This window comes from Oncorhynchus masou, chromosome 1 (assembly GCF_036934945.1).
Source record: "Oncorhynchus masou masou isolate Uvic2021 chromosome 1, UVic_Omas_1.1, whole genome shotgun sequence".
NCBI lineage: Eukaryota > Metazoa > Chordata > Actinopteri > Salmoniformes > Salmonidae > Oncorhynchus > Oncorhynchus masou.
The window spans coordinates 38,015,256-38,145,604 of record NC_088212.1 but is presented as its reverse complement, the minus strand read 5'-3'; the positions used below and the strand labels follow the sequence as shown (position 1 = coordinate 38,145,604).

At 41.1% G+C, this 130,349-nt stretch overlaps 2 protein-coding genes across 2 annotated transcripts; one reads left to right on the top strand and one right to left on the bottom strand.

Annotated features, from left to right (window-relative positions):
* The first annotated feature begins 14,606 nt into the window (after positions 1–14,606).
* LOC135543529 (hexokinase-2-like) lies at positions 14,607–77,307 on the top strand. The gene is made up of 18 exons (XM_064970870.1): positions 14,607–14,911; positions 26,334–26,496; positions 44,987–45,135; positions 46,475–46,594; positions 46,728–46,823; positions 48,175–48,274; positions 54,250–54,433; positions 61,550–61,711; positions 61,966–62,199; positions 64,270–64,574; positions 65,148–65,296; positions 65,390–65,509; positions 67,030–67,125; positions 67,363–67,462; positions 67,603–67,786; positions 72,177–72,332; positions 72,645–72,881; positions 74,670–77,307. The coding sequence occupies exons 1-18, from the start codon at positions 14,849–14,851 to the stop codon at positions 74,812–74,814; spliced, it is 2,763 nt and encodes a 920-aa protein (XP_064826942.1). The 5' UTR covers positions 14,607–14,848; the 3' UTR covers positions 74,815–77,307.
* Positions 77,308–107,780: 30,473 nt separating this feature from the next.
* Positions 107,781–114,019, bottom strand: LOC135519829 (neuropeptide FF receptor 1-like). The gene is made up of 3 exons (XM_064945414.1): positions 113,638–114,019; positions 109,044–109,143; positions 107,781–108,795 (listed from the first exon to the last, which is right to left on the bottom strand). Exons 1-3 carry the CDS (start codon positions 114,017–114,019, stop codon positions 107,781–107,783), a joined length of 1,497 nt encoding a protein of 498 aa, XP_064801486.1.
* Between the last annotated feature and the right edge of the window lie 16,330 nt (positions 114,020–130,349).

Genomic DNA, 130,349 nt, shown 5'->3' with positions numbered 1-130,349 from the left:
GGGCGTGCAAAATTATTCAGCTCCTTTACTTTCAGTGCAGCAAACTCTCTCCAGAAGTTCAGTGAGGATCTCTGAATGATCCAATGTTGACCTAAATGACTAATGATGATAAATACAATCCACCTGTGTGTAATCAAGTCTCCGTATAAATGCACCTGCACTGTGATAGTCTCAGAGGTCCGTTAAAAGCACAGAGAGCATCATGAAGAACAAGGAACACACCAGGCAGGTCCGAGATACTGTTGTGAAGAAGTTTAAAGCCGGATTTGGATACAAAAAGATTTCCCAAGCTTTAAACATCCCAAGGAGCACTGTGCAAGCGATAATATTGAAATGGAAGGAGCATCAGACCACTGCAAATCTACCAAGACCTGGCCGTCCCTCTAAACTTTCAGCTCATACAAGGAGAAGACTGATCAGAGATGCAGCCAAGAGGCCCATGATCACTCTGGATGAACTGCAGAGATCTACAGCTGAGGTGGGAGAGTCTGTCCATAGGACAACAATCAATCGTATATTGCACAAATCTGGCCTTTATGGAAGAGTGGCGAAAAGAAAGCCATTTCTTAAAGATATCCATAAAAAGTGTTGTTTAAAGTTTGCCACAAGCCACCTGGGAGACACACCAAACATGTGGAAGAAGGTGCTCTGGTCAGATGAAACCAAAATTGAACTTTTTGGCAACAATGCAAAATGTTATGTTTGGCGTAAAAGCAACACAGCTCATCACCCTGACCACACCATCCCCACTGTCAAACATGGTGGTGGCAGCATCATGGTTTGGGCCTGCTTTTCTTCAGCAGGGACAGGGAAGATGGTTAAAATTGATGGGAAGATGGATGGAGCCAAATACTGGACCATTCTGGAAGAAAACCTGATGGAGTCTGCAAAAGACCTGAGACTGGGACGGAGATTTGTCTTCCAACAAGACAATGATCCAATACATAAAGCAAAATCTACAATGGAATGGTTCAAAAATAAAAATATCCAGGTGTTAGAATGGCCAAGTCAAAGTCCAGACCTGAATCCAATCGAGAATCTGTAGAAAGAACTGAAAACTGCTGTTCACAAATGCTCTCCATCCAACCTCACTGAGCTCGAGCTGTTTTGCAAGGAGGAATGTGAAAAAATGTCATTCTCTCGATGATTCTCTTCAATACTGATAGAGACATACCCCAAGCGACTTACAGCTGTAATCGCAGCAAAAGGTGGCGCTACAACGTATTAACTTAAAGGGGCTGAATAATTTTGCACGCCCAATTTTTCAGTTTCTTGATTTGTTAAAAAAGTTTGAAATATCCAATAAATGTCGTTCCACTTCATGATCGTGTCCCACTTGTTGTTGATTCTTCACAAAAAAATACAGTTTTATATCTTTATGTTTGAAGCCTGAAATGTGGCAAAAGGTCGCAAAGTTCAAGGGGGCCGAATACTTTCGCAAGGCACTGTACCTACCTCATCCCCATACTGTTTTTATTTATTTACTTTTCTGCTCTTTTGCACACCAGTATCTCTACCTGCACATGACCATCTGATCATTTATCACTCCAGTGTTAATCTGCTAAATTGTAATTATTCGCCTACCTCCTCATGTCTTTTGCACACAATGTATATAGACTCTTTTTTCCTTTTTTTCTACTGTATAATTGACTTGTTTATTGTTTACTCCATGTTTACTCTTTGTGTTGTTGTCTGTTCACACTGCTATGCTTTATCTTGGCCAGGTCGCAGTTGTAAATGAGAACCTGTTCTCAACTAGCCTACCTGGTTAAATAAAGGTGAAAAAAAAATGAAAAAAAGACGAGCCGTCATTCGCAGGAGAAAGAGACGGAGATATTGGGACCACACTATTTACCAAGAGAGTTTTAATCTATATTCTTTGTAGCTGTCTATTTACCACCACAAACCGATGCTGACACTAAGACCGCACTCAATGATCTGTATGCGGCCTTTAGCAAACAGGAAAACGCTCATCCAGAGGAGGCGCTCCTAGTGGCCAAGGACTTTAATGCAGGGAAACTTAAATCCGTTTTACCTAATTTCTACCAGCATGTTACATGTGCAACCAGAGGAGAAAAAAGACTCTAGACTACCTTTACTACACACACAGAGAGGCGTACAAAGCTCTTCCTCGCCCCCATTTGGCAAATTTGACTATAATTCTATCCTCCTGATTCCTGCTTATAAGCAAAAACTAAAGCAGGAAGCACCAGTGACTCGGTCAATAAGAACCCATCTCTCTGTTTCAGAGGGGTTGGGTTAAATGTGCAAGACACATGTCAGTTGAAGGCATTCAGTTGTACAACTGACTAGGTATCCCCCTTTTCCTAAAAAAGTGGTCAGATGAAGCAGATGCTAAGCTACAGGACTGTTTTGTTTGCACAGACCGGAATAGGTTCCAGGATTCTTCCGATGGCATTGAGGAGTACACCACATCAGTCACTGGCTTCATCAATAATTGCATCGATGACATCGTCCCCACAGTATACCATACGTACATACCCCAACCAGAAGCCATGGATTACAGGCTACATCCACACTGAGCTAAAGGGTAGAGCTGTCGTTTTCAAGGAACTTATAAGAAATCCCACCTGCCCTCCAACAAACCATGAAACAGGCAAAGCGTCAATACAGAACAAAAATTGAATCATACTACACCGGCTCTGAAGCTCGTTGGATTTGGCAGGGATTGCATACTATTACAGACTACAAAGGGAAGCACGAGCTGCCCAGTGACACGAGCCTACCAGACGAGCTAAATTACTTCTATGCTGACTTCGAGGCAAGTAACACTGAAACATGCATGAGAGCATCAGATGTTTCGGATGACTGTGTGATCACACTCTCCATAGCCGATGTGAGTAAGACCTTTAAACAGGTCAACATTCACAATGCCGCTGGGCCAGACGGATTACCAGGACGCATACTCCGAGCATGCGCTGACCAACTTGCAAGTGTCTTCACTGACATTTTCAACCTCTCTCTCTACTGCCAAGCTTCTGAACAGCTAATCAAAGGGCTACCCAGACCCCTATTTTACGCTGCTGCTACACTCTGTTAATTATCTATGCATAGACACTTTAACTTTACCTACATGTACATATTACCTCAATTACTTCAACTAACCACACATTTATCTGTATTGATACCCCCTTTATATAGCCTGCTATTGTTATTTTACTGCTGCTGTTTAATTATTTGTTACTTTTATTTTACATTTTTATCTATTTTTTACTTAACACTTTTTTTCTTAAAACATCTTAAAGCATTGTTGGTTAAGGGCTTGTAAGTAAGCATTTCACTGTAAGGTCTAATAAACTTGAAGTATTCAGCCCATGTGACAAGTAAAATTCTCAAATGGAAGAAGTTTGGAACAACCAAGACTCTTCCTAGAGCTGGCCACCCGGCCAAAATGAGGAATCGAGGGAGAAGGGCTTTAGTCGGGGAGGTGACCAAGAACACAATGGTTATTCTGACAGAGCTCCAGAGCTCCTCTGTAGAGTTGTGGAGATGGGAGAACCTTCCAGAAGGACAACGACCCTAAGCATACAGCCAAGACAATGCAGGAGTGGCTTCGGGACAAGTCTCTGAATGTCCTTGAGTGGCCCAGCCAGAGCCCGGACTTGAACCCAATCAAACAACTCTGGAGAGACCTGAAAATAGTTGTGCAGCGACGCTCCCCATTCGACCTGACAGAGCTTAAGAGGATCTGCAGAGAAGAATGGGAGAAACTCCGCAAATACATGTGTGCCAAGCTTGTAGCGTCATTCCCAAGTAGAGTCGAGGCTGTAATTGCTGCCAAAGGTGCTTCAACAAAGTACTGAGTAAAGGTTCTGAATACTTATGTGAATGTGATATTTAAAAAAATATATATATAAATTAGCAAAAATGCCTAAAAACCTGTTTTTGCTTTGTCATTATGGGGCATTGTGTTTAGATTGATGAGGGAAAACATTTGAATCAATTTTAAAATAAGGCTGTAACATAACAACATTTGGGAAAAGTCAAGGGGTCTGAATACTTTCTAAATCACTGTATATGAGCTTGTTTCAGATCTCCATCCCTGACCTAATTCATCAAGTTAGGTCTGACTACTAGGCTACTATTCATTCAACATGCTTTGTTGTCGTTGGTGAATTGACTATTATCACATAATTAGCAGCCTACTGTTGACATACAGGTATACACCCTCGAACTGGTTGCTTATTGCTGTTCCTCAAAGATGGCAACTCAGCGCAAATGGCCATTAAATCTAAAGGAAACAGTCAGTGGTGGTATTTAAAATATTTAAAAAGTTTGGAATTCCGCAAACAAAGAAAGGCATGCAAATACAGAGGACAAGGTGGGTGTTTAATAATTGTACTTTTAAGTATTGATCGGTGTCGCTCATTCAGCCGACAGAAACTTTCAACCGGTTCTCCCCATTAAGCAGCGGGTCGGAGTCAGAGGCCGAGCCTTCTCTGGTCTCTACTCCTCCCGTTACGGGGTCTGAGACGCCGAAGCTTCCCACCATTAGCGCTGACAAATTGAAAACCCTAGTCATTGGCGACTTCAATACCCGCAGCATTAGACTTAAAACTAATCATCCAGCGATCATACACTGTTTACCAGGGGCAGGGCTATCAACATTAAGGCTAATCTGAAGATGGTGCTGGCTAAAGCTAAAACTGGCGAGTGTAGAGAATAGAGATATTGTTATCCACGTCGGCACCAACGATGTTAGGATGAAACAATCAGAGGTCACCAAGCGCAACATAGCTTCAGCGTGTAAATCAGCTAGAAAGATGTGTCGGCATCGAGTAATTGTCTCTGGCCCCCTCCCAGTTAGGGGGAGTGATGAGCTCTACAGCAGTCTCACAACTCAATCGCTGGTTGAAAACTGTTTTCTGCCCCTCCCAAAAGATAGAATTTGTAGATAATTGGCCCTCTTTCTGGGACTCACCCACAAACAGGACCTAGTCTGGCCTGCTGAGGAGTGACGGATTCCATCCTAGCTGGAGGTGTGCTCTCATCTTATCTACCAACATAGACAGGGCTCTAACTCCTCTAGCTCCACAAAGAAATAGGGTGCAGGCCAGGCAGCAGGCTGTTAGCCAGCCTGCCAGCTTAGTGGAGTCTGCCACTAGAACAGTCAGTGTAGTCAGCTCAGCTATCCCCATTGAGACCGTATCTGTGCCTCGACCTAGGTTGGGCAAAACTAAACATGCAGTGTTCGCTTTAGCAATCTCACTAGGATTAAGACCTCCTCCATTTCTGCCATTATTGAAAGAGATCGTGATACCTCACATCTCAAAATAGGGCTACTTAATGTTAGATCCCTTACTTCAAAGGCAGTTATAGTCAATGAACTAATCACTGATCATAATATTGATGTGATTGACCTGACTGAAACATGGCTTAAGCCTGATTAATTTACTGTGTTAAATGAGGCCTCACCTCCTGGTTACACTAGTGACCATATCCCCCGTGCATCCCGCAAAGGCAGAGGTGTTGCTAACATTTACGATGGCAAATTTCAATTTACAAAACATAAATTATATTTTCGTCTTTTGAGCTTCAAGTCATGAAATCTATGCAGCCTACTCAATCACTTTTTATAGCTCCTGTTTACAGGCTTCCTGGGCCATATAGCGTTCCTCATTGAGTTCCCTGAATTCCTATCGGACCTTAGTCATAGCAGATAATATTCAAATTTTTGGTGACTTTAATATTCACATGAAAAAGTCCACAGACCCACTCCAAAAGGCTTTCGGAGCCATCATCGACTCAGTGGGTTTTGTCCAACATGTCTCTGGACCTACTCACTGTCACAGTCATACTCTGGACCTAGTTTTGTCCCATGGAATAAATGTTGTGGATCTTAATGTTTTTCCTCAAAATCCAGGACTATTGGACCACCATTTTATTATGTTTGCAATTGCTACAAATAATCTGCTCAGACCCCAACCAAGGAGCATCAAAAGTCATGCTATAAATTCACAGACAACACAAAGATTCCTTGATGCCCTTCCAGACTCCCTCTGCCTACCCAAGGACGTCAGATAACAAAAATCAGTTAACCACCTAACTGAGGAACTCAATTTAAACTTGCGCAATACCCTAGATGTAGTTGCACCCCTAAAACTAGCTCCCTGGTATACAGAAAATACCCGAGCTCTGAAGCAAGCTTCCAGAAAATTGGAACGGAAATGGCGCCACACCAAACTGGAAGTCTAGCTTGGAAAGACAGTACTGTGCAGTATCCAAGAGCCCTCACTGCTGCTCGATCATCCATTTTTCCAACTTAATTGAGGAAAATAAGAACAATCCGAAATGTATTTTTGATACTGTCTCAAAGCTAACTAAAAAGCAACATTCCCCAAGTGAGGATGACTTTCACTTCAGCAGTTGTCACGACTTCTACCGGCGTCTCCGGTTTACTAGCCGCTACCGATCCCTTTTTCATTTTCTGGTTCTTTTGTCTGTGTTCCTTTTCACACCTGGTTTTAATTGCTTTGATTTCTGTGGGTATATAGGGCACCTGTTACCTGTCGTAATTCGTGCAGGATTAAGTTTGTGAGTATTCTATGCGGTTTATTGTTTTCGCATTGACGTATGTGTATGTAGTGTCAGAACTGTGGTTGTTCCTCCGTGTACTGACACCCGAGTTTGGTTTCCTTTAAGCGCGTTGTTTGGACATTCATCTGGGCCAATTTTGTATTGGTGGACTATGTGTACAGATCTCTACATTAAACACGCTTCTCAAAGAAAATCCCTGCTCTCCTGCGCCTGACTCCTACACCTCTCACCGAGACGCACTTTATCACAGCAGTAATACATTTATGAACTATTTTGAGGAAAATATAATAATTATTAGAAAGCAAATTACGGACTCCTCTTTAAATTGATTTCAAGGTTTTACTGCTAACCTACAAAGCATTACATGGGCTTGCTTCTACCTTTCTCTCTGATTTGGTCTTGCCGTACATACCTACAAGTACACTACGGTCACAAGATGCAGGCCTCCTAATTGTCCCTATAATTTCTAAGCAAACAGCTGGAGGCAGGGCTTTCTCCTATAGAGCTCCATTTTTATGGAATGGTCTGCCTACCCATGTGAAAGACGCAGACTCGGTCTCAACCTTTAAGTCTTTACTGAAGACTCATCTCTTCAGTGGGTCATATCATTGAGTGTAGGAGTGTGAAGGTGAACGGAAAGGCTCTGGAGCAACGAACCGCCCTTGCTGTCTCTGCCTGGCCGGTTCCCCTCTTTCCACTGGGATTCTCTGCCTCAAACCCTATTACAGAGGCTGAGTCACTGGCTTACTGGTGCTCTTTCATGCTGTCCCTAGGAGGGGTGCATCACTTGAGTGGGTTGAGTCACTGATGTGATCTTCCTGTCTGGGTTGGCGCCCCGCCTTGGGTTGTGCCGTGGCGGAGATCTTTGTGGGCTATACTCGGCCTTGTCTCAGGATGGTAAGTTGGTAGTTGAAGATATCTCTCTAGTGGTGTGGGGGCTGTGCTTTGGCAAAGTGGGTGGGGTTATATCCTTCCTGTTTGGTCCTGCCTGGGGGTATCATCGGATGGGGCCACAGTGTCTCCTGTCTCAGCCTCCAATATTTATGCTGCAGTAGTTTATGTGTCAGGGGGCTAGGGTCAGTTTGTTATATCTGGAGTACTTCTGTCTTATGCGGTGTCCTGTGTGAATTTAAGTATGCTCTCTCTAATTCTCTCTTTCTCTCTCTCGGAGGACCTGAGCCCTAGGACCATGCCTCAGGACTACCTGGCATGAGGACTCCTTGCTGTCCCCAGTCCACCTGGCCATGCTGCTGCTCCAGTTTCAACTGTTCTGCCTGCGGCTATGGAATCCTGACCTGTTCATCAGACGTGCTACCTGTCCCAGACATGCTGTTTTTTGCTCTCTAGAGACAGCAGGAGTGGTAGAGATACTCTTAATGATTGGCTATAAAAAGCCACCTGACATTTACTCCTGAGGTGCTGACTTGCTGCAACCTCGACAACTACTGTGATTATTATTATTTGACCATGCTGGTCATTTATGAACATTTGAACATCTTGGCCATGTTCTGTTATAATCTCCACCCGGCACAGCCAGAAGAGGACTGGCCACCCCTCATAGCCTGGTTCCTCTCTTGGTTTCTTCCTAGGTTTTGGCCTTTCTAGGGAGTTTTTCCTAGCCACCGTGCTTCTACACCTGCATTGCTTGCTGTTTGGGGTTTTAGGCTGGGTTTCTGTACAGCACTTTGGGATATCAGCTGATGTACGAAGGGCTATATAAATACATTTGATTTGATTTGATGTAGGGCGAATCGATATAGTCGGAGCTAGATTCCACAAAGCCTGGTCTCGGCTCTACGCCGTTGGTTAAGTTCCATCACCATGGAATGGAGTTTAGTCCGCTAGCCCACAGGTAGAGTTTGTGTGTTGATATTGCGCCTGCAGCTACACTCACTCTCATTTGTTCCTTGGCGTTTACTGTTCGTCTTCACAATAACCTTTCTTCACAATAACCTTCCAGTTCTCTGTGTGAACATTAAGTCCTTTGTTTCCTCGTCTGAATTTAGCTACGTTAGAGATAATTGGGAGCAAGGACCCACCTTTTTCATGTCACCCATCAACTCACGTTCGGGGACCCTTATTACTCCAGCACTCTCTTCCAAGCTTTTCATAGTGATGTGTTTTACGTGTGGTCATATCTGATATGTTACAATGTTACAGTAGATAACACATCCGATTTACAATAGAATGAGGCACTTAAAATAAACAGTGGTGTAAAGTACTTCAGTAAAAATACTTTAAAGTACTACTTAAGTCGTTTTTTTCAGGTATCTGTACTTTACTTTACTATTTATATTGTTGACAACTTTTAATTTTACTCCACTACATTCTAAAGAAAATAATTTTACTTTTTACTCCATACATTTTCCCTGACATCCAAAAGTACATTTTCAATGCTTAGCAGGACAGGAAAATGGTTTAATTCACTCACTTATCAAGAGAACATCTCTGGTCATCCCTAGTGCCTCTGATCTGGAGGACTGACTAAACACAAATGCTTTGTTTGTAAATGATGTCTGTGTTGTAGTGTGCCCCTGGCTATCCGTAAAATATCTGTCTGATGTGCTAATTATAAGCAATTTGAACTTATTTATACTTTTACTTTTGATATTTAAGTATATTTAAAACCAAATACTTTGACTTTTACTCAGAGTATTTTTCTGGGTGACTCACTTTTACTTGAGTCATATTCTATTAAGGTATCTTTACTTTTACTCAAGTATGATAATTGGATACCTTTTCCATTACTGAAAATAAATTACAATGTGTATCGTTAATCAATTGAATCCCACATACACATTTTTTACTTAGCAGACACTCTTATCCAAAGCGATTTAGTGCATTCATCTTAAAGTTCACCTATGTACCTAACCAAATCGTCGCTAGATAGATTTACTTGAGGTTTATGGTCTCAGGTAATGGTTGCAAAATGCCGTCGGGGGTACGCCAAATAAAAATGTGATTCACATAAAAATTAAAATAAAGTCCAATTATATTTTCCAACGGGGCTATACATTTGGGTGAGGTTTTTTTCTTGCCTGAGTAGCCTCGTTTCACTGCCAAAAATCTAATTAAACCATCTAGTGGTCAGCGAAATAACAACACAATGTCAAATACAGGTTTCCTAATCAAATAATTAACATCCAATCACATTAACCATTACTCTCTCGCGGGAATTCAACTAACAGTCAGTATGTAGCCAAATGTAGCTGCTGCTCATTCCGTTTGCTCGGAAATTGATAAATGGTTTAAAAAATGCAAGGCCCGCATCCATAGAAACACATACCAGCTCTACTGGTAGAACTGCCACTACCAGCAGTACTACACCTGCACCTGTCGACGAAACAAGTTGTTCTGCTTCCACGAGTACATCCAATGCTAGCATCAGTAATTCTACATTTGTTGTTAGCCCAGCTAGCATGGACACTGACAGTTGTAAATCTGATGCAGCCGAAGAGCTACTGCCCCCTTACCCGGGAAAGCACCGAACAACAGACAGGGATGTTGGTCCATCGAAGAGGTGCAAATATGATGAGAACTACATTGATTTGGTGTTCGCTTATATTGGGAGAGTGCCTTTCCTCAGCCACAGTGTGTTATATGTGAAAAAGTACTATCTCACAACTCGATGAAACCTTCACTCTTGCGGAGACATTTAGAAACAAAGCATGACAATTTGAAAAATAAGGGAATTAAGAATTAAGACGACTTTTGTGTAGTAAGTCTTGTAAAAGTGAAAGTGAATTAAGAATTAAGACGACTTTTGTGTAGTAAGTCTTGTAAAAGCAACAGATACAATGAATAAGAAGGGGCAAGAAGCGTCTTATATGGTGAGCTACCAAGTGGCTAGGACAGGCAAGCCCCATACTATTGTGGAGGACTTAATTCTTCCTGCTACCGCAGATATGGCTGGGACAATGCTGGGGGAAAAGGCAAAAAAAACTATACAGGTAATGCCTTCATCAAACAACACTGTTTCACAATGCATCAGTGACATGGCAGGAGATGTTTTGAAACAATTACTGCTTCGCATACAAGCCAGTGAATTGTAGGCGTTACAGCTGGATGAGTCATACCTGGCACAGCTCCAGGTATATTGCTGTTAAGTTTATGGGGGTGAATTAAGGAAGACATCCTCTTCTGCAAACCACTGGAAACCAGGACAACATGAGAGGATATTTTTAACGTACTGGACAGCTTTGTGATACCAAATGGACTTTGGTGGTCAAGATGTGTTGGTATCTGGTAAAAAAGCCATGACAGGGAGACATGGTGGAGTGGTAACGCGCGTGTAAGCAGTTTCTCCTGATGCCACTTGGGTACACTGCAGCATCCACCAAGAGGCTCTTGCTGCCAAGGGAATGCCTGACAGCTTGAAAGACGTTTTGGATACTACAGTGAAAATGATTAACTTTGTTAAAGCAAGGCCCCTGAACTCTCCTGTATTTTCTGCACTATGCAAAGATTTGGGCAGCGACCATGTAACGCTTTTACAACACACAGTGCACAGTTTATTAAGGTGCAAAGTATTGACACTTTTTTGTTAATTGAGAGACGAGCTTAAAGTTTTCTTTACTGACCCTAATTTTCACTTGTCTGACCACTCGCATGATGACGAGTTTCTCACACGACTGGCCTATCTGGGTAATGTTTTTTCTCGCCTGAATGATCTGAATCTAGGATTCCAGGGACTCTCCACAACTATATTCAATGTGCGGGACAAAATTGAGGCTATGATTAAGAAGTTGAAGCTCTTCTCTGTCTGCATTAACAAGGACAACACACAGGTCTTTCCATCATTTTATGATTTTTTGTGTGCGCAAATGAACTCAAGCTTACGGACAATGTCAAATGTGATATAGCGAAGCACCTGAGTGAGTTGGGTGCACAATTACGCAGGTACTTTCCCAAACAGATGACACAAACAACTGGATTCGTTATCCCTTTCATGCCCTGCCTCCAGTCCACTTACTGATATCTGAACAAGACAGCCTCATTGAAATTGCAACAAGTGGTTCTGTGAAAATTGAATTTAATCAGAAGCCACTGCCAGATTTCTGGATTAGGCTGCGCTCAGCGTATCCTGCCTTGGTAAATTGCGATGTTAAGACACTGATACCCTTTGCAACCACGTACCTATGTGAGAGTGGATTCTCAGCCCTCACTAGAATGAAAACTAAATACAGGCACAGACTGTGTGGAAAATGATTTAAGACTGAGACTCTCTCCAATACAACCCAACATTGCAGAGTTATGTGCGTCCTTTCAAAGCACACATTCTCATTAACTTGTGGTGAGATATTCACAATTGTCAATTAACAAATAAGGTTTTATATGTAAGATGGTGAAATAAAGAGCAGAATTATTGATTATTATTATTACATTATTGTTTGTGCCCTGGTCCTATAAGAGCTCTTTGTCACTTCCCAAGAGTCGGGTTGTGGCAAAAACTCACACTCATTCTTATGTTTAATAAATGTATCGAATATTTGAAGGGGTATGGGACTATAAACAGTTTGGGAACCACTGAGCAAGAGCAATTGAGCTTGGCTGAAAACTGTACTAATAATGTTAGCCACTAGAGGTCATGAGTGCTGTAATATATTTTTTGGGAAATAGAAGCTACAGTTATCACATCAGAAAAAGAGTGCTTACTTAAAATATGTCCTGGACTAGAGTATACCGTATGTCATGTTTTTTCTCTGGCTGCATTTATATATCCTTTATCTACATCTTAACTCAGGTCCACAAAAAAAAATCATGTTTGTGATAAAACAGCATGAAATATGTGTTTTTGCAATTAAGCACATAAATTACATTTCATTTGTTTCTTGGACATTTAGGCTCTATCATCATTCGTAATCTCTCTCGTAGACTAAAATACAAATGGGAGATAAGTGAGTGGATCGCTGAACGTTAAATTAATGACATAACCCATTTTTGGGGGCTTTGCCAGGAGGAGCCGGTCTGAACCTGATATGAGTTTATCACCGTAAAAGTCACATCGTGACTGAGGAATAGGAGACCGTTTATGTATAACACTATAAATATATGGTATAAAAATGTTATTCAACATTATCTCTACATGATAGCTTAGTGTCCTAAACATTTCACACTCTGGCCAACTACACTTGGCTTTAAACTTTGAGTTATAAATAGCTAATCCTTTAATACCTGCATCATGGATTACCTAGTTTATCTTGCCGCTCCTTTTATTCTGTCCTGTCCAAGCAGAAGACAGGGAACACAACCAGAATACCGAGGAGAGGGTTAGGCTATATCCAAAAGCTGAACCTGGGCCGGTATTAATATAGCTTCTCAGAGTAAGAGTGCTGATCTTAAATCAGTTTTGCCTTTTAGATCATAATGAATAAAATTGCTTTGACTCCTACTCTGAGACCCTAAATACAGGCCCTAAAACTCCCAGTCACCCCTTAGTCTGATCAGAGCTAGATCAGATATTTCCCTCTGCCACATGAACATGCGTTTGGAATATGATATCGTATAGCATTAGTCGAATGCATGACCTAAGGCATCATGACAATGTCTATTTGCATTCATGTTTACGTGTACATCTGTGTGCTCAAAACATGCCAAACCGGTTGCTGGTATTTCTGAGTTGCATCAGCAATGCTTTATTAGTAGAAGGGAAAGAGCAATAGAGTCAATTGATATACAAACCTTGAAATATCTAGAAACATCATAATATTTTCTGACCTTTTCTACACTCATATAAAAGGCACATTTTATTGAAAGTGTTTGTTTGAATTGTGTCCAATATGAAAAGTGTGAGGGCTGTAATCAGTACCGACGGCCTTTTGCAATGGCTTTGTTTATGTGAATTTAATCGTGATATAATGTGGCACTGTGTGTGTTTGGAAGGAACGCAGTGTTGACAAGGGCTGCTTCTGACATGGCACTCTATTCCCTCGTGCACACCCATAGGGTTTCGACAAGTAGTCATAGGAGGGAAAGTTTCAGATGGATGGAGAGGAATACAATAGATGGATGGAGAGATAACAATGAGGATGAGAATTGGCAGAATGACCAGTACACGGCCTGACCACTGCGTAGGTACTGACAAAGAGATAGGCATACTTCAGCCAGTAGGTTTGAGTTGCTCTGGTGTGACAATAGTGGCTGTTGGTGTGGCATTTCTTCTGGACAATAGCTGCTATGCAGCAGCAGTTTGGAGTTAGATCCCAATGTTCTGACCTTGTGATCTGTTTTATTGTATCCAACTCAGAGATTCTATGAGTAGCACTGTCTGAGTCACACCATTATCTGAAGGTTATATCTGTAGTCCATGCTGAAATATCAAGATCACAAAAAACTTTCTGAATTGAAATATAACTGACCCCAACCCTCATCCTCTGAGACAGTAGCCTACTATTGTTCCAATAGAGAAGAATCCTCAGATCACTGTAATGCCTAGTCATTCAGCATCATGGAACGTGAGGATGTGAACCAGGGTCCTGAGATCTTGTCAGTATGAGTTCAGTTGTTACTTGTTGCAGAAAATGCCTGACCTTGACTTGGTGCATATAATATATCAAACACACACACCTGAATGGGCTACATAATTGAATGTGGCACCTGAATGGGCTACAGCATGTGCTAAATTGGATATATTGCTACATTGTTGAAATAATTCTCTCCTCCCTGTCAATTTCCTGCCTTAAATTGTATTCTTCCCCCATACGGTTTTTCTTCCTATGATGAGATTTTTTCCTTCTTCTGGCAGTTCATGAATGTAAGAAATGTGAATTGTCAGTCATTACAGGAACATCATGTCAATAGATGGAACTACTCCCTGAAATCAGTTTAATCTTTATTACAAACCAAACTCACTCATGTTTTATATAAATACGATTATAGATGTATCTCTATGATAAGATATACTCATATAATATATATATTTAAAAAAAAAGTTAAAAGTTGATCTGAGAGATCAAATATGTAAGGACATATTGTGTTTAATTATAGTATTCATCATTATGATAATTTGTTTATCGTTAGACAAGAAGAGAAGCCCCACCTTCCTCGTGGCCAATCGCCAGCAATGACGCGAAGAATATTAAGAATTACTTGTTCGAAGTAGGTGGAAGTTATCGATGTGACTTCTGCAGCCTTCACCTCTATAAAGTTGTCATTACGAAGGCCAGATAAGATTTTGTTCGACGTTATGATTAGTTGCCGACAACTTTAACGAACAAGCCATATAGGAAATAATTACATTGACATAGCTAGCTAACTAACTAAGAGGTAGAGAAGGACATTTACAACGACGATGATAGCCTCTCATCTTCTGGCTTACTACTTCACGGAGCTCCACCATGACAAAGTTCAACAAGTAAGTGCATAGAAAACATAGCTACATATCTTTGCTCTTTTTATGTTATAAAGGGACATATTTTACAAGTGATATTGGCCGTTGACCGGTTAGCTAGCACTCGAAAGAAGAGGCTAGGTTACTTGAAGTACGCCACACGTGTCGTGTGATGACTCGGATCATATTGGCATTGCGTCAGTGGAGCGTCTAGCTTGTTTCCATTGTGTCGAATTTCCTCTAAGGAGTGGTAGTTAATTAGTTTTCTTTTCCGTCAAATGCCCCACAATGTCTATCTAAACGAACTAAATTAAAGTTGAAGACACTGACAAGATATGCCCAAGTATTATTAACTTTTACTGACTTGTTTAAAATGCAATAATTGCGCATCTTCTTGTTTCCGCATTTCAATGCAATGCCAGAGCGAGAGCCATCGGCCCTGTCCATGGATGGGCAGGGATTCCAAGAAATAACAGCACTGACCTAGCAATGTTTTGAGAAATAGACGGTTGGCATATCGGTTTAGCTTGGCTGAACCTGAAACGTAAGACTGTCTACATCACTGACCTAAACAGGACTATCAACATAATTAGACAGGATGCATGCACACTTGTCTTTACATCAGTAGTAGGATAAATGGTTGTGAAAATAAGCCTATCATGAAGTGCTTCTACGTAGGTCCAGCCTGGTCTCATAGACTAGACGTAACATGGTAAACGTAAATCCAGAAAAGATTAGTATATGTTACATTTGGTATGGTTAAATAAGACAGATTGTTACTTATTAAGTTGGTTGGTTGGTCGGAGTGCGAGTAAGAAACTCATCACGGACAACTTTTGCATTTGAGCTAATTAACAACTTTTCAACTACTTACTACTTTTTAGATCCTTTGCAACTACTTAGCATGTTAGCTAACCATAACCCTTTTAGTGAACCCTTCTCCTAGCCCTAACCTTAATCCCTTTAGCTAGTCCTAACCCTTTAACCTAACTCCTAAACTTAACCCTAACCCCAAGCTTGGTTAACGTTAGACAGTTAGCTAGAATTCCAAACATTTATGGTTTCCAAATTCATAACATATTGTAAGTTTTGTTTATATATATATTGTAATTAATAACATATCATACAAAATGGGTGATGGACATCCACAAATTAATACATACCATATGAAACGTAGCATATTCTAATTGCTGGATCGAATCCTCGAACTGACAAGGTAAAAATTTGTCGTTTTGTCCCTGAGCAAGGCAGTTAACCCACTGCGTCAACGACGTGGATGTCGATTAAGGCAGGCCTCCCCCCGCACTTCTCTGATTCAAAGGCGTTGGGTTAAATGCGGGAGACTCATTTCAGATGAAGGCATTCAGTTGTACAACTGACTAGGTATCCCCTTTTGCCTAAAAGTACTGTCTTGGGTTTACGTACAGAATATTACAAAATGCTTTGAGACCAGGTTGGTAACTTATCTTTTGTTCACCCTTCTCCATCTCACTCACCTTAGGTTTAGGTTCACTACCCCCCCCCCCCCCCCCCCCACACACACACACACAAACACACCCACTTAGCTGTACTGCATATGTGGCAAGGGCAGCATCTATGAGAGCTTTGTGTTGCTTGTAGCAGGACAGGGCTATTTTGTGTGAAATCTAGTATTATGGGTCGCATACACGTGTTTAGCAGATGTTTTTTAGGGTGTAGCAAAATGCTTATGTTCCTAGCTCCAACAGTGCAGTAATATCTAACAATACATTTTTAAAGTAAAGAATGGAATTAAAAAATATAGGAATATTAGGATGAGCAATGTTGTAGTCTGGAGTATAAATAGAGTTGAAGTTGGAAGTTTACATACACCATAGCCAAATACATTTAAACTTGAGGTCGACCAATTATGTTTTTTTATGTTTTTTCAACGCCGATTCCGAGTATTGGAGGACCAGAAAAACGCCAATACCGATTAATCGTCCATTTTTTTTAGTGTGTCTTTTCTGTGTGTTTTTTTTAGTTGTCTTTTCTGTGTGTTTTTTTTAGTTTTTAAATTTGATTTGTACTAAATTAAAATAAGGGTTCATTCAGTATTGTTGTAGATGTCATTATTACATCAATAAAATCAGTTTAGCCTCAAATAAAATGAAACATGTTCAATTTGATTTAAATAATGCAAAAACAAAGTGTTGGAGAAGAAAGTAAAAGTGCAATATGTGCTATGTAAACAACTAACGTTTAAGTTCCTTGCTCAGAACATGAGAACATATGAAAGCTGGTGGTGCCTTTTAACAGGAGTCTTCAATATTCCCAGGTAAGACATTTTAGGTTGTAGTTATTATAGGAATTATAGGACAATTTCTCTATACGATTTGTATTCCATATACCTTTGACTATTGTATGTTCTTATAGGCACCTTAGTATTGCCAGTAACAGTATAGCTTCCATCCCTCTCCTCGCCGCTACCTGGGCTCGAACCAGGAACACAGCTACAACAGCCACCCTCAAAGCAGCGTTACCCATGCAGAGCAAGGGGAACAACTACTCCAAGTCTCAGAGCGAGACGTTTGAAATGCTATTAGCGTGCAACCTGCTAACTAGCTAGCCGTTTCAAATCGGTTACACCAGCCTAATCTCGGGAGTTGATAGGCTTCAAGTCATAAACAGCTCAATGCTTGAAGCATAGCTAAGAGCTGCTGGCAAAACACACGAAAGTGCTGTTTGAATGAATGCTTACGAGCCTGCTGGTGCCTACCATCTGTCAGACTGCTCTATCAAATCATTTACTTAATTATAACATAATAACACACAGAAATACGAGCCTTAGATCATTAATATGGTCGAATCCTGAAACTATCACCTCGAAAACAAAACGTTTATTCTTTCAGTGAAATACGGAACCGTTCCGTATTTTATCTAACAGATGGCATCCCAAAGTCTAAATATTCTTGTTACTTTGCACAACCTTCAATGTTGTGTCATAATTACGTAAAATTTTGGCAAATTAGTTCGCGGTGAGCCAGCCGGCCCAAACTGTTGCATATACCCTGACTGTGCGTGCAATGAACGCAAGAGAAGTGACACAATTTCACCTGGTTAATATTGCCTGCTAACCTGGATTTCTTTTAGCTAAATATGCAGGTTTAAAAATATATACTTCTGTGTATTGATTTTAAGAAAGGCATTGATGTTTATGGTTAGGTACACGTTGGAGCAACGACAGTCCTTTTTCGCGAATGCGCACCGCATCGATTAAATGCAACGCAGGACACGCTAGATAAACTAGTAATATCATCAACCATGTGTAGTTATAACTAGTGATTATGATTGATTGTTTTTTATAAGATACATTTAATGCTAGCGAGCAACATACCTTGGCTTCTTACTGCATTCGCGTAACAGGCAGCCTCCTCGTGAGGCTGGTGGTTAAAGCATTGGACTAGTTAACCGTAAGGTTGCAAGATTGAATCCCTGCGCTGACAAGATAAAAATCTGTCGTTCTGCCCCTGAACAAGGCAGTTAACCCACCGTTCCTAGGCCGTCATTGATAATAAGAATGTGTTCTTAACTGACTTGCCTCGTTAAATAAAGTTGTAAATAAAGAAATCGGCATCCAGTAATACCGATTTCCGATTGTTATGAAAACTTGAAATTGGCCCTAATTAATCGGCCATTCCGATTAATCGGTCGACCTCTACTGTCAACTAAGTGGATGTAAACTTCTGACCCACTGGAATTGTGAAACAATATGTCTGTAAACAATTGTTGGAAAAATGACTTGTGTCATGTACAAAGTAGATGTCCTAACCGACTTGCCAAAAAAGTTTGTTAATTAACAAGACATTTGTGGAGTGGTTGAAACACTTAGGTTGGAGTCATTAAAAATAGTTTGAACTTTTGTCTTCAACTATGTGTATGTATGTGATGTATAGACATACACCGAATGTGGATATGTGGATAGAATATATAGTATGCCTGAAGAATAAGTGGATAGAATCGTATATGTACAGCAATAGATTAATAGATGGCCTTGACTAGAATACAGTATACTATTAGATTGCCTTTAGATTTTCATGTCTGTCTGTAATTGAGTATTGACTTGGCTGGGATGCTCTTGAAAAAGAGATTTCAAATCTCAATTAGCCCTTCCTGGTTAAATGGTTAAGAAGAAATGTGTAAAACAGTATGTAAGCGTTATTAGTGACCAGTGTTCCATGTCAATGTACTAGAGTTCGACCGATTAATCGGAATGGCCGGTTTAATTAGGGCCGATTCCAAGTTTTCATAACAATCAGAAATCGGTATTTTTGGCCACCGATTTGCCATTTTTTAAATTGATTTTTTATACCTTTATTTAACTAGGCAAGTCAGTTTAGAACACATTCTTATTTTCAATGACGACCGAGGAACGGTGGGTTAACTGCCTTGTTCAGGGGTAGAATGACAGATTTTCACCTTGTCGGCTCGGGGGATCCAATCTTGCAACCTTACAGTTAACTAGTCCAGCGCAATAACGACCTGCCTCTCTCTCTCGTTGCACTCCACAAGGAGACTTTTTTTTAAACCAGGAAGGGCTCATTGAGATTAAAATCTCGTTTTCAAGAGCGCCCTGGCCAAGATAGGCAGCACCAAGTCATTACAAAAAAATTACAAACAGACAACATGAAAACTACAAGTAATCTAGTAAAAACCATTGAATTCACAAGAGTATAAAACAGCAATTTCTTTGTAAGTTGTTGAATATGCAATTTTAAAAGAGGCCGTCATCAATTAAAATTCCAAGATATTTGAGGATACAACCTCAATCTCCTTGCCCTGACAGGTAGTAATAGGTGAAAGGTTCAGAGGTATATTTCTTGCATTAGAAAACACCATTAGTTTAGTTTTGTCAGTATTGAGGATAAGCCTTAATTGACACAAGGCATGTTGAACAGTATAAAAAGCAGTTTGCATGTTCTGGAAAGCTTTTGTAAGAGACGAGGCACAACAGTAAATAACTATCAGCATAAAAATGAAGTTGTGCATTTTGGACATTTTTGTCTAAATCATTTATATAAATAGTGAATGAGAGGACCAAGTACAGCGCTTTGGGGCACACCATTCAAGACAGATAATGTAACAGACATAAGCCCATCAAATTGAGTGCACTGAGGTCTATCAGACAGATAGTTAGCAAACCATGCAACTGCATGCTCCGAAAGACCTACACTTGACAATCTCTGCCTTAGCATAGCATGATCAACTGTATCAAAAGCCTTAAAGAGATCAATAAAAAGTGAGATGCAGTGCTGTTTTTTTGTCAATTGCTTCAGTGATATCATTTAAAACCTTCATGGCTGCTGCAGTAATTGTGATATGCTTCTTCCTGAAGCCCAATTGGTACATTGATAAAATAGTTAGTAATTAAAAACTCTTTTAGATTTTCACTTTACAAGGGTTTCAAGTATTTTCACCAGGGGTGACAGCTTTGAGATTGGCCTATACTTATTTAAATGAGTTGGATCTCCCCCTTTTAAAAGTGGTAGGACAAATGCTGATTTCCAGATCTTTGGAATTTCATTACATTCCAGGGTTAGATTGAACAGAGACGGCCTGTTACGCCAATGCAGTAAGCCAAGGAAAGTTGCTCGCTAGCATTAAACTTATCTTTATAAAAAATAATGAATCATAATCACTAGTTAACTACACATGGTTGATGATATTACTAGATATTATCTAGCGTGTCCTGTGTTGCATATAATCTGAACAGAGTATCTGACTGAGCGGTGGTAGGCAGAAGCAGGCGCGTAAACATTAATTCAAACAGCACTTTTGTGCGTTTTGCCAGCAGCTCTTTGTTGTGCGTCAAGCATTGCGCTGTTTATGACTTCAAGCCTATCAACTCCCGAGATGAGGCTGGTGTAACCGAAGTGAAATGGCTAGCTAGTTAGCGCGCGCTAATAGCATTTCAAACGTCACTCGCTCTGAGGCTTCTAGTAGTTGTTCCCCTTGCTCTGCATGGGTAACGCTGTTTCGATGATGGCTGTTGTCGTTGTGTTGCTGGTTCGAGCCCAGGGAGGAGCGAGGAGAGGGACGGAAGCTATACTGTTACACTGGCAATACTAAAGTGCCTTTTAAGAACATCCAATAGTCAAAGGTATATGAAATACAAATGGTATAGAGAGGAATAGTCCAATAATTCCTATAGTATCTACAACCTAAAACTACTTACCTGGGAATATTGAAGACTCATGTTAAAAGGAACCACCAGCTTTCATATGTTCTGAGCAAGGAACTGAAACGTTAGCTTTCTTACATAGCACATATTGCACTTTTACTTTCTTCTCCAACACTTTGCTTTTGCATTATTTAAACCAAATTGAACATGTTTCATTATTTACTTGAGGCTAAATTTATGTTTTATATTAAGTTAAATTAAATGTTCATTCAGTATTCTTGTAATTGTCATTATTGCAATATATATATATTTTTAAATCGTCCGATTTAATCGGGTTTGGCTTTTTTGGTCCTCCAATAATCGGTACCGGTATCGGCGTTGAAAAATAATAATCGGTCGACCTCTACAATGTACAATAGCCAGCTAGTGATAGTGACTAAGTTCAGGGATGGGTACAAGGTGGAGGCCGGCTAGTGATGGTTCTTTTAGTCTGATGGCCTTGAGATCCCAGCATTAATGCACCTGTACTGACCTCACTGTTGAGTCTTCTTCACCACACTGTCTGTGTGGGTGGACCATTTCAGATTGTCAGTGATGTGTACGCAGAGGAACTTGAAGCTTTTCACCTTCTCCACCGTGGGCCCATCGATGTGGATGGGGTGTGCTCTCTCTGCTGTCTCCTGAAGTCCACGATCAGCTCCTTTGTTTTGTTAACGTTGAGGGAGAGGTTATTTCCCTGCCACCACTCTGCCAGGGCTCTCGTCTCCTCCCTGTCGGCTCTCTCGTTGTTGGTATTGCACCAGTCCAGACAAACTCACCAGCTGTGAAAGTCTGTAAGGTCTGTACTACTAGCATCAGACTTAAAACATTTTACATTAGGTCAATAAATGTCACATATTTATCCTTTTTGATCTGCCTGCTCTGTCAATGGCTGCTACATTTGGGCATTTCACCCTTCTGATCCTTTCCATAGCAGCAGGAAGTTGGGGTTCTGAAGGTGCTGCAGCGCCCACTGATAAATTGAAATAATTTTGCCCAAATTATACAATTACTCCTGTCTGAACTCAAACCAAATAGCAAACAACTTGTGTTGCTGTCATAAGAATATAATCCACTAGATGGATTTTGGAACGTCTCACCTTGGAAATTTGACTGGTAAACTCATGGGTTTGCTCAAAATGGCTGCCAGTCCTGAATTTAATTTTTCTTTGCGGTGTCAGTGAATAGCAACATTTTAGCCCCTACAGGATTTGCTGATCACATTTTGTTTTTTGCTGTTATAGCAGAAAGAGGGGGGACTCTATTAATGCCCATGATTTTGGAATGAGATGTTCGATGAGCAGGTGTCCACGTACTTTTGGTCTTGTATGTGTTATCTCTACTCCTAATATTCTATAAGTGGTCTTTTATTGTCGTTTTTATTATGTTTGACAGTGTCAGAGTAGTTTTCTGTAATTTGTGTAGTATTAAAAATATACTGAGAATGTGTCATGTAGTCCTTACTAAAGTAAAATCTAAGGCCTTCCATTAACTCAAAACATCTTCTCGTGGCTATGGGAGTGTCATAATGTCTCAACCATTCTTCCCTCACTATTCTCCCCCTTCTTCCTCTACCCCTCCCTTTCCGGTGAGGTTCTGCTTTCTAAGTCCATCTCCAGTTTCAGATTGAATGTTGTACGGTTAGTCTGTTCCAGGTTGCTGCTGGAACGTTGTGTCCTGTTTGTATCAGATATTTATTAATCAGTCTTTTTGCTAGCCAGGACCTTCAGGCCAAGGTGACTTAAGGGGATGTGTCCCAAATGCCACCCTATTCCCTATGTCGTGCACTACTTTTGACTAGAGCCTTCTGGTCAAACGTTGTGTGTTACTTACATACATACATACACACACACACATACATACATACATACATACATACATACATACATACATACATACATACATACATACATACATACATACATACATACATACAGTGCCATTTGGAACTCGGCCACTGTACCAGGGTCTTACCTTAGTGGCGCCGGGGCCACATGATTGTGCAAGACAACAGTATACCACTTAGCCTATACATGCTGATATCATTGATATGTTGCAGTTTGGAGGCTTTTACTGTAGATCAGTTAGGTCTAGCCATTGAGACAAATTCAATAAAGCCATAATGTTTGGTTTGTGGTTTGCTAGACCTTTTCACTCGTCTCGTGTTCCCCCTTCCTCCAGTCACGTGCTCCTTGCTGCCGGACACGTTTTGCAAGTCAGTGAGGTTCCTGGTATTTAGAGTAGTGTGGTTGGGCCATGTGTGAAATCAGCTGCTTGTACAGTACTTTTGGCTGCTGCCGAGCAGAGCCATTCAGTTCCTGGAGTTGGAGCCAACCAGTAATGCAGGGGGTGGGGTTAGTTAGCCCTGGGGAAATGTGACTTCCAGTACAATAACATTTTATCGGAGGTTTGAGTTGAGGCCGACAGAGGTAGTCAGATTTGGCTTTGACAGTGAAATGGGTCAAGAACTATTGTAGACGACATGCCTAACAAATAAGATAGATAATAATGATTTTCCATTGTGTTGTCTCTCTGTTGACTGCATGTCTGTAATGTCACCCAGACTGTGGAAACAATCACTCTGTTCAGATTTGGAACCATTACTATTATCATGACAAAGCAGGCATTACCACATGACTGTTGGCATTTCAGCCAGGGGAGATTGTAGTATGATAAGATGTAATGCCACTGTCCCTACTGGCTCCGGACCATAGCTACACCCCCCCCCCTCCCCCACACCCCCACCCACCAGGGTTTCCGTTAAGAAAATGTGGCGCCGAACAACATGACCGGGAAGATTTTAATTTACCGGCCATTTGATAAATTTACCAGACCCATATGCATTGGGTGTGTAACCCATTAGGGCATCCACCCACTCTGCTCAGAATGACAGGAATCACATTTTAGATTATGGTAATTCATCTGAACAGAGCATGCAACTCCTGTAATGAAGCAGCCAAAAATAAATCATTTTCGAAACATTTGCCAAAATGTAATTTGCAGGAAATATATGTGACAGATTCAATTAATTCTCTGTTAGATTCACCCTTTAAGTTCCTAAAGATGCAACCACAAGGATGGGTCGCTAATATGACTAGGATTGTGCTTTTGGCTTCTGGTCAAGGAAAGGAAGTTGCTATGAAAACCAATAGATCAGGAGAGAAATGGCATAGCAGCAGGTTCAATAGGCTAGGGAAGTACATTTGAAATACATTAGCCAAAATTATATAATTACTCCTGTTAATACAGAATGAAATCATTCAAGATAATTCACCAAAAAGCATGGCTTAGTCAAAGAAGAATTGAGGATCATTATCTTCTTAAAAAAAGGATTGTGGATTGTTTCAAATCACAAGCTTGAAGGCCTATGCCTATTCGGGCAGCTGGAGTGGCAATGGGCCTAGCGGTTTTGAGCTGCGGCTGTCAGTGAAAAGCATAATGCATCTTGGGTATAATTTGAAAATGTTGACATGAAGGGGAGAGGTGTGTGGCGACGCTATTGGCAGGCTGAGTAGTGATGTCTGCGATTGAATTTTCATTTTCTAGTACCGTTTTTGTTTGTCAGCTTGATGTATTTTTACTTCGTTGACAATAGAGGTGATAGGCCTGCTTCAATTGTTTATAGGCTATGAGTTTCATGCGCTCATTTCTTAAGCCACCAATAAATCAGTGTATCAATGTGTCCATATGGCAGAAGCTGGTGTTTGCAACAGTTGAATTTAACTTTTTAGATTGTTATAATTTTAATTCAGATTTGTCTAAAATTGTATTATTGAAATGAAACTGTTCCACGAATGGGGGGCACGCTTCAATTACCAGTTGAGAAATAAAATTATATATTTTTAATCATGCACTAAGATTTTTAAACACAAAATTGCATTTAGAATTGTTGGGCAGTGAATGGGCTTAGCAACCAGCTAAGGAGTTGCAGGAGATATGACGCTCAAGATTGGCGCTCTGCGCGTGTGATAGTTTTGTTGGATAAAGATACGTGAAGACTAACAAATACACACGTGGTAATTTCATTCTGAATTATGCAAATTAACCTATTCTCTGCTGCCATTGACTGGAACAAATTGCAAAAATCACTGAAGTTGGAGACTTGTATCCCTCTCACTAGCTTCAAGCACGGCTGTCAGAGCAGCTTAACGATCACTGCAGCTGTACACAACCCATCTGTAAATAGCCCATCCAACAAACTACCTAATCTCATCCCCATATTTGTTTTTTTCTGCTCTTTTGCACAGTAGTATTTCTACTTGCACATCCTCATCTGCACATCTATCACTCCAGTGTTAATTGCTAAGTTTAAATTACTTCCCAACTATGACCTATTTATTGCCTCACCTCCTTACTTCATTTGCAAACACTGTATACAGATTTTATATTGTGTTATTGACTGTATGTTTGTTTATCCCATGTGTAACTCTGGTGTTGTTTTTGTCGCACTGCTTTGCTTTATCTTTGCCAGGTCACAGTTTTAAATGAGAACTTGAACTATTTCTGGACTTATGAGAATGTAAATGAGAACTGTTTCTGGACAAAATAACCAGGAGGGGAAAGAAACATTGCAAAATAATGCTTTTTATTCATTGCAGGAAATACATTTGACCGTCATGCTTTTATTATTTTATTTCACCTTTATTTAACCAGGTAGGATATTTAACAATGGATGGCCTACCTTGTGAAATAAAAGCATGACGGTCAAATGTATTTCCTGCAATGAATGAAAAGCATTATTTTGCAATAGGACTTTTTTTGTGTCCTGGTTATTTTGTCCAGAAACAGTTTAATCAGCTAACGGAAATCCTGACACACACTCACAGTAATTGAACACAACATTAACATTAGGCCAACTCCAGTGGTAAAGCAACAAAATGGAGACACAAGCTTATAACCACGTAAGAAAATATCTAGGCCTAAACAAACAGATGGTTCCTTTGCAAAGCTACTGATGTCGCTTCATGGCAACCCTCATGAGCATTGGATACTCATGTCAGAATAGAAGTCAGACGTAGTTCGTAATCAATAGGGAATATTGGTACATATTTATCCTAGCTTGCTGTCCAGGGAGTGCACTGGTACATCAAGCTGCCTCATGCTACAGAATCAGGAGATCTGCTCCTACCCTATGACCCTTTCTGCATCAAACAAGGCTTACTCATCCATCTTCCTCTCTCGCTCGCTCCCTTTCCTAAGGTCAGTTGGATAAATACTTGTAGCACCTCCAGTTGCTAGCTTACTCTAGTTTACTCTCTTTTTCTCAAGGTGGATAAATACCTGTACCACCTGCGGTTATCAGACGAGAACCTGATGGACGTGTCGGTGAGATTCCGACGGGAGATGGACAAGGGTCTGGGCCGTGACTCCAGCCCCACGGCCGCTGTCAAGATGCTGCCCACGTTTGTGCGTTCCACCCCTGATGGGACAGGTGAGAGCATCGGGGGAGGGGGCTTGACTGACAGCTGTTGAGTCATTTTTATTTATTTAGATTGATTGGTAAATAAAGATGCCAAACCCACCACTGGTGTGCGTTGCCTAAGAGCTCTATTTTCATGTAATCTGACCAAAGCACTGGCTGGAGTTTGAAAAACTGCATTGGGACTTGGATTGGAACTGACACTATGGTCAGATGACGTGAAATAGAGCTCTTCGGTCACGCACACCAATGGTGGGTTTGGTGTTGAAAAACAGAAACGTATGCAAAAAAGTACCTCGTACCCACGGTAAAATATGGTGGTGGATCTTTGACGTTATGGGTCAAGGGCATCATGAACTTTACTAAATAACCGGAACCTGTTTGCCTCTGCCAGGAGGCTGACACATGGCTGCAAGTTGATCTTCCAGCAAGACAACCCCAAGCACAAATAAATGGTTAATTGACCACAAAATAAACCTTTTGCAATGGGCTTCTCAGTATTCAGATTTGAAAACCTGTGGTTTGAATTGAAGAGGGGAGTCCATAAGTGCAGATTAAGGATATCAAGGATTTGGAAAGATTCTGTATGGCGATCCCTCCCAACGTGTTCTCCAATCTCATAAAATATTTTAGAAAAAGGCTCTGTCGTTATCCTCGCAAGGGAAGGTGCTAGAGTTTTGAAAACGGGCTTAACATTAATTTTGACCCCTCTTGAGATTTGTTGTATTACTTGTTAAACAATCTCTTTCTCTGAGCAATTGCATTAGTATAATATACTTTCCCTATTTTTTGGGGGGGGGGCACGTACAATGTAGCTCAGTATTAGTATAATTTATTATACTCCTATTTTCTTTTTTTGCTCATATTTATCAAGGGTGCCAATAATTATGGACCCCACTCAATTGGTATTGAGTGTATTTGAACTTCTGACCCACTGGGAACGTGACGAAAGAAATAAAAGCTGAAATAACTCATTCTCTCTCAGTATCACCACTTTTTTTTAAGAATGTGAAATGTCAGAATAATAGTGATTTATTTCATCTTTTATTTCTTCCATTTAATTCCCAGTGGGTCAGAAGTTTACATACCCTCAATTAGTATTTTGTAGCATTGCCTTTCAATTGTTTAACTTGGGTCAAACGTTTCAGGTAGCCTTCCACAAGCTTCCCACAATAAATTGGGTGAATTTTGGCCCATTCCTCCTGACAGAGCTGATGTAACAAAGTCAGGTTTGTAGGCCTCCTTGCTCGCACATGCTTTTTCAGTTCTGCCCACAAATATTCTATAGGATTGAGGCCATTCCAATACCTGGACTTTGTTGTCCTTAAGCCATTTTGCCACAACTTTGGAAGTATGCTTGGTCATTGTCCATTTGGAAGACCCATGTGTGACCAAGCTTTAACTTCCTGACTGATGTCTTGAGATGTTGCTTCAATATATCCACAAAATGTTTCTTCCTCATGATGCAATCTATTTTGTGAAGTGCACCAGTCCCTCCTGCAGCAAAGCACCCCCACAACATGATGCTGTCACCCCCATGCTTCAGGTTGGGATGGTGTTCTTGAATTTCTGTTAACGAGAAATTTGTGGAGTGGTTGAAAAATGAGTTTTAATGAATCCAACCTAAGTGTATGTAAACTTCTGACCTCAACTGTATGTATATTTTTTTTATTTCACCTTTATTTAAGCAGGAATGCTTGTTGAGAACAAGTTCTCATTTGCAACTGCGACCTGGCCAAGATAAAGCAAAGCAGTTCGATGCATACAACACAGATATACATTGTCTTCGGAAAGTATTCAGACCCCCTTGACTTTTTCCACATTTTGTTATGTTACAGCCATATTCCAAAATATATAAAAAATGTTCATCTGTCTCCACACCATACACCATAATGATGAAGAAAAATTGTTTTTTTAGATTTTTTTTTTGCATCGTGTCTTCTTGGGTATGACTCTACAAGCTTGGCACACCTGCGTTTTGGGGAGATTCTCCAAAAGTATAGTATTGGCCTCTCAAGCTCTCAGGTTGGATGGGGAGTGTTGCTGCACAGTTGTTTTCAAGTCTCTCCAGAGATGTTCGTTCGGGTTCAAGCCCGGGCTCAGACGTTGTCTTGGCTGTGTGCTTAGGGTCGGTGTCATGTTAGAAGGTTAACTTTCTCCCCAGTCTGAAGTCCTAGGTGCTCTAGAGCAGGGTTTCATCAAGGATCTCTCTGTTCATCTTTCCATCTCCTGACTATTATCCCAGTCCCTGACAGTCCCTGCCTCTGAAAAACATCCCCACGGCATCATGCCGACACCACCATGCTTCACCGTAGGGATGATGCCATGTTTCCTCTGCTTGCCATTTAGGCCCAAGCGTTCAGTCTTGGGTTTCTTCAGACCAGAAAATCGTGTTTCTCATGGTCTGTGAGTCTTTGGGTTCCTCTCTGAATATTCCAAGCAGGCTGTCGTACTGAGGACTGGCTTCCGTCTGGCCAGTCTACCATAAGGCGTGATTGATGGAGTGCTGCAGATTTTTTGGACCTTCTGGAAGGTTCTCCCATCTCCACAGAGGAGCTCTGTCGGTGACCATTGGGTTCTTGGTCACCTCCCTGACCGAGGCCAAGTTTGGCATGGCGGCCAGCTCTACATTTAAGAATGATGGAGGCCACTGTGTTCTTGACGACCTTCAATGCTGCAGAAATGTTTTGGTGCTCTTCCCCAAATCTGTGCCTCAACACAATCCTCTCTCAGAGCTGTACGGACAATTCCTTTGACTTCATGGCTTGGTTTTTGGTCTGACATGCACTGTAAACTACGGGACCTTTATATAGACAGGTGGTGCCTTTCCAAATCATGTCCAATCAATTGAATTTACCACAGGTGGACTCCCAAGTTGTAGAAATATCTCAAGACATCTCAACATGAGTGGTAACAGGATGCACCTGAGCTCAATTTCGAGTTTCATGGCATAGTCTGAATACTTATGTAATTATGTTATTTCTGTTTTCTTTTTATACATTTGCTTAAATATCTCATCTGTTTTCACTTTGTCATTATGGGGTATTATGTATAGATTGCTGAGGATCTTAAAAAAAAAAGTCAATGCAGGCAATCCATTTTAGATAAAAGCTATAAAGAGGGAAAAGTCAATGGATCTGAATACTTTCCATAGGCTCTTTATATCTAGCTAGCTCTGGCCCAATCCGAAGTGTTTTTATTTAGCCTGTATTTAACTAGGAAGTTCCATTGGTGTCAAAAGACCTGACCTTCAAGCCTTGGACTTGTAATTAATTCAAGGGAATGGCACAACTCATATTTACAATTACCATACCATGGGCAAACATAGGGGAGTTCTCATAGACTGGTTAGCTGACAATGTCATGAAAAAAATGCACACATTTCAATAGGGCAGAAGGCAGTGTGTTATTGGGATTCTGGATGGCCAGATGGCGGCAATTTGTTTTTGTTGCTAGCCATGTGGGAAATTGTAGGTGGCTCGTTTCAGCTAGATTTATCTTTTTCTTGATACCATGTCTTGTTTTGACTGGATGTCACGTTTATGCTAATATGGTTAAAATTCACTAGCTAGCAAACCAATAACTGTAACGATTTGAGAAACAAGTGCTCATTGTGCAAACGTATTTGTTTTCAATAAATATTAGATACGAAATATAGTTTACATGTGTCAACAATCTAAGCCAACCCTGTCTGTTGTGCACACACCGGTTTTGTTGTTAAACAACCAACCCGTCTACAGACCAGCAGCAAAAAAAATCTTACACTCATAAGCAACATGTAAATGTATTTCACACACATTTTGGATTATAATTGGATTGAAAGTCTCATGAATGTCCTGCTTAATATGTTTATCGTTGCAAATCAACTGCATTATACCAAAACAAATAAACACTTCATCCAGTAAAATGGCACGTTGGCTAGCTTTGCTACCAGCCTATATCAATGAGCGTTAGCATTTCAGCAAACAACTGCTGCATCAAAAATAGGAATTTTGCAACTAGCACTGCCAAATATAATTTTTGCGACGGTTCAAGCAATAATCAAAACAACGTAAGCCTATGAGAACCCCGGGAAGTGTTTTTGTTTGGAAGTAATGACTTTGTAAATCTAGGATAGGTTGAATGGGTGCGGATTGTGAACGTATTTTTTTTCTTTTCACAGTGGCCGTTGTACTTGTTTAGGACACGATTAGTGGCTTGAAGTGTACTTAAACATTTCAACTAGGGACAGTTCTGTAATTTGCTGAGATGAATAGGATGTCGGAGTTTTCTGATCCCTTTTAGATGTTTTATTAGGATGCCGATTAGCTGACGCCATCATGGCATCTAGTCTTCTTGGAGTCCGACTCATAACTAAAAAGACATTACAGACAAATTCTTTACAAAAATATAATTTACATTCAATGATCAATTTTAGCTAATGAGAGTATGCTGGTGAAGAATGGCACATATAACATCTGAGCTTTGTTACAATATCCATCCACAGAAGGAAACTGTGAATTGGGCATGCACTCGACCGGTAGGGCTATGGTGCATGAACATTGTAATGCGAATCCTTGAGTCCCCACTGCATTTTCCCAGAGTTAGACCGGTGTTAGTGATTTGTGACTGGGGCAGGTGGCATATCCAAAAACACTCTGAGACTTGGGAAGGTGATTTATCATTTGTGACTGAAGAGGTGACCAGGCAAAACCTATTTGCCTAGCCTGTTGACTCGGGTCATTATTGGCACGTTAAAACCCCAACCTAGCAGATAAGTGTCTATCCAACTGAACCACTTATCTCTCTCTCTTGCGCTCAACTCTCTCTCTCTCTCTCTCTCTCTCTCTCTCTCTCTCTGCCCCACTGTCTTTGTTCTCAAGTCATGGTTTTATTTTCTATCTAAAGAAATGTTCCTTAAGTTGAGACTGACCTTTTGATCAAGTATTCCTCAGTTTGAAAATGACATTCAAATTAAAAGGGCATTGAAATGTTAGGCTAGTCACTTAACGAATGTGACAGGATTTAAAACATATAGATTTTATACTTGTTTATTGAGTTGAATAAAACCTCTGCGTGTGATAATTAACATTTAGTTTGTCTGGTTGTTACGCATTAAAGAGGAATGTCAGTCCATTGAAAGATTCACCACTATCTCATGAAAATGTTAGATGACACACAGGATTAAACACATTTGTTTTGCATTGTAATTTCAGAATGTATAATATAGCTGCAGTACATTTCAGTAATTTAGCAGACGCTCTTATCCTAAGCGATGTACAGTTTGTGCATTCATCTTAACTACTTTGAGGGAAAATGTATCTTATCAGCAAAGTCAGAGCTAGTAAGGAGGGGGAAAACATCAAGTGCGAGTGTTGGTTCACGAAAGGCATTTTATTTATTTTCTAGAAATGTTTTGGAGAGGCAAGGGGAATGATGATGGAATGAGTGTTTCACAGTAATACTTAACCGCCAGTGTTGTGATTGGCTATGATATTTGCCCATTGATTTCTCCTGCCGGCTTCTGTTGTCAAAATGGGAAATCTGTTCTGTTTTGACTTTGACTGTGTTGTCTAGTGGAAACCTGGGGTAAGCGGTCAATGTAGAAATCGCTTTGTCACTTCACTGTTTGCTCAATGTCAGTTTGTTGAAGAATACAAGCACTGAATAGTGTAGGGAGTCATTGTACCGTCTAAACTGTTTTTAAAGCTGGTGGACCAAAACTGAAAGTAAAAGGCTCAAAATGCAAGTCTCCACTATGTTATGGGGAAGTGGGATGAGGAGGAGATTTTGTTATGATTGCAGCCTTGTGCTGTTGCAATTCTTAGCTTAGCTCCCACAGGGGAGAAATTCAGAGAAATCTGTAGCACATTTAAAGGCCATGGGTATGTTATTGGCAATAGGTGAAAAGGCAATAGGTGAAAAACACTTTTCAAAGAGGAATTTGGTGGCAAGGGGTCTACTGCGTCATGGTCAGTCCTCTCAGTGGCTGTACTGAAATAAATTTTAGTCTCATCCGTGATCCCGCCCCAGTTAGTCTAGAGGAGCCAGACCTTGGTTAACGCCACAAGATCTGGGTAGGATGTTAACTCCTCCCGGACTTTCAGAAATGTGGGGAGGGGGATCTCACAGACAATTCTCCCAACAAATCGAGTTTGGGTAGGTGGGGCTTAAAATGCGGGCGGGAATTGTGCTCATGGAAAAGATTCCCCTCGTAAACAGGTGGACCAAATGCGGACCCAGATGGCTAGCTAGGCTTGGCAGGGAAGAAAAGACCGTCAGTCTGCTCTGGATGAGGTGAGGAACATCTCCTTGTTATAATTATGGCACATAAATCACCATACCATTTCAAAATGTTAACTAACCTATACTAAAAGGGTCATATTAGATGACTGTAAAACATTGCAGGTTGCATTCTGGTAGCTCGCAACTTATGCTAGCTATCTACCTAGCATTGTTAAGCCCATATTCCTCCAGCAAGCTATTAATAGCTTTATCTTGCTTACTAGCCCTTGGTAATGTATGTTTTTGTTATAAATTGGCCAGTTAGCTAGCTCTACTACAGGCTAAACATTTCCCTTCATTGTAGTTATTCATGTTTCTGCTTGAATGCCCTGTTTCCATAAACCAATCACCCATGCATTCAACTGTAGCATGCTAGCAGATACCCAGTTAGATTTGGCTCAGATACCCAGTTAGCATTGGCTCAAGAAAATACTTCTAACTTCCATCTTCCCAGACACAAAAATTGTATCCAAAATCCCGAAGTATGCCTTTAATTGGACACAAATTGAAAGGAACTAACCAAACCAGCAGACGCATGACACTCCTTGAGTTGAGTGACACCCCTGATCAAATTCAACATTTAGTAATGTAAAGAGAACCGAGCGCATGTACAAAAATCCATACATTTTTTTGGTGAAATTGAGTGAAGGTGTTTCTGTTTTCATCCTTTGTCGCCTGGTGCAGTGGAACAATTTATTCAACCTCAGTAGCATAACTAGTAGCATAGCGTCCCACCTGGCCAACATCCGGTAAAATTGCAGAGCTCCAAATTCAAAATACAGGAATACACATAATAAGCATTCATAAAATATGCAAGTGTTATACATCGGTTTGAAGATTCACTTCTTGTTAATCCAGCTGCTGTGTCAAATTTCAAGAAGGCTTTACGGCGAAAGCATACCATGCGATTTTCTGAGGACAGCAGCCAGTGTACAAAGGTATAAAAACATTTATCAGCCAAGTAGAGGAGTCACTAAAGTCAAAAATATTGAAAAAATGTATCACTTACCTTTGATCTTCATATGGTTGCACTCACAAGACTCCCAGTTACACAGTAAATGTTTGTTTTGTTCAATAAAGTCCCTCTATGTCCCAACTTTTGTTGGCACGTTTTGTTCAGTAATCCAATGGCTCCAAGGCTGTCACAACAGGCAGAAGAATACATACTAAAAGTACCGATAAAGTTTGTTGAAACATGTCAAACGATGTTTATAATTAATCCTCAGGTTGCTTGTCTTTTATAATCAATATTTCAACCGGACAATGCCGTTTTCAATAGAAAGCAAAAATAACAAACGGAGTACGCCAAAGTTCCTCTGACCAAAATGGCTGTTTACTCGTCATTTTTCAAAATAAAAGCCTGAAACCATTTATTTTTTATTTATTTTATTCCACCTTTATTTAACCAGGACTGCGACCTGGCCAATATAAAGCATAGCAAATTGACACATACAACAACACAGTTACACATGGAATAAACAAAACATACAGCCAATAATACAGTAGAACAAAAGAAAACAAAAAGTCTATATACAGTGAGTGCAAATGAGGTAAGTTAAGGAAATAAATAGGCCATGGTGGCGAAGTAATTACAATATAGCAATTAAACACGGGAATGGTAGACCGGCAGAAGATGAATGTGCAGGTAGAGATACTGGGGTGCAAAGGAGCAAAATAAATAAATAAATACCAGTATGGGGGTGAGGTAAGTAGATAGCCTATCTGGAAACAGCCCATCTAAGTACAGGTGCAGTGATCTGTAAAATGCTCTGACAGCTGGTGCTTAAAGCTAGTGAGGGAGATGTGAGTCTCCAGCTTCAGAGATTTTTGCAATTCGTTCCAGTCATGGGCAGCAGAGAACTGGAAGGAAATACGACCAAAGGAGGAATTGGCTTTGGGGGTGACCAGTGAGATATACCTGCTGGAGGGAGTGCTACCAGTGGGTGCTGCTATGGTGACCAGTGAGCTGAGATAGGGCGGGGCTTTACCTAGCAGAGACCTGTAGATAACCTGTAGCCAGTGGGTTTGGTGACGAGTATGAAGCGAGGGCCAACCAACAAGAGCGTACAGGTCGCAATGGTGGGTAGTGTATGGGGCTTTGGTGACAAAACGGATGGCACTGTGATAGACTGCATCCAGTTTGTTGAGTAGAGTGTTGGAGGCTATTTTATAGATGATATCACTGAAGTCGAGGATCGGTAGGATGGTCAGTTTTACGAGGGTATGTTTGGCAGCATGAGTGAAGGATGCTTTGTTGCGATATAGGAAGCCAATTCTAGATTTAATTTTGGATTGGAGATGCTTAATGTAAGTCTGGAAGGAGAGTTTAGTCTAACCAGACACCCAGGTATTTGTAGTTGTCCACTTATTCTAAGTCAGAGCCGTCCAGAGTAGTGATGCTGGACGGGCGAGCAGGTGCGGCAGCGATCGATTGAAAAGCATGCATTTTGTTTTACTTGCGTTTAAGAGCAGTTTGAGGCCACGGAAGGAGAGTTGTATGGCATTGAAGCTCGTCTGGAGGTTAGTTAACACAGTGTCCAAGGAGGGGCCAGAAGTATACAGAATGGTGTCGTCTGCGTAGAGCTGGATCAGAGAATCACCAGCAGCAAGTGCAACATCATTGATGTATACAGAAAAGAGTTGGCCCGAGAATTGAACCCTGTGGCACACCCATAGACTGTCAGAGGTCCAGACAACAGGCCCTCCAATTTGACACACTGAACTCTATCAGAGAAGTAGTTGGTAAACCAGGCGAGGCAATCATTTGAGAAACCGAGGCTGTCGAGTCTGCCAACAAGAATGTTGTGTTTGACAGAGTCGAAAGCCTTGGCCAGGTCGATGAATACGGCTGCACAGTAATGTCTCTTATCGATGGCCGTTATGATGTCGTTTAGAACCTTGAGCGTGGCTGAGGTGCACCCATGACCAGCTCTGAAACCAGATTGCATAGCGGAGAAGGTATGGTGGGATTCGAAATGGTCTGTAATCTGTTTGTTAACTTGGCTTTCGAAGACCTTAGAAAGACAGGGTAGGATAGATATAGGTCTGTAGCAGTTTGGGTCTAGAGTGTCACCCCCTTTGAAGAGGGGGATGACCGCGGCAGCCTTCCAATCTTTGGGAATCTCAGACAATACGACAGCTGAGGGTGCCCGTGTTTACTGATTTGGGGTTGTACCTGGTAGGTTCCTTGATAATTTGTGTGAGATTGAGGGCATCAAGCTTAGTTTGTAGGATGGCCGGGGTGTTAAGCATGTCCCAGTTTTGGTCACCTAGTAGCACGAGCTCAGAAGATAGATGGGGGGCAATCAGTTCACATATAGTATCGAGGGCACAGCTGGGGGCAGAGGGAGGTCTATAGCAAGCGACAATAGTGAGAGACTTGTTTCTGGAAAGGTGAATTTTTAGAAGTAGAAGCTCAATTTTTTGGGGTACAGACTTAGCCTGCAGAGTTCTGTATTACTTTCTATCGTTGCAGTAAATTGCAACACCGCCCCCTTTGGCAGTTCTATCTTGGCGGAAAACGTTATAGTTAGCAATGGAGATTTCAGGGTTTTTGGTGGTTTTCCTAAACCAGGATTCAGACACGGCAAAGACATCTGGGTTGGTAGTGTGCTAAAGCAGTGAGTAAAACAAACTTGGGGAGTAGGCTTCTAATGTTAACATGCATGAAACCAAGGCTTTTTTACATTTACGGAAGTCAACAAATGAGAGCACCTGGGGGGTGGGAGTGGAGCTAGGCACTGCAGGACCTGGATTAACCTCCGTATCACCAGAGCAGATGTAGGATAAGGGTACGGCTAAAGACTATAAGAACTGGCCGTCGTTCAGAACAGAGCGTAAAAGGAGCAGGTTTCTGGGCACGATAGCGTAGATTCAAGGCATAGTGTACAGACAAAGGTAAGGTAGGATATGAGTACATTAGAGGCAAACCTAGGCATTGAGTAATGAAGAGCGAGATATAGTCTCTAGAGATGTTTAAACCAGGTGGATGTCATCGCATATGTAGGAGGTGGAACAACATGGTTGGTTAAGGCATATTGAGCAGGGCTAGAGGCTCTACAGTGAAATTAGACAATAATTACTAACCAGGACAGTAATGGACAAGGCATATTGATATTAGAGAGAGGCATGCGGAGCCAAGTGAACATATGGGTCCAGACCGGGCAGGGTCTGTTTTTGCCTCTTCGTGCAGGGACGTCGATAGACCAGTTGTGGAATTAGTAGGGTTCCAAGTAGCTCTAGGTAGCTAGCAGGCCGATATTGTAGCCCAGGAGTATGCTTCGGTGGTAGCACTGGAGCCCTGGCCAGGTTAGCTTCAAGCTAAATTGGTGCTTGCTCTGGGATGGAAACGCTAGCCAGGAGTAGTCATCCGGGATTACGGTTAGCTAGTTGTGAAGATCAAGATGAAAATGTTCAGTTTGACCTCTAGTGACACCCCATTCCGTGAACGAGACCTTTGTCATCATCTGAAACTAATTAGCATAACGCAACATAAATCTTCCTATTCATGAAAATCACAAGTGAAATATATTGGAACACAGTTTAGCCTTTTGTTAATCACCGTCATCTCAGATTTTCAAAATATGCTTTACAGCCAAAGCTAGACAAGCATTTGTGTAAGTTTATCGATAGCCTAGCATAGCATTATGCCTTGCTAGCAGCAGGCAACCTTGTCACGAAAATCAGAAAAGCAATCAAATTAAATCGTTTACCTTTGAACTTCGATGTTTTCACTCACGAGACTCCCAGGTAGATAGTTAGATAATATTATTTTTGTAGGCGAAATAGCTCCGTTTGTTCTCCGTTTGAAATCGACCGGAAATTCCGGTCACGACAACGCCGAAAAAATATTCCAAATTAGCTCCATAATATCGACAGAAACATGGCAAACGTTGTTTAGAATCAATCCTCAAGGTGTTTTTCAAATATCTATTCGATAATATATCCACCGGAACAATTGGTTTCTCAGTAGAAGCGATTGGAATAATCGCTACCTCTGTACTTTACGCAAGATTTTCTCCGGGAGCATCGTGACCACTTGCGCAATGTAGCCCCCTACGGGTATTCTTCAACATAAATACGTAAAACTACGTCACAATCACAGCTCAATGGGGACTCATTGGCACGCAGCGCTTTCAAAATATGGGACACTTCCGGATTGGATTTTTCTCAGGCTTTCGCCTGCAACACCAGTTCTGTTATACTCACAGACAATTTACAGTTTTGGAAACGTTAGTGTTTTCTATCCAAAGCTGTCAATTATATGCATATTCTAGCATCTTGTCCTGACAAAATATCCTGTTTAAAACGGAAACGTTTTTTCCCCAAAAATGAAAATACTGCCCCTAGAGTTGCAACAGGTTAAGGTAGGAATCCGGGGATAAAAATAACAGGTCCGTTATGCTCTGGTTAGAGTCACGTTGTTCGAACTGGCGAAAGCTTTCCGAGCTGAAGGTTAGCGGATGACCGCTGGCAATGGTTTGCTGACTAATATCTGGTAGTTAGCTGGCTAGCTTCAGTTGAGGGATTCCAGATACGAAGTAAATATAAATACTTTAGGGGGAAAAAAAGCAGATCCACACCACATTGGGTGAGGCGAGTTGCAGGAGAGTATTTAGATGATGAGGTTTAGCAAAATATTTTAAAGGATATGCGACGAAAAATATGTAAAACGATATAAACAAGGGACACGCCAGGACAAGGACGTCTTGACTGCTACGCCATCTTGGTATGTCTAAAGTCTGTTGACATCTGGTGGAAGACATAGGAACTGCAATCTGATTTATAACCCATTGGATTCTCTATAGGCATTGAGTTGAAAAACAGCCACATGAAAACAATTCCACTTCCTGGATGGATTTTTCTCCGGTTTTTGCCTGCCATATCAGTTATGTTATATTCAGACATTATTTGAACAGTTTTGGAAACTTTTTAGTGTTTTCTATCCAAATCTACTAATTATATGCATATCCTAGCTTCTGGGCCTGAGTAACAGGCAGTTTACTTTGGGCACGCTTTTCATCCGGAGGTGAAAATACTGCCCCCTACCCTAGAGGTTAAAAACTTCCTTTGCACAATAATACACCCCCACAACCGCCATCTTCATATTCAGCATCACACTCTGGTTTGGTGCCTAATCCTCACAAACCAGGCCAGAAAGTAGTGCAGCCTCAACCCAGTAAGCGCGCACATTTTCTGACTTATGAAATTGAGTTTGTTTGCACATTGGCAAGATGTTACCTGGATGTAAGAATAACATTTTGATCCTTAGTCAACGTATGCCATTGGAGATCTGTAGCATCTCACCCTTGTTGACTTTGTAGAACCATTCAGTTGAGTGCATTTGTGGCACAACTTGGGTGTGAGTGGGGGCCGGCTGACTTGGGTCTGTTGTCATCCACATTACCATGGATGTAGATGAGTTGTCACAGCGGTGTAGTACTACTGTTATTGATTACTGCGTTGTTGGGAAAGAGTTGGCAAGAAAGGCATTTCACTGTACTTGTGCACGTGACAATAACGTCTTGAAAGCTGCCTTCATCTTCTCTGCATCCTACAGCAGTAGAGATGGAGAGAGGAAGAGATTACAATTTGCATGCTGTGCTGGGTGCCATGGTGATGATGGGCATCGCCATTGCTCCTCCAGGGGCTTCTGCTGCCACTGTATAGTAAGCGGTCTGTTTTCATTCTCAATCTGTCCCCTGGTGCAGTGGAAGAATTATTGTTCAGCCTCAGTAGCATGATTCTGGATAACTGGTTGTTCTGTAAAACATAAAAGGACATGTAGATGGGACAGTTTTCAGACTGGATCTGTCATTTTGAAATAAATCGTTCTGATTAAACACTGCTTTTGCATACTATAACACCCCCACAACCTCCATCCTTATACTCCAGTGTTTTCCTCATACTCCAGTGTCTTCCGTTAGCGCTGGCTGCCGGCTAATCAGCAGGTTACTTTTTCCACTTCATATTAACTAGGCTCCAGTGCATTCGGAAAGTGTTCAGAACTCTTGAGTTTTTCCACATTTTGTTACGTTACAGCTTTATTTTAAAATTGATGAGAAAAAGCAACTATTTAGTCAATCGACACACTATGCAATAATGACAAACAAAAACAGATTTGGAGACAAAAAAAAGATTACATTTTATTGGTCACATACACATGGTTAGCAGATGTTATTGTGAGTGTAGCGAAATGCCTTTGCTTCAAAGTAAAGGCCTCGGTGTAACGCTCATTCCTTCGGCGATTAATTCCGAATCCGACCATCATCCCTGGTGAGACAAAACCGCGACTCCTCAGTGAAGAGCACTTTTTGCCAGTCCTGTCTGGTCCAGCGACGGAGGGTTTGTGCCCATAGGCAACATTGTTGCCGGTGATGTCTGGTGAGGACCTGCCTTACAACAGGCCTACAAGCCCTCAGTCCAGCCTCTCAGCCTGTTGCGGACAGTCAGAGCACTGATGGAGGGATCGTGCGTTCCTGATGTAACTTGGGCAGTTGTTGTTGCCATCCTGTACAGGTGTTACACGTGGTCGGCTACTGCGAGGACGATCAGCTGTCCGTCATGTCTCCCTGTAGCGCTGTCTTAGGCGTCTCACAGTACGGACATTGCAATTTATTTCCCTGGCCACATCTTCAGTCCTCATGCCTCCTTGCAGCATGCCTAAGCACATTCATGCAGATGAGCAGGGACCCTTGGCATCTTTCTTTTGGTGTTTTTCAGAGTCCGTAGAAAGGCCTCTTTAGTGTCCTACATTTTCAAACTGTGACCTTAATTGCCTACCGTAAGTAGTAGAGTTCGACCGATTTTAATCGGAATGGCCAATTTATATTGCAATCCACGAGGAGACTGCGTGGCAGGCTTGACCACCTGTTACGCGAGTGCAGACAGCAAGGAGCCATGGTAAGTTGCTAGCTAGCATTAAACGTATCTTATAAAAAACAATCAATCTTAACTCGTGATTATATTTTCTATACATGGTTGACGATATTTCCAGTTTAACTAGCTTGTCCTGCGTTGCATATAATCAATGCGGTGCCTGAAATTGTCACTTTTCTTGCATTCAGTGTATGCAGAGTCAGGGTACATGCAGCAGTTTGGGTCGCCTGGCTTGTTGCGAACTGTGTTAAAATCAGTGTTCATTCAGTATTGTTGTAATTGTCATTAGATGTCAAGATCTATCTAAATCGGCTGATTAATCAGTACCAGATTTTTTTTGGTCCTCCAATAATGGGTATCGGCATTGAAAAATCATAATCCGTCAACCTCTAGTCTGTAAGCTGTTAGTGTCTTAATGACCGTTACACAGGTGCATGTTCATGAATGGTTCATTGAACACGCATGGGAAACAGTGTTTAAACCCTTTACAATGAAGATCTGTGAAGCTATTTGGATTTTTACAAATGATCTTTGAAAGACAGGGTCCTGAAAAGGGACGTTTTTTTGCTGAGTTTATCTATCTCACTCACTACTGGTCAAGATTTTTTAGAACACATACTCATTCAAAGGTTTTTTTGTGTGTTTTTTTTACTATTTTCTACATTGTAGAATAATAGTGAAGACATCATAGCAATGAAATAGCACATGGAATCATGTAGTTACCAAAGTGTTAAACAAATCAAAATATATTTGAGATTCTTAATGCTGGTGAGTAACTGCTGCTCTGATATCCAAAATGTATTTCTGGCTGTATGTAATAACACAAACGTTCTGTGCTAATAATGTAAGAAATTACACACAAAAGCAAAATACTGTATAGTTGCTTAGGAGCTAGAAGCAGAGCTGCCATTTCTGTCTGCGCCATTTTACTTCATTATTCAATAATTTTGGTGTGAATTTCGGATGTAATCAAGGCATTCTAATGTACCAGAGTCCAGCTACTCTATGCAATTGTGGAAAACACTGATATTTAGACTCTGGTCCACAGCCAGTCTGGGGAGCAGAGGTTATAGCATGACATAACGAGGTAACTAGAACAGCATGTACTGGCCCATACTGTTCCTAAACTCTCATCCAGTCTGAGGAGCATACACCACTTACAACAGCCAGTTATTACCCAGAGGTTATAACATGACACAGCCAGTTATTACTGAAACCCTCACCTCCAGGGTGTTGGTGTCGAGCTGACACGCTTACTGCACCGCATCATGAGACGTTCCTGCAGTGTTGGGCATTATGCCTTCACCCCCTAGAAAACACCAGCAGAGCGAGCCTGGGAGACAGTCAGGGAGGGGGTCTGGAGTTAGATATGACCACACCAAATGGGTGTAGGAGTAGCTGTACAAGGAGTAGCTAATGGTGTATTGTGTTTGCAACGTCACTGGTCTGCTTTGCCATTTGATTCATTGTTCCTTTTTGGGAAGATTGTTGTAGAAGAGAAAGTGATCTCAATGACTTATCCATTTTAAATAAAGGCAAAAAAATTATCACCTTCCGTGAAACGTGAAGTAACTGTCACCCTGTCTGTAATTTTCCTCTTTGAAACACTTGACTAACATAAATTAATTCTACTTATTCTGGGACCTTCTATGTCCGTGCCTAAACATTTTATCTGCCTAAATCCTATAGTTACATATAGAATTCCTATTACTTGAATAGGATCTCTCTGGGCCTAGTCGTAAAGATTTGTCATTTCACTTTTTAATAACCTCTTAGAACCACCCATCCCGGATCTGGTATATTTGTCATCAGCAACGCTGAATAGCATAGCGCAACAGTCAGATAATATTACTAGAAAATATTCATATTCATGAAATCACAAGTGAAATATAGCGAAACACAGCTTAGCCTTTTGTTAATCACCCTGTCGTCTCAGATTTTGAAATGATGCTTTACAGCGAAAGCAATACAAGCGTTTGTAAGTTTATCGATAGCCCAGAAAAACAATAAGTACACCTAGCATCAGGTAACTTGGTCACAAAAATCAGAAAAGCAATCAAATGAATCATTTACCTTTTGATCTTCGGATGTTTTCACTCACGAGACTCCCCGTTAGACAACAAATGTTCCTTTTGTTCCATAAAGATATTTTTTATATCCAAATACCTCCGTTAGTTTGGTGCGTTATGCCCAGAAATCCACCGGAAAGAGCGGTCACGACAACGCAGACAAAAATTCCAAATTATATCCATAATGTACACAGAAACATGTCAAACTTTTTTTATAATCAATCCTCAAGGTGTTTTTCAAATATCTATTCGATAATATATCAACCAGGACAGTTTGCTTTTCACTAGGACCGGGAGTAACAATGGCCGCCTCTCTCTTTTGCGCACAAATCACTGAGAGCCCCCACCTGTCCACTTACGCAATGTGGTTGTTCACGCTCATTCTTCAAAATAAAAGCCTAAAACTATGTCTAAAGGCCGATGACACCTTAGGGAAGCCATAGAAAAAGGAATCTGGTTGATATCCCTTTCAATGGGCAATAGGGATGCATAGGAACACAGGAGTTTCAAAATATCAGTTCTGTTATACTCACAGACAATATTTTTACAGTTTTGGAAACTTTAGTGTTTTCTATCCTAATCTGACAATTATATGCATATTCTAGCCTCTGGTCCTGAGAAATAGGCCGTTTTACTTTGGGAACGTTATTTTTCCAAACATAAAAATAGTGCCCCCTAGCTTCAAGAGGTTGTTAATGCCTCTGACATGCGATAATGATACACAATGGTGTAGTAGCCTACAGTTTTCTTTACATTTTGTTTTAATTATTGTGACGGGCTCATGTTTTACTGGTACGGTGTACTCCACTATTTATTTTGCCGTACCGGACCGCTTTACTTTCACCCCTGGAGAGAGGGATTAGTTTACCTGACTGTGTTGTGATGCAGCTGGTCCCAGATGAGGCCAGCTTAGGCTTCAGCTCCACCAGACACGGAGCCATAGTGCCAGACACATCCAACTGTGCCCCAAATACATGCTTGCTACCTTGGGGGAGAGGGAGGAGCCAGAGACTAGGGTTACTTAAACCTTCAATGGGGCATTCAAAGATATTTGGCTATTTTGGTACCATAGAATTAGAATGAATAGAACAGACATTACATTTCAAAGCCGATGTCTGGTGAGGGCTCTTGGGACTCGTATTGTTGAGAGGGAGGGAGATAGAGAGAAACGCCAGCAGCCATTGCATCCTCGTTTGTTTTTGTTTGTTTGTACCACTGCAGGAGTCTGAGTCGGGTACTTTTATAACACCTACTGTACCTAGAACTGAGGGGGTCACTTTTCTTTTACAGGTGTTGTGTTTTCTGCTAAACCACCTGTGCAACTACTTGTTGAACACAGATTGTTTTCATAAACCTTTCTGTAGACATTCCTTATTATTTCACTGTATTCCCTTCCCTGCTGATTGTAAACCTATCTGAGGATGGCATGCTTTTAGACAGGGGACATGCAGGGGAACTTTGATCGGGCTCCAGACAGTGTCATCTTAAGCAGCCTGCCTCTCTGGCTTGTCAGGCTGGTGAGCAACCAGGGGCTGGAGCGGAGGCAAGAGAGCAGGGTTCGCCTCATCTTCACCCCACCTACTTTGTTCTAAGTATTGAAAATTATACAAAACTGTAAATGCTAGATAACCTTGGCACTGGTTGGTTTCAAATACTACTAGTGTTAAAACTACTCTTCACATTTACATTACATTTAAGTCATTTGGCAGACGCTCTTATCCAGAGCGACTTACAAATTGGTGAATTCACCTTATGACATCACAAAATAGTCATTAAATGCAGTCATTAAGAACAACCTTCTATATACATATTGCTAGCTACTAGTTCCTCTGTTGTTGTTAAGGGGATGTTTATGGTAGGGCAATAAGCAGAAAAAGCAGCGTTGTCAGAAAGCCGGTATTTCTAAAATTGTGTAAGTCTGGCTCGAGAGACTTGGCTTCAATCACATTCTTGCTGCTTGCGGTCATATCTGTCTGCAGCTATGTAGCTTTGATAGGCTGTGTTAGAAACACACACACTTTTTTATAAAAGAGCCCTATTTCATTAAAAATACCATTAGGGCTAGTTGTGGTACAGGCTATTTGGAGAACTTGTAGTATATTTAACTAGACAAACACCACATTCCCACTTAAATCTTTGATAGCATATATTTGTATTCTTTACCATCTCTATTGCAATTAACACTGTAGTGTGTGTGGTGTGAGTTTGCATTTTTTTGTATTGCTTTTACAGCAAGTTGTGAAAAAGACATGTTTTAGGGGCCAACCTTCAGTGTTTTTTTTTATCCACCAGAAAAGGGAGACTTCCTGGCTCTAGATCTGGGTGGGACAAACTTCCGGGTCCTGCTGGTGAAAGTGTCTGACAATGGGAAGCAGAAGGTGGAGATGGAGAACCAGATCTATGCTATTCCTGAGGAGCTGATGAGGGGCAGCGGATCAGAGGTGAGTGGGGGGGGGGGGTGGAGTGGACCATGTCCCTGAACAAAAATAATAATAGATTGGCCAACATTGGAAACGGATTTTTTCCATTCCATGTTTTAAATAAAATCAACTACATTACCAGTCAACAGCTTCGACACCTCTCCTCATTCATTTTTATACAAAAGATAGCCCTATTTGGTAAGAGACTAAGTCTATATTATGGCAAGAACAGTTAAAAGAAGTGAAAAGAAATGCAAGTCTATCATTACTTTAAGACATGACCCAATTGAGATGGTTTGGGATGAGTAAAACCCGCATAGTGAAGGAAAAGCAACAATAAGGACATGACCCAATTGAGATGGTTTGGGATGAGTAAAACCCGCATAGTGAAGGAAAAGCAACAATAAGCGCTCAGTATATGTGCAAACTCCTTCAAGACTGTTGGAAAATTATTCCAGGTGAAGCTGGTTGAGAATGAAAGGGTCCTCATTCAACATTGACTGGAGTGTTTCAAACAAAAGACAATAAATTGACAAAACTGATAAATGGAATGAAATAAACTTGTTTACCAGACATCTTCTCTACCAGAAAATACATGATCAAAGACAATTGATAGTTGGTGTTCAGCATTCATTAAAGTAGGCCTTAATTTACTTTTGAAGAACTACTAAAATAGTGATTTTTGTCAGAGCATAGACAGCAGCTCTATAGAGATGAGTTGACTTGGAATTAAATGTCATCAAATTAAACAAATGTAATAAACACAACAGAATATGTTATTCAAATAATGTGAATAATAGTTGTGATAAGCAGTAATGGACAGTCACTACCCCATCATGGGACTTTTTAATACTTGTTTAATTCTGTGTTACCCACATAATGCATAGTGCATTTCATGTTTTACACACAAAAAAAGCATCAATATCATGAATTTTTTTTAAATAATCGAACCAAAACTGAACCGACTTCAAAAAGCACTAATCGCTCACCACTACTAGGGATGTATGCATGCAGGGTTGTGTTCAGTAGGCATAGAATTGAGAGAACTGAAAATAAAACAAATGTTTTGATATTCGACAAGCACAACCTCCTCTGTTTCAAACCGTTTTCTCCTGTTTCGTGCCTGATTTGATGCTCTTAAGGTTGTCAGATTTATCTCAGGGGTGTTCAATAAGGGTTGTGGTTGGTAAGGGCTATAAAGTAATATTTGCAACATTTTACCGTAACATTATCATTTTACTATTATACAAAATAAATGGGGTTGGAAAAATAACTAATCAATGAGCTGAAGGGTTTTCTAGCACATTGACCAGTTTGCTGCTTTATGTTAAAACAGAACACCCCTCTGTTTCTCCCTAAGCTCTTCGACCACATTGCTGAGTGTCTAGCTAACTTCCTGGAAAAGCTGGGAATAAAGAATCAGAAGCTTCCTCTGGGCTTTACCTTCTCCTTCCCCTGCCAGCAAACCAAACTGGATGAGGTGAGGAAGAAGGGGTGACCATTTTTGAAGACCGCATTGGAAAGTTAAAGGGAAAAAAGTCACTGATTTTACAGAATGCTCCAGAAGTTTTCATTGCCTGTGTGTGTGGCCGTTTGTGTGCGTCTACATGCAGAGTATTCTGGTGTCATGGACCAAGGGCTTCAAGTCACACGGGGTGGAAGGGAGAGACGTGGTCAGCCTTCTGAGGAAAGCCATCAAAAAGAGAGGGGTGAGTCAGTAGAAAGTTCATAGGCCAAGGTTATGCACTGAGTAGCCATTGCAGTAGCAGATCAAATCATTTCTGGACTTCTAGCAGCTTTCTAGATAGTGTGCTACACAGATCATTTGACCCACTAAGGTTAAGCGGAAAGTGTTGCATGAAGTCGTCAGACCAGCACTATTATGGCTAACTGAAACAGTGTTTATTCAAGTTTAGAAAGATGCCATTGTACTCAACCCACTTGGGGGTTTAGAAGTTATTCATTGGTGCCTAAAACCGGTCCCAATAAAAGATGCACCCACACAAATTATTTTTATAACACAATAGGCAAATAACCCAAGGTTCTTCTGTGTGATTTAAAAACAATTATATATTTATATTTAATAACAACAGGCAGGGGAACCACATTACACACAGAATGTGAGTTTGTCTGTTCCCATGCTTGCTGTTTTCACAAAGAAAATCCATAAATGTTTTTACCCATTAAGTTTAACTCTTCATATTGAGCTTTACAGTAGTTCTTCTGAGGGTGTATTCAAAACAAGTAGTTATAGCCCACTTTTTTGCTTTATTGATGTCATCTGTTTTGTGTGCCTCACAATAAACCACAGTGGGAGCATACAATACAAGAGTTACACAACACTCATTCCTTTACAATGTTTTCTTTGGATGTGCATATCTTTTCTTTTTTTCCTTGTGTACAAAAGTCTGAATGTGTGACAAGCTGTTGTTCAGAGCCAGTCTGCTTAGTCATACATGACGGGGCATTAAATGGGCTGGTCTCAAGTATCCTTGGTAAACGCTCAATACTGTAAGAAAGTTTTCATTTAGATTTCAGTGTCAATTCAGGGCAGATTCTAGTTTCCCCTGCTCTGCAAGGGCTATGGAACATTAATGCTGCTTTGTGGCGGTGTTGTTGGGATTAGAGTTGCTGGACAGGGTCCAGACCTATTCTGTTGCACTTGTAACTTTTCTTCATTAATGTATGAATTGAAACTCTTGAGATGCTTCTTTGTTAATTAAATCAAGTGTTAAATGAGATGAAAAGGAGACTAGGAAGCCCCCCCAAAATATAAAACAGATTATATTGGCTGCTTATAACATCGGAGTAGGACTGATGATTTTTTTTTAGGATCAGTTTAGCCTTTTAGGTCATAATGAATAAGATTACATGGACAGAAGGGACCTGATCCTAGAGCAGCACTACTACTCTGAGACTCTTTCTGAATACGGGCCCTGATCACACCCTGCATCTTGACTTGTTTCTCATAGGAGTTGCATCATGCGTAATGGTTTCAGTCACGGCTTGCTGGCCAAGGGAGTCACTTGTTAATTACGGCGTGTTTCTATCTTTCCTAAGGACTTTGACATTGACATTGTGGCTGTAATCAACGACACTGTGGGCACAATGATGACCTGTGGATACGACGACCATCACTGTGAAATAGGCCTCATTGTCGGTGAGTCCCTCTCCATCTTAACCTATATGGGGATTAGTTGGAGTTTCTGTGATTTGTGTAATCCAACACAATGCTCTCGATCTAAGTGTTTTGAGCGAGGTACTGAGCACTCCATCATGAATGCAATCCATACACAATCAATAGGACTGACTTCCAATGTTCTGGCTCCCTATTTCCTCACCATAGAATTACATACAGAACACATAATTATTATAGGATCTCTTGGTGCTCACTTTCACAATGTTTTGATGTTTATGAAAATGTATTTGCTGAGAGGCCTCCATTGTGTGAATACAGTCCATACATGCACTCTCCTCCATATGTATTTGGATAATGAAGCACTTTGGAGGGGGGGGCTCTATATTTCAGAATTTTGGATTTCAGATCAAATATTTCATGAGGCAACAGTACATAATGTGGATGGATTATCTTGGCAAAGGAGAAATGCTCACTAACAGGGATGTAAACCCTTTTATTTGAGGGTATTTTCATACATATGTTTTACTGTTTAGAAATGAAAGTCCTCTGTAGCTCAGTTTGTAGCCCATGACTCTTGCAATGCCAGAATAGTGGTTTTGATTCCTGGGACCCCCCCTCCCCCCAAATACGTAAAGAATGTATGCACGCATGACTGTAAGTCGCTTCTGCGAAATGGCTATTATATTATTTATATCAGTCGCCTCCATGTAAAGTATTTGGACAAATTCACTTTTACAGTATTAATGCACAAAATGACTACATAATAGAGGTCGACCGATTATTATTTTTCAACGCCGATACCGATTTAAATACAAAAAAAATACATTTTTTTAATTGAACATTTATTTAAATTTATTTGTAATAATGACAATTACAACAATACTGAATGAACACTTATTTTAACTTAATATAATACATCAAAATCAATTTGGCCTCAAATAAATAATGAAACATGTTCAATTTGGTTTAAATAATGCAAAAACAAAGTGTTGGAGAAGAAAGTAAAAGTGCATTATGTGCCATGTAAGAAAGCTAACGTTTAAGTTCCTTGCTCAGAACATGAGAACATATGAAAGCTGGTGGTTCCTTTTAACTTGAGTCTTCAATATTCCCAGGTAAGAAGTTTTAGGTCGTAGTTATTATAGTAATTATAGGACTCCTCGCCCCTACCTGGGCTCGAACCAGGAACACATCAACAACAGCCACCCTCGAAGCAGCGTTACCCATGCAGAGCAAGGGGAACAACTACTCCAAGTCTCAGAGCGAATGACATTTGAAACGCGATTAGCTCGCACCCCGCGAACTAGCTAGCTATTTCACATCGGTTACACCAGCCTAATCTCGGGAGTTGATAGGCTTGAAGTCATAAACAGCGCAATGCTTGAAGCATTGCGAAGAGCTGCTGGCAAAACGCAAGAAAGTGCTGTTTGAATGAATTCTTACGAGCATGCTGGCGCCTACCACCGCTCAGTCAGACTGCTCTATCAAAAATCAACACACAGAAATACGAGCCTTCGGTCATTAATATGGTCGAATCCGGAAACTATCACCTCGAAAACAAAACTTTATTCTTTCAGTGAAATACGGAACCACGGATGGCATCCATAAGTCTAAATATTTCTGTAACATTGCACAACCTCAATGTTATTTCATAATTACTTAAAATGTTGGCAAATTAGTTAGCAATGAGCCAGGCTGCCCAAACTGTTGCATATACCCTGACTCTGTGTGCAATGAACGCAAGAGAAGTGGCACAATTTTACCTGGTTAATATTGCCTGCTAACCTGGATTTCTTTTAGCTAAATATGCAGGTTTAAAAATATATACTTCTGTGTGTATTGATTTTAAGAAAGGCATTGATGTTTATGATTAGGTACACTTTGGCACTGCGATAGTCCTTTTTCGCGAATGCGCACCGCATCGATTATATGCAACGCAGGACACGCTAGATAAACTAGTAATATCATCAACCATGTGTAGTTATAACTAGTGATTATGATTGATTGTTTTTTATAAGATAAGTTTAATGCTAGCTAGCAACTTACCTTGGCTTCTTACTGCATTCGTGTAACAGGCAGGCTCCTTTTGAGGCTGGTGGTTTGAGCATTGGACAAGTTAACCGTAAGGTTGCAAGATTGAATCCCTCAGCTGACATGGTAAAATTCTGTCGTTCTGCCCCTGAACAAGGCAGAGGTTAAAACCTCTTAGAGATCGGGCTACTTTTTTCAACATTCTGTTAAAAATCGCGCAACATTTCAACATCCTGCTACTCATGCCAGGAATATAGTATATGCATATGATTAGTATGTGTGCATAGAAAACACTCTGAAGTTTCTAGAACTGGTTCAATGGTGTCTGTGACTATAACAGAACGAGTTCCGTGGTCAAAATCGCCAGAAAACCTGGTCACTAAATCGACAAAGAAAAAATCAATCCGCCAGCCCATGTATTGTCTATTGGAAGGAAAAATAATTAAGAGTGAGATTACAGTTCCTACAGCTTCCACACGATGTCGCCAGTGTTGTGATTTCGATTCAACTAAATCCTTGGTCATCTGAGTAATAGCCACATCCGGTTGTCAAGTCCACAGCTGTAAACAATGGAACCGGAAATAGTTACCCAAACTCGTGCTTATTGAATACAGATCGCTCCGTGATCAATTTGATCGTTTATTAACGTTTAGTAATACCTAAAGTTGGATTACAGAAGTAGTTTGAAGTGTTTTGTCAAAGTTTAAAGGCAACTTTCTTTTAATTTTAAAAAATAACGTCGCGTTTAAAAAATGTGTTTTTACTGGATCTGACGTGTTCATAAATTGACATTTTGGGTACACAAGGACCGATTTAATCGAGAAAAAAAAGACCAAATTGTGATGTTTATGGGACATATAGGAGTGCCAACAAAGAATCTCGTCAAAGGTAATGAATGTTTTATATTTTATTTCTGCGTTTTGTGTAGCGCCGGCTACGCTAATTCCTTTGTTTACGTCCCTTCTGGTATTTCGGCGTGTTGCCTGCTATCAGATAATAGCTACTCATGCTTTCGCCGAAAAGCATTTTATTAATCTGACTCGTTGGCTTGATTCACAACGAGTGTAGCTTAAATTGACTACCCTGCATGTGAATTTTTAATGAACGTTTGAGTTTTAACGAGTGCTATTAGCATTTGGCGTAGCGCATTTGCATTTATTGTTGGCAGGGGGTGCGGTTGCGTCCCGGGTGGGCCAGAGAGGTTAACCCATCGTTCCTAGGCCATCATTGAAAATAAGAATGTGTTCTTAACTTCTTATGGTATAGGGGACGCTTAAGTCCCACTTGGAAAAAACCCCCAGGGAAAATGCAGCGCGACAAATTAAAATAATGATATAAAATCAAACATTCATTAAATCACACATGTAAGATACTCAATTAAAGCTACACTCGTTGTGAATCCAGCCAACATGTCAGATTTTTAAAAGGCTTTTCGGCAAAAGCATAAGAAGCTATTATCTGATGATAGCACAACAGCAAACAAAGAGGGTAGCATATTTCAACACTGCGGGGGCTACACAAAACGCAGAAATAAAATATAAAACATGCCTTACCTTTGACGAGCTTCTTTTGTTGGCACTCCAATATGTCCCATAAACATCACAATTAGTCCTTTTGTTCAATTAATTCCGTCCATATATATCCAAAATGTCAATTTATTTGGAGCGTTTGATCCAGAAAAAAACAGCTTCCAAAATGCGCAACGTCACTACAAAATATTTCAAAAGTTGCCTATAAACTTTGCCAAAATATTTCAAACTATTTTTGTAATACAATTTTAGGTAGTTTTAAACATTATTAATCTATCAAACTGAAGACGGGTCTGTGTTCAATACAGGAAGACAACAAACCAAACTACCTTTCAAGTCTTGCGCAACTCTGTGTTACGCAGTTCCTAGTTGGCTCTGCTTCTTCATTGCACAAATGAATAACCTCAACCAAATTCCAAAGACTGGTGACATCCAGTGGAAGCGGTAGGAACTGAAAACAAGTTCCTAAGAAATATCGTTTGCCAATGAGAACTCTGTGAGCAGACAGAGACCTCAAAAAAAAGAATTCTGAACAGTCAGTCCTCGGGTTTTTGCCTTCTACATAAGTTCTGTTATACTCAGACATGATTCAAACAGTTTTAGAAACTTCAGAGTGTTTTCTATCCAAATCTCTGAATACTATGCATATCTTATATTCTTGGCATGAGTAGCAGGAAGTTGAAATTGGGCACGCTATTTATCCAAAAGTGAATATTCTGCCCCTTATACCAAAAGTGAAAATGCTGCCCCCTATACCTTAAGAAGTTAACTGACTTGCCTAGTTAAATAAAGGTGTTTAAAAATAAATAAATAAAATCTTCAAAATTGGCGTCCAAAAATACCGATTTCCGATTGTTATGAAAACCTGAAATCGGCCCTAATTAATCGGTCGACCTCTACTACATAAAGCTTGTGACATTTCAAACTCGTTGGAAGCATTTGCAGTTTGTTTTTGTTGTGTTTTGGGGTTTTCCCAATAGTAACTGAATGGCGACTGGAGTAATTGTCTGACTTTCTAAATGAGTAGATATGATGTTTCTGAACACATCTAAATTAATCCTGATAATGCCATGATTAGGAAAATCATGAATAATGATGAGTAAGGAGGGCGAGAGGCTACAATAAAACATGCTAACCTCTTACCATTACACATAACAGGGGAGGTTAGCATTTGGGGGGGGTTATGATCATGATCGCATCCATATGAATGTAGAAGTGTTCAGAAACATCTTCTATTCTTACAATAAAAGTGACTCCAAAATGACACAATTCATTATTGACTTTCCTATTGGACAAAACATCTGAAACAACCAAAACAAACAGCAAAAGCATCCAATGAGTTTGTAGTCTCATAAGCTTGATGTTGTCATTGCATGCTAGGAATATGGGACCAAATATTAAACTTTTGACTACATTAATACACTAGTGACTTATTCACATGGGGGATTAGATAAAGTGCTTTCATGTCGAAACAGTAAAGCAGTAAACTTGTCACTGTATCTCTGTTCATTATAATTGTCATTGATAAAATGCAATTTTGTTCATTGTCCATAGCTTAACCCTGCCCATACCATGACCCCACCACCAACACAACGATGCCATCCGCAAACCGCTCGCCCACCACATACACGTGGTCTGTGGTTGAGGCCGGTTGTATATATCGCCAAAATCTCTAAAATGTTTTACACAGCTTCTGGTAGAGAAATTAACATTATCTCTGGTAACTGCTCTGATGGAAATTCCTGCAGTCAGCATGCCAATTGCACGCCCCCTCAAAACATCTGTGGAATTGTTTTCCGTGGCAAAAATACACATTTTAGAGTGGCCTTTCATTGTCCCAAGCACAAGGTATGGCTTTAATGATTATGCTGTTTAGATCATGCTGTTTAATCAGCTTCTTGATATGCCTCACCTGTCAGGTGGATGGATTATCTTGGCAAAGGAGAAATGCTCACTGACAAGGATGTAACCAAATTTGTCCACAGAATTTGAGAGATATGTTTTTTTGTGTATAGAACATTTCTGGGATCTTTTATTTAATCTCATGAAACCAACACTTAACATGTTGCATTTATATTGTTGTATATGTATGAACATACCCTCATATAAAAGCTGACATTCTGTACTTTCGCCTCATATATGAAACAAAATGTCCACTGTTCAAATACATATGGAGGGGAGTATAATCAGTATGTAAATAATGCACCTACTGTGGGTTTATTGCGACATATTCAATTGTGCTTTTGGTGTAAGAAAGGCTTAGCATTGAAACCTCTGTACAAGTCTAAACCTGAATTAGATTTTGAAGCGTGATTGTTGATGAGTCAATATCCACATATCTGCTCCAGAGGTTGATTTTCTTTATCATCAGATTAGTCAGTCCTTATGTCCCTGTTGCCAACAGTATGACCTTTTTGTCTGTCGCTGCCCCCCTAGGTACCGGCACTAACGCCTGCTACATGGAGGAGATGCGTCACCTAGAACTGGTGGAGGGGGACGAGGGGAGGATGTGTGTCAACATGGAGTGGGGGGCATTCGGTGACGACGGCGCTCTGGATGACCTCCGTACAGACTTCGACCGGGAGATCGACGCCGGCTCTCTCAACCCCGGCAAACAGCTGTGAGTGAGAGGGCAGACGCATGGCCCGCTCTCTACTTCTACTATACTGTCTATTACGCTAGTCTTCTTTGTCTATTGCCCAAGGCCACCTGGAAAAGATATCAACCTCCAGCTGCCAAGTACATCTGTCTTGTTGTGGAAACTGTAATTTTCACCTTGTTAACCTGTCTAGGAACTGTGTTCCGCCCCATTTCGCTAGCGGAACCCCTCACCAACAGCCAATGAAATTGCAGGGCGCCAAATTCAGTCATCAGAAATCTCATAATTCAAATTTCTCAAACATACAAGTATTAGACACCATTTTAAAGATAACATTCTCGTTAATCCAACCACAGTGTCCGATTTCAAAAAAGCTTTTCGGCAAAAGCAGAACATATCATGTTAGGTCAGCAACTAGTCACAGAAAGCATACAGCGATTTTCCAACCAAAGAGAGGAGTCGCAAAAAGCAGAAATAGAGATAAAATTCATCACTAACCTTTGATATTCTTCATCAGATGACACTCCTGGGACAACATGTTACGCAATACATGTATGTTGTGTTCGCTCAAGTTCATATTTATATCCAAAAACCTCTTTACATTTGGCTTTGCCTCCAAAACATCCCATGAATTTGCACAGAGCCACATCAATTTACAGAAACTCATAATAAACATTGATAAACGATACAAGTGTTATTCACAGAATTAAATATATACTTCCCCTTCATGCAACCACTGTGTCAGATTTCAAAAAAACTTAACGGAAAAAGCAAACCATGCAATAATCTGAGTATGGCGCTCAGAGACCAACACAACCCAAAAAGATATCCTCCATGTTTAAGTCAACAGAAGTCAGAAATAGTGTTATAAATATTCACATACCTTTGATCTTCATCAGAATGCACTCCCAGGAATCCCAGTTCCACAATAAATGTTTGATTTGTTCCATAAAGTCCATTTTATGTCCAAATAACTCCTTTTAATTTGCACGGTCAGCACACAATCTAAACTCACGACGAGCTGGCAGGTCCAAGCAAAAGTTCAGACAAAAAGTCATATTACAGTTCGTATAAACATGTCAAATGATGTATAGAATCAATCTTTAGGATGTTTTTATCATAAATCTTCAATAATGTTCCAACCGGAGAATTCCTTTGTCTGTAGAAAAGCAATGGAACGCGAGGTAACATTCACATGAACACGAGGTAACTTTCACATGAACGCGCATCACGAGCTCGTGGCTCTCTGCCAGACCTCTGACTTATTCCCCCCTCCTTTACAGTAGAAGCATCAAACAAGGTTCTAAAGACTAATAGGGAATGAGCTGAAAAACGACCAACCTCAGATTGCCCACTTCCTGGTTGGATTTTTCTCTCATGGTTTTTGCTTGCCATATGAGTTCTGTTATACTCAGACATCATTCCAACAGTTTTAGAAACTTCTGAGTGTTTTCTATCCAAATCTACTAATACTATGCATATATTAGCAACTGGGACTGAGTAGCAGGCAGTTTACTCTGGGAACGCTTTTCATCCAAACGTGAAAATGCTGCCCCCTAGCCCAAACAGGTTAATTAACTCTTTGGACCCTGGCATCAAAAAGTTGACCGGAGGACACTATTCAGAAATTATTTCAAAACCCACTCTCCCACTCTTTGCCCTGCATCCACTCCGGATGCACACCACACACCCTTTCCTGTGCCCACTCATAATTTTGTCCTGCTTTCAAATTATGCGTTACAAATCGGTCCACACCCCCTGGTGCCACACTCTTGGCTCTTGGCTTCCTGCCACTGTATCCATCACAAAGCCAATGTTCAATTTGCATTTTGAATGCCTTCAGGGACAGGTGCCTGCGGTTTCTGGAAAGGGGTCTTTGCAGGGTCCCCACAACATGTAAGCATTAATAATAGCAATTTTGAGCATCCCTCAACACAAACTTCCACAATTTTCCTGCCTGTCCATCCAACATTCTAGTAGCTCCTGAGCTGGTTGATGTTTTATTTTTTTTATTTCACCCATTTATTTAACCAGGTAGGCCATTGGAGAATAAGTTCTTCTTTACAACTGCGACCTGGCCAAGATAAAGCAAAGCAGTGCGACACAAACATCAGATACACATGTATAAATGTACAGTCAATAACACAATAGAAAAATATATATACAGTGTGTGCAAATGTAGTAAGATTAGGGAGGTAAGGCAATAAATAGGCCATAGTGGTGAAATAATTACAATTTAGCAATTACACACTGGAGTGATAGATGTGCAGAAGATGAATGTGCAAGTAGAGATACTGGGGTGCAAAGGAGCAACAACAAAAAATAACAATATGGTGATGAGGTATTTGGATGGGCTGTTTACAGGTGCAATGATCGGTAAGCTGCTCTGACAGCTGATGCTTAAAGTTAGAGAGGAAGATATGACTCCAGCTTCAGTGATAAAAAAAGTAATTGGCAGCAGAGAACTGGAAGGGAAGGTGGCCAATGGAGGAGTTGGCTTTGGGAATGACCAGTGAAATATACTTGCTGGAATGTGTGCTACGGGTGGGTGCTGCTATGGTGACCAGTGAGCTAAGGTGGGGCTTTACCTAGCAAAGACTTATAGATGACCTGGAGCCAGTGGGTTTGGCAATTAATATGAAGCAAGAGCCAGCCAACAAGAGCATACAGGTCGCAGTGGTGGGTAGTATATGGGGCTTTGGTGACAAAACGGATGGCACTGTGATAGACTACATGCAATTTGCTGAGTAGTGTGTTGGAGGCTATTTTGTAAATGACATCGCCAAAGTCCAGGATTGGTAGGATAGTCAGTTTTATGAGGGTATGTTTGGCAGCATGAGTGAAGGAGGCTTTGTTGTGAAATAAGAAGCCGATTCTAGATTTTATTTTGGATTGGAGATGTTTAATGTGAGTCTGGAAGGAGAGTTTACAGTCTAACCAGACACCTAGGTAGTTGTCCACATATTCAAAGTCAGAACCGTCCAGAGTAGTGATGCTAGATGGGCGGGCAGCGATCATTTGAAGAGCATGCATTTAGTTTTGCATGCATTGAAGAGCCGTTGGAGGCCACGGAAGGAGTGTTGTATGGCATTGAAGCTCGTCTGGAGGTTTGTTAACACAAACCTGTGGAGGTCGACCGATGAATCGTCATGGCCGATTTTAATTAGGGCCGATTTCAAGTTCACACCAATCAGCATTTTTTGACACCGATTATGGCCGATTACATTGCATTCCACGAGGAAACTGCGTTGCAGGCTGAACACCTGCAGCAAGGAGCCACGGTAAGTTGCTAGCTAGCATTAAACGTATAGGGGGAAAAAATCAATCATCACGTAATCATTAGTTAACAACACATGGTTGATGGATATTTCTAGTTTAATTAGCTTGTCCTGCGCTGCATATAATCAGTGCTGTGCTAGTTAATTTATCATCGAATCACAACCTACTTCGCCAAACGGGGGATGATTTAACAAAAGCGCAATCGTTGCACGAATGTACCCAACCATCAACATCAATGCCGTTCTTAAAATCAATACACAGAAGTATATTTTTTTTTAACCTGCATTCTTTAGTTAAAATAAATATTGACTGCTAACATGAATTAACTAGGGAAATTGTCACTTCTCTTGCATTCATTGCACACAGAGTATGTGCAACAGTTTGGGCCGCCTGGCTCTTTGCGAACTAATTTGCCAGAATTTTACAAAATTATGACATAACATTGAAGGTTGTGCAATGTAACAGCAATATTTAAACTTGGTTGCCACCCGTTCGATAAAATACGGAACGGTTCCGTATTTCACTGAAAGAATAAACGTTTTGTTTTCGAGATGATAGTTTTCGGATTCGACCACATTAATGATCTAAGGCTCGTATTTCTGCGTTTATTATATTATAAATTAAGTCTGATTTGATATTTCATAGAGCAGTCTGACTGAGCGGTGGTAGGCAGCAGCAGGCTCGTAAGCATTCAAACTTTACTGCGTTTGCCAGCAGCTTTTATTTTATTTCCTTATTTCACCTTTTCACCCTTTAACCAGGTAGGCAAGTTGAGAACAAGTTCTCATTTACAATTACGACCTGGGCAAGATAACGCAAAGCAGTTGGACACATAAAACGACAGAGTTACACATGGAGTAAAACAAACATACAGTAGAAACAAGTCTATACACGATGTGAGCAAATGAGGTGAGATAAGGGAGCTAAAGGCAAAAAAAGGCCATGGTGACAAAGTAAATACAATATAGCAAGTAAAACACTGGAATGGTAGATTTGCAGTGGAAGAATGTGCAAAGTAGAAATACAAATAATGGGGTGCAAAGGAGCGAAATTAAATACAGTAGGGAAAGAGGTAGTTGTTTGGGCTAGCTCTTAGCAATGCTTGATTTACAGAGTTGTTCACGCCTATCAACTCCTGAGATTAGGCTGGCAATGCTATAGTGCCTATTAGAATATCCAATAGTCAAAGGTATATGAAATACAAATGGTTTAGAGCTAAATAGTCGACGTGTCATAATTCCTATAATAACTACAACCTAAAACTTCTTAACTGGGAATATTGAACAACTGGGAATATTGAACCACCAGCTTTCATGTGTTCTGAGCAAGGAATTTAGAACGTTGCTTTTTTTACATGGCACATATTGCACTTTTACTTTTCTTCTCCAACACTGCGTTTTTGCACTATTTAAACCACATTGAGCATGTTTCATTATTTATTTGAGACTAAATAGATTTTATGTATGTATTATATTAAGTTAAAGGAAAAGGGTGTATTGTTCATTCAGTATTGTTGTAATTGTCATTATTACAAATATATATATATATATAATTGTCCGATTTCATCGGTATCTGCTTTTTTTGGTCCCCAAAATAATCGGTATTGGCGTTGAAAAATCATAATTGGTCTCCCTCTAGCCAGAAGTATACAGAATGGTATCTTCTACGTAGAGGTGGATCAGAGAATCACCAGCAGCAAGAGCGACGTCATTGATGTATACAGAGAAAATAGTCAGCCCAAGAAATGAACCATGTGGCACACCCATAGACTGCCAGAGGTCCGGACAACAAGCCCTCCGATTTGACACACAGCACTCTATCTGAGAAGTAGTTGGTGAACCAGGCGAGGTAGTCGTTTAAGAAACCAAGGCTGTTGAGTCTGCCGATAAGAATGCAGTGATTGACAGTCGAAAGCCTTGGCCAGATTGATAAAGACAGCCACAAAAGTATGTCGACATCAAGAAGATATTGTCATCAGCATAGACATAGTGTTGTAACTAGAGAGCTCCTCATGGCTCCATGACAACTCTGCAGGCTAAGCCAAGTTCAATTGCTTGATCCCCCCGACCTATGTACACACTGAAAGCTAGGCAGTAGCCAATCCAGGAGTCAGCGACACAATATTTTACCCCCCACTTACTGTTTTTTGGGGGGCCTATGCTGCTTCCACAGTAGTCTACTGTCAAGTTGTATCATAGCTTCATCCACTGAGAGGGCTTGCCATGGGTGAAGTAGTTTGGGGAAATTCTCTTTCAGTATTTTGATAATAGTCCTGACTTTGACTCCCTATCCATCTTCACACTCCTCTTCCCCTCGCCCTCCATTCTCTTCCCCTCTCCCTCCATTCCCCTCTTCACACTCCTCTTCCCCTCTCCATCCATTCCCCTCTTCACACTCCTCTTCCCCTCTTCACACTCCTCTTCCCCTCTTTATCCTCGCTCTATCCCTCCAATCATCTCCAACTCCTCCTCCCTGCCTGGTGCTGAGCCATGTCTCTCCCAATCACTTCCCTCACTCCTGTCATGAACCTAGAATAACGGGGGGAGGGAGGAAGGAGAGGGGCAGCAACAAATAGGATACTATTTATATCTCTATCTGTCCCTCTCACACTTGTCTTGCTCTCCTTCCTCTCTTTTTTTCCTCAACTATACACACTTTCTTCCTGATAATCAACTGTTAGGGTTTTCCATAATATTGTATGTGGTACAGTTACACGCCTCCCATTCCCATCTCACAGTAAACAGTATCATCATGATGTCATACAGCGCTTTCAGTCAATCAAAATTATTTCATGAAAACCTTAGTGTCCAGATTTTCCCAGTTCATGGTGTGCATACAGTACCAGTCAAAAGTTTGGACACCTACTCATTCAAGGGTTTGTCTTTATTTTGACTATTTTATACATTGTAGAATAATAGCGAAGACATCAACAATATGAAATAACACATTATGGAATCATGTAGTAACTAAAAAAAAGTGTTAAACAAATCAAAATATATTTGAGATTCTTCAAAGTAACCACCCTTTGCCTTGATGACAGCTTTGCAATTCTCTCAACCAGCTTCAACTGGAATGCTTTTCCAACCGTCTTGAAGGAGTTCCCACATATGCTGAGCACTTGTTGGCTGCTTTTCCTTCACTCTGCAGTCCAACTCATCCCAAACCCTCTCAATTGGGTTGAGATCGGGTGATTGTGGAGGCCAGGTCATCTGATGCAACACTCACAGCCTGGAGTTGTGTTGGGTCATTGTCCTGTTGAAAAACAAATGATGGTCCCACTAAGCATACACACTTAATATGGTCATGGATGATCAGCGGGGTTAGATTACAACCATAAAGGCTATTTAGGGTACTCACACGTCAAGACCCATGGTCAGATTACTTTTCATAGATTACTTCTACCCTAACACGACAGCTAAGGTGTCAAATTTTAGGATAACAGTAAATAGCTGTACCTAGCAAACATGACAAACCATAACCTACGCCTAACAGATAAACAACATTACTCTGATCTCCATTTTGGCAGCTAGTTAGCTGGTTGTCTGCATGGCTAGCAAGTGAAAGTGACAGCTGAAAGTGACAGCTGAAGTTGACACACCAAGTCAGGCCAAATTTACTACCAAACAACTTTTCTGGCCAGACAGACTAGCAAGCTATAGCAAGCAGCTTGGGCTGTTTTCCGTATGAATTACATCGGTAGAAACAAGATTGAACAACCAACAAGTTAGCTGACTATATACAGCTAAACACAAACTATTTCCATGAGACAGAGAGCAATCATTCGAGCTCCACCTCTGATGTGCTCGCCTGTACCAACCATGTAATCATGACAGGATTTGCGTGTGTGTGCGTGTGTAGGTTTGAGAAGATGATCAGTGGGATGTACATGGGGGAGCTGGTGCGTCTGATCCTGGTGAAGATGGCCAAGGAGGACCTGGCGTTCAAGGGTCACACCACTCCTGACCTCCTCACCACTGGACACTTCCAGACCAGCTTCGTATCCGCCATCGAAAACGACAAGTCAGTAGTATGAGTGTACAATATGTGTGAGACTATGGGCCTATTTCATCAAGGTATAAAATAAGATGGCATGGCTCTTTCATTGACTCTGTCTTGTATCTTTATATAACTTGGTTGATGATCATGAATATGATGCTGCTGATGATGAATATGATGATAATGAGTGTGATGATGATAATGATGAGCAAGTACCAAACCTAATGTTATACTTTTTAAGCCAGTATGTAACTGAGGTGGTGCTCTCTTTCTGACAGAGACCAGGAGGGTCTGGTGAGTGCGGAGAAGGTGCTGAGGGGGCTGGGCCTGGACCCCTCTGGGGAGGACTGCGTGGCCACTCAGAGGGTGTGTCAGGTGGTGTCGACACGGGCCGCCCACCTGTGTGCTGCCACGCTAGTCTCTGTTTTGAGACAGATCAGAGACAACAAGGCTGCGGAGAGGCTGAGGACAACCATAGGAGTGGACGGCTCTGTCTACAAGAACCACCCACAGTGAGTGGAGCAGTCTTTGTGTGTTTTGGCCCAAGTGTGTGTGTGAGCTTTGCGATGCTGTACTCTGGGGTTATCTCTAACAGAGTGGGGATCAATGACATTGTCATTGTGGCTCCCACCAATTCAGGATAGAACAGATTAAGTGTTGTACTTGAAATGGTACTTAACATATTTTACTAGATACTCAGGTAATCTACATCTTCTCTGTCACACACCACTCGGGGTTACTACTCACTAAAGTATAGAAGAAGTGCTCTTACTTCTAAGGCATTAGAATGAACTAAACTAGACTGCACAGTGTAATTACAGTGGAACTGACCCTCATCTCAAATGCCAGTCATGAATTTGGTTGGCTTACAGGTCATCCTGCTCTACAGAAGTTGGATTTGAATTTGATCACCCTGTTGTTTCAGGAAATTTCCTGCAGCATACTTTTAGTGTATTTGTTTAAAAAGACTTTGTAATTTCCACTTGACTTGATTTGCCCTTACAAAAATGTATCCATCCCCCCAAAAAATGTTTATTAATTATAATTCACACACTAATTCAGATTTCCTGTTTCTGCAGGGTTATTTTCCTGCTGTGAGAAACTGGTCAAATTTAAGATTCTACGCCATGTAAAATAAGACCTTCAAATCAAGTGCTACCATTTCCCTCATATCCTCTATCCCTTGTGGACACTGTAGATCTCAAGCAGTGCAAGGCTCAAATACACTACTACTCCAGTCCTTTCACCACATCAAAAATTAAATGCAATTGCACAATATCCCATTTCATTCAAATGTATTCAGGCTCAATTTGACACTCAACCCACAACTCTTGAGTTTCACACCAGAGCCATGACTCGCTGTGAAGTATAGGAATCCTATAATAAACTATTATTGTGACTTTACTTTCATTAATCTGACTGTTATTTATCTAATCAACTAAAGATGTTTAATTGTTACCGATTTTTTAATTAATCATGCAACAATTCACTCATTAGGAATTGGGGCATCATGAGCGGTATATTTTTATTTGTTTATTTAACTCTAACCATCTCCCGAATTAAACTCTAAAGGTTATATATATTATATCCATAAACATTGAACTCATTAATCATAATATCATCATTCTGAACACTCGTAACCTCCTGCATCTGCAAAACCCCGTTCTTATGATTCAGTACTACACAAATTGGTTTAATTATTTGTTTACTAGCTAACTAAATGATAACACAGGATAAATATACACACTTAATACATTAGAAACAGGTCCCTAGCAGACTGACACAATATTGTGGCTTGTTACGAGAGAGAACGAGAATACTTTGGTACATTTAGGAACTACTCTCACGGTAATCATATACTTTGCACACGAACCGCTGCCCGTTTGAAGACCCCGTGAATGTATTTCTCTACCATAAGCCACCTCCAGCATAATTTTAGGAAAATGTGGCACTATGTCTAACCGGCGTCACAATCACAGACCATGTGTATGGCGTCGTGTGGGCGAGCAGTTCGCTGATGTCAACGTTGTGAACAGAGTGCCCCATGGTGGTGAGGAGTTATGGTATGTGCAGGCATAAGATACAGACAGCGAACACAATTGCATTTTATCGTTGGCAATTTGAATGCTCAGAAATACAGTGATGAAATCCTGAGGCCCTTTCTATTGTGTGGCCCTTCTTTTTTGATAAAGTTATCTGTGGCCAACAGCTGCATATCTGTATTACCAGTCATGTGGAATCCATATATTAGGACCTAATGAATTGATTTCAATTGACTGACTGATTTCCTAATATGAACTGTAACTCCAGTAAAGTCTTTAAAATTGTTGCATGTTGCGTTTTTATATTTTTGTTCTGTATAAATTACACCGGATAAGGGGAATTACAATGGAAATTAACCTTAAATCTCAAGTGCCAATTAAATTTACAAGACCAAGTAAGGAATGGTTTATACACATGAATTCACTAATAAGAAACATGAACAGATTGTAATTAATTTACCAACAGTTTACTAATCGCTAATTAAACCTTTTTAACATTTTAATAAGCTTGAAAGTAAAGTTGTGCCTCTCCTCGCCCAGGTTTGCGCGGCGGCTCCACAAGATGGTACGGCGTCTGGTGCCGGACTGCGACGTGCGTTTCCTGCGCTCAGAGGACGGCAGCGGGAAGGGGGCGGCCATGGTGACGGCGGTGGCCTACCGGCTGGCTACCCAACATGCTGAGCGGCAGCGTGTTCTGGACGACCTGCGTCTGAGCCGGGAGCAGCTGCTGGAGGTGAAGAGGAGGATGGGAGAGGAGATTAAAAGGGGCCTGGCCAAGGAGAGTCATGACCAGGCCACCGTCAAGATGCTGCCCACCTACGTCCGCTCCACACCCGACGGAACAGGTATAAGAAGGGGTGGTATCTGCGGCAGAATCTCAATTGCAGTTCCTTGTGTCCTCTCGGCTCATTCTCAAAAAACATTGGATTAGAGGGAGATGGGAGGAATGTGTGTGACTGGGAGGAGATGGAGCCATAAGATGTTAATTGAAGGGTACCCACCATGGACCTTGAAAATACTTAAGATTTAGAATTTCAGAAAGCCCTTGATTGAACGACCTGGAAAATAGACAGATGTCCTTGGAAGGACTATAGCAGGAGAATGAGGAGTAGGAAACCTTAAACTGTTACATGTAGTTTAGAATTTACCAAATCAATACAGCAAATTCACTCAGGAACAGTCCACCTGTGCCTAGCATGTGTGTTTGGGTGGGTGGTCAGCCAGCAATCAGCGGGTTCCCTGTTGGAAATGCAGAGATGACAAAAAAGTTTGTCAGGATGTGAACACCTACTTCCGTTATTAAACAAGGCACATAACCCTCTAGCTGCTAAATGTAAAAAATAAATAAAAATATAAGTGTTAAGTTATCGCTCTTGCTTAGCTACCTTCTCTATTGTCTGACTCATTGAACTTATCAGAGCACGGTGACTTTTTGGCCCTTGACCTGGGTGGGACCAACTTCCGAGTTCTGCTGGTTCGCGTGCGGGGCGGGAAGAGACGCAGCGTGGAGATGCACAACAAGATCTACGCCATCCCCCAGGAGGCTATGCAGGGCACTGGAGAGGAGGTAAACCGGAAATGTCCGCCTCAATGTCTGTTATGTCACAGTCCCAGTCCACTGCATTGGTCATTTGACACCTCTTGGTCTGTTCTCTGTCAGCTGTTTGACCACATAGTGCACTGCATCGCTGACTTCCTGGAGTACATGGGTATGAAAGGAGCTTCCTTGCCCCTCGGCTTCACCTTCTCCTTCCCCTGCCATCAGAATAAACTGGACCAGGTAACAAAGCAAACACGCACACGCAAAACTCGTTTTAAACATTGTTTTTGGATGGCTTGAACCACTGCTGAACCTCTCACAGACAGAACGTTGAAAACACTTGAGAACAGTCGGTGCTCTGTCTGCACCTGTTCATTCAAATGGCAAGGCTTGGAAGGACAAGTGCTGACAGGAGTGGACGAAGTGCATCACATGGTCTATTCACACATTGTATAGGCGTCTGTAGGAGAGGTCGACCAATTATGATTTTTCAACTCTGATACCGATTTATTGGAGGACCAAAAAAAAGCCGATGCCGATTTAATCGGCCTTTAAATTCTTTTATGTATATACAGTGCCTTGCGAAAGTATTCGGCCCCCTTGAACTTTGCGAACTTTTGCCACATTTCAGGCTCCAAACATAAAGATATAAAACTGGATTTTTTTTGTGAAGAATCAACAACAAGTGGGACACAATCATGAAGTGGAACGACATTTATTGGATATTTCAAACTTTTTTAACAAATCAAAAACTGAAAAATGGATGGATGGAGCCAAATACAGGACCATTCTGGAAGAAAACCTGATGGAGTCTGCAAAAGACCTGAGACTGGGACGGAGATTTGTCTTCCAACAAGACAATGATCCAAAACATAAAGCAAAATCTACAATGGAATGGTTCAAAAATTAACATATCCAGTTGTTAGAATGGCCAAGTCAAAGTCCAGACCTGAATCCAATCGAGAATCTGTAGAAAGAACTGAAAACTGCTGTTCACAAATGCTCTCCATCCAACCTCACTGAGCTCGAGCTGTTTTGCAAGGAGGAATGGGAAAAATGTCAGTCTCTCGATGTGCAAAACTGATAGAGACATACCCCAAGCGACTTACAGCTGTAATCGCAGCAAAAGGTGGCGCTACAAAGTATTAACTTAAGGGGGCGGAATAATTTTGCACGCCCAATTTTTCAGTTTTTGATTTGTTAAAAAAGTTTTAAATATCCAATAAATGTCGTTCCACTTCATGATTGTGTCCCACTTGTTGTTGATTCTTCACAAAAAAATACAGTTTTATATCTTTATGTTTGAAGCCTGAAATGTGGCAAAAGGTCGCAAAGTTCAAGGGGGCCGAATACTTTCGCAAGGCACTGTATGTATGTGTGTGTAATAATGACAATTACAACAATACTGAATGAACAATGACCACTTTTTTATTTTAACTTAATCTAATACATAAAATCTATTTAGTCTCAAATAAATAATGAAACATGCTCAATTTGGTTTAAAAAATGCAAAAACACAGAAGAAAGTAAAAGTGCAATATGTGCCATGTAAAAAAAAAACTAGTTTAAGTTCCTTGCCCAGAACACATGAAAGCTGGTGGTTCAATATTCCCAGTTAAGAAGTTTTTTAGGTTGTAGTTATTATAGGAATTATGATGTGCACTGACATAGTATAGGCTAACCAACACTCTGCTCAGGGCCAGTTAAAGATGCCCATCCCCCGCCCTCCTAATGTGATGTCCATTCCTCTTCCTCCTCAGGGTATCTTGCTAAAGTGGACCAAGGGTTTCAAAGCTACCGGCTGCGAGGGAGAGGATGTTGTGTCTCTACTGAAGGATGCTATCCACCGCAGAGAGGTTAGAGGTCACACCCACCCACTGGGCTTAGTCACAATACTACACTGCCCAGAATCAAAACGCTGTTACACATTACAGTACCTGTAGGATATCAAATCCATTTAAAATTGAATGTGATACCATGAAAGTACACCAACCGTAACTTTGATATTATAGTATACCAATCTGAAATCCTTTGGTTATGAAAAAGGGTTCCGTTTTAGTGATCCATAAGTCCATGTGTTGATGTTTTTGTAGGAGTTTGACCTGGACGTGGTTGCCGTGGTTAATGACACTGTGGGCACCATGATGACCTGTGGCTACGAAGATCCACTGTGTGAGGTGGGCCTCATCGTAGGTGAGTCTCCAATAGCCTACTGTATGTTCCTTCTGGATCAAAGCACAGTCTGTAAGAAATCAATAACTGCCTTCCTTTTTCTTTGAGTGTCTGTTGCTCTATTTTTCTCTCACACACACACACATTTCCCCTCTCTCCAGGTACTGGCACCAATGCCTGCTACATGGAGGAAATGCAGAATGTGGAGCTGGTGGAGGGGGACGAGGGGAGGATGTGTGTTAACATGGAGTGGGGGGCCTTTGGGGACCACGGGGAGCTGGACGACTTCAGCACAGAATTCGACAGAGCCGTGGACGACTGTGCCACCAACCCTGGCAAACAGAGGTAGCCTATTACTGTTTGTTTACAACGGTGTTGAAAGAAAAATAAAGAGTACACCTTTAGTTGGGGTTCTGATTTACGGAGGCTCAATTAAACAAATTAAATCTCCTTTCTGTGGATTTATTGGACTGTTTGTTAAAGTTGATTTATGCGTCTTTGTAGGCTGGGATTACGTTTGCAAAGGGAGGGTATATTAAAGGAAACTTTCTAAATTTACCAGTAAACTACCAGAATTTGTGTAATCTAACACAGAACATCTAGTGACCATTTTGGGTACTTCAGATTATCACAGGTGCCTGTAATTACCTCTGGCCCTCTGTGTGGCTTTATCAATGCGAAATATATTAAATTAGATTATTTAAAAAAAAAAAATAATAATAATGACTAAACTGTAAAAAAAAATGATTCTACATATATACCAACTTAGTGAATACAATTGGTGTTTAATATGAGGGTTTTAGCATGAAATATCCTTCATTTATTTACTTTGCTAGGTCAATGTATTTGTTAATGTTTTGGAGTTAAACTGGTGGCAGTTGTGAAAAAAGTAAATAGTTGGAAGAGTTGCGGTGTTAATAGAAAATAAAGACATTGTTTTTAGATTTTTTTTAATTTTCATTTATCATGCTATTTTCTCGAACATATAGGCTATCGACTAGATGGAGATAATAAATGAATAATACACAGAAGAAATATTAATGCAACATGTAAAGTGTTGGACCAATGTTTCATGAGTTGAAATTAAAGATCCCAGAAATATTCCATACACACAAAAATCTTATTTATCTCAAAATTTCATCCCTTTTAGTGAGCATTTCTCCTTTGCCAAGATAATCCATCCACATGACCAGGTGTCATATCAAGAAGCTGATTAAATGGCATGATCATTACTCAGGTGTACCTTGCACCGGGACCAGTACAAGGACTCTCTAAAATGTGCCGTTTTTTCACAACACAACAGTCTTGAAGGAGCGTGCAATTGGCATGCTGACTGCAGAAATGTCCACCAGAGCTCTTGCCAGAGAATGTAATGTTAATTTATCTACCATAAGCAGGACTTCAAAGTTGTTTTAGTGAATTTGGCAGTACTGGCCTCAGAACCGCAGACCACTTGTATTGCGTCTTGCGGGCATTTTGCCTTTGACAATTTGAATGCACAGCGACTGTGACAAGAACCTGAGGCCCATTGTCGTGCCATTCATCCGTCGCCATCACATCATGTTTCAGCATGATAATTCATGGCCCCGTGTCGCATGGATCTGTACACAATTCCTGGAAGCTGAAAATGTCTGTTTCGATGGCCTGCATACCCACCAAACATGTTACCCATTGCCATTGAGCTTGTTTGGGATGCTCTGGATCGAAGTGTAGTACAGCGTGTTCGAGTTCCTGCCAATATCAAGCAACTTCACACAGCTATTGAAGAGTGAGACAACGTTCCACAGACCACAATCAACAGCCTGATGAACTATGCGAAAGTTATTTGTCGCTCTGCAGGAGGCAATGGTGATCACACCAGATACAGACTGGTTTTCTGATCCACACCACTACCTTTTTGTAAAGGTATCTGTATTCCCAGTCTTGTGAAATCCATAGATTAGGGCCTACTGAATTTATTTCATTTGACTGATTTCCTTATATGAACTGTAACTCAGTAAAATCTTTGAAATTGTTGCGTTATACATTTTTGTACAGTGCGTTTGGAAACTATTCAGATTTTTTGCAAATCTATCACAGTTACATAAGTATTCAGACCCTTTACTCAGTACTTTGTTGAAGCACCTTCAGCAGTGATTACAGCCTTAAATATTCTTGGGTATGAAGCTATAAGCTTGGCACATCTGAATTTGTGGAGTTTCTCTCTGCAGATCCTCTCAAACTCTGTCAGGTTGGATGGGGCACTGCACAGAGATGTTAGATTGGGTTCAAGTCTGGGCTCTGGCTGGGCCACTCGAGGACATTCAGAGACTTGTCCCGAAGCCACTCCTGAATTGTCTTGGCTGTTTGCTTACGGTCGTTGTCCTGTTGGAAGGTGAACCTTCACCCCAGTCTGAGCGCTCTGGAGTAGGTTTTCATCAAGGATCTCTCTACTTTCCCCCGATCCTGACTAGTCTCACAGTCCTTGCCATGGGAATACATCCCTACAGCATGGTACAGCTACCACCATGCTTCACCGTAGGGATGGTGCCAGGTTTCTTCCTGACATAACGCTTGGCATTCAGGCCAAAGAGTCAAAAAAGTTTAATCAGATCAGAAAATCTTGTTTCTCATGGTCAGAGTCCTTTTAGGTGCCGTTTGGCAAGCGGTCTGTCATTTGCTTTTCACTGAGGAGTTGCTTCCGCCTGGCCACTCTACCATAAAGGCCTGATTGGTGGAGTGCTGCAGAGATGGTTGTCCTTCTGGAAGGTTCTCCCATCTCCACGGAGGAGATATCTTTCAAAGATCATTTGTAAAAATCCAAATAACTTCACAGATCTTCATTGTAAAGTTTTAAACATTGTTTCCCATGCTTGTTCAATGAACCATAAACAGTTCATGAACATTCCCCTGTGGAATGGTCATTAAGACACTAACAGCTACAGCCGGTAGGCAATTAAGGTCACAGTTATGAGAACTTAGGACACTAAAGAGGCCTTTCTACTGACTCTGGAAAAACACCAAAAGAAACATGCCCAGGGTCTCTGCTCATCTGTGTGAACGTGCCTTAGGCATGCTGCAAGAAGGCATGAGGACTGCAGATGTGGCCAGGGCAATACATTGCAATGTCCGTACTGTGAGACGCCTCAGACCGCGCTACAGGGAGAAAGGACGGACAGCTGATCGTCCTTGCAGTGGCAGACCACGTGTAACAACACATGCACAGGATCGGTACATTCAAACATCACACCTGTGGGACAGGTACAGGATGGCAACAACTGCCCGAGATACAACAGGAACGTTCGATCCCTCCATCGGTGCGCAGACTGTCTGCATTAGACAGAGAGGCTGGACTGAGGGCTTGTAGGCCTGTTGTAAGGCAGGTCCTCACCAGACATCACCGGCAACAATGTTGCCTATGGGCACAAACCTTCCGTCGATGGACCAGACAGGACTGGCAAAATGTGCTCTTCACTGAGGAGTTGCGGTTTTGTTTCATTAGGGGTGATGGTCAGATTCGCGTTTATCGTCGAAGGAATGAGCGTTACACCGAGGCCTGTACTCTGGAGCGGAATCGATTTGTAGGTGGAGGATCCGTCATGGTCTGGGGTGGTGTGTCACAGCATCATCGGATTGAGCTTGTTGTTATTGTAGGCAATCTCAACGCTGTGCGCCACAGGGAAGAAATCCTCCTCCCTCGTGGTACCCTTCCTGCAGGCTCATCCTGACATGACCCTCCAGCATGACAATGCCATCAGCCATGCTGCTCGTTCTGTGCGCAATTTCCTGCAAGACAGGAATGTCAATGTTCTGCCATGGCCAGCGAAGAACCCGGATCTCAATCCCATTGAGCACGCCTGGGACCTGTTGGATCGGAGGGTGAGGGCTAGGGCCATTCCCCCCAGAAATGTCCGGAAACTTGCAGGTGCCTTGGTGGAAGAGTGGGGTAACATCTCACAGCAAGAAATGTCAGATCTGGTGTAGTCAATGAGGAGGAGATGCACTGTAGTACTTAATGTGTCTTGTGGCCACACCAGATACTGACTTTTGATTTTGCGCCCCCCTGTTCAGGGACACATGTGACTAACAGAAATGGAATAATGTCTGTGGAACTTGTTCAGTTTGTCCCAGTTGTTGAATCTTATATTTACACATGTTAAGTTTTCTGAAAATAAACGAAGTTGACAGTGAGGACGTTTCTTTTTTTGGGGCGAGTTTTTATTTTAGATTCTTCAAAGTAGCCTTGATGACAGCTTTGTATATCTTTTGATTTCACACTTTTCTGGTTACTACATGATTCCACATGCTATTTCATAGTTTTGATGTCTTCACACAATGTAGAAAATAGTCAAAAATAAAGAAAACCGCTAGGTGTGTCCAAACGTTTGACTGGTAGTGTATGTGTGTGTGTATATATATATATATATATATATATATATATATATATATATATATATATATATATATATATATATATATATATATATATATGTATATATATATAATCAAAATAGTTATTAAAGTATAAAATACCAACATATATTTTATGTTAATTCCCGAAATAGCAGAAAATTGCAGTCATTTTTTTGTAATTTACCAGTAGCTTTGCGACCCTAGCTGGGACAACTACATGCTCCAGTGCAATAACTCTTTCATCCATAAAACCTGAAGTGTGTTTTTCCACAGTGGGATTCTGTCAACAAAACTATGTAGTAGTAAGCCTCAGGATTCAAGTCTCTCTCGGTCTCTCTGTCAGGTATGAGAAGATGATCAGTGGGATGTACCTTGGGGAGATAGTGAGGAACATACTGCTGGAGTTCACTGCAAAGGGACTTCTGTTCCGAGGCAAACTCTCTGAGAGGCTCAAGACCAGAGGCATCTTTGAAACCAAGTTCCTCTCCCAGATCGAGAGGTGAGTCGGTGTCAGAGTTTGCTTGTCTGGGAATGTTTGTGGCAATTACGCTTTCAGTCACTATCTAGTGTTGATGTCTGATGAGCCAAAGGAAGATTTGGAAAAGTGTCGCTAAAAAGGTTAACAGCCATGGTGGGAGCAACGTGTGCGTCCCCTTTTCAGGGTATCAAAGCTATTGGATTTCAATACTATGTCCCTCCTAGACACCAAAATGTTGAGCGTATGATAGAGAACAATGTTGTGTGCACTTCATGTTCACAAAAATGATTTGACTGTTGTCTGTGCCTGCCTGTCTCTCACCCCCCTTGTCAGTGACCGTCTGGCCCTGAGGCAGGTGCGCTCCATCCTGCAGCACCTGGGTCTGACCAGTTCTACGTGTGACGACAGTATCCTGGTGAAGGAGGTGTGCAGCGTGGTGGCTCGTCGCGCTGCCCAACTCTGTGGTGCCGGCCTGGCCGCTGTGGTCGATAAGATCCGGCAGAACCGCAACCTCTCCGAGCTCAAAATCACAGTGGGTGTCGATGGAACGCTCTACAAACTACATCCACAGTGAGTGGTTATTCGAGAGTCCGGTTAAAGCTATACTCCAGGGGCTGCATTTATGAATCGTCCCAGAGTACGAGTGCTGATTTAGGATTTAGCCTTTTCGATGACAATGATAAACATATGGACTGGGTGTACTCTACTCCTAGATCAGCACTGTTTTTCGTACATTTTTTTAATATGGGCGCAGACGTTAATTGCACATTTAACTGTAGGTAGCTGGTAGTTTCAGTTTATAGCCTTTACTTTGCTCTTACTTTTCCCTTTATCTTACTGAATCTATGAATAAAATTAGTGGGTGCAAAAAGGATAAACATTGAGAATCTATTCTTCGAGGCTCTGTTTCCGTGGTTACGTAGGTAAAATGCAAACATCAATCTAGTACATTAAAATGTTACGCATGGTTTCTTTATGCATTTACAAACCTAATCTCCTTTCAATAATTATAAGAATTTGAGTTTAATTGGTGTGAGATACAGATAGATTATATATATATATATATATATATATATATATATATATATATATATACACACACACACACTGCATTCGGAAAATATTCGGACCCTGTGACTTTTTCCACATTTTGTTACTTTCAGCCTTGTTTTAAAATTGATTTAAATACAAAATAACCTCATCAATCTGCACACAATACCGCATAATGACAAAGCGAAAACCGGTATTTGACCCAGAACCCGATGGTCACTCTGACAGAGCTCCATAGTTCCTCTGTGGAGATGGTTGTCCTGGAAGGTTCTCTCATCTCTGCAGCACTCCACCAATCAGGCTTTTATGGTAGAGTGGCCAGATGGCAGCCACTCCTCAGTAAAAAGGCATATGACAGCCCCCTTGGAGTTTGCCAAAAGGCACATAAAGGACTCTCAGACCATGAGAAACAAGATTCTCTGGTCTGATGAAACCATGATTGAACTCTTTGGCCTGAATGCCAAGCATCACGTCTGGAGGAAACCTGGCACCATCCCTACGGTGAAACATGGGGGTGGCAGCATCATGCTGTGGGCATGTTTTTCAGCTGCAGGTACTGGGAGACTAGTCAGGGTCGAGGGAAAGATGAATGGAGCAAAATACAGAGATCCTTGATAACGAGCTCAGATCCTCAAACTTTTTAGCGAAGGTTCACCTTCCAACAGGACGACGACCCTAAGCACACAACCAAGACAACGTAGGAGTGGCTTCGGGACAAGTCTCAATGTCCTTGTTTGATCGGGTTCAAGTCCAGCCAGAGCCCGGACTTGAACCCGATCAAACATCTCTGTAGAGACCTGAAAATACCTGTGTAGCGATGCTCCCTATCCAACCTGACAGAGCTTTAGAGGATCTTCAGAGAAGAATGGGAGAAACTCCCCAAATACAGGTGTGCCAAGCTTATAGCAGCATACCCAAGAAGAGTCAAGGCTGTAATCACTGTCAAAGGTGATTCAACAAAGTACTGAGTAAAAGGGTCTGAATACTTATGTCAATGTGATATTTCAGTTGAACATTTTGCTAAAATGTACAACCTGTTTTTGCTTTGTCATTGTGTGTATATGTTGATATATACAATTTAATCAATTTAAGAATAAGGATGTAACATGATATAAATGTATAATTCTAGCCGCACCATTTTACAGTGCCTGCATGTACATCTGCCTATGAGTTTCCCTCATTCTTCTTGTCCCTTGCCATATGAACTCACTTCCCCTTCATACCCTGCAGATTCTGGTCCATTGTCTATTCTCAGTAAGAACATTCTAACCTGCTTCTGATCTCTCTCCTTATCTCTCCTCTTCACAGCTTCTCCAGCATCATGCATGAGACGGTCAGGGACCTGGCGCCTCAGTGCGAGGTCACTTTCCTCCAATCAGAGGATGGAAGTGGAAAGGGGGCGGCTCTCATCACGGCGGTGGCCTGTCGCATCCGAGACGCCGGACAGCGCTGAGCGAGGGGCTCTGGGGACACCGAGAACAAGGGTTACGTCCCAATTGGCACCCTATTTCCTAAATGGTGCACTACCTTTGACCAGTGTCCTATGCTCAAAAGTAGTGTACTGAATAGGGGGCATTTGGGACACAGCCATGGGCGGGGTCACAACAGGGACAGCACAGGATGACGAAGGGATACTGGAAAAGGAGCACAACAGACTTCTTACTTTGAGATTTGCTGTGCCTCATCGCAACTGTTAATCAAAAGGATCTGTTAATCAAAAGTAGTGATGTTCACAACAGCCTGCGTTGTTTTTTTACAGTTTTTTGATTCTGGTGTGTGTTTGTAATAGAAAGTACTTGGCCGGTGGGCCACATTGAAAAGGGACTTGCAGAGAATTAAATATTTTTGTTATGAATATGTTTGTTTCCTAACAGAAGGGATTCTGTTTTCTTATGTGAAATGTGACAGTGATATTGATGACCTTAGCTGTGTTCGATTATTCATACTAACCACACTAACCATACTTTTTGTGACATAAATTGAGTATGTAGTATGCTTATTGGTCATAGTATGGAAGGAGTTATTATGCCAAAAGTTCCCAGATGTCGTACTAAATTCGCCAAAATAGAATGTATACAAGCAGTGAACACTTTCCTTGCTTTTAGGGTCCCATAATGCAATTATTCAGAAAATGTGCATGGCTTCACAAAGTTTTCAGATTTGAAGAGAATGGTGGAAAATATGCAGCCGAAGACGGACGAGAGCAGATACAAATTCATTGCTTTAACTAATGATGACAAATGTTAAAATGTTGATCAATGTAATAAAGTCATGGCTTTTCAAACAAGTTATATAAGTTTATCTTAGCCAGGTCGCAGTTGCAAATGAGAACTTGTTCTCAACTAGCCTACCTGGTTAAATAAAGGTGAAATAAAATAAAAATATATGTTGGCTGACGATTTGTTAGCCACGCTATCCTTACAAACCGCACAGCATTACAGCAGTACTGGTATGTTAGCTAGTTACCTAACATTGGCTACAAATACATCGAACTTGCCAGGCAGTATATTAACTATATGCTATCTATCTACCCAACATTATTGACTTGGTTATTCACATCATTTTTAGCTAAGTAGTATAGTCATTGTTAATTCTGGCTATCTACTCTGATTTCAGAGCACTCTCCTCTGAGTGTACCAGAGCACAGAATAACAGATGGATTTTACGAATGCTCAACACCCGTTGAATATGGCCGGTGTCAGTAAACGTCGGCAAAAAAAAGCGTAATTAAATTATTGCCAGCAGCACAGTTGGAGTCACCAACACTCTAGATAACATGAAAACAGCCTAACCAACTCGGCTAGGATGAGTAAAATGGTCAGTGAGGTGGTCTCATTTGTGTTCGGGAAGTAGTTAGCCAGTTAGCTTGGGTGCTTGATTGCCGTTGTGAGGTCCGAACGCTCGGATCAACTCTACTCCTTGAATGCTCCGAGATCGAAACGCTCAGAATTTACAAACAGACAATGGACAATCTGACAACAAATTGAATTTACGAACACACCCGAAATCGTAAAATGTCTAGCTAGTTATTTGTTATGCTAGCAAGAGGTTGCATAGCAACAGCATCAATTTCAGGTAGACAGGCGAAGCACTAGTACGCTCAACTAAAAGGATACCGTTTGTTTACAGTATACTAAAATTAACTAGTGGTGTGTGTGTATATACTCATTAAATATATAGTATGTTGGTATGGTTATTCGAACACAGCTCATGTCTTCAGAATGGTGACTGCTGTACTAGGAATGAAACCACACCTGGGTTCAGAATCTGATATATTTGAAATACTTTAGAGCATTCGCTCTATTCTACCTGGAGTGCCAGGCGGGTTAAGTTGGGACTTTTCTATTGGGTCCATTGCAACAGGTAAGCTCAGTCAAGCACAGCTAAAGTATTTTAACAGATTTCCAATAGTACTTCAACCCATAACAGAATATGTACCAAGTCCATTAATGCCTAGAACACTCTGTTAGAACTAGAACGGTACATAAATGTATTTAAGAAATGTGTTGTGTTTCATAAAATGTCTAACTAATGAATAGTTGGAGTCTAGAAGTGAGGCTAAATTGTGAATTCAAAGGTTTGTCTGCAGGTGAAATAGAAATTAAATAATGATTGTCCATGGCTCTAATCTAAATTTCTTTCTGCTTTTCCTAGCATTATACAGTATCTTTTTGCCATATCAACTGTATTGGAGGAGAAGATGGACCTGAGGGGACCTTTGACTTTTTGAGAAGGAGTCGAGAGAGGATGCGAGGAACGGAGGAAAGGGGAATAGAGAAAGTGTACATGGAAGATTTCCAATTGGTTTAACGACTGTTCGCATCCTCCTCACCTCCTTTTGAAAAAGGACAAAGGTAAGTAAGAAAGGGTAACTTTGAAATAAATGTGCTTGTATGAATTGAATGAATGTCAGGGGTACGCCAAATAAAAATGAATCTTTTTTTTTTTTTTCACATCTTCAAAAAGTAAATTTATATTTTCCAACGGGGCTATACATTTGGGTGAGGTTTTTTTTCTCACGTGAGTAGCCTCAGGCAAAAATAAAATTAAACCATCTAGTCAAATAATTAACATCCAGTCACATGAACCGTTACTATCTCGCGGGAAACCATTCTTGCGCAGGCATTTAAAAACGAAACATGACAATTTCAAAAATAAGCCATGAGAGTTTTGAGCGAAAATAAAGATGACTTTCGAGTAGTAAAAGCAACAGATACCATGAATAAGAAGGAGCTAGAAGTGTCTTATATGGTGAGCGACCGAGTGGCTTAGGACAGGCAAGCCCCATACTATTGTGGAGGACTTCGTTCTACCTGCTGCCGCAGATATGGCTGGGGGAAAAGGCCCCAAAAAAACTATACAGGTAATGACTTCATCAAACCACTGTTTCACAACGCATCAGTGACATGGCAGGAGATGTTTTAAAACAAAACAATTATTGTTTAGCATACTAGCCATTGAATTATATGTGTTACAGCTGGATGAATCAACAGACGTGGCAGGCCTGGCACAGCTCCGTTATGTTCATGGGGGTCAATTAGGGAAAACCAGCACAACATGAGGGATATTTTTCAAGTATTGGACAGCTTTGGTGGTCAAGATGTGTTGGCTTTTGTGCCATCAGTACAGATACCATGACAGGGAGACATAGTGGAGTGGTAACGCGCGTGCAAGCAGTTGCTCCCGATGCCACTTGGGTACACTGCAGCATCCACCGAGAGGCTCTTGCTGCCAAGGGAATGCCTGACAGCTTGAAAGACGTTTTGGATACTACAGTGAAAATGGTTAACCTTGTTAAAGCAAGGCCCCTGAACTCTCGTGTATTTTCTGCATTATGCAATGAAGTGCACTGGTTATCAAGGGGTAAAGTGTTGACTTAAAAAATAATAATAATAATTGAGAGACTAGCTTAAAGTTCTCTTTTACTGACCATAATTTTCACGTCTGACGACGAGTTTCTCACACGCCTGGCCTGTCTGGGTGATTGTTTTTTCTCACCTGAATGATCTGAGTCTAGGATTACAGGGACTCTGCAACTATATTCAACTATATTCAAAATTGAGGCTATGATTAAGAAGTTGGAGCTCTTCTCTGTCTGCATTAACAAGGACAACCCACGGGTCTTTCCATCATTGTATGATTTTTTTGTGTGCAAATGAACTCTAGCTTACATTGTAAAATGTGATATAGCGAAGCACCTGAGTGAGCTGGGTGCGCAATTACGCAGGTACTTTCCCAAAACAGATGACACACACAACTGGATTCGTTATCCCTTTCATGCCCTGCCTCCAGTCCACTTACTGATATCTGAACAAGAGAGCCTCATCGAAATTGCAGCAAGCAGTTCTGTGAAAATTGAATTTAATCAGAAGCCACTGCCAGATTTCTGGATTGGGCTGCACTCAGAGTATCTTGCCTTCCAACGAGCCGGGTTGTGATAAACTTACACTCATTCTTATGTTTAATAAATGTATAGTGTGTGTGTGGCAGGATTACAATGATGACAAAAAAAAACATTTGAGAGTGCACTGACCCTGGTGCTGAAGGGGCTATGCAGCTGGAGGTTGAATGTTTGAAGGGGTACAGGACTATAAAAAAAATTGGGAACCACTGGTTTAGAGGATGAATCTCAATAATTGTAGCTAGTTGTGCGAGACATTTTATAGATACAAGGATAAGTATAAGGATTGGTTTTTTGTGTGCATGGTTTTCTCTAGTTACACATGATCGGTTCAGGACCAGCATGTCCTGCAGTTACCACTGTTTGTATTGCCACAGCTGTGGCTCTCTAGGCCCTTATTCACACATACTTTTGGCGCTAAGTGGCCTAGCCCGAACCATTACTTTTCTTCCACCGAACGTTATAGTTGGCACTATGCATTCGGGCAGGTAGCGTTCTCTTGGCTTCTGCCAAACTCAGATTCATCTTATTTTAAGATGAAGGCAGGTTGTAACTCTGTAGTGAATGTTGCAACTGAGGACAGACTATTTACACACTTCAGCACTCGGCGGTCACGTTCTTTCAGTATGTGTGGCCTACCAGTTCACAGTTGTGGTTGTTACTCCTAGACGTTTCCACTTCACAATAACAACACTTACAATTGACTGGGACAGCTCTAGCAGGACAGAAATTTGAAGAACCGACTTGTTGGATGACAGTGCCACGTTGAAAGTAACTGAGCTCTTCAGTATGGCCATTCTACTGCCAATGTTTGTAAATGGAGATTGTGTGGCTGTGTGCTGGGTTTGATACACCTGTCAGCAACTGGTGTGGCTGAAATGGCTGAATCCACTAATTTGAAGCAGTGTCCACATACTTTTGTGTATATATAATGTAGGTAGGCTATCGCCTAAAAGTGGAAGGCCTACTTAATTTTCAAGAGAAATTTTAAAATTTGGGCATACAAATGTAATGCTATTGTGGGAGAGATGCCATTTGGAGCAGTAATATACTCTTGGCATTGTCCTTGATTGTTAGGACATTACATTCTTGAAAGAACATTACAAATTCACCTTTTAACAAACTTTTTAAGAGACAACACTCGGAATGAATGGTCGACCCTTTCTATTCTGTTGCAGAATGGAATCTATGGTATTGGTATCCTGAATAGTAAATATTTGATGATGGTCCTGGGTAAACGAGACACCAAATGACAAGGTTTACCATTCAGTATACCAATACCATAGATTCCATTCTGCAACAGAATGGAAAAAGGACCAAAAGGACTGAAGGGTTTACAATCCCCAAGTTCACTGTGATGTGTTGGGAAACAGTGTAGACAATGGATAGGGCTGTATGAGTCCCAAACTCAGTGATAACCGTGAAAGGAATCGATACAAAGCAGTATCTCGTGGTATAACCTGACATTGTTAAATGACCAACCTTTTATACTGTGTGCCAATATTGAGAGTGGACTTAATCATGGTTTCCTCTTACAAATGAGCTACTTGCAGTATACCTAATTTAAGAGGAACCACCCTACCAGGCATTTTGGGGGTTGTATGATATGTTTTCTAATCAACTGTGATCTCTGGCATTAATTGTTACATCTTTAGAAGATTTGTGTGGAGTAGATTGTTACCCTGGAGTCCGGGAATGTTTTAATGGTCACTTACTCAATGAAGACCAATGGCCACACTCAATATGCACAGAAGCTCAGGGCCACACTCAAATATAATGAGGGTCGCACTGTAATAAATGTATTGCTTGTGAGTTGCAAGAGAGAGCATGTTTTATAATGATATGACATTGGTAGGTTTGAGCTGTTTAGCCTTGGCTAGGTTTGTGTTTTTTGTGCATCTATTACAAACTGTGTTCTTATACAATATGTTTTCATCAAATTCTTGATGATTTGACGTATGTCCTTGTCTAAATGTTTCTATAAAAAAATGTGTGGCATGCACCCAGTTTAAAACACCGTTGTTACAGGATGAATTGTACAAAGATTCCCATTGAACCTTTGGCAGGAAAACCTTTTAAGATGAAAAAGCTATCACATCTGTGCTCTTCTTTCAGCCAAGCATATTCAGCTATTGCTGGCTGCATCTGGCTCCTTCGAAGAATGCGAAGACACGGATGCACAGAACTTGTATCTTGGCTAGTTTTTTTGGGCATGACTTACAACTACCTACGCTGCTGCTAAAATAATTATTTATTTGATTTATTACTACTACTACTCTACTGTTTATTGTTTGCCGTTACCATTAGTACCTAACAATATATCCTGCTACTGGTCAATATTACTCCTGTTTACATGTATACATTACCACTAGAATATTACCATTTGTATTTATATATTCCTGCTACCAGTCACTTTTCATCCCTGTTTAAAGATTCAGCATATCACGGCTACACTGACACTCTTGCACTCACATGAACACTTATGCGCACACTCACCACCACCACACACACACCCACCCACCACTTATGTTGCTGCCGTACTGCTTACTATTATTATTTATCCTGAAACCAGTCACTTTCTCCTAATCCCCGCCTACAGGTACATATTATTCAGACCCCTTGACTTTTTCCACATTTTATTACGTTACAGCCTTATATAAAATGGATTTAAATTGTTTTTTCCCCCTCAATCTACACACAGTACCCCGTAATGACAAGGCAAAAATTATTCTTATCACATTTACGTAAGTATTCAGACCCTTTACTCAGTACTTTGATGACGCACCTTTGGCAGCGATTACAGCCTTGAGTCTTCTTGGGTATGACGGTACAAGCTTGGCATGCCATTATTTGGGAAGTTTCTCCCATCCCATCAAGCTCTGTCAAGTTGGATGGGGAGTGTCGATGCACAGCTATTTTCAGGTCTACAGAGATGTTTAATCGGGTTCAAGTGCGGCCTCTGGCTGGGCCACTCAAGGACATTGAGACTTGTCACAAAGCAACTCCTACGTTGTCTTGGCTGTGTGTTTAGGGTTGTTGTCCTGTTGGAAGGTGAACCTTCGCCCCAGTCTGAGCACTCTGGAGCAGGTTTTCATCAAGCATCTCTCTGTACTTTGCTCTGTTCATCTTTCCCTCGATCCTGACTGGTCTCGCAGTCCCTGCCTCTGAAAAACATCCCTACAGTATGATGCTGCCACCACCACCGTGCTTCACCGTAGGGATGGTGCCAGGTTTCCTCCAGACGTAACGCTTGGCATTCAGGCCAAAGAGTCAAAATTTATTTCATCAGACCAGAACATCTTGTTTCTCATAATCAGATTCCTTTAGGTGCTTTTTGGCAAACTCCAAAGGGGTTGTCATGTGCTTTTTTACTGATGAGGGGCTTCTGTCTGGCCACTCTACCATAAAGGTGTGATTGGTGGAGTGCTGCAGAGATTGTTGTCCTTTAGAAACAGCTCTAGGAAGAGTCTTGGTGGTTCCAAACTTCTTCCATTTAAGGCCACTGTGTTCTTGGGGAACTTCAATGCTGCAGATTCATTTTTGGTTCCCTTCACCAGATCTGTGCCTCGACACAATCCTTCGTCGGGAGATTCCTTTGACTTCATGGCTTGGTTTTTGCTCTGGCATGCATTGTCTACTGTGGGACCTTATATAGACAGGCGTGTGCCTTTCCAAATGTCCAATCAATTGAATAAGTATTTACATAAGTTATGTTTATTCTTAATGCATTTCCCAACATTTTGAAAAAACTGTTTTTTTGTTTCATCATTACAGGGTATTGTGTGTAGATTGAGGAAAAAAATTGTAATTCATCAATTTTAGAATAAGGTTGTGAGGTAACAAAATGTGGAAAGAGTTAAGGGGTCTGAATGCTTTCCGAATGTCCTATCTACCTCACACTCCAGTATCTGCCATTGTACATTTGGTATTAGCACTGACCCTGTTTATAGCATTTATGTCTCGTATATATTTTGATATTGATTACTGCACTGTAATTACTGCACTGTTGGGTAGAGCTTGGAGGTTGAATGTATTCACATCCCTGTTAGTGAGCATTTCTCCTTTGTCTAGATAATCCACACTCACCTAACAGGTGTGGCATATCAAAAAGTGGATTAAACAGCATGATTATTGCACAGATTACTTTGTGCTGGGGAAAATAAAAGGCCACTCTAAAATGTGCAGATTTGTCACACAACATAAGCCACAGATGTCTCATCTTCTGAGGGAGTGTGCAATTGGCACGCTGACTGCAGGAATGTCCACCAGGGCTGTTGCCAGAGAATTGATTGTTCATTTCTCTACCATAAGCAACTTCCAATGTCGTTTTACAGAATTTGACAGTACATGCAAACGGCCTCACAACCACAGACCACGTCTAACTTCACCTGTGGAATCGTAGTCCAGCCACCTGGGCAGCTGATGAAACTGAGGAGTATTTCTGTCTAATAAAGCCCTTTCGTGGGGAAAAATGTATTCTTATTGGCTAGGTCTGGCTCCCAAGTGCCCAGTCGTGTGAAATCAATAGATTAAGGCCTAATTAATTATTTTCAATTGACTGATTTCCTTATGAACTCAGTAAAATAGTTAATTGTTACATTTATATTTTTGTATAGTATCGTCATTAAAACATCTGCATGAGTCATCAAGACACCCACTCCTTTACATCGGTCTTTAGAGAAGATTATTCAGAAATATATTTTGCTGCATATTTACATGTATTATTTTCTGTTATAGCTTACAGCTGTATACGCCTAACATTTCTTGTACAGCTAATGGACTGCCCTATGGCAACACGAGTTCATTTGTACAGATCTGTTTTTGCATATTTCTGATTGCGGTAGCAACTTATTAAATCCTTTATAGAAAAGCTGCATACCATCTACCTTTTTTAGTATTTATAAAAACTCATCTTTCACTGAAGATGTCTCTCCATAATGTAGATAAAGTTATTATCATTGTAAGCAGAGAATAGATGTAATGTAGTTAAAGACATACACCCTGATAAAGCTCTTTAAATATATATATATATATATATATAATATATATATATATATTTAACAATACTAAGAAGCTATTTTAATTTATTCAACAAAGCAAAAAGCATAAATCTTACTGGATAATTATGTGTATACCACTCATCTGTCTCTTAAACACAGGAATAACTATACAGGTGAATACTTCAACGTTTTAGTGATCTGAAAAATCAGTCTTATTTTATTCCAGCTGTTACAGCAGAAAGCCATCCAAATCTGTCAAGCAAACTGATTACCAGCTATACTTTGGCATGGGTTCTCAAAAGGTTCCTCAGCTACACCATCGAGCATCCTGACTGGTTGCATCACTGCCTGGTATGGCAACTGCTCGGCCTCCGACCGCAAGCCACTACAGAGGGTAGTGCGTACGGCTCAGTACATGGCTGGGGCTAAGCTTCCTGCCACCTAGGACCTCTACCAGGTGGTGTCAGAGGAAGGCCCTAAACATTGTCAGACTCCAGCCACCCTAGTCAGACTGTTCTCTCTGCTACCGCATGGAAAGCGGTACTGGAGCGCCCAGTCTAGGTCCAAGAAATCAAATCAAATCAAATTTTATTTGTCACATACACATGGTTAGCAGATGTTAATGCGAGTGTAGTGAAATGCTTGTGCTTCTAGTTCCGACAATGCAGTAATAACCAACAAGTAATCTAACTAACAATTCCTAAACTACTGTCTTATACACAGTGTAAGGGGATAAAGAATATGTACATAAGGATATATGAATGAGTGATGGTACAGAGCAGCATAGGCAAGATACAGTAGATGGTATCGAGTACAGTATATACATATGAGATGAGTATGTAAACAAAGTGGCATAGTTAAAGTGGCTAGTGATACATGTATTACATAAGGATGATATAGAGTACAGTATATATGTATGCATATGAGAAGAATAATGTAGGGTATGTAACATTATATAAGGTAGCATTGTTTAAAGTGGCTAGTGATATATTTACATCATTTCCCATCAATATCTAATCAAATGGTTACCCAGACTATTTGCATTGCCCCCCCTCCCCTTTTACACTGCTGCTACTCTGTTATTATTTATGCATAAGTCGCTTTAATAACTCTACCCACACGTATATATTACCTCAGTTACCTCGACTAACCGGTGCCCCGCACATTGACTCTACCGGTACCCCCTGTATATAGATAGCCCCGCTGTTGTTATTTTTCGGCCGCTCTTTAATCATTTACTACTTTTATTTCTTATTCTTAAATTCAAAATGACTTGGACAAATAATTTGGCACACATGACATGGGCAAAAGCCAGTCAAACACCACCCTCTGGATCCATCTATATGCCAAATCACCTTCTCCTATAAGTACTTCACAGGTAATTACTATATACAGGAATAGTAGAGTACAAACCATTAAACAATTTAGGGTCCCCAACGCCCCAACCTCTACATTAGGACCCTCTTAACATGAATTTTCTCGTAAACGGTTCAAGTTAGGAGCCATTAGGGATAATTACAGTGCGATATACTGTGTCCAGTATGTTGCAGTGGCTGGGGTATTTTAACCAATGCAAAGGATTTTAAACAGACAGACTGTGGACTTTCTGGGAGGGTCTGGGGACAGGCTTTGGCAGAGGTGTTAAGAGGGATAAATAAATATAAAATTAGGCAAAACTGATTTCCAGTAAGCATAGAATAAATGAATTCACTCAGCCTCAGTTATTCCATGCATCACCACAACTGTGTACCCTATTAAAGTAGCTGAGGAGAAGATGTCCCTACCCCCAAGAGGCTCTCAAAACAATAGATTAAATGAGTAAGAGCTCTTCTGTCATTATCTAATCAGTCGGGTTTGATTTGTGCAATCATTGTAATTGGGGCATTTGTTCTTGACAGGAGACTTAATCCATCAAGTCCATTGTCTTTGCTGCTGCTCTAATCTATCCATTGAAAATGACTGATTTCCAGTAGTTTGGTTTGCTCAAATGATCAAACCATGTGAATCCTCTGTCAAGTGTATTCCTGTAGGGAACCGGGCTATCATCCATGTACTGCAATGGAGGACAAGGTGAGGAACGACTACTGCAATTTATTTTTGTATTATTTGTTTGGCAGCATGTGTAGGTGTACTGCAGAGGGAGACCAGAGTACTACAATTGTGTTTGCTTTACTCTATTTTTGTCCAAATCTACAATAAATGAAAGTACAAGCAATTGAGTTGAACAATATTCTTTAAAAATATGAGATGTAAGGGATACAGGATGAAGATACTGTATCAACTGGTTCCGTGATGATTTTTTGTGTTGACTTTAATGTCAGTCTTGAAATTTGGATCCATTTGAATCCCTATTGGCTTCCATGACCTTTTACACCCCAATTAAATTAACAACTGCAGTCTATCACGTACAGTGCATCCTGACCGGTTGCATCACCACCTGGTGTGGCAACTGCTCGGCATCTGACTGTAAGGCGCTACAGAGGGTAGTGCATACGGCCCAGTATATCCATGGGGCCAAGCTTCCTGACATCCAGGACATACAGTTGAAGTGGGAAGTTTTATATACACCTTAGCCAAATACATTTGAACTGCTTTTCACAATTCCTGACATTTAATCCTAGTAAAAATTCCCTGTTTTAGGTCAGTTAGGATCACCACTTTATTGTAAGAATGTGAAATATCAGAATAATAGTAGAGTGATTTATTTCAGCTTTTATTTCTTTCATCACATTCCCAGTGGGTCAGAAGTTGACATACACTCAATTAGTATTTGGTAGCATTGCCTTATAATTGTTTAACTTGGGTCAATTGTTTCAGGTAGCCTTCCACAAGCTTCCCATAATAATTTGGGTGAATTTTGGTCCATTCTTCCTGATAGAGCTGGTGTAACTGAGTCAGGTTTGTAAGCCTCCTTACTCGCACACACTTTGTCAGTTCTGCCCACAAATGTTCTATAGGATTGAGGTCAGGGCTTTGATGGCCACTCTAATACCTGGACTTTGTTCTCCTTAAGACATTTTGCCACAAGCTTTAACTGATGTCTTGAGATGTTGCTTCAATATATCCACATAATTGTCCCTCCTCATGATGGCATCTATTTTGTGAAGTGCACCAGTCCCTCCTGCAATAAATCACCCCCACAACATGATGCTGCCACCCCCGTGCTTCACGGTTGGGATGGTGTTCTTCGGCTTACAAGCTTCCCCCTTTTTCCTCAAACATAACGATGGTCATTACGGCCAAACAGTTCTATTTTTGTTTCATCAGACCAGAGGACATTTCACCAAAAAGTACAATCTTTGTCCCAGTGTGCAGTTGCAAACTGTAGTCTGGCTTTTTTATGGCGATTTTTAAAAATATTTTTATTTATTTTATTTTATAAAAAAAAAAATCCCCTTGCTGAGCGGCCTTTCAGGTTATGCCGACATATGACTCGTTTTACTGTGGATACCTGTTTCCTCCAACATCTTCACAAATCAAATCAGAGTTTGTCACGTGTGCCGAATACAACCGGTGTAGACCTTAAAGTGAAATGCTTACTTACAGGCTCTAACCAATAGTGCAAAAAAGGTGTTAGGTGAACAATGAGTAGGTAAAGAAATAAAACAACTCTAAAAAGACAAGCTATATACAGTAGCGAGGCTATAAAAGTAGCAAGGCTACATACAGACACCGATTAGTCAGGCTGATTGAGGTGGTATGTACATGTAGATATGGTTAAAGTGTGACTGCATATATGATGAACAGAGAGTAGCGTAAAAGAGGGGTTGGTGGGTGGCAGGACACAATGCAGATAGCCCGGTTAGCCAATGTGTGGGAGCACTGGTTGGTCGGCCCAATTGAGGTAGTATGAACATGAATGTATAGTTGAAATGACTATGCATATATGATAAACAGAGACTAGCAGCAGTGTAAAAAGAGGGGTTGGGGGGCACACAATGCAAATAGTCTGGGTAGCCATTTGATTACCTGTTCAGGAGTCTTATGGCTTGGGGGTAAAAACTGAAGCCTTTTTGTCCTAGACTTGGCATTCTGGTAGCGCTTGCCATGCGGTAGTAGAGAGAACATTCTATGATTGGGGTGGCTGGGGTTTTTGACAATTTTTAGCACCTTCCTCTGACACCGCCTGGTGTAGAAGTCCTGGATGGCAGGCAGCTTGGCTTTAGTGATGTACTGGGCCGTACGCATTACCCCGAGCAAGGGCTCGGCCTCTGTTTCCCCCTCAGTTTTCTGGCTTTGTCGTGCCCTCCTCGTGATTGTCTTGGTGTGTTTGGACCATTCTAGTTTGTTGTTGATGTGGACACCAAGGAACTTGAAGCTCTCAACCTCCCCCGTCGATGAGAATGGGGGGCGTGCTCGATCCTCCTTTTCCTGTAGTCCACAATCATCTCCTTAGTCTTGGTTACGTTGAGGGATAGGTTGTTATTCTGGCACCACCCGACCAGGTCACTGACCTCCTCCCTATAGGCTGTCTCGTCATTGTCGATGATCAGGCCTACCACTGTTGTGTCTTCTGCAAACTTAATGATGGTGTTGGATTCGTGCCTGGCCGTGCAGTTGTGGGTGAACAGGGAGTACAGAAGGGGACTGAGCATGCACCCCTGTGGAACTCCAATGTTGCGTGGCAGATGTGATGCTACCACCTCACCACCAAATGGTATCCGTTAGGAAGTCCAGGATCCAGTTGCAGAGAGAGGTATTTAGTCCCAGGATCCTTAGGTTAGTGATGAGCTTTGAGTAGTCAATGAATAGACTTCTTACATAAGTGTTCCTTTTGTCCAGGTGGGAAAGGGCAGTGTGGAGTGCAATAGAGATTGCATCATCTGTGGATCTGTTTGGGTGGTATGCAAATTGGAGTGGGTCTAGGGTTTGTGGGATAATGGTGTTGATGTGAGCTATTACCAACCTTTCAAAGCACTTCATGGCTACGGGCATGAGTACTACGGGTCTGTAGCCACTTAGGCAGGTTGCCTTTGTGTTCTTGGGCACAAGGACTATAGTGGTCTCCTTAAAACATGTTGGTATTACAGACTCCATCAGGGACATGTTGAAAATGTCAGTGAAGACACCTGCCAGTTGGTCAGCACATGCCCGGCGCACACGTCCTGGTAATCTGTCTGGCCCTGCAGCTTTGTGTATGTTGACCTGTTTAACTTCTTGATGCACCCATCCCGTTAGCGGGATCATTTTCGTCAACATCCGCTGAATTGCAGAGCGCCAAATTCAAATTAAATTACTAAAAATATTTCATTTTCATGAAATCACAAGTGCATTATAGCAAACACAGTTTAGCTTGTTGTTAATCCACCTGGCGTGTCAGATTTCAAAAAAACTTTGACGAAAGCATACCAAGCGTTTATGTAAGGACATCTCTCTCAGCAGACAAAACATTAAACAGCTAGCAGCCAAGTAGATTGCTTTTCTCACTTTCGTGACCAATCAAATTAATTGCTTACCTTTGATCTTCGGATGTTTGCACTCACGAGACTCCCAGTTACACAATAAATGTTCCTTTTGTTCCATAAAGATTATTTTTATATCCAAAATACCTCCATTTGGTTGGCGCGTTATGTTCAGAAATCCACCGGCTCGAGCGGTCAAGACCGGGGCAGACAAAAATTCCAAATGGTATCCGTAAAGTTCGTAGAAACATGTCAAACGTTTTTTTTAATAATCAATCCTCAGGTTGTTTTTACAATATATAATTGATAATATTTCTTCAATATTAGCTTCTTCAATAGGAGAGAGAGAGAAAATGTCTGCTCCAAGCTGTTGCGCATGCAAAACGCTGCTGGCACCCAGCCATCCAATGACGTGATGTGATCTTTCTCACTCATTTTTCAAAACAAAAAGCCTGAAACTATGTCTAAAGACTGTTCACAACATGTGGAAACCATAGGAAAGGAATCTGGTTGATATCCCTTTAAATGGAGCGAAGGCAGGCAATGGAACAGAGAGCTTTCAGGAAAAAAGAGCACTTCCGGGTTGGATTTTCCTCAGGTTTTTGCCTGCAATATCAGTTCTGTTATACTCTCAGACAATATTTTGACAGTTTTGGAAACTTTAGAGTTTTCTATCCTAATCTGACAATTATATGCATATTCTAGATTCTGGGCCTGAGAAATAGGCAGTTTCATTTGGGTACGTTTTTCATCCAAACATCAAAATACTGCCCCCTACACTCAATAGGTTAAAGGACTTACTCACGTTGGCTACGGAGAGCGTGATCAGTCATCCGGAACAGCTGTTTCTCTCATCATGCATGCCTCTTTGTTGCTTGCCTCAAAGCGAGCATAGAAGTGATTTAGCTCGTCTGGTAGGCTCGTGTCACTGGGCAGCTCGCGGCTGTGCTCACAAGGTCCGTTGCTGTTGTTCTGGGATTGATTTGCACTTTTCGCACCAAAGTACGTTTTTCTCTAGGAGACAGAAAGCTTCTCCTTCCTAAGCAGTATGACAGCTGCGTGGTCCCATGGTGTTGATACTTGCGTACTATTGTTTGCACAGATGAACGTGGTACCTTCAGGCGTTTGGAAATTGCTCCCAAGGATGAATCAGACTTGTGGAGGTCTACATTTTTTTTCTGAGGTCTTGGCTGATTTCTTTTCATTTTTCCATGATGTCAAGCAAAGGGGCGCTGAGTTTGAAGGTAGGCCTTGAAATACATCCACAGGTACACCCCCAATTGACTCAAATTATGTTAATTAGCCTATCAGAAGCTTCTAAAGCCATGGCATAATTTTCTGGAATTTTCCAAGCTGTTGAAAGCCACAGTCGACTTTGTGTATGTAAACTTCTGACCCACTGGAATTGTATACATTGAATTATAAGTGAAATAATCTCTCTGTAAACAATTGTTGGAAAAAAAAAAACTTGTCATGCACTAAACGATTTGCCAAAACTATAGTTTGTTAATTAAAAAGAAATTTGTGGAGTGGTTGAAAAACGAGTTTTAATGACTCCAACCTAAGTGTATGTTCACTTCTGACTTCAACTGTACAGTCGTGGCCAAAAGTTTGAGAATGACACAAATATTAATTTTCACAATGTCTGCTGCCTCAGTGTCTTTAGATATTTTTGTCAGATGTTACTATGGAATACTGATGTGTAATTACAAGCATTTCATAATGCATAATTACATGAAGTTGATGCAAAGAGTCTATTTGCAATACTGATGTGTAATTACAAGCATTTCATAATGCATAATTACATGAAGTTGATGCAAAGAGTCAATATTTGCAGTGTTGACCCTTCTTTTTCAAGACTAATGCAATCCACACTGGCATGCTGTCAATTAACTTCTGGGCCACATCCTGACTGATGGCAGCCCATTCTTGCATAATCAATGCTTGGAGTTTGTCAGAATTAGTGGCTTTACGGTTTGTCCACCCGCCTCTGGCCATGGACCCAAAATACCGATGTTTTGTTCCCCAAGCCACCTATTTATCACTTTTGCCTTATGGCAAGGTGCTCCATCATGATGGACAAGGCGTTGTTCGTCAGCAAACTGTTCCTGGATGGTTGGGAGAAGTTGCTCTCGGGGGACGTGTTGGTACCATTCTTTATTCATGGCTGTGTTCTTAGGCAAAATTGTGAGTGAGCCCACTCCCTTGGCTGAGAAGCAACTCCACACATGAATGGTCTCAGGATGCTTTACTGTTGGCATGACACAGGACTGATGGTAGCGCTCTCCTTGTCTTCTCCGGGCAAGCTTTTTTCCGTATGCCCTAAACAATCAGAAAGGGGATTCATCAGAGAAAATGACTTTACCCCCGTCCTCAGCAGTCTAATCCCTGTACCCTTTGCAGAATATCAGTCTGTCCCTGATGTTTTTTCCTGGAGAGAAGTGGCTTCTTTGCCCTTCTTGACACCAGGCCGTCCTCCAAAAGTCTTCGCCTCACTGTGCGTGCAGATGCACTCACACCTGCCTGCTGACAATCCTGAGCAAGCTCTGTACTGGTGGTGCCCTGATCCCGCAGCTGAATCAACTTTAGGAGACGGTCCTGGCACTTGCTGGACTTTCTTGGGCACCCTGAAGCCTTCTTCACAACAATTGAACCGCTCTCCTTGAAGTTCTTGATCCGATAAATGGTTGATTTAGATGCAGTCTTACTGGCAGCAATATCTTTGCCTGTGAAGCCCTTTTTGTGCAAAGCAATGATGACCGCATGTGTTTCCTTGCAGGTAACCATATTTGACAGAGGAAGAACAATGATTCAAAGCACCACCCTCCTTTTGAAGCTTCCAGTCTGTTATTCGAACTCAATCAGCATGACAGAGTGATCTCCAGCCTTGTCCTCGTCAACACTCACACCTGTGTTAATGAGCGAATCACTGACATGTCAGTTGGTCCTTTTGTGGCAGGGCTGAAATGCAGTGGAAATGTTTTTGGGGGATTCAGTTCATTTTCATGGCAAAGAGGGACTTTGCAATTAATTGCAATTCATCTGATCACTCTTCATAACATTCTGGAGTATATGCAAATTGCCATCATACAAACTGAGGCAGCAGACTTTGTGAAAATGTATATACTAGACGGTGTCAGAGGAAGGCCCAAAAAATTGTCAATGACTTGTCACCCAAGTCATAGACTGTCCTCTCTGCTACCGCACGGCAAGAGGTATCCGCCCCCGCTTGTTTTTACGCTGCTGCTTGAGATGTAGTAAAAGCAGAATTGTGTTTTTCGACGTTTATACAAATTACACTTAACATCCGGCTTCTTCACCAGTGGAATTATCCGAGACCAGCCACCCGGACAGCTGATGAAACTGTGGGTTTGCACAACTGAAGAATTTCTGCACGAACTGTCAGAAACCGTGTCAGGGAAGTGCATCTGTGTGCTCGTCCTCCTCACCAGGGTCTTGACCTGATTGCATTTCAGCGTTGCAACTGACTTCAGTGGGAAAATGCGCACCTTCGATAGCCACTTGCACGCTGGAGAAGTGTGCTCTTCACGGATGAATCCTGGCTTCAACTGTATCGGGCAGATGGTAGACCGTGTGTGTGTGGGTGGGTGGACAACGAACACAATTGCATTTTATCGATGCCAATTTGAATCCCCAGAGATACTGTGACAAGATCCTGAGGCCCATTGTCGTGCCATTCATTCGCCGCTATCACCTCATGTTAGAACATGATAATTCACGGCCTCATTTCGCAAGGATCTGTACACAATTCCTGGAAGCTGAAAATGTCTCTGGAGTAATGAATCACGCTTCACCATCTGGCAGTCTGACGGACGAATCTGGGTTTGGGAGATGCCACGAGAATGCTACCTGCCCGAATACATAGTGCCAACTGTAACATTTGGCAGAGGAGGAATAATGGTCCAGGGTGGTTTTTCATAGTTCGGGCTAGGCCCCTTTAGTTCTAGTGACGGGAAATCTTAACACTACAGCATACAATGACATTCTAGACAATTCTGCACTCCCAACTTTGTGGCAACAGTATGGAGAAGGCCCTTTCCTGTTTCAACATGACAATGCCCCCGTGCACAAAGCAAAGTCCATAGAGAAAGGGTTTGTTGAGATCGGTGTGGAAGAACTTGACTGGCATGCACAGAGCCCTGCCCTCAACCCCATCGAACACCTTTGGGATGAATTGGAATGCTGACTGCAAGCCATGCCTAATCGCCCAACATCAGTGCCCGACCTCACTAAAACTCTTGTGGCTTAATGGAAGCAAGTCCCCACAGCAATGATCCAACATCTAGTGGAAATCTTTCCCAGAAGAGACCAACTCCATATTCTTGCCCATGATTTTGGAACGATGTTCAACCAGCAGGTGTCCACATACGTTTGGTCATGTAGTGTAGCTGGTCTTTACATGCCCATTAGATATTCATTTAGTATCCTCTAAATTCACAGAATTTTTTTATTTTTTTACATATGCTCCACAAATATCTTGTTAACAAACTATAGTTTTGGCAAGTTGGTTAGGACATCTACTTGACTACATGACAAGTCATTTTTCCAACAATTGTTTACAGACAGATTATTTCACTTATAATTCACTATCAGATTTCCAGTGGGTCAGAAGTTCACTGTGCATTCAAACAGCTTGGAAAATTCCAGAAAATGTCATGGCTTTAGAAGCTTCTGATTGGCTAATTGACATCATTTGAGTCAATTGGAGGTGTACCTGTGGATGTATTTCAAGGCCTACCTTCAAACTCAGTGTCTCTTTGCTTGACATCATGGGAAAATCTTTTTAAAAATCTGCCAAGACCTCAGAAAAAAAATTGTAGACCTCCACAGGTCTGGCTCATCCTTGGGAGCAATTTCCAAATGCCTGAAGGTACCACGTTCATCTGTACAAACAATAGTACGCGAGTATAAACACCATGGGACCATGCAGCCGTCATATCGCTCAGGAAGGAGACGCGTTCTGTCTCCTAGAGATGAACGTACTTTGGTGTGAAAAGTGCAAATCAATCCCAGAACAACAGCAACAGACCTTGTGAAGATGCAGGACGAAACAGGTACCAAAGTATCTATATCCACAGTAAAACGAGTCATATATCGACATAACTTGAAAGGCCGCTCAGCATGGAAGAAGCCACTGCTCCAAAACCGCCATAAAAAAGCCAGACTACGGTTTGCAACTGCACATGGGGACAAAGATCATACTTTTTGGAGAAATGTCCTCTGGTCTGATGAAACAAAAATAGAACTGTTTGGCCATAATGTCCATCGTTAAGTTTGGAGGATAAAGGGTGAGGCTTGCAAGACAAAGAAACACCATCCCAACTGTGAAGCACGGGAGTGGCAGCATCATGTTATGGGGGTGATTTGCTGCAGGAGGGACTGGTGCACTTCACAAACTAGATGGCATTGTGAGGAATAATTTTTTTGTGGATATATTGAAGCAACATCTCAAGACATCAGTTAAAGTTAAAGCTTGATTGCAAATGGGTCTTCCAAATGGACAATGACCCCAAGCATACATCCAAAGTTGTGGCAAAATGGCTTAAGGACAACAAAGTCCAGTTATTGGAGTGGCCATCAAAGCCCTGACTGCCAGCAAGGAGGCCTACAAACCTGGCTGTTACACCAGCTCTTCAGGCGGAATGGGCCAAAATTCACCCAACTTATTGTGGGAAGCTTGTGGAAGGCTACCTGAAACATTTGACCCAAGTTAAACAATTTAAAGACAAACCTGCCAAATATTAATTGAGTGTATGTAAACATTCTGATCTACTGGGAAAGAAATAAAAGCTGAAATAAATAATTATCTCTACTATTATTCTGACATTTCACATTCTTTAAATAAAGTGGTGATCCTAACTGACCAAAGACAGCTGATTTTTACTCTGATTAAATGTCAGGAATTGTGAAAAAATGAGTTTAAATGTATTTGGCGAAGGTGTATGTAAACTTCCGACTTCAACTGTACACTGTAGGCCTACCATAGGCGACATGAGTCACTAGTGCTGAGTAATGTGCTGTTAAAAGTGGTCTAAGTCTTATTTAAGTTAGAAGCAATAGGATTTGAAACAATAGCCTACCGCTGTGGTCAACTATTACAGAACTGTTTCGCGCTGCTCTGAGATAGGCATTGGGACTGGTCTAGATAAATCAATGAGGTTTTTATTTTCTCTGACTCTCCTTTTGGGTATTGGTTAGATTGCAATTAGGGTGTGGAAATGTTATGTTCTTAGTACTGTAGCCTACTCCCGACCGTCACATTTTCCTAATGGAAACCCTGAGGGTTTTTATTTTTATTTTTCTTGGAATAGAAACATCATAATATTAATCAAATTCAGCTACATTTCTTAAATCAATCCCACGTACTATGTTCTTCTTCTTCTAAAAAAAGTAAAAATTATCTGATATAGCCAATATTGAAGACTATCAAATTCTTCTCAAAGATGCCCTCTGGTGGTCAAACTAGCATTAATGGCAACAACGGCAGACAATTTAAATAATGTGGCATAGAATTCTGCTGCAGCCCGCATGTGGTTTTAGATGATTCATAGCACAGCTGGCATACACTAAGTACAATTAAAGCCAGCTCTGCATAAACAACTGCACATATACCATGCTGTTAAGGTAAGTCATACCATGCTGTTCCTACAAACATTTTAAAAACCAAAGGTTAGAGAATTCAGCCACACAGCACTCAGCGGATTGCATGTCCCTACAGGTAGCTAACTGTAAGCCTGTGGTGCATTTAACAGCTTGTTCTGCAGCCTTCAGCATATCCTGTATATTGTCCTCCCTGCACTGAATATATTTTACATTTCTGAAGACCTCCCAACACTGAGAACCGTATCCATAGATAAGGAATATTACTTCAGAGGTGTGTTGCTCAGTATGTACGAGTTTAACACTGGTAACATCAATGCATCACCATGGATTCAATTCCCGCAGCGATCACATACATCTAACATTCAATTTGTTTTATTTGGCATAGCAACTTGTACATAAAAAGTCAAAAGCAGACAAAGAAACTAGGTCTCAAACTGCAATTGCTCAGTTTGTAATACGCAGGCGCTCACACAAAGTTGACAAAGTATACTACTAAACATCTTTAAGCCCATTCAACATTTTAGCAAATTGACCTTGAAAGATACACTGCCCTACCAAGCAAAAATGCAGTAACTGCTCATAGTGTGGAACTGAGAAAAATGACTTTTATTTACCTTTCACAGTACATTTATGCAGTTACTTCTAACATGGCCCCCATTTTCTCCAAAACACAATACAAGGCAGGATACTTGTCCACGTGATTAAGCATGTATTTAATGTAGCAAAAATGACTAACTCATTTTTGACCAAATGAGCAGTTACTGCCTTCTTGCTTGCTTGGTAGGGCAGTACAGATTACACAGATTTAGACCTAACTGACCCGGCATGCCTTGTGGTGCATTATGACCATTGGCCACCTTGCTGCAATATAAATCAAACAACATTAGAACGCAATAGTTTCATTTACCTGTTGCCCAAAGATAAGTATAATTAGAAAATGTTTAACTTAAGTGCAGATAATTTAAAAAATACAATAACTAATTCAATATTCCTCCACCCACTTTAGAACATTTAATGCAAGTCACCATTTTAAAACTCATGGTGGAGTATCAATTTACATGTAGCAAAAGAACCATTAAGCCCCTTTACTTCCATTTATCATGTTCCAATACAGATTCAATTAATGTAACTGATGACTTTCAGTTTGATTTGATGTGATTAAAACATGTAATGAGTCATTTTGACTCTCTCTCATTGCAACATGAACGCAGGTTTAACATTTATGATAAAACAATTACTCCCATAACACCAATAATATCAGGATACATAAACATGAAATTACAAATACCACTCCCACTACAAATAGATATACACATACAGTAGTTTGACAATCACTAGTCTGAAAATCATTTGAAGCAGTGGTTCGATCATGCATTGCAGTATTTACAAAGTGGCTCTAAAATACAATGGTATTTGGTTATTTTAAAACCTATTACAACATGGTAGGCTTCCAGTTGTCAGAATAATACATACCTGTGTCTGCAGGCAAGTACTGTCTGTGTCAAATTACATGCTGCACAAACACTGCTATCACAATTGGAGTCAAATATATTTCTGTTTAAATTAAGGTAAACTGAAAATCCAATTTTCCTCAAGGTTTACAAGTGCGGTATGATCTCCAAAGTGCACAGGGAATGAGGGCTGAAGGTTGACATTAGATTGGCCAGAGTTTATCTGGTGCCGTCCGTTTCCTACCCTACCTTTGTTTCCTTCTGTTTATATCGCAGATCGCTTGCTACGGCCCACCACCTGTCAGCTTTAGTTTGAGATGATCAATCTCTGTCGAGAGATAAAAACTTATTGTGTATATGTATTTATTCTGAACACATCTCCGTTTGTTGGCAATGTCAATTCTTGCAAATGTAAAAAAAAATCTGTTAACCCGCTGGACAGGCAAAACGCCGCCCAGTACTAAACTGTAAAACCTGTGTTCTATCTCTGCTGATCATGTTATCTGTATCTAAGGTAGCAGTTTGTCACCAGCTGTCTACTATCAGGTTTTTATGTATTTATTTGTAAGCTATCTATTTAGTTATAGAAATGTGATACAATCAATGCAAGTTGTAAAATGACTCCCAACAGAACACAGCAACCCTAGCAATGTGGCTAGCTAGTCACAAGTACTGTAGATCTGTTGCTAGCTAGCAGGAGCAGATAGCTTTATCACTAGCTAGCATGTCATTCTGGGACAAATAGTTTAAGCTATCAATTTATTCAAAGTAATAATTTAAGACTACAAAAATCTATAGCACAAGTAGTGTAAATGTAATAGTCATCAAGGCACCACCCACTATTTTCATTCATACTAACAAATAAAGAAAGCCAAATTATCCCTGTCTATATTTGGAGTAGAATGATTCCAGAGCACTCTGCCTCAGACTGTCGGGATATTCATTTTCTAGCTCTCAAACTACATTCCTTTGATGTGATTTATTCAGCACTCCTGTGTCCTGCTCAGAGATCAACCAAGTGCTATTCACCAAGCATGGGTTGACTCACTCATCTGTGAGAACTATCCTACTACAGTTTGAATTAGCCCTGCCGTCACTATTTATACATCAGAATGCAGAAGAAAAATTGCCAGCGCTGAAGAAGTCTATATCGGTCCACTGATACAGAACTAGTAAAGGCCCAGTGCACCACTTTAAAAAAAAATTAAGTAAACTAAACATATGAGTGTTTATTAGCATTTGTAACTTGAGTCTGATAATTATCTGTACAAAAGTTAATCTGATCATACTTGTGGAATATAAAATGTTTTCCAGTTTCTTGAAATACTTTGCAAATGCAAGTGATTTCTATGTAAAATCTGAAATGGTCTATTTCCTATTCCATTTTAGTAGACACTCTTATCCAGTGTAAATTTCAGTAGTGAGTGCATACTTTTTCCCAGTGGGAATTGAACCCACAACCGTAGCATTGCAAGCGTCATGCTCTACCAAATGAGCCACATCATCACAAATCACTTGATGTCTCAACTTACTCAATTACTGTATTGTGCATAGTTTTTCTTCATGGTGATCGAAAGTCTAAAGGTACAAACCTAGATGACCAGACTATGCAAAATACAATAATGTACATTTAAGTAAATCATTACTGCACAAAGTGGTTTTCTATGTTATTTGATTTGATATGGATATTTTGTCTTTGCCCATAACCTTGAGCATTTTGAGGACAGGGTTTTGTTCTTCACTGGATTCCATTGGAATAAAAATCACACTGAATGGGACAGGGCAACAACTCTTATAACTCCAACTATTGAATCCTGAAAGACACTATTCTTTATTAAACAACTCTCCAAAGTGGAGATGCTGGAAAAAAATGTGTACCTGTGCTACAGACATCTGTCCACTAACACTAAAAGCCCAATGCACTACTTTTGTGTAGAAAAAAACTTTTCTTAAATTCAAATTTCTCATGTCAGCAACCCTACCTTCCGTGGCTATGGCAATTGGATTCATTGACAGTGCAATAGCTAATTAAACACTAAAGCCCCTTTACCACTAGCACCTAATTGCCAGCTGCAGTCACATATTGTCTATCTAGCAACATGACATGATATCTAATATCTGGAAGCAGTGGAAATGCAAATTGAGCAAGGCCACTAAGGCCAGCCCAACCTGGGTTGACTTCTAAGAGCCAAAAAAACGGGGCCTAATAAATGGTCAACGGAGTTACCTTTTCATACGATCAAGACAATTCGTATTGCATGCTGCATATTTCAAATGCACTCAAACATATATTTATCTTAATTTCATTCTTTGGGAGCAAGTTACAGTGCATTCAAGTATTCAGACCTTGACTTTTCCACATTTTGTTATGCTACAGCCTTATTCTAAAACGGATTACATTTTACCCCCTCAATCTATGCACCATACCTGATAATGGCAATACGAAAAACAGGTTTAGACATTTTTGCAAATCTATTAAAAATGAAAAACATACCTTATTTACATAAGTATTCAGACCCTGCCATGAGACTGTTTCCATTGATCATCCGTGAGATGTTTCTCTAACTTGATTGAAGTCCACCTGTGGTAAATTTAATTGAGTGGTCCGTAGAGTTCTGAGACAGGATTGTGTTGCAGCATAGATCTGGGGAAGGATGGCAAACAATTTATGCAACTTTGAAAGTCCCCAAGAACACAGTGTTCTCCATCATTCTAAAATGGAAGAAGTTTGGAACCACCAAAACCCTTCCTATAATTGGCCGGCCAGGCAAACTGCGATCGGGGGAGAAGGGCCTTGGTCAGGGAGGTGACCAAGAACCCGATGGTCACTCTGACAGAGCTCCAGAGTTGCTCTGTGGAGATGGGAGAACCTTCCAGAAGGACAACCATCTCTGCAGCACTTCACCAATCAGGCCTTTATGGTAGAGTGGCCAGACGGAAGACACTCAGTAAACGGCACATACATGAAGCATGGTGGTGGCAGCGTCATGCTGTGGAGATGTGTTTCAGCGGCAGGGACTGGGAGACTAGTCAGGATCAAGGGAAAGATTAAAGGAGAAAAGTACAGACAAATTCTTGATGAAAATTTGCTCCAAAGCGCTTAGGACCTCAAACTGGGGCACAGATTCACCCTCCAACAGGACAACGACCCTAAACACACAGCCAAGACAACGCAGAAGTTTCTTCGGGACAAGTCTCAATTTCCTTGAGTGGGCTAACCAGAACCTGGACTTGAACCCGATCGAACATCTCTGGAGAGAAAATAGCTGTGCAGCGATGCTCCCCATCCAACCTGATAGAGCTTGAGAGAATCTGCAGAGAAGAATGGGAGAAACTCCCCAAATACAGGTATGCCAAGCTTGTAGTGTCATACCCAAGAAGACTTGAGGCTGTAATCACTTCCAAAGGTGTTTCAACAAAGTACAGGGTCTGAAAATGTATGTAAATGTAATATTTAGGTTTAAAAAAATTAAGTGTAAAAACCTGTTTGATTTGTCATTATGGGGTATTGTGTGTAGATTGAGGGGGAAAAAATAAATGAATCAATTTTAGAATAAAGCTGTAACACAATGTGGAAAAAGTCGAGGGGTCTGAACACTTTCCGACTGCACTGCATATCTGAATGCAGTTCGTATTTTCACAAGAGGCTGTGTTTACATCGTAGATAGAAGCAGGCCATTGGCTGCCTTCATCAGGAGGGGTATGTACGGGAGATCTGATTTGGTTTAGCAGTTCGGCAAATTTGCCTGAGCAGACAGTGTTAAAATATGCTTTTTATGAGAACATTTTATAGTCATAAGAATGTTTGAGTGTCATACAATAAATCCCCACACATCTCCTGAGGAAAATAGGAATTTCATTTTTCATTAGCATGTATTGGCATACCCATGACCTTCGACACTAACCTTCTCACTCAATTCATTCAGGATTATCTGGAGTCATGGTAGCATCCACATGAATGTAGAAGTTTTGGAAACATTATATACTTATTTACAATGTAGATGACTCAAATGACAATACATTATTTTCCCTTAATATCTATTGGGCACAAAATAATCTGGAAAAACAACCAAAAACTTTAAATGCATCCTGCAAGTTTGTAGATTCACAAGCTTGATGTAATTGCGTGCTAGGAATATGGGACCAAGTTCTAAACTTTTTACTACTTTATTTATACAAATCCTTTAGGAATACCAATTTTCTTGATGTACAATTGCTCTGAGAAAGATTAAGTATAATTCTTTTTTTTAATACAGTATAGCTCAATATGAATATATTCATTATTGCTCATCTTTATCAAGGGCATCAATCATTTTGTACCCCACTGTATATACTTAACACAACACATATGGAGGCTTTAAGTGCACCAATGCAGTATCATGCCATTGCAACTGTCAATACAACCATTGTAACACTTGAACGTGATTCAGCAGATCTTATTGCAAGCAACTTTGATCTTTAAACAGTTGCAAATGAGTTATCGTTTGTTCAATTGTATCTTATCAGCTTACGGTTTGTTATCTTGTATTCAATGAAATATTAGCTAGATTTAGTCTTGTAAGTGTTACAGAAACTAAAAGAAGAAACTAAAAATTGTTGCTCAACAGGTAGGTAATTAACAAATGAGCCATGGAAATCCAAAAAACAAAACGCATGGGGTCCCAAACATGGGTTCCGAATGGCATCCATGGGAGAGCTGGGCAAGCAACTCCAGTTGAGTCCTAAAAGATCCCCACCATGGACACCCACTGGATTTGCCTGAGATCCGACAAAAACCAAAAGAAAAAACCCAAACCAGTTTAGGATAGGGAGTGAAAACAAAAGTGGTGCAAACTCAAATATGGGAAGGCAAAGGCTCTGTTCAACAACCTGAAGCCAAGTGGAAGCACTAAACAGAGGAGTAGCTCTTCCAACAACCTTTCGGTTACTGGCCCAAAGCTCTAAACGCAACATCTAGTTGGTCTACAAATAAATGCTTGATATGTTCGACTCACGTCTCCATCTTCACCAAAAATCTAAGTTTAAAAATAGTTCTAAATCAAACTTTATTTGAAGTGCGGTTAAAGTTTTTGATTTGATTTAGTGTTATTCTTTAACTTAGATTTTTGGTTGAGATAGAAACGTGAATCTAACATATCAAGCATTTATTTGTAGACCAACCAAATGTTGCGTTTAGAGCGTTGTGCCAGTAACCGAAAGGTTGTTGGTTCAAACGTCAGAGCCAACAAGGTGAAAAATATGTTGATGTGCCCTTGAGCAAGGCAGTTAACCCTAATTTGCTCCAGGGGTGCCGTACTACTATGACTGACCCTGTAAAACTGCACCTAGCCGGTGTATGTGGCAAAAAAAGATGACGATTAACAAGTAATACTTTTTTCTCTAAGGTAGGGGTAAAAATTGACACCCTAAAAGATTCTTATGAATAAACTAGTCAAAACTTTAGTATTTGGTCCCATTATTTCTAGCACGCAATGACTACATCAAGCTACAAACTTCTTGGATGCATTTGCAATTCGTTTGGTTGTGTTTCAGACTATTTTGTACCCAATAGCAATGAATGGTAAATAATGTATTGCCATTTTGGAGTTATTTGTATTATAATTAAGAATAGAATATGTTTCTAAACACTAGTACATTAATGTGGATGCTCATAGCAGCGGGAAGTAGGGAAGCTGAGAGCACTGCAACACCCACCCCTTGTGGAAAAATATATATATACAGTACCAGTCAAGTTTGGACACATTCTCATTCAAGGGTTTTTCTTTATTTTTGACTATTTTCTATATTGTCTTTACACAAACTATGAAATTACAATGTTTTTTAAACAAATCAAAATATATTTTATATTTGAGATTCTTCAAATGCCCACCCTTTGCCTTGACAGCTTTGCACACTCTTGGCATTCTCTCAACCAGCTTCATGAGGTAGTCAGCTGGAATGCATTTCAATTAACAGGTGTTCCTAGTTCATTTGTGGAACTGCTTTCCTTCTTAATACGTTTTTTTCTCCCCAATTTTCATGGTATCCAATTGTTAGTAGTTACTATCTTGTCTCATCGCTACAACTCCCATACGGGCTCGGGAGAGATGAAGGTCGAAAGCCATGCGTCCTCCGAAACACACCCCAACCAGGCCGCACTGCTTCTTAACACAGTGCGCATCCAACCTGGGTTAAGAAGCAGTGTGGCTTGGCTGGGTTGTGTTGTGTTTTGTAGGACGCATGGCTTTCGACCTTCGTCTCTCCCGAGCCCGTATGGGAGCTGTAGCGTTGAAACGAGATAGTACCTACTAACAATTGGATACCATGAAAATTGGGGAGCCGCACCAATGTGTCGAAGGAAACACCGTGCACCTGGCGACCTGGTTAGCGCGCACTGCACCCGGCCTGCCACAGGAGTCGCTAGTGCGCGATGAGACAAGGATATCCCTACCAGCCAAACCCTCCCTAACCCGGACGACGCTAGGCCAATTGTGCGTCGCCCCATGGACCTCCCGGTCGCGGCCGGCTGCGACAGAGCCTGGGCGCAAATCCAGAGTCTCTGGTGGCACAGCTAGCACTGCGATGCAGTGCCCTAGACAACTGCGCCACCCGGGAGGCTTCCTTCTTAATACGTTTGAGCCAATCAGTTGTGTTGTGACAAGTAAGGGGTGGTATAAAGAAGATAGCTCTATTTAGTAAAAGACCAAGTCCATATTATGGCAAGAACAGCTCTAATAATCAAAGAGAAACAACAGTTCATTACTTTAAGACATGAAGGTCAGTCAATCCGGAACATTTCAAGAACTTTGAAAGTTTCTTCAAGTGCAGTCGCAAAAACCATCAAGCGCTATTATGAAACTGGCTCTCATGAGGACCGCCACAGGAAAGGAAGACCTCTGCTACAGAGAATAAGTTCATTAGAGTTACCAGCCTCAGAAATGGCAGCCCAAATAAATGCTTCACAGAGTTCAAGTAACAGACACTTCTCAACATCAACTGTTCAGAGGAGACGTGCGTGAATCAGGCCTTTGTGGTCAAATTGCTGCAAAGAAACCACTACTAAAGGACACCAATAAGAAGAGACTTGCATGGACCAAGAAACACGAGCAATGGACATTAGACCGGTGGAAATCTGTCCTTTGGTCTGATGAGTGCAAACTGGAGATTTTTGGTTCCAACCTCCGTGTCTTTGTGAGACACAGAGTATGTGAACGGATGATCTCTGCATGTGTGATTCCCACTGTGAAGCATGGAGGAGTTGTGTGGGTGCTTTGCTGGTGACACTGCGTGATTTATTTAGAATTCAAGGCACACTTAACCAGCATGGCTACCACAGCATTCTGCAACAATACTCCATCCCATCTGGTTTGCACTTAGTGGGACTATCATTTGTTTTCAACAGGAGAATGACCCAACACACCTCCAGGCTGTGCAAGGGCTATTTGACCAAGGAGAGTGATGGTGTGCTGCATCAGATGACCTGACCTCCACAATCACCCGACCACAACCCAATTGAGATGGTTTGGGATGAGTTGGTCCACAGAGTGAAGGAAAAGCAGCCAACAAGTAAGAGCTCAGCATATGTGGGAACTCCTTCAAGACTGTTGGAAAAGCATCCAGGTGAAGCTCGTTGAGAGAATGCCAAGAGTGTGCAAAGCTGTCAAGGCAAAGGGCGGCTACTTTGAAGAATCTCAAATAAACAAATCCAAATATTTTTACAACACTTTGTTGGTTATTTCAGAGTTTTGATGTCTTCACTATTATTCTACAATATAGAAAATAGTTTAAAAAAATAAAGAAAAACCCTGGAATGAGTAGGTGTGTCAACTTTTGACTATTACTGTATATCACCTTAAAAATAGTTTATTTACAACCTCTGGGATTTAACATGTTGGGCAAAGTGGTATAGGAGAGCCTGACCTATAACCCCTAACTTGAGTTCAGTCTTCGACAATGAGAACCAAGAAGGGCCTACTTCGTCCTTCCTGACTGGGAAAGGACTTGATACTAGGCCGTAAAAAAAATCCTACTTCCATCTCATTAGATCAGACCAGGATGGAACAACAGTGGTTTGCATCCTAAAAAAATAGTTGTTTTTTCTTGCATAACACACCATTATTTGTCTACCAATATGATGTGGATCATTGTCAGGTTATTAGATATTCACGCTTCAGTAACACAACACCACCATGGTTGTAATAACACTTTAAACAGGTAGTTAGTAAATATGTAGAATGTGTTTTTGTTTTGGGTCCACACTGGTAAGTTAACTTATGTAAATTAGACAGTCACAGAGGATTTCCTTCTGAATAACTGGTCAGGGCAAAGCACTTTCCATTCAGCTTCAGGCAACTTTGATGTAATGCTTGATTACACCTGCAGTGGCTACTTCTATCCATCACGGTCCGCTCGCGGAATATAACATTGTTGCTTATCTATTGTTCACTAGATATATCACCATAATTACACCCAACACAGTGTTGAAGAACAGAATGCTTCCCACCACTAGATCACATAATTAGACGCAAGCTGTATGTGATCCCAACGCTGCCACCAGTGTAGTGGAAGAGTGAAAGCTGCAACAGGGACTCTAACCACGGCTCATACCTAGGAAAATAAGTCTGCTCTAATGGCCGTTGCCATGGAAGCATAGTAGGTCCTCTGGACAAAACCAGTAGGCCTACAATGCTGGCATATACCTTGTTACAATAGCCTAAGTACATAACATGATTGACACGACCGTACTAATCATAATGAAACGGCCTTGGAAGTGCCATAAGTGACAGCTAACATAATTTATTATTTTCCATGAACCTGTTTAACTGCATTTATAGCTTGATCATAGCCCAGACTTGTTATAGTTGCAAACATAGCACCAGTATCCCAAAGTATTAAGCAAAAACAAACAGAAAACAGCATAGGCATTAATCAAAAAGATTCCAAAAGTATTTCGGTGACAACCTGGTTGATGAACAATATTGGGTTGTCAACAGTTTTTATATGAATAAATGTGGGACACAAAAGGCAGTGTAGAACAGCATTTGTCAAAATGCATTGCTCCAATAACTTTCAAAGATTGTTCCTCAAGTTTGCCCCAGACAAGATGTACTTTCCTCTGAATGAAGTTGCACAAAAATGTCTATTTTCACACAAATGAAGCCTCACGAAAACACACAATCTGCAAAAATACTTTTTGTACATATTTGCATGAATTTAGTGTGAGATTTCATTGGTATTGTACATAGGCTCTTCATCTAGGTTTGTACCTGTAGACTTTCCATAGCCAATAAGAAAAACTATGCACAATACAGTAATTGAGTACATTGAGACATGAAGTGGTTTGTGAAGAAATTATGTGGCTCAGTTGGTAGAGCATGGTGCTTGCAATGCTATGGTTGTGTGTTCAATTCCCACGAGGGACCAGTATGAAAATGTATGCACTCACTAAGTAGCCCTGGATAAGTGTGTATGCTAAAATGGAATAGGAATGAATAGACCATGTCAGGTTTTACATAGAAATAAGTTGCATTTGCAAAGTATTTCAAGAAACTGGAAAACATATCAAGAAAGTTTTTTATATTCCACAAGTATTATCAGATTAACTATTTTGTACACAATTATCAGACTCAAGTTACAAATGCTGGTAAACACTCATACGTTTAGTTTTTTTTCTTCTCATAAAAGTAGTGCACTGGGCCTTTACTAATTCTGTATTAGCGGATCGATATAGACTTCTTCAGCTCCGGCAATTGTTCTTTGCTGCCTCCCTCTTTTCTACAAGTTATTGAGTCAAGGGTGTGAATACGTATGTAAATGAGATTCCTGTATTCCATTTTCAATAAATGTGCAAAGAAATACTTGTAATGATGGGGTACTGTGTGTAGACGGGTGAGAAAAATATATTTAATCCAGGATCGAACACAACTAAATGTGGAATAAGTCTAGGGGTATGAGTACTTTCTGAAAGCACTGTATGTCTAATCAAATATGAAATTCAACATAATTCCAACCACCCAAAACAATGTATATTGAATATCGGATGAAAAAGATTAACATTTTTATGTAGAATTTAACCCAGTTTAAAGTAGACATGATTATTATGTTGGAATTAGATTAACAGGTTGTTTAATCTATGTATTTAAGTTTGTTTTATTCTAATTTCAATGTTTACAACGCTGGTTGAAATATGATAAACGGCACTGGTTGATGACTTAAAAAAAAAAAATCTAGCGCATTTCCTACGTTGATTCCACGGCACAACGCATTGACAAATTACGTTGAAACAACGTTGATTCAACCAGTGTGCACCCAGTGGGATGTCTCTATTCTCAGCACTTATTATGACCAATTTTCTATTCAGACACTTTGTGGATACGGGCCCAGGTCTTTTTTTAGTGGTTGGAGGGATCTTAGAATGACTCCAAGATCAAAGTTTGTCATGTGGTCTAATTCAATGTTGACTTGAGTCCACATACCACATCTGAAAGAAAATGAAATAAGACTGTGCCTATCTTTTCTATTCATAAGGGATGCTGAAATCACCTCCATGGTTTCAATCCCCACTAATGATCCCAGGCCTGACACACTCCCATTGGGCTGGTGGGCTCCTCAACATGAATCCCCTTTTTGTTCATCACATAGCCAATCCCCATTCCTCCACTCGCCCCAGTCCCCCTGCCCTCAATATGGACCGTGTTGCTTCCCACCTTCTTCTTCAACTCCAGCTCAAGGAGCACAGAGTCTGCCACATTACCGTCGGTGTATACTTTGTTTCTTGTCCCAAACAAGAGAGGATTGGGGTTGCTTGTGGGATCCCTCAGTCCGCCTCCATCCAATCCACCATTACCCCCATCTCTTGCTCTACCTTCCCTAGTTCCCCTTCCCGTTACCTCACCCCTATTCCCTGTGGGGCAGCAAGAGTTGGTCTGGCAGACGGCCTGGAAGCCCCTCTTGAAGTTCTCGTTGAAGTATCCGTAGATGATGGGGTTGACAGAAGAGTTGGAAAAGGCTAGCCAGTGGGCGAAGGGAAAGATGTATCCAGTGAGGAGCTCCAGCTGTTCCTCTCCCAGCCCTCCGTAGTCCGTCAGCAGCATCAGAGTCCACAGCGGCAGCCAGGACAACATGAACAGCAGGGCCACTACGATCAGCATCTTGATCACCTTGATCTTCTTCTGGGAGATCTGTGGCCTTCCCCCATCATGCCTTGCTGGGGGGGGAGGAGGTGCTGCATCCTGAGGTTCTCTGCTTGACACCACAGAGGTGTAGAGCTTCACCCCGATGCGCCCGTACATGACGGTGATGAGAGTCAGGGGCACCAAGTAGATGTGGGCGAACAGAACCGTGGTGTAGACCTTCCTCATCTTCGGGTCAGCAAAGTTCTCATAGCAGGAGTACAGGGGGTAGGTCATGTTGTAGTTCTGGCTGTATACCATGTAGTGATCAGCCACCTCCTCCACGGTCAGGGCAGCTGCTGAGGGACACATGATTACCACGGCCAGAACCCAGATCATCGCTATGGTCGCCTTGGCAACTAAGAGGGTGAGTTTGGGCTGAAAAGGGTACACAATGCAGCGGAACCTGTGGAGAGTGGAAATAGAGAGAGGAAGAGGAAGAATGCTTGCTGTTTTTTTTGTGCCAAGGCACTATACAAATGTGGTCAAATATATTGGCACCCCTTGCACTTAGTGCAATGTTCTGTTTTTTTACATTCAAAACTGGTTGAATGGCTGTTTCTACACTGTAGGGCACCCTCAATCACAGGTGAGATAAATTACACAGTAAACAAGAATCATTGCCTGCAAACAAATTCCCTCCATCATACCAACCTGTCCACTGCGATGGCCACCAGGGTGAAGACTGAGGCAGCCACAGACATCCCCTGCACCAGACCACTCAGTTTACACACAGTGTTGGTAAACGGCCAGCCTGTTGACAAAATCAATGACAATGACCAACAACTACAAAGAGACAGCAGCCATATAGTTCAATTTACTTGGTAAAATAAGGACAAATTCAAATAGATAGACTTTCCCAGCTGCAATTTCCTAGGCCTTGTACACAGTTGTCATATGCACTAACAAGTTGATGGCAAAATATATACATTTACACAGACACAAATCACTCAACCCACAGATGGAGATATAAACACTGGTTAAACATCTATTCTGTTTGTTTTGGAGGACTTGATGAATAAGGCATAAGATGGTAATGAAAACCAATTTGAATGAGTCTATAGAATGGGGAATCATAAGTATAATTTGCTATTTGGCTGTAATTTGCTATCTTGTAGTCATACAACTATAGATGAGCCATTCTTTATATGTATAACAGTTATACAACTAGTCTGTAAATTAGCAATTTACATCCCCCCATTTTCCATCAGTAGAAAGTGCATAATGACAGTCTGAAATGAACATGATGAAATATGCATTAAATAAAACTCAAACAGTGTCTAAGATTTCTAAGTTATGTTTGAACAGAGCTCTTCATCACACCAAGCTCAGCAGGGTATAGGCACAATTTATATCCCGTTGCCAGGATAAATTGCAGAAAATGTATATTAACAAGATACCCAAAGCAATGATTTTCTGTCCATTAGATTGCTTTCTACAAAACACTTTAGTTCAATAGTAATTTAATTTCCTCAAATGAATGGGCATGCAAAAGATTAACATTATGAATAATGAGGACAAGAGGATATGTACACCCATTATAGGGATAGTTTCTCGACAGAGAATGTAGAGAATCAGGATCTGATCTTTGTCCACGAGGTGCTACTCTTACCCATCATTAATATGAATTGAATCTCATTATGACTCTACATTGTCTCGGAGGAAAAGGGGGTTATGTGCTCAAACAACTGGAGTAGTGGTACTACTCTGTCTTATGAAGGTCGTTGACCGAAATGTCACGCTATGTTTCTAACTTTGGATACATTTTTCATATATTTTTACAGGGGTGCAACTTTCACTGGGGACGTGGGGTCATGCAAAGCTTCTGGAAGGCTGGCTGGACCAGCACGCAAGAGTTGAGCATAGTTCAGTGTGTGTGTGGACCTCTTTCACCGAGTTGTAAACGCAAGTAGAGCAGAAACTGGCTACTCTTTAGTTGACTGATATAGCTGGCCAGGTAACTGCTGTTTAACTTTATAGAAAAAAAACTAAACTAGTTTTTATTCGCAGTTCTGAGCTGGTATTGTAACTGACATGTAACGTTAGCTAATGTTTCATCCCCTCTCGACTGAGGTGGATGAATTAACTATGCTAGCTAGTAGCTACCACAGCCAGGTCAGCTCTAGCCTCTAGCTATCTGTCAGATAGTAATAATAGCCACCTCATATCGCTATCTAACAGCAGTTGTTTGTATGGAAATGTTTTGTAGCCTTTGTTTTGTCCCATTTCAACAGAAGTAAATTCACTTGGCTAGCTTTCACCAGTTGATGTACCATTAGAGAAAGAGAGAGCTTGCCAAAAGTTGGCTAACTTTAGCTATTATTTTTGCCTCAATCACACAAGACCTGAATCAAATGATGAAACCATCAGCCAAACAATTAAAGATTTCATATTCTGACGTTTTTTTCAGTGCAATGTCAGTTTTTATTAGTCTGTATGTCGATGTAACATTATTGATCTGTCAGTTTCCCTAGCTAATTCCCTACTTTTCACACTGAGACAGTAATAAACAGCACTAGTGTTACAGGCATTAGAGTCATGGTGCAAGGTAGAAGTCTGCACTGCATCCACAGCTTTTCATATCGCACTCCGCCCGCACCTGCTGGTTTTCTGCCTGACTCCCTGGTCCCAAACTCAACTGCAGTCCCGCAATGTTATTTCAAGCGTATGTCACACAGCTCACTTGCCAGACATGGTTCCAGCAATCTTGCGCCCTATAGGCAATATCAAATGCGTATCGAATCTGGTTGAGAGAATGCCAAGTGTGTGCAAAGCTGTCATCAAGGCAAAGGGTGGCTACTTTGAAGAATCTCAAATATAACATATATTTTGATTTGTTTAACACTTTGTTGGTTACTACATGATTCCATATATGTTATTTCATAGTTTTGATGTGTTCCCTATTATTCTACAATGTAGAAAATAGTAAAAATAACGAAAAACCCTGGAATGAGTAGGTGTGTGTTTTGACTGGTAATGTATGTCCACTGGCAGGGTTTAGCCTTCACATTGGGTCTTGGGGGTGACGAAAAGATAGTGGGGTGGACCAAGGTTAAACTGTTCAATGCTTATGGGCATACATGGGTCCCTCCAATATCCAAACCCAGTGATAAAATATGAATTCTTATGTAAATTGAGGTCTGAAGTAGCCAAGTTTCCTATTTTTTTTTTGTCCTGCTTTTGGACGATAAGAAGAAAATGGCCAGTGGTAAAAATAAACTCATGAAAAGTATTCAGCAGGAAGGATCTCTGACAATATTCCCAACTCTGTTATGTCTCGTCTGATCATTTAATGTTGCCTGCAGCAACACTTTGTTTATATTCATTATAACAATGTCTCTGTTCTTTGTTTTTGATGAGTCATTCAGTCAATTCACAAATTACTAAAGACATGCTCCGGAACTTTGCTATTAAGTCTATATTTTAACCTCCCGCTGTGGGCTGGATGTGCCAATGTGTAGTTCATACATGCATAATCTATGAGCAGACTGTCTTACCTCAATTAGCAACAAAATCCCTAGTTTAAAATCAACCATTTTTTTGGAAGCTGTGCTGCACCATTTCCCCCCACATTGGCCAGCCCCCGAAACAATTTGAGTTCCTGCCAATGAGCTTCAGCCCCTGCCATTTGCATGACAGTTAGCAAGATGCACACACAGCAGAGCGAGACAGAGTCCAATGACATGGTGCACATACAGTGCATTCGGAAAGTATTTAGACCCCTTAACTTTTTCCACATTTTGATACATTACAACCTTATTCTAAAATTGATTAAATAGTTTCGCCCCCCACATCAATCTACACACAATACCTCGTAATAGTAGACCAAAAACAGGTTTTTAGAAATGTTTGCAAATGTATTACAAATAAAAAACTGATATCACATTCACACAAGTATTCAGACCCTTTACTAACTACTTTGTTGAAGCACCTTTGGCAGCAATTACAGCCATGAGTCTTCTTGGGTATGGCGCTACAAGCTTGGCACACCTATATTTGGGGAGTTTCACACATTCTTCTCTGCAGATCCTCTCAAGCTGTGTCAGGTTGGATGGGGAGTGTTGCTGCACAGCTATTTTCAGGTCTCTCCAGAGATTTTCAATCGGGTTCAAGTCCGGGCTCTAGCTGGGCCACTCAAGGACATTCAGAGACTTGTCCAGAAGCCACCCCTGCGTTGTCTTGGCTGTGTGCTTCCCTAGCTAGGGTCATTGACCTGTTGGAAGGTAAAACCTTTCTTCCAGTCTGAGCGCTCTGGAGCAGGTTTTCATCAAGGATCTCAATATACTTTGCTCTGTTCATCTTTCCCTCGATCCTGACTAGTCTCCCAGTCCCTGATGCTGAAAAACATCCCCACAACATGATGCTGCCACCACTATGCTTCACTGTAGCGGCTACCGTCTGGCCACTCTACGATAAAGGCCTGATTGGTGGAGTGCAGCAGAGATGGTTGTCCTTCTGGAAGGTTCTCCCATCTCCATAGAGGAACTCTGGAGCTTAGTCAGAGTGACCTTTGGGTTCTTGGTCACCTCCCTAACCAAGGTCCTTCTCCCCCGATTGCTCAGTTTGGCCAGGCATCCAGCTCTAGGAAGAGTCTTGGTGGTTCCAAACTTCTTCCATTTAAGAATGATTGAGGCCACTGTATTCTTGGGGACCTTCAATGCTGCAGACATTTTTGTTGCCCTTCCCCAGATCTGTACCGTGACACTATCCTGTCTGGGAGCTCTAAGGACAATTCTTTTGACCTCATGTCTTGGTTTTTATTTTTACATGCACTGTCAACTGTTTGACTTTATATTGGCAAGTGTGTGCCTTTCCAAATCATCTCCAATCAATTGAATTTACCACAGGTAAACTCCAATCAAATTGAAGAAACATCAAGGATGATCAATGGAAACAGGATGCACCTGAGATCAATTTCAAGTCTCATAGCAAAGGGTCTCAATACTTACGTGAATAACATATCTTTTTTTGTTTTATACATTTGCAAAAATGTCTAAACCTGTTTTTGCGTTGCCATTATGGGGTATTGTGTGTAGATTGATGAGGAACATTTTGTATTTAATCAATTTTAGAACAACACTAACGTAACAAGATGTGGAAAAAGTGAAGAGGTCTGAATATTTCCGGATGCACTGTATCTGTACATATTTGACGTAATAGAACAGTTTTGGTTCGCCGGCTCCGACCGAATTGCATTCGCCACCCCATGCAGAGTTGCATTCACCAGGTCAGTCAAACCGTTGCCTACCTGTGATGAGGTTGTCCACCAGCGTTGTGGGGATGCAGAAAATGCCCACCAACAGGTCGCTGACCGCCAGGTTAAGGATGAAAAGGTTGGTGACGGTTCTCATGCGGCGGTTCCCCAGCACGATCAGACACACCAGCACATTACCCACCATGCACAGCAGGAAGATGAACAGGTAGGCCAGGATGAAGCTAGCAGCCACAGGGAGGGAGTGCTGGTAGTAAGGGAAATAGGTGATGTTGTTGGTGGTGGTGGTGTAGTTGGTGTGGTTAGCAGCATCATAGTAGAGGAGGAGGTGGCTGGAGGAGTTCAAGGCTATCATGGTGCCTGTCGAGCCCTCCAGTTCAGTCAGACCCTTCTCTTCTTCGCTGCTCCACACCTCCATCACTCCTCTCTTCTTCAGGGTGGGGCACGCAGCCACTCACACACCGCTCTGCACCTTGGGACACAGACAAAAAGAAGCAAATAATTTCCTTATAAAATTCTAGCAGATTCATACAGGGCATCTCCAGACGTTCTAATAATTCAGTCATTTGAATTTCATAGCAAATACACTTCATACTTGGTAGCGCACAAGTTTGGATATTGGTACAGAGACACTGTAATAAACCTTCGATCTGACTTGAGGACATTGCTTTCAGAAAAAATAACAAGGATCTCATATCATCAATTTGTCATTGTAGTAATTTACGCTTACCTCAGACACACTGAGATTAATCACATTGACATGAAGCACAATTCTTAGTAATAGATAGTTAGCTCATAAGCAGCTCCCATTGATGAGAGCTAAAATTACATGCCAGTTAACCCTGTCGTTGACCTCAAAAAAATTCCAGCAACTTAGATCACCTCCTGAATCAAATACTAATCAGGTTCTACACAGTTCTATATTTGAACCAGTTACTGTAATACAATTATGTGCACATGATACCCAAATGCTCGACAAACGTCTACTATATGAAATAAGCCATGCTAACCAATTGCTTATTCTGAGTTGAGTGGACTTTAAATGAACAAGAATTTGGGCCAATGTGTTAGTTTGTTCGATCAACAAACTGCTGGAAGTGAGCTGAATTTGTAAAAGCTTGTTGAGTAAAATTACAAATTCATGTTTGCCTTTGGAAGGCAGAAGAAAACTAAATTAATCTTTAGTTGTAGGTTAAATCTCAAGATGTTCTCCAATTAAAGGACACATTCAATCTTATTCAGTCTAATTATTTTAAGTATTTAATTATATACTGTACATAAAATGTTCTGATATGGCATTTATTCTGCATCTATAATTCTATTCCAAAAATGTAATGTCTGTCAATGTCTGTTTCTTCATACAATATTGGTACACTTAGACATGTAGGATCTTTATTTGAAGAGTGTCACGACTTCTGCTGAAGTCGTTGCCTCTCCTTGTTCGGGCGGTGCTCGGCGTTCGACGTCACCGGTCTTCTAGCCATCATTGATCCTTTTTTCATTTTCCATTGGTTTTGTCTTGTCTTCCCACACACCTGTTTTCAATCCCATTCATTACCTGTTGTGTATTTAACCCTCTGTTTCCCCTCATGTCTTTGTCAGAGATTGTTTTATTGTCAGTATAGTGTGATTGTTGCATTGGTGCGCGTCGGGTCCTCATACCCATGTTTGGTTTGTTTGTTCATTTATTGTTATGGAGCATAATCGTGGAACTTTATTAAAAGACTCCATTTTACACTCAGTTTGACTCTCCTGCGCCTGACTTCCCTGCCACCTATTACACCTATGCATGACAAAGAGAAAATCAAGTCTAATAGCCACTTTGAGATTTCAAACGTCAATAGCGTTTTTAATCAAAGATTTAAATCTCCTGCATTACAGGAAACTTGTCCTGCAACAGGGTGATCAAATTAAGATCCTACACCTGTTAATGTTTTCATGCCATATACTGAAAACCTTTTTATTTGACTTGGTACTCATTTTCAAATGTTTTCCAAGACACCAATCACTTCCCACTATTCCACGTTGTTTTTACGTAATAGCGTTGATCCAACCAGTGTGTGCCCAGTGGGTTCCCCTTAGAGACTCACTGTCACTAATCATTTATCTTACATTGCATCTTTGACAGAGTCACGTACAAGGATCATTGTATGCACTCAGTGAATCGTACAATGAGAGACCTTTACAAAAAGTGGCCTTAACCTGAAAATTGTTCTTGTTAATTTCTTTCTTTCACAGATGCCTTCTTGAAACAGCATACTGTAGGCCAGGAAGTCATTATGTGTGTTATAATTCTAATCTATGAACAAGGCCCTACGATAATAAGAGCCTGAGAACAAAGAGAGACATTTACAATAAGTAACCTTATCTTGAACCTTTTTCTTAATAACTGCCTTTCTTTCACAGATACAGTACATACTGGAAATGTGTTTTATAGTAATTATATTATAAAACAATGAACCAGGCCTTAACTATCATGTGTGCAAGAAGAAGAAAAATCACACTGCCTTGCAAAAATATTCAGGACCCTTGGATTTCTTCACATTTTATTGTTACAAAGTGGGATTTAAATTGATTTAATTGTACTTTTTCGTCAACAAGCTACACAATATAAAAAATAAAAATAATTTAAGATAATAAAAAAATATATATTATTAAAATATAGTCATTGCATAAGTTGGCCTATTCAGCCTCTTCAGCTAAATTAGTTCAGGAGTCAAATTTGTCTTAACAAATCACATAATAAGTTCCATGGACTAATAGGGATTGACATGATTTTTGACTGACTAACCCTTCCTCTGTCCCCCATACATACAACATCTGTAAGGTTCCTCAGTCAAGTATTGAATTTCAAAACACGGATTTAACTATAGGGAGCTTTTTGAAAGCCTCATAACGAATGGCAGTGACATTGACAATCTCTTGAAGCCGCCTCTGCTGCCACGAACTGGAACGAACTACAAAAATCTCTGAAACTGGAAACACATCTCCATCACTAGCTTTAAGCACCAGCTGTCAGAGCAGCTCATAGATTACTGCACCTGTACATAGCCCATCTATAATTTAGCCCAAACAACTACCTCTCCCCCTACTGTATTTATTTATTTTGCTCCTTTGCACCCCATTATTTCTATCTCTACTTTGCACATTCTTCCACTGCAAATCTACCATTCCAGTGTTTTACTTGCTATATTATATTTACTTCGCCACCATGGCCTTTTTTTGCCTTTGCCTCCCTTATCTCACCTCATTTGTTCACATTGTATATATACTTATTTTTCTACTGTATTATTGACTGTATGTTTGTTTTACTCCATGTGTAACTGTGTTGTTGTATGTGTCGAACTGCTTTGCTTTATCTTGGCCAGGTCGCAATTGTAAATGAGAACTTGTTCTCAACTTGTCTACCTGGTTAAATAAAGGTGAGAAAAAAAAGTATTTTCAAATTAATAATTATGATGTGGATTATGTATTAAACCACCCAGACACAAAGACAGTCTTCTTTCTGAATTGAGCTGCAGGACAGGAATGAAACTACTCAGGGATGTTGCAATGAGGCCAAAAACTGGGGAGTTTATCAGGATAAAAAGAAACAGGATGTAGCTAAGCACAGGCAAAATCCTAGAGGAAAACCTGATCCACTCTGCATTACACTGGAGACTGGGAGAGGAATTCACCTTTCAGCAGGACAATAACCTACAACACAAGGCCAAATCTACACTGGAGTTGCTTACCAATAAGTGACTGTGAATGTTACGGAATGGTCAAGTTACAGCTTTGACTGAAATCTGCTTGAAAATCTATGGAAAGACTTGAAAATTGCTGTCTAACCATGATCCCCAACATCTTGAAGAATTTAGAAAATAATAAATGGGCAAATATTGCACAATCCAGGTGTGCAAAGACTTACCCAAGAAGACTCACAGGTGTAATCGATGCCAAAGGTGTTTCTAACATGTATTACCTCAGGAATGAGACAGAGATGGCCGCCTCGCTTCGTGTTCTTAGGAAACTATGCAGTATTTCGTTTTTTTATGTAGTATTTCTTACATTGTTACCCCAGGAAATCTTAAGTTTTATTACATACAGCCGGGAGGAACTATTTGGATATAAGAGCAATGTCAACTTACCAACATTACGACCAGGAATTCGACTTTCCCGAAGCGGATCCTCTGTTTGGTCCACCACCCAGGACAATGGATCGGATCCCAGCCGGCGACCCAAAACAACGGCACCGCAGAAGGGGCAGACGGAGCGGTCTTCTAGTCAGGCTCCATAGACGGGCACATTGTGCACCGCTCCCGAGTAAACTACTCGCCAATGTCCAGTCTCTTGACAACAAGGTAGATGAAATCTGAGCAAGGGTTGCATTCCAGAGAAACATCAGAGATTGTAACGTTCTTAGTTTCACGGAAACATGGCTCACTCGGGATACGCTATCAGAGTCGGTACAGCCACCTGGTTTCTTCACGCATCGCGCCGACAGAAACAAACATCTCTCTGGTAAGAAGAAGGGCGGGGGTGTATGCCTTATGATTATCGAGACGTGGTGAGATCATAACAACATATAGGAACTCAAGTCCTTTTGATCACCTGACCTAGAATTCCTTACAATCAAATGTCGACCGCATTATCTACCAAGAGAATTCTCTTAGATTATAATCAAAGTCGTGTATATCCCCCCCCAAGCAGACACCTCGACGACCGTGAAAGAACTTCATTGGACTTTATGTAAACTGGAAACCACATATCCTTAGGCTGCATTTATTGTAGCTGGGGATTTTAACAAGGCTAATCTGAAAACAAGGCTCCCTAAATTTAATCAGCATATCGAATGCGCGACCCGGGCTGGCAAAACCCTGGATCAGTGTTACTCTAACTTCCGCGATGCATACTAAGCCCTCCCTCGCACTCCTTTCGGAAAATCTGACCACAACTCCATTTTATTGCTCCCAGCCAATAGACAGAAACTAAAAAAGAAACACCCATGCTCAGGTCTGCCCAATGCTGGTCCGACCAATCTGATTCCACGCTTCAAGATTGCTTCAATCAAGTGGACTGGGATATTTTCCGCATAGTGTCGGACAACAACATTGATGAATACGCTGATTCATTGAGTGAGTTTATTAGCAAGTGCATTGGTTATGTTGTACCCACAGCGACTATTAAAACCTTTCCCAACCAGAAACCATGGATTGATGGCAGCATTCGCGCAAAACTGAAAGCGCGTACCACTGCTTTTAATCAGGGAAAGGGGACCAGAAACATTACCGAATACAAACAGTGCAGCTATTCCCTCCGCAAGGCAATCAAACAAGCTAAGTGTCAATATAGAGACAAAGTAGAGTCGCAATTCAACAGCTCAGACACAAGAGTTTTGTGGCAGGGTCTACAGTCAATGACGGACAACAAAAAGAAAACCAGCCCCGTCGCAGACCACGATGTCTTGCTACCAGACAAACTAAACAACTTCTTTGCTCGCTTTGAAAACAATACAGTGCCACCGACATGGTCCGCTACCAAAACCTGCGTGCTCTCCTTCAATGCAGCCAACGTGAATAAAACATTTCAACGTGTTAACCCTCGCAGGGCTGCTGGCCCAGACGGCATCCCTAGTCGCGTCCTCAGAGCATGCGCAGACCAGCTGCCTGGTGTGTTTACGGACATATTCAATCAATCAAACAATCCTTATCCCAGTCTGACCCCTCCTGTCTCAGCCTCCAGTATTTATGCTGCAGTAGTTTATGTGTCGGGGGCAAGGATCAGTTTGTTATATCTGGAGTACTTCTCCTGTCCTATTCGGTGTCCTGTGTGAATTTAAGTGTGCTCTCTCTAATTCTCTCTCTCGGAGGAGGAGGAGGACCTGAGCCCTAGGACCATGCCTCAGGACTACCTGACATGATGACTCCTTGCTGTCCCCAGTCCACCTGGCCGTGCTGCTGCTCCAGTTTCAACTGTTCTGCCTTATTATTATTGGACCATGCTGGTCATTTATGAACCTTTTGAACATCTTGGCCATGTTCTGTTATAATCTCCACCCCACACAGCCAGAAGAGGACTGTCCACCCCACATAGCCTGGTTCCTCTCTAGGTTTCTTCCTAGGTTTTGGCCTTTCTAGGGAGTTTTTCCTAGCCACCGTGCTTCTACACCTGCATTGCTTGCTTTTTGGGGTTTTAGGCTGGGTTTCTGTACAGCACTTTGAGATATCAGCTGATGTACGAAAGGCTATATAAATAAATTTGATTTGATGTTCCCACATGCTTCAAGAGGGACATCATTGTTCCTGTTCCCAAAAAAGCTAAGGTAACTGAGCTAAATGACTATTGCCCCATAGCACTCACTTCCGTCATGATGAAGTGCTTTGAGAGACTAGTCAAGGACTATATCACCTCCACCCTACCACACACCCTAGACCCACTCAAATTTGCTTACTGCCCCAATAAATCAAAATCAAATCAAATTTATTTGTCACATACACATGGTTAGCAGATGTTAATGCGAATGTCGCAAAATGCTTGTGCTTCTAGTTCCGACAATGCAGTAATAACCAACGATTAATCTAACCTAACAATTCCAAAACTACTACCTTATACACACAAGTGTAAATGGATAAATAATATGTATATAAAGATATATGAATGAGTGATAGTACAGAACGGCATAGGCAAGATGCAATAGATGGTATCGAGTACAGCATATACATATGAGATGAGTAATGTAGGGTATGTAAACAAAGTGGCATAGTTTAAAGTGGCTAGTGATACATGTATTACATAAAGATGCAGTAGATGATATAGAGTACAGTATACACATATACATATGAGAAGAGTAATGTAGGCTATGTAAACATTATATTAAGTAGCATTGTTTAAAGTGACTAGTGATATATTTTACATCAATTTACATCAATTCTCATTATTAAAGTGGCTGGAGTTGAGTCAGTGTGTTGGCAGCAGCCACTCAATGTTAGTGGTGGCTGTTTAACAGTCTGATGGCCTTGCGATAGAAGCTGTTTTTCAGTCTCTCGGTCTCTGCTTTGATGCACCTGTACTGACCTCGCCTTCTGGATGACAGCGGGGTGAACAGGCAGTGGCTCGGTTGGTTGTTGTCCTTGATGATCTTTATGGCCTTCCTGTGACATCGGGTGGTGTAGGTGTCCTGGAGGTCAGATAGTTTGTCCCCGGTGATGTGTTGTGCAGACCTCACTACCCTTTGGAGAGCCTTACGGTTGTGAGCGGAGCAGTTGCCGTACCAGGCGGTGATACAGCCCGACAGAATGCTCTCGATTGTGCATCTGTAGAAGTTTGTGAGTGCTTTTGGTGACAAGCCGAATTTCTTCAACCTCCTGAGGTTGAAGAGGCGCGGCTGCGACTTCTCCACAACGCTGTCTGTGTGGGTGGACCAATTCAGTTTGTCCGTGATGTGTACGCCGAGGAACTTAAAACTTACTACCCTCTCCACTACTGTCCCATCGATGTGGATAGGGGGGTGCTCCCTCTGCTGTTTCCTGAAGTCCACAATCATCTCCTTTGTTTTGTTGATGTTGAGTGTGAGGTTATTTTCCTGACACCACACTCCGAGGGCCCTCACCTCCTCCCTGTAGGCCGTCTCGTCGTTGTATGTAATCAAGCCTACCACTGTAGTGTGATTGAGTTTGAGGCGTGCATGGCCACGCAGTCGTGGGTGAACAGGGAGTACAGGAGAGGGCTCAGAACGCACCCATGCTGAGCTGTAGTCGATGAACAGCATTCTTACATAGGTATTCTTCTTGTAAAGATGGGTTAGGGCAGTGTGCAGTGTGATTGCGATTGCGTCGTCTGTGGACCAGCAATCCCAGTCTGCTGTTCCCACATGCTTCAAGAGGTCCACCATTGTCCCAGTTCCCAAGAGCTAAACGACTACCGCCCCGTAGCACTCACTTCCGTCATCATGAAGTGCTTGAGAGACTAGTCAAGGACCATATCACCTCCACCCTACCTGACACCCTAGACCCACTCCAATTTGTTTACATACCCTACATTACTCATGTATATACTGTACTCTATACCATCTACTGCATCTGGCCTATGCCGTTCGGCCATCGCTCATCCATATATTTTTATGTACATATTCATTCCTTTACACTTGTGTGTATAAGGTAGTTGTTGTGGAATTGTTAGATTACTTGTTATAAATATTACTGCATGGTCAGAACTAAGAAGCACACGCATTTCGCTACACTCGCATTAACATCTGCTAACCATGTGTATGTGACAAATAAAATTTGATTTGAAGGTGAAAACTTACAACAACTCTATTTTAGTCCACTTTGACATTAGAGTATTCTGTGAGTATTCTGCCTGGAAGGCCAGCATCCTGGAGTTGCCTCTTCACTGTTGACGTTGAGACTGGTGTTTTGCGGGTACTATTTAATGAAGCTGCCAGTTGATGACTTGTGAGACGTCTGTTTCTCAAACTAGACACTCTAATATCCTCTTGCCCTCCGGGGCCTTCCACTCCTCTTTCTATTCTGGTTAGACCCAGTTTGCACTGTCCCGTGAAGCGAGTAGTACACAGCATTGTACGAGATCTTCAGTTTTTTGGCAATTTAATGAAATAGCCTTAATTTCTCCGAACAAGAATAGACTGACAAGTTTCAAAAGAAATGTATTTGTTTCTGGCCATTTTGAGCCTGTAGTCAAACCCACAAATGCTGATGCTCCAGATACTCAACTAGTCTAAAGGCCAGTTTTATTTCTTCTTTAATCAGAACAGTTTTTAGCTGTGCTAACATAATTGCAAAAGGGTTTTCTAATGATCAATTAGCTAATCCAAGTTTATAATTTTAAAAGGCTAACACAACGTGACATTGAAACACAGGAGTGATGGTTGCTGATAATGGGCCTCTGTACGCCTATGTAGATATTCCATTTTAAAAATCTGCCGTTTCCAGCTACAATAGTCCTTTACAACATTAACAATGTCTACACTGTATTTCTGTTCAATTTGATGTTATTTTAAAAATTGACAAAAAAGTGATTTTCTTTCAAAAACAAGAACATTTCAAAGTGATCCCAAACTTTTGAACGGAACTGTACACGTTGCTTTATAGAAACCAACAACACGTGATACACAGAAGGGTCATTCTGTGTGAAACTGGAACCAAAAAAACCATTCCGTTTTGGATCCTTTTTAAATTGTCAAATTTGTACCAAACATGAGAAAAAAAATGGTTTACTTGGAGAATGTCCAAAGGACCAACATATAGTAAAGTCCAAAGACCTACAGTGGGTGTAATAAAAAAATACAGTTGTTGAATTCTGAATTTCTGAATCATATGATTGCCTGTTCCTAGGCAATATGCTATCCAGCTTGTAAACTCTTGGGTCTCATTAAAAATAAGGTTGGTGAACTCTGGAATGCGCTGTACACAGCATAGTTTTCTATTGATGTTTACACCCAGATACTTAAAGACGATGTGCTTCTCTGGTGTCATTATGGAAAGCCTCAGGATAGTTGAACATGATTTCCTCTAGTGTGTTTGTTTTTTGACAGTAAAGTAAGTATGAAACGCTGTCCATCCATCAGAACACTGTACGAACCACTCTGAATCTCGGACCTGTTCACACCTGTTTCCAGATTGCATATCCTTTATAATATTTTAGAACAACAAAGACATCACAGAGACGGTTTCATTCTTTATCTGTCATTTTTGGTCATCACCAAAATATGGACATAGTCTGTGTCAATCTTTGTACTTCATAATTGCCTGACTGGTTCTGAAATAAATTATCTGCATAGAAAGCACCCCTTCAATGCCTCTAATTAATCCTCAATCCATAAATTCACAGTTTGCTGCTTTCAAGGGCTTTTCATTAACGTAAAACCCTTGAGATGAGATGGACAATGTTATGATGACAGTTGGACAGTGCTGTCAAGGCATCGTTGATATTTCCATGGCATTTATCGATCTAGGGTTCTGTCCTTATCTATTTGCCATTTAGAATGTCTAATCAATAATGTATAATTTGTGCAGTTTACAAATATGAAATACAGTCAGTTTTGGCCATAAAATGTGATCTGCACAAAAGAAAATGCTTCAAAGTGGATGTACTGTAACTGAACTATCAGAGGTATATTTCAGAAATGTATTTCCTTATTACATCAGTTATTGTTAATTGTAGATATTGATAGGCAGATTCTTCTAACCTGGCGTCTGCAAGAGCTTGTACCACACACACACACACACACACAATTAATCCACTTCTGTGGTTCTGTTTAATAGGCTTTAGCAACAATCACTTGCAGGTATGCATCACAAATGGCACCCTATCCCCTAGTGGACTACAATATACCATAGGGGTCTGGTCAAATGTAGTACACTATATAGGAAAAAGGGTGCCATTTGGGAAGCAGTCCTGTTCTGCCATATAGAAGACACGTTTCTATTCTGTTCTCAGATGTATTATTATGGGTAGACTTCTAAATGCCATGGTTAATTGCTGGTGTGTGGGTGGACAGTATTGTGTAATTATAGTCAGAAAAGGGAGAGAAAAAATGACAGTATACTGTTAGGGTACTCGCTCACAGTCAATTTTTCATTTTTTAAAATGTTACCTTTATTTAACTAGGCAAGTCAATTAAGAACAAATTCTTATTTTCATTGACCGCCTAGGAACAGTGGGTTAACTGCCTTGTTCAGGGGCAGAACGACAGACTTTTACCTTGTCAGCTCGGGGATTCGATCTTTCAGTTAATAGGCCCACGCACTAACCACTAGGCCACCCTGCCGCCCCAATAGTCAAGTCTTATTATCATGGCCTTTAGGATGAAGTATTTTCTTCAGTTTTCCTCCAAGAACAACTGAACATCTTTAATGAACCCAAGTCACATGTGATTCAGTTTATCAATGGAACAAAGAAAAAGTGTTCCATTCTATTACATTTAAATACAAAGATAATGGGAAATAAAAGGAATATAAAGCTTGATAGAGAGAAAACAAAACAATTAAAGATGGAAAAGGCTTTTATTCAATGTGCTTCATTCTACATATGTGACCGACCGCCTTGATTCGGTCTTATGTAGCCAAATTGTGTTTTTTCCTTTGGATAAAAGCAGAGACACAGAGCTGCAAAATGGCATATCATACACTGCATTTGAGGAACAATGGGAAGGTAATTCTGCTTTGAAAGTTGATAAACTTGTAACCTCACTTTTTCAGAAAATTGCCTTTTAATGTTTTGGTACCTACCGGAGAGCTCTTCTTTGTCAAAACCCGTTCAGCATTGTTCACACCCTCTTAAGCTTTAGCCCCCACCCAAACTCTGACCATTTTACTCGCCCTAGCAGAGCTGGTTTGGCTGTTTTCATGTTATCCAGAGTGTTGGTGACTGAAACTGTAATGATGTGTGCTGAGAGTCGGGAAGCAAGTTCAGGGAGTGAGTGTTTTAATAATATAAACAGAACATAACACAAAACAAGGAACACTGACAGCACACAAACAATAAACATAAACAATGACACCTGGGGAAGGAACCAAAGAGTGACATATATAGGGCAGGTAATCAAGGAGGTGATAGAGTCCAGGTGAGTGAGTGTCATAATGCGCGTCACGATGGTGACAGGTGTGCGCCATAACGAGCAGCCTGGTGACCTAGAGGCCGGAGAGGGAGCACACGTGACAGTCACCCTCCCCGACGCGTGTCTCCGGCCGCAGAACGCCGACCAAGATGACGATCCCGGGGATCAGGAGCGGACCGGTCACCTCTAAGGCGCAGAAACCTGTCGAACCTGAGGCACGGGAGCATGGCAACCTAGAGCACCGGAGAGAGAGCATACGTGACAGTACCCCCTCCCTGGCGTGTTCTGCTCCAGCCGCAGGACGCCAACCACAGGGACGATCCCGGGGATCAGGAGCGGACCGGTCACCTCCGCTGTGGTGCAGAAACCTGATGAGCCGGCTGAGCCCTCCCTGGTTGCCTCGATTGAGGCACGGGAACGTGTTCACCAAACTGAGGTATGGGAGCCTATTGAGGCCGCTCAGGCATGGAAGCCTATCGAACCCGCTGAGGCAGGGGAAACTGTCGAACCCGCTGAGGCAATGAAATCACTGATGCTTCCCTTTGGTGAGGCGTCATTCTGTAAAGATGTGCGCTGAGAGTTGGGAAGCAAGTTTTAATAAAATAAAAAGGAACATAATTCAAATCAATAAACACTTACAGGTAATCAAGGAGGTGATGGAGTCCAGGTACAGTGCCTTGCGAAAGTATTCGCCCCCCTTGAACTTTGCGACCTTTTGCCACATTTCAGGCTTCAAACATTAAGATATAAAACTGTATTTTTTTGTGAAGAATCAACAACAAGTCGGACACAATCATGAGGTGGAACGACATTTATTGGATATTTCAAACTTTTTTAACAAATCAAAAACTGAAAAATTGGGCGTGCAAAATTATTCAGCCCCCTTAAGTTAATACTTTGTAGCGCCACCTTTTGCTGTGATTACAGCTGTAAGTCGCTTGGTGTATGTCTCTATCAGTTTTGCACATCGAGAGACTGAGATTTTTTCCCATTCCTCCTTGCAAAACAGCTCGAGCTCAGTGAGGTTGGATGGAGAGCATTTGTGAACAGCAGTTTTCAGTTCTTTCAACAGATTCTCAATTGGATTCAGGTCTGGACTTTGACTTGGCCATTCTAACACCTGGATATGTTTATATTTGAACCATTCCATTGTAGATTTTGCTATATGTTTTGGATCACTGTCTTGTTGGAAGACAAATATCCGTCTCAGGTCTTTTGCAGACTCCATCAGGTTTTCTTCCAGAATGGTCCTGTATTTAGCTCCATCCATCTTCCCATCAATTTTAACCATCTTCCCTGTCCCTGCTGAAGAAAAGCAGGCCCAAACCATGATGCTGCCACCACCATGTTTGACAGTGGGGATGGTGTGGTCAGGGTGATGAGCTGTGTTGCTTTTACGCCAAACATAACGTTTTGCATTGTTGCCAAAAAGTTCAATTTTGGTTTCACCTGACCAGAGCACCTTCTTCCACATGTTTGGTGTGTCTCCCAGGTGGCTTGTGGCAAACTTTAAACAACACTTTTTATGGATATCTTTAAGAAATGGCTTTCTTCTCGCCACTCTTCCATAAAGGCCAGATTTGTGCAATATACGACTGATTGTTGTCCTATGGACAGAGTCTCCCACCTCAGCTGTAGATCTCTGCAGTTCATCCAGAGTGATCATGGGCCTCTTGGCTGCATCTCTGATCAGTCTTCTCCTTGTATGAGCTGAAAGTTTAGAGGGACGGCCAGGTCTTGGTAGATTTGCAATGGTCTGATACTCCTTCCATTTCAATATTATTGCTTGCACAGTGCTCCTTGGGATGTTTAAAGCTTGGGAAATCTTTTTGTATCCAAATCCGGCTTTAAACTTGTTCACAACAGTATCTCGGACCTGCCTGGTGTGTTCCTTGTTCTTCATGATGCTCTCTGCGCTTTTAACGGACCTCTGAGACTATCACAGTGCAGGTGCATTTATACGGAGACTTGATTACACACAGGTGGATTGTATTTATCATCATTAGTCATTTAGGTCAACATTGGATCATTCAGAGATCCTCACTGAACTTCTGGAGAGAGTTTGCTGCACTGAAAGTAAAGGGGCTGAATAATTCTGCACGCCCAATTTTTCAGTTTTTGATTTGTTAAAAAAGTTTGAAATATCCAATAAATGTCGGTCCACTTCATGATTGTGTCCCACTTGTTGTTGATTCTTCACAAAAAAATACAGTTTTATATCTTTATGTTTGAAGCCTGAAATGTGGCAAAAGGTCGCAAAGTTCAAGGGGGCCGAATACTTTCGCAAGGCACTGTAAGTGTAAAAATGCGCTGCTGCACGTGACGATGGTGACAGATGTTCGCCATAACGAGCAGCCTGGTGACCTAGAGGCCGGAGAGGGAGCACATGTGACAGTAACTGTGCTGCTGGCAACAATTTAATTACACCCTTTTTGCTGACGTTTACTGACACCGGCCATATTCAACAAGTGTTGAGCGTTCGTAAATTCATCTGCAATCTGACACACTCAGATGAGAGTATTCTGAAATCGGAGTATTGAATGTACGGACGCACCCGAAATGATTACTTGCATAGTGGAGTCTTTTGTTAAGACATGCAGCTTGCTAAACAATTAAGCATAATCCCAACTCATGACATTACTACCCTGCATGAATCTGCAGGTAGCTAACCAACCAGGTTCAATATAAGCTAGCTAACATTAGGCTATAACTAGCCAAGCAAATGGCTCTGAGATACGGATAATTAGTTCATACACGTAACCTTAGCTTGCGAGCCAGCCAGCTAACAGTACTCTTTAACTTGAAATGAAAAGACGATGTCAAAATTACACAAACGTGTAATATCTGAAAATGTAGCTAACTAGACTATCTTACCTGTGGTCTGAAATCGGAGTAGATAGCCAGAGTGAATTTACCAGCTCCGTGCATCAACAGTTGTTGCAGTGACATTCTATTGAAATGGATACAAAAAACTCCACTATGCAAGTAAGACATATTGCTAGCTAAACAATTAACCATAATCCCAACTCATGGCGTAACTACCCTGCATGAATCTGCAGGTAGCTAACCAACCAGGTTCAATGTTACCTAGCTAACATTAAGTTATAACTAGCAATGGAAATGGTTCTGAGATACGAATAATAAGATCATACAGGTAATGCTAGACTATCTTACCCATATACATTCATGGGTGGACGCATCTCCCGGTCACGGATGCCACGGTTGCCCTTAGTTTAAAGATGTAATCCGAAGACAGGTTGTACTGATGGGGTTCTGAGTGATGGTTTATGACACTCTTTCATGTTCCACGAGAACTCTGTCTGGTCCTGAAGGAGTGTCCATTAAGTTCACTGTTTTAGCTGACAGATTTAGTACAAACTTCCCCAAATAATTGACCATACCCAACAAGCGCTGAATGCCTATCTTTCTCCATCTCCTTAGCTATCATACTCAAATTCCAATGATTTCAAAACTCTGACCTCCAGAAAGTGGAGAGCAACACTTATGCAGTTTTACTATGTGATATACTTAAAAAAATGCTGCGTTAGACAAGATTACCTAAACATACTGACCAGCTCAAATAGACAGAAGCGTGCTACAGTTGAAGTCGGATGTTTACATACACTTGGGTTGGAGTCATTAAAACTTGTTTTTCAACCACTCCACACATTTCTTGTTAACAAACTATAGTTTTGGCAAGTCGGTTAGGACATCTACTTTGTGCATGACACAAGTAATTTTTCCAACAATTGTTTACAGATAGATTATTTCACTTATAATTCTTGCTTTATTTTGCTTGATTTTCCAGCCTGAGGCTGCATGCTTGACCAGTACGTAAATACATTGATCACTCAAAATCAGACTTGTGTTTAGAGGTTGATAAATTCACGATTGATAGATCACTCATACTCATCCATAATTCAATGGCGTACTTGTTTTAGAGGGGTTGATAGATCATAAAGACTGCTTACTCATATGAGATAAATATACAGTACATTTGGGACAGAGATTTTAAAGTCATGCAAAGAATATGGCTAATAAGGAAAAGGTAGATGTTAATGCCTGACAAGTTGACAGCCCTTTCATGTTAAGATTTTGTTTAAATATTTGCTTCCGCTACTGCAACAAGTTCATTTTAATTGGCTTGAACTGAACAAACCTTTCTTCCATAGTTGTTGGAGACTCCTCTGCATTATTTAATGTCATTTGGACATTGTTACATCACTATTAGCTTATGGTCTGTTCCATCTGTTTTGTTCTACCCCCACCGGAACGCAAACATCCAACATGCACAACAAAGTCTTAGCCAACAGAGCTAGGGTACTTCCCAAAAATATCTAATTTCTCTTACACTTGTTCACTACTTCCCACAGGTCTGAAACCATTTGATTGGTGGAGGCATGGGCTAGTGGGAGTTTACCATATTTGTAATAGCTGTAATTTCCTTTCAAATCAGTGAACAGAAGTGAAAAAGTGCACACTTTGGGAGGAAGGAGAGATAATTGGGATATAGCCCAAGAGACTCTCTGTGACTCTGTGAGCGACCATTGCATGTAGATCTCAGGGGAGTTGGGATATACCCAATGAACAGCCAATATGCTACGGGCGAGTTTCACATGCATTACAGCAACAAGCTCCTTCTAACTGGCTTGAACAGAATGAGCCCATCATTGGAAGTCTCTACATACAGCAAGTACAGTACTGTAATTACAGCCAGTGAGAGCCTCCTCCATTTGTATTAGTGATGTCAAATCAGTACTAGCTAATGGTCAGTTTCTTCCATCCATCAACTAAAATGGAAAAATAAGCAAGCAGATCACACAGTTGTTGTTGACAAATGGATTGTGCTGTTTATTTTTTATTTAACTAGGCAAGTCAGTTAAGAACAAATTCTTATTTACAATGACGGACTAGCCCGGCTAAACACTAACCCGACACCGGGCCAATTGTACGCCGCCCGAGGGGACTCCCAATCACGGCTGGTTGTGATACAGCCTAGAATTGAACCAGGGTCTGTAGTGACACCTCTAGCACCGAGATGCAGTGCCTTAGACCGCTGCGCAACTCAAGAGCCCTGACAAGACTATAGATGCTATTGTTAGACTGTCATCTCCACCTCCATCAATGCTAAGGACAAAATGGTTACAATCAGTAAATATAGGTCAGGACAACTCCTGTGATGGTAAGT

What these genes read in the sequence shown, in the direction of transcription:
- LOC135543529 (XM_064970870.1), top strand. Translation starts at nt 14,849, where the DNA reads ATGATAGCCTCTCATCTTCTGGCTTACTACTTCACGGAGCTCCACCAT. An exon ending in ATGCTATCCACCGCAGAGAG is followed by an intron (nt 67,126 to 67,362) that starts GTTAGAGGTCAC and finishes ATGTTTTTGTAG; the next exon opens with GAGTTTGACCTGGACGTGGT. An exon ending in ACCAACCCTGGCAAACAGAG is followed by an intron (nt 67,787 to 72,176) that starts GTAGCCTATTAC and finishes TCTCTCTGTCAG; the next exon opens with GTATGAGAAGATGATCAGTG.
- LOC135519829 (XM_064945414.1), bottom strand. Translation starts at nt 114,019, where the DNA reads ATGGAGGTGTGGAGCAGCGAAGAAGAGAAGGGTCTGACTGAACTGGAG. An exon ending in GGTGGACAACCTCATCACAG is followed by an intron (nt 109,144 to 113,637) that starts GTAGGCAACGGT and finishes TTTTGTCAACAG; the next exon opens with GCTGGCCGTTTACCAACACT. An exon ending in GTGGCCATCGCAGTGGACAG is followed by an intron (nt 108,796 to 109,043) that starts GTTGGTATGATG and finishes CACTCTCCACAG; the next exon opens with GTTCCGCTGCATTGTGTACC.